This window comes from Littorina saxatilis, linkage group LG2 (assembly GCF_037325665.1).
Source record: "Littorina saxatilis isolate snail1 linkage group LG2, US_GU_Lsax_2.0, whole genome shotgun sequence".
NCBI lineage: Eukaryota > Metazoa > Mollusca > Gastropoda > Littorinimorpha > Littorinidae > Littorina > Littorina saxatilis.
In genome coordinates this window covers 66,577,573-66,721,751 of record NC_090246.1, presented here as the reverse complement: position 1 = coordinate 66,721,751, position 144,179 = coordinate 66,577,573, and the positions used below count along the sequence as shown (strand labels likewise).

Genomic DNA, 144,179 nt, shown 5'->3' with positions numbered 1-144,179 from the left:
TCGACACATCCTGGCCTGTCGTCTGTGCAACTTTAGCAGTTTGCACAACTGTCTCGGGGAAAGGGGTCTTGATTTGCCGACTCCTGCACGACCACCGCCACCGCCGCCCCTACCACCACCGCCACCGCCGTTCCTGCCGCCGCCGCCGTTGCCGCTGTTGTCTCGCTGATGTTGCAGCTTTTCCAGACCCATGACGTTGTCCTGAACCTCCCAGCTCAGCGTGGCCAGCGGCTCTCGGGCCGTTAGCCTGAGGAAAAAGGAGTATGAATACTAGAGACTTTGGGAATGGGAGGTGGAAGATCAAATTGTGTGTAGACGTGTTTTTTGTTTCTTAGTTTGTTTCGTTTTGCTTTTGTTAGTTTGTTTGTGTGTATGTGGTTTTTGTGTATTGTTTGTTTGTTTGTTTGTTTTATGCCTGTATGCATTTATGTGTGGTTGAGCTCAGATGAGATTTTTTTCTTTTCTGTTGTATGTTCTTTTTGGTATTTTTTTCTCTTTTTTTTGGTGGTGGTGATCATGATGTGTTGCATAATTGTTTTCAACTTCTTGTATTGTTACAATAAGACTGATGACTAAATATGTGTTACAACAAAATAGAGAGCTGATTAGGATCAATGAAAGAGGCCAGCTTGCAGTTTCAAAACTAATTTAAATATTAAACGAGAGCTGATAAATAGTTACCAATAGTCTTCAAATTAGAGTATGAAAGAAATATAAGAGCAAAAACGATCAGAGAAGACTTTCGAAATTGGTCGAGAGACTGGGTGGCCGAGTGGTAACGCACTTGCGCTCGGAAGCGAGAGGTTGCAAGTTCGACCCTGGGTCAGGGCGTAAGCAATTTTCTCCCCCCTTTCCTAACCTAGGTGGTGGGTTCAAGTGCTAGTCTTTCGGATGAGACGAAAAACCGAGGTCCCTTCGTGTACACTATATTGGGGTGTGCACGTTAAAGATTCCACGATTGACAAAAGGGTCTTTCCTGGCAAAATTGTATAGGCATAGATAAAAATGTCCACCAAAATACCCGTGTGACTTGGAATAATAGGCCGTGAAAAGTAGGATATGCGCCGAAATGGCTGCGATCTGCTGGCCGATGTGAATGCGTGATGTATTGTGTAAAAAAAAATTCCATCTCACACGGCATAAATAAATCCCTGCGCCTTGAATATGTGCGCGATATAAATTGCATAAAATAAAAATTAAAAAATTAAAAAAAATAAATCCCTGCGCTTAGAACTGTACCCACGGAATACGCGCGATATAAGCCCCATATTGATTGATTGATTGAAGAGAAGAAATTGTGTCCGTATGTATAGTCTTTACCACCAGACATCACTAGATCCTTGGATCAGAACAACTGTGAATAATGTGCAAAACTTTCACACAGCCATTGTTAAAAGTGACTTCAAAAATATATGTACTGTACTGCAGGACAGTCCGAGAAAAAATGTTCCTCTTTACAAAAGACCCACAATGAAAAATCGAAAATTGTCTTCGAATACTACAGACACAATTATGTATTAAACTCTTAACTGTAATCACGTCAATCTGTATTTATTATTAGTAGTAGTTTTTACTACTCGAGCATTTTTTTTATTTTTATTCAGACTAATACTTCTCTTTTTGTTTAACCGTTTTTTCTCGTGACTATTGTAGGACATTATTTCTAAAAATAGGACACTATTTGAAAAAAGGACACTCTCTTTTTAAAAACTGGACACTATCTTTTCATTATGGACCTTGGTCAGACTCCACATGTAGCTTGAGTGATGTACACACAAAGAGCTGTTTTAAACCCGACTTCTATGAGATATTTTATTTCTTTCATACTTTTTGTTTTACAGTTTTGCACTGCATACTAGTAACTAAACTCTGAGCAATGACTAGACGAGCAAACATTATTTAAGTGATATATTCAACGATTGGGATGGAGAGGGGGGCATTTCGCTTGCAATTGGGTGAATTCAAGTTTCTAACAATGCTGCCAAAATATTAAAAAGTTTCCATTAAGAGCTGCATTATTATGGTTGTTAATAAATCAACAGACCGAATATTGTTATCAAGTTTCTGGTTAGAATATGGCAGACAGAAATAAGTTAAATGATGACACAAACAACAGCTACACTTATAATAACAATAGCAATAGCGAGACTGTGAGCAGACAAGAATCGTTAACTATGTGTATTGACAACTTCCATTGGTATTTAACTTCCTGAAAGACATTGATTCGAAGGAAAATCAAACTTAATAATCATATGATATAGCCATACACAAATTAGTAATTTCGTGAAGTCTTTGTAATAACTTTGGGACTGCAAGAAGTACGTGAACAAAAACGTTATAGTTATTTGTACTTACTTGAGAAAAAAAAGTCGCGTCAAGCGATATATATCACAAGATTTAGTCAATCTATCGGCCTGAAACTGAAAGATCGACTCTGAAAATCTGGAAATAGTCATCGTCAAGACTATTAAAACCTGGCTAGCCGAGACCTATAAACCGAGACGGGTCGAAACATGCCAATTAACATAAGACATAATTTGCATGGATCGATTTTCTTTATTTTGAGCACATTTTGAGCGTAAACATATCATATAAATATATATTTGTAGATTCAGGAAAAGATAAGGAATACAATGCAGTTATTTTTAAATCTGTTTGTGAAAATTCAATTTTAATGAAAACTTCACTGAAAAACGTACTAATTAATGTTTAAGCATTCGAGCTGAAACGCTATCCCGTAGTTCTCAGAGAAAAGTTACCAAAGTTTCAGTCAATTTGCTTAAAAGATAAGGTCACAACAGAGCGGCCTCAACTTTCGCCAAAAGCCAGATATGACGTTATCGAAGACATTTATCAAACAAATGAGAGAGAGAAGCGTGTTGGGGTGTTATTTGGAAGAACTTCCATGTAAAGTTTCAGGAAGATCACACACACACCCACACACACACACATACACACACACACCAACACCCTCGTCTCGATTCCTTGTCTATCGGAAAACATTTAGTCCAAACTTGACTAAACAAGTCGCGTAAGGCGAAAATACAATATTTAGTCAAGTAGCTGTCGAACTCACAGAATGAAACTGAACGCAATGCCATTTTTCAGCAAGACCGTATACTCGTAACATCGTCAGTCCACCGCTCATGGCAAAGGCAGTGAAATTGACAAGAAGAGCGGGGTAGTAGTTGCGCTAAGAAGGATAGCACGCTTTTCTGTACCTCTCTTTGTTTTAACTTTCTGAGCGTGTTTTTAATCCAAACATATCATATCTATATGTTTTTGGAATCAGGAACCGACAAGGAATAAGATGAAAGTGTTTTTAAATTGATTTGGACAATTTAATTTTGATAATAATTTTTATATATTTAATTTTCAGAGCTTGTTTTTAATCCGAATATAACATATTTATATGTTTTTGGAATCAGCAAATGATGGAGAATAAGATAAACGTAAATTTGGATCGTTTTATACATTTTTATTTTTTTTTACAATTTTCAGATTTTTAATGACCAAAGTCATTAATTAATTTTTAAGCCACCAAGCTGAAATGCAATACCGAACCCCGGGCTTTGTCGAAGATTACTTGACCAAAATTTGAACCAATTTGGTTGAAAAATGAGGGCGTGACAGTGCCGCCTCAACTTTCACGAAAAGCCGGATATGACGTCATCAAAGACATTTATCAAAAAAATGAAAAAAACGTTCGGGGATTTCATACCCAGGAACTCTCATGTCAAATTTCATAAAGATCGGTCCAGTAGTTTAGTCTGAATCGCTCTACACACACACACACACACACACACACACACACAGACACACACACACACGCACATACACCACGACCCTCGTTTCGATTCCCCCTCGATGTTAAAATATTTAGTCCAAACTTGACTAAATAAAAAAAACATATGAATTGTGTGAAATACTTTCATGGTTTTAGATGTTTATATCCGAAAATAGAAAGTTTCATCTTGGGTATACTTTTGTAGTTCATGTATAGCTCGACTGAGTTTATGACTAAATGATACCCAACTGTCAGAATGGAACTTTCCCTTCAACTTTCAGGTTTGTCTGTGTGTACGTATATATATGCACTGTTACTTGCGTATAAAGACAGGAATGCTTTCTAATCAAACAGAACTGGGCAATATACGAAGGTAACAATATATATAATAGGAAATTAACACGAATCTGACATTTGTAAAACAGCAAAATAAAAATTACGATATTTATGATAATCGCCCTCAGATGATTCTTTAACTGTTCTTTCTGAAATCTGTATCAGTGAGACAAACACAAATTATAACGCACTACTTTAAAGAAAGGGGGGGGGGGGTATGCTAGGTATTTGTGATCAAAGACCTTAAAGTTCGTCTGCAGCTTTAAACGTCGGTAATGCAAGACATACTGCCCCCCCCCCCCCCCCCCCCCCTTGCAATTATCTTTGATGCAATTACGTCTTCGCCTTCCTCATCCTCCTTCTCCTCATCCTCCTCTTCTTCTTTTTCTTGTTTTTGTTCATCTTCTGCTAGCAAAGGCGGGGGCGTGGAGTTGTCATTTTCTTCAACCAAATTGTCGTATATTAATTTTCTTATGTAAACATGTGGCGTCAGACCATGATGAAAATGCTCAGTATGACATTACTCGTAACCGCTTTCATAATTATGTAGAATAGTTCCTTTGCTATAATCAACGAAAAGCATTCTGTTCAAGAAACAAACATTTCATTTTAAACTCTAAAATCTTTGCCGGGGCAAACAAAACACAAAAGCAAAACAAAAACACAAGATAAATTTATGGCTCAGCGGAAGTTTTGACAGCTCAGATACATGTATCATCAGCGTGCTTAAAATTGCAAGGGGCGAAAATGCAAAGCTGTTGCTTCCCATACCTCAGACACACATGACAACGATGATTTGTAAAACACGCCATGAAAGATCAAACTGTTGAAAGTGAAAAACGGGAATATTGGTGAAAGTTTTGTCAGCAAAGTTAAAAACAAATCGGAGATGATCTATACGATACGGAACTGCCTTATCTTTCAGCGTGGGTGGCGCACGTGGTCTGAGAAAAATCGTGGTAAAGAAATCTGTCGGTGCGTTTTACGTTATTTTGGAGTCGATTTTTAGACATGACACAATAGTTTAATCACATTTCTGTTGTGGAATGGTGATTTGTAGGACAGTTAAGGAACACGAGCAGTTGTTTTTTTACTGCGCCTTCCTACTGTCCCCTTTCTTTTCGCATCTCTACGTTTATCTATATATATATATATTTATCAGTTTGACTTGTTTTAGCATTGTTTTACTGCAGGCGGACTGAAAGGTACGAGAGAGAGAGAGAGCGAGAGATAGATAGAGAGAGAGAGAGAGAGAGAGAGAGAGAGAGAGAGAGAGAGAAAGAGAGAGAGAGAGAGATAGAGCGCGTGTGTGTGTGGGTGCGCGTGTGTGTGTGTGTGTGTGTGTGCGTGCGTGCGTGTGTCTCTGTGTGTGTGTGTGCGTGCGTGCGTGCGTGCGTGTGCGTGTGTGTGCGTGCGTGCGTGCGTGTGTGTGTGTGTGTGTGTATCTGTGTGTTTGTGTCTCTGTGTCTGTGTGTGTTGTGTGTGTGCGTTTACGTGCGTGCATGTGTGTCTAAGAGATAGACGGAGAGGGTGACAGCCATACAGACACACAGAGACAGAGACGCAGAGAGATTTGTTTGCGCGTGCGACACGTGAGAGAAAGGAATAAAGACAAGAAAGAAATAAAGACAAGAAAAGAATAGAAAACAAGTCGCGTAAGGCGAAATTACTACATTTAGTCAAGCTGTGGAACTCACAGAATGAAACTGAACGTAGTCCGCCGCTAGTGCAAAAGGCAGTGAAAGTGACGAGCCTGTTTGGCGCGGTAGCGATTGCGCTGTGCTTCATAGCACGCTTTACTGTACCTCTCTTCGTTTTAACTTTCTGAGCGTGTTTTTAATCCAAACATATCATATCTATATGTTTTTGGAATCAGGAACCGACAAGGAATAAGATGAAATAGTTTTTAAAACGATTTCGGAAATTTAATTTTGATCATAATTTTTATATTTTTAATTTTCAGAGCTTGTTTTTAATCCAAATATAACATATGTATATGTTTTTGGAATCAGAAAATGACGAAGAATAAGATGAAATTGTTTTTGGATCGTTTAATAAAAAATAATGTTAATTACAAGTTTCCGATTTTTAATGACCAAACTCACTCATTAGTTTTTAAGCCACCAAGCTGAAATGCAATACCAAACCCCGGCCTTCGTCGAAGAATGCTTTGCCAAAATTTCAATCAATTTAATGGAAAAATGAGTGTGTGACAGTGCCGCCTTAACTTTTACAAAAAGCCAGATATGACGTCATCAAAGGTATTTATCGAAAAAATGAAAAAAACGTCCGGGGATATCATACCCAGGAACTCTCATGTCAAATTTCATAAAGATCGGCCCAGTAGTTTAGTTTGAATCGCTCTACACACACACACAGACAGACAGACACACACACACACACACACACACACACACACACACACACACACACACACACACACACACACACTCACACATACTCCACGACCCTCGTCTCGATTCCCCCCTCTATGTTAAAACATTTAGTCAAAACTTGACTAAATGTAATGAGGACAGGGATATCGACAGTGAAGGTGAGGTCTGGGTACAGTTTGGGTGGGCGTGGGGTTGGGGTGGGGAATGTAGTCAAATTCTGAAGAGTGAGGAAAAGGCGGCAAAAGAGAAGGTACGAAAGATGGAATAAATGGAGAGGATGAAGGGGGGATGGGGGGGGGAGGGGGGAGGCGGCTAGAATGGGCCTACGAAAAAACTCTTTGTGGCACGGAAATTCACAGTAACCATCTCTGTTTTTAGCAGGGTTATTTTGTTGTTGTTGATTTCTTTTTAATTAGGTGCATACAACTCTAGCGAAACATACAACAAATGAAAACGGCAGTGCATGAAATGTCAGGTCGGTTTTTTTACCATAAAAACCGACAACTAATAAGGTATGAGCAATCAATATCGTGATGACATAGGCTTACAATTGTTAAAACAAAATGCAGAAATTGGCAGAAAATCGGTAAACTGTTCGTCCAAACAAAACAAAAGTAAATCATACTTTTTATTTTTTAGGAAATACAATGAGGGTTTCGAACAATTTCTGAATGTCGTTGTTTTATGACAAAATGAATTACACGGTTATAATGAAAAGCGAGTAGAACACACACAAAACTCAAATACGAATACTACATTATGAAGGTACTTACCAAACACTTCTGAGGTCCAAAGAAAAAAGATTACATTTTAAACTTTGAGTAGAAACATGGCACTTTGAGGTTGTCACATAAATATTTAATAAATTGCTAGATATTTTCACCCATTTTTTCAAAATTCTTCGACACCGAAATTACGACAATATGTTGCAAGCTAGATAAATGAAAAAGAAATTCAGTTTCATAATATGTCACAGTTAAAACTCAATCACTGCTTCACTTGGGCGGAAATACTCGTATCATACGGATTCAGGTCAGTTTGCGCATTCAAATGTGACAACTGCATCTCATGAATTAAGCATGAACAGGTCAACTTCATCATGTTATACTAATTATTCTCGAAGAATCCAGTTTGAGAACATGCAATCACGAACTGATTTTTAATTATGTAGACTGAATTCACAAGTCGCACACATTTACAAAATTGCAAGTCGTAATTTACCTGATAAAAAAAAACTCATGTGTGCTCGTAGATCGAGTTGAGTGCATAAAAAGTTTTGACAAAAAGTAACACGGCTGCGGAATATTGGATATTTTGGAAAAAGAATAGAAGATGCTTTAAATATGGGAGGAAAATATCAATTAAAAAAAACGAATTATGAAGAAAACGGCAAAGAAGAATAGAAATGACTGAATTTGATCAAAAACAGAAATGATTGCACAATGATTACTTACGCACTTTATTACGTTCCACTCTTTATCACGGAAAGACAATCACTATTGAACGCCCACCCCCCCCCCTTTTTTTTTCCCCCACACTCATAAAGACAATGTCTTGGTATCCGAATCGATATACAAAAATCCTTACTGACTTTTTCATATCCTGTCGTTCCTCAGAAATACAAAAAGAACTCCCTCATACGGTCCCTGATTGTTATTAATAATGTGTCATATTATCATTATCATTATTTTGTCAAAATGTCATTGATATCACCAACTTACCCAAAGAATGCCCAGATGTCCGGCAGTGCCAGAAGGAAGAAGAGACAGAGGTAGATCCACCGTCTAACCCGCACACTCATACTGGACTTCACTTTTGTCACAAGACATCGCGAAAGTTTGTCAACACTGTGAGCATAGTTTCCTCTCAAACACACGGGCTGAGGAGGTCCACATGGTATTGGTACTCCAGACGGGGACCTGGGAGCTGGAAGGAACAGCTATGACGTCTTGCTCTATGACGTATGCTGTGACGTACTTCTGGTCCGGTGTTTATTGTTAAAAAATGAAACATCCATCCAACAAAAGAGCAGGTAATCGACTGATTTGTTGTCGGCGTAAACGAATCACTTGTCTGCTCTTGTGTCAGCGAGAATGACCATCACATACAACTGCTGGTTGTGTTTTGGTCTGGGCTGTGTTTAATAATCACAATAGCTCTTTTTATAAAATGCCAAGATTATTTTCTATTTTCATCAATAAGGCAAGTCCAGTGACCGGGAAACTTGCACAGCTGCTACGTCTGACAGAAGCAGCCAAGTTGTCTTCGTCAAAAAATCACAGAAGAATATGTCACGCGTGTCCTGAAATAAGTCTTATCTTCATGAAATGCCATCAACACTGTTCTTATTAATAGGAATTAGTCAACATCTTGGTCATGTGATTGAGTAATATCTTACTAAACCATAAAGTCATGTTTTGAACGTCAGGATCGAGAAACACGGCATAGCTTTGGTGATATTTTTTTATGGAAGATAACAACAACAAAAATCAGCTCACTCGCAAACACTTTTTGCTTGGACCATCCAATCACGTTTTTCAGCGTATAACTGAATTTTATATAAGAACAGTGTTTTCACACCTTCTTTTATTTTCTTTGCCGATACGGTATTTATGACACAAAACAAAGAAAATGAAAAGAGTGGTGAAAAAATCAGCGCACTTTATTTCACTTGACGGCACAAAGTCCGTGTCAACATGTCACAGTTTTGCTGGTTAAATTTCCAAAAACGGACAATAATCAACACCGCTCTTCCTAAAGTTTCTGAACCACAAAACTGCAGTTAATTCCAACACACCAAAGGAAACACCACCAGTATAACACCAATGAAAAGAATTTAAACACCTCACTCTACACCAATAAAGTCACAAGCTGTCCATAAACTCCATCAACAATTCCAACAGGTTGTTGGCACACAGAAACACAATCAACTTCACTTGTAGCTAAAAACAAAGACTCTCCGAGAAGCTAAAATAAAAGAAGACTGTCCATCACTTAACAGCACACAAAAACAATGCATAGATAGTATAGCATAGTATAGTAGCGGTGGTAGTAAAAACAGGCAAGCAGACAAAATTCTGAACTGTGATTTTTGCAATGCCACCACGCTGCGTTTGTTAGCTATAAAATCCTGGAGCCCCTGCAAGGCAAGGCTGCCTAATCTGGGGAAAAGGAACTTCCCCCCATTCGCTCCAGTGGCGCGTCGTTCACTCGTCTTCTTCTGCGTTCATTCGCCTCAGTGTTCGAGTCTCTACACTAGCTACTACCACCTCCCTGTGGTGGTGGGGGAGTGGGAGGGAGGGAAAGGTCTCTTTCTCTACTATGTGCCACTGCTGCATCAGTCATATATTGAAGTGCTCTCGATGTTTCTGTTCAGTCTGTCTGTGTGTATTTCTTTCTTTCTTCTTTTTAACGTTTCTTTGGGGGTTTTTTCTTTTCTTTCCTGTGTCGGCTTTTTCCCCCCTCCTTCTCTTCTCCTGTTTCTCAATCCACTGTTACTCGTATTTCTCTTCGGCATTTCTATTTTTCTCTCTCTCTCTCTCTCTCTCTCTCTCTCTCTCTCTCTCTCTCTCTCTCTCTCTCTCTCTCTCTCTCTCTCGCTTGCTTGCTTGCTTGCTTGCAGGCTTTTCTTCACACTCTCTGATAGTTCTTTCTTCCTTTGTTTCCTTTGTAATTTCTTATTAAATCTCTCTCTCTCTCTCTCTCTCTCTCTCTCTCTCTCCCCCTCTATCTCCCCTCTCTCTGTCTCTGTCTCTCGTTCTCTCTCTTCGCCGTTTTGTGGTGTGTCTGTCACAGACGCCAGTGGTGAGCAATGGGTTGAAATATGTGTCGCGGTTGGAGGTGATGCGGAGTGGGAAGAGGGGAAAAGGGAGGGGGAGGGGGAAGGGGCTTGGTCCGCCAATAATTATGTGGCCATCCCGTCACTAAACGTTGAGGTCATCAAAGGGTGATCGGGCAGTATCATATCATTGTAAATCAAATCTTCCCTGTCTCTCTCCTTCTCATCTCTCTCTCTCTCTCTCTCTCTCTCTCTCTCTCTCTCTCTCTCTCTCTCTCTCTCTCTCTCTCTCTCTCTCTCTCTCTCTCTCTCTCTCTCTCTCTCTCTCTCTCTCTCTCTCTCTCTCTTGTTTTCTGTTCTGTTTTATTTTCTTGCTTCATTTTGCATCTTTTTCAAGTCATGCTGACAGATTGTCATTGTTTCCTACTGCAGTGTCCTTCCTCTTTGTCCACTTCCTCTTATTTCTTGTTTAAGCGTTACTACTCTTATTTATTTCACAGTGTAAACTGTAATTAAAAAAATTGAAATGTAAAAAGATGTTCACTCCATTCAGGTCCTAATTTGCTTTTACTTTTCATCTCCCGTCTGTTTTGCAATCTTTTGCTGTGTCGGTCTTCTCGATAATGTCTACACTTATTCTGCACACTTAAATAATAATGATCAAACTATAGCACAGAATACTTTTTTTGCTCTCTAATATTATTTTTTTTCCTACCGTTGTAGAAAATGATATAGGCCTACTACAGAAATTAATATGTTATAGTATGTTATAGATTTTGAAATGTTACAGACACTGAAATGTTATAGAAAATGAGATGTTATAAAAACTGAAATGTTATTAAAACTGAAATCTTATAGAAACTGAAATGTTATAGAAACTGAAATGTTATAAAAACTGAAATGTTATTTAAACTGAAATGTTACAGAAACTAAATGTTATCGGCATTGAAATGTTATTGAAACTGAAAATATAGTAACAATCTTTGAAAACAAAATGGAAAAACTAATGATTTGTTACTTAGCCTTTTTACATTTAGTCAAGTTTTGACTAAATGTTTTAACGTAGAGGGGGGAATCGAGACGAGGGTCGTGGTGGTGTATGTGTGTGTGTGTGTGTGTGTGTGTGTGTGTGTGTGTGTGTGTGTGTGTGTGTGTGTGTGTGTGTGTGTGTGTGTGTGTGTGTGTGTGTGTGTTGTGTGTGTGTAGAGCGATTCAGAGTAAACTACTGGACCGATCTTTATGAAATTTTACATGAGAGTTCCTGGGTATGATATCCCCAGATGTTTTTTTCATTTTGTTGGATAAATGTCTTTGATGACGTCATATCCGGCTTTTCGTGAAAGTTGAGGCGGCACTGTCACGCTCTCATTTTTCAACCAAATTGGTTGAAATTTTGGTCAAGTAATCTTCGACAAAGCCCGGACTTTGGTATTGCATTTCAGCTTGGAGGCTTAAAATTTAATTGATGAGTTTGCTCATTAAAGTTGTCATTAAAATCGATTTTTCGCAAACAGATTTAAAATTGATTGCATCGTATTCTTCATCACATTCTGAATCTAAAAATATATACATATGTCATGTTTACTCTTAAAATGTGATCACAATTAACGAAAATAGAATAATTAGTCTTACGATTAAAATGTAAGAAATCGATCCAAAAATGATGTCATCTTATTCGTGATCATTTCCTGATTCCAAAAACATATAGATATGATAGGTTGTATTCAAAACAAGCTCAGAAAGTTAACAAGAATACAGAAAAGCGCGCTTTCCTGCTTAGCACAATACGCTACCGCGCTAATCTGGCGTGTCAATATCACTACGTTTTGCACGTGGAAGGTGAGCGATTTCCTTCACGCGGGGATTGACGAAGCTGTACTGTCTTAGTGAATAAATACAGTGCGTTCAGTTTCATCCCGTGAGTTCGACAGCTTGACTAAATGTAGTAATTTCGCCTTACGCGACTTGTTTTTCTTTCACACAAGCGATTTCGGTAAAAAGAAACAAGTCGCGAAAGGCGAAATTACTACATTTAGTCAAGCTGTGGAACTCACAGAATGAAACTGAACTGAACGCACTGCATTTTTTCACAATGACCGTAGTCCGCCGCTTGTGCAAAACGGAGTGAAACTGACGAGCCTGTTCAGCGCGGTAGTGGTTTCGCTGTGCTGCATAGCACGCTGTTCTGTACCTCTCTTCGTTTTAACTTTCTGAGCGTGTTTATAATCCAAACATATCATATCTATCTGTTTTTGGAATCAGGAACCGACAATGAATAAGATTAAATTGTTTTTAAATCGATTTCAGAAATTTCATTTTGATCATAACTCGTCTCTTTATGTCAACTTTATTGACTATGAGAAAGCGTTTGACAGCGTTGACCGACAAAGCCTCTGGACACTGCTGAGACATCATGAAGTGCCGGAAAAGATCACCAACATCATCAGGAACTCATACGAGGGTTTGACCTGCAGAGTAGTCCACGGCTGTCAACTAACAGATGCCTTCCAAGTGAGAACAGGCGTGAGACAAGTATGTCTACTATCGCCTTTCCTGTTCCTACTTGTGATTGACTGGGTGATGAAGGCATCCACAGCCCAGAAGCGGAACGGAATCCAGTGGACACTCTGGACACAGTTGGATGACCCGGACTTTGCAGATGACGTGGCCCTTCTTTCCCATACCCAGCAACAAATGCAGGAGAAGACTAGCACTGTGGCCAACAACTCCGCTCGATTTGGCCTCAACATCCACAAGTGGAAGAGCAAGGTCCTTAGGACCAACGCAACAGCCAACACGACCCCCATCACGCTGGATGGTGAAGCACTGCAAGAGGTAGACAATTTCACCTATCTCGGAAGCATTGTCGACAAGCAGAGTGGCACGGACGTTGATGTTCGAGTCCGGATTGGCAAAGCAAGAGCAGCTTTCCTTCAACTGAAGAACGTATGGGCATCAGCAGACCTGAGCATCAACACTAAGCTCAGGATTTTCAACACCACGGTGAAGTCAGTCTTGCTGTATGGAGCCGAAACCTGGAGAACTACAGTTGCCATCACAAGAAAAATCCAGACCTTCATTAACACCTGCCTCAGAAGAATCCTCCGAATTCGCTGGCCTGACACCATCGGCAACAAAGACCTTTGGCAGCGAACAAAACAGTTATCCGTAGAACAGGACATTCTGCAAAGACGCTTCCGGTGGATTGGCCACACACTCCGCAAGACGACAACCAGCATCACGCGACAGGCCCTCACATGGAACCCGCAGGGCAAGAGGAGACGAGGCCGGCCGAGAAACACCTGGCGTCGTGACTAGGAGGCAGAGGTGAAACACATCGGCTACACCTGGAGACAACTGAAGAGATTGGCCCAGGATCGGAGTGCCTGGCGAGCTCTTGTTGGCGGCCTATGCCCCGGACGGGTTCAAAGGCATAAGTAAGTAAGTAAAGATCAAATAATTATAGCACAGAATACTTTTTTTGCTCTCTATTATTATTTTTTTTCTTCCTACCGTTGTAGAAAATGATATACTACAGCAATCAATATGTTATAGTATGTTATAGATTTTGAAATGTTACAGACACTGAAATGTTATAGAAAATGAGATGTTATAGAAACTGAAATGTTATTGAAACTGAAATCTTATGGAAACTGAAATGTTATAAAAACTGAAATGTTATTTAAACTGAAATGTTATAGAAACTAAATGTTATCGGCATTGAAATGTTATAGAAACTGAAAATATAGAACAATCTTTGAAAACAAAATGGAAAAACTAATGCTTTGTTACTTAGCCTTTTTACATTTAGTCAAGTTATGTCTAAATATTTTAACATCGAGGGGGGAATCGAGACGAGGGTCGTGGTGTATGTGTGTGTGTGTGTGTGTGCGTGCGTGTAGAGCGATTCAGACCAAACTACTGGACCGATCTTTATGAAATTTGACATGAGAGTTCCTGGGTATGATATCCTCAGACGTTTTTTTCATTTTTTTGATAAATGTCTTTGATGACGTCATATCCGGCTTTTCGTGAAAGTTGAGGCGGCACTGTCACGCCCTCATTTTTCAACCAAATTGGTTGAAATTTTGGTCAAGTAATGTTCGACAAAGCCCGGACTTCGGTATTGCATTTCAGCGTGGTGGCTTAAAAATTAATTAATGACTTTGGTCATTACAAATCTGAAAATTGTCAAAAAAAAAAAATGTTTATAAAACGATCCAAATTTACGTTCATCTTATTTTCCATCATTTGCTGATTCCAAAAACATATAAATATGTTATATTTGGATTAAAAACAAAGCTCTGAAAATTAAATATATAAAAATTATTATCAAAATTAAATTTTCGAAATCAATTTAAAAACACTTTCATCTTATTCCTTGTCGGTTCCTGATTCCAAAAACATATAGATATGATATGTTTGGATTAAAAACACGCTCAGAAAGTTAAAACAAAGAGAGGTACAGAAAAGCGTGCAATCCTTCTCAGCGCAACTACTACCCCGCTCTTCTTGTCAATTTCACTGTCTTTGCCGTGAGCGGTGGACTGACGATGCTACGAGTATACGGTCTTGCTGCGTTGCATTGCGTTCAGTTTCATTCTGTGAGTTCGACAGCTACTTGACTAAATGTTGTATTTTCGCCTTACGCGACTTGTTTTTCTTTGACACAAGCGATTTCGGTAAAAAGAAACAAGTCGTGTAAGCCGAAATTACTACATTTAGTCAAGCTGTGGAACTCACAGAATGAAACTGAACGCACTGCATTTTTTCACAATGACCGTAGTCCGCCGCTTGTGCAAAACGGAGTGAAACTGACGAGCCTGTTCAGCGCGGTAGTGGTTTCGCTGTGCTGCATAGCACGCTTTTCTGTACCTCTCTTCGTTTTAACTTTCTGAGCGTGATTTTAATCCAAACATATCATATCTATATGTTTTTGGAATCAGGAACCGACAAGGAATAAGATGAAATTGTTTTTAAATCGATTTCGGAAATTTAATTTTGATCATAATTTTTATATTTTTAATTTTCAGAGCTTGTTTGTAATCCAAATATGACATATTTATATGTTTTTGAAATCAGGAAATGATGTAAAATAAGATGAACGTAAATTGGGATCGTTTTATATAAAAAAAAACAATATTACAATTTTCAGATTTTTACCAAGCTGAAATGCAATACCAAAGTCCGGCCTTTGTCGAAGATTGCTTTACAAAAATTTCAATCAATTTGATTGAAAAATGAGGGTGTGACAGTGCAGCCTCAACTTTTGCAAAAAGCCGAATATGACGTCATCAAAGGTATTTATCGAAAAAATAAAAAAAAACGTCCGGGGATATCATTCCCAGGAACTCTCATGTCAAATTTCATAAAGATCGGTCCAGTAGTTTGGTCTGAATCGCTCCACACACACACACGCACGGACAGACAGACACACACATACACCACGACCCTCGTCTCGATTCCCCCTCTATGTTAAAACATTTAGTCAAAACTTGACTAAATGTAAAAATAAAAATAAAAATACATAAAAATAAAAATTAAGTACATAAGCGAAATGATCTTCACTTCTTTTGGAACAAGCCTTTAATCGATAGACTGTTGCATGTATATTCGAAAAGTCATAAATTTGTGACCGATTTGCAAGTGGTGATTATTTGTCAGCGTCGCCATCGTTGTCTTCTTCTTCTTCTCAGTCGTCGTCGTCGTCGAATTGGTCGCTGTCGCATGATCGTTTTCCTTTTTTTTAGCTTTTTCCTCTCCCCTATATTTTTTTTTCATTTTTTTTTTCATTTGCAAGAGTGTTTACAACAGCAGCTTGTGGTTAAGCGGAAATGAGAGAATCACTAATCCCTGACCCCCTTGACAGATATTTGAAAACACCAACCGCAGGCAGAGGGGGGGGGTACGGTTGAGGAGAGGGTGAGGGGGTGGATTGGAAAGGAAAGAGGTGCAGCATTTGTAAAAGTCAACCACACAGAACAGTGTGCGTGGAAGGAATTCCCAAAGTATTGCCCATTCAGTGACTTTCGTCCATGAAAATCTGCACTGTTGCGATCCTTACATAATTCCACATCCGTCATTCGGTCGATACACACATATAAACACGCAATTTAAAAGAAATGTCCATCTCGTGTAAGCCATCATGTTAAAGTCACAGTCCTTCATGTGTAAATCATTCGGCTCACCATCTCGGATCAGGATTTTAAATGGGATAGGGCCATCTCTCCACATGGTCACATACTACAAATCAAGAGCCTGACTGCTTTCTGTGGAGAATGGGAATATTTTATGAATAAATGTATTGAAAAGCCCCAAGTGTAATTTGAAGCCTGAACAGATATGTGGCGGTTTACAAGATTAAGATGATTTACACGGGAACAATGATGTCTTTAATGCAGAAAACTGATAAACGTAAAGGAATATTGAATTAGTAAGTGTGCGTTATAGTCATCATCTCTTTTTGCCACCAACCTCCCCGATTTCTTTCCACCGATATTATTGTAATCCAAAGGCCCGTCCTCGTTTACCTCCTTTGATTCTTTTGTCACAACCTTTATTTTGTTTGACATTTCTAACAAAGATATTAATACCTTTTTTACCTTTGACAGCACATGGAAAGTAATTCGTATTTAGATGCAAATAATGTTATGTAACCACACTAAGTATAAGCTTAGTTTGTTGAATGTATGGTCCCAATTGTTCTTGTTGTATTTTGCAACCCCATGTTCTCGGAATAAAAACTAGTTTAAACCAAAGAGGGGGAGGGGAGAGGTAAAGACTATTTTTTTAGTGTGGGGGCGGAGGAGGGAGGAAGGGCGTAGGATGGGGGCAACATGAGTCGTTGTAGAGGAGAGGTGACAAGAAGGGATCCAAATGATCTGCGTTACGTAGGTACTAGGTCGTTATGTGCGGACGATGATGACTTATTGGCGTCAAACTGGTTTCAGGACTGGAGAATGAATGTGCTGGGCCGTTCTACTAGAGTGGCATGATAATACTGGTGGTGGTGATGGTAGTGGTGTAGGTGTGTGTGTGTGTGTGTGTGCGTGTGCGTGAGTATGTGAGTGTGTGTGAGTGTATGTGTGTGTGTATGTGTGTGTGTAAGTGTGTGTGTGTGTGTGTGTGTGTGTGTGTGTGTGTGTGTGTGTGCACGCGCGCTAATAATAATAATAATAATAATAATAATAATAATAATAATAATAAATGAGCATTTATATAGCGCAACATCATAACTTTACAATTATGCTCTTTGCGCTTGACACATTTAAAATTAAAACACAGTTATACAAGCATTTACATCTACATTCATAGTCAGCAACGCTTAATTAAAAGCATACACCATCAAACATACATTACAAAAGATTTGATATTGGGGTGAATCTAAGAGAGAGAGAGAGAGAGAGATCGAGAGAGAGAGAGATCGAGAGAGAGAGAGAGATCGAGAGAGAGAGAGAGAGAGAGAGAGAGAGAGAGAGAGAGATACTGCGTTTCTTTGACAAAAATGTAAATTAGTGTACTACCTAAAGTGGCAAATGAAAACTGAAAGGCGCTCAAACGGCTGATAAGATGAAGATGAACCATGACAGAGAATAGAGCAGACATGCAAAACAGTAGGTGAAACTATGAAGACGTACACAACTACAACCACCGACGATCGACGACTTCACAACGTATCGCGACGCTGTAACAGGCCGCATCGGGCGGGTGAATGGTGTCTAGCGTTAAAAGGCGAAAGCGGCGCGTGTTGACTGTGGATTATCATAACAAGGCCTTTGACAGGAAACGCATGGCGGGCCCATGAGGCTGTCAACAACATAATCACCCCTGCTGGGGCCTCGCACAACTCACGGTCCGAGCGGCCCTCGAATGTATACCAGTACATTCAGTCTGGGCCTTTTTTGCCAGGATATGACATGATTTTACGTATGTGTTGTCATTTTGTGTGTGATTTGTGGTTGTGCCTGGCTGGAGGGCGGACAATGTCCATTTCTCAAATGTGTCTGTCTATAGATCTCAGTGATGACACCCTCCCTTACCTGCCCCCCCCCCCCCCCCCCCCCCCACCGCCTCTCTCGCTCTCTTTTTCTGTCTCGGTTTGCTTATGTGTCTTTTTGTCTGCCTGTTTGTTTGTCTGCCTTTTTGTGTGTGTGTGTGTGTCTCTCTCTCTCTCTCTCTCTCTCTCTCTCTCTCTCTCTCTCTCTCTCTCTCTCTCTCTCTCTCTCCCCCCACCCGCGCTCGCTCGATCCTCCCTCACACCCCATCTCTCTCACTTTCTATAGTATCTCTCTCTCCCTGCCACCCACGCTCCCTCCCTCTCTCTCTCTCTACCTCCCTCCCGCCCGCCCCTCTCTCAAGAGAGAGAGAGAGAGAGAGAGAGAGAGAGAGAGAGAGAGAGAGAGAGAGAGAGACGAAGGGGTATGGGATGGTACAGCTACGTAATACAGACATGAACGGACGGATCTGCATAATGTAAATATTACAATTTAAATCAAAAAAGATGACTGTTCTGCAATATTTAAATGTTTGAACTTCTTTCATTCTGATCAAACAGATGTATGTTCGACGAGTTGGAAGGAGCGGGGTGGCCGAGTGGTAACGCACTTGCGCTCGGAAGCGAGAGGTTGCGAGTTCGACCCTGGGTCAGGGCGTTAGCAATTTTCTCCCCCCCTTTCCTAACCTAGGTGGTGGGTTCCAGTGCTAGTCTTTCGGATGAGACGATAAACCGAGGTCCCTTCGTGTACACCACATTGGGGTATGCACGTTAAAGATCCCACGATTGACAAAAGGGTCTTTCCTGGCAAAATTGTATAGGCGTAGATAAAAATGTCCACCAAAATACCCTTGTGACCTGGAATAATAGGCCGTGAAAGGTGGATGCAGCGCCTACAGGCTGTTGATCTACTGGCCGATGTGAATGCGTGATATATTGTGTAAAATATTCCATCTCACACGGCATTAATAGGTAGACATGCGCCTTGAGTCGCCTTGTGTGGTGAGATACGTGCGCGATATAAATCCTCGTAAATAAATAAATAAAACAACTGAATTCTATTGGAAATCTTAACTTTGTTAAAGGAGATTCAAAAACAAGTGTAAAGGATATGCGATTTTTAGAACCTTCTTCGCTTTAGAGTGAAAGACCCAAATTAATAAAAAGTTCAAACGCGGAGACCACCACTTAAACTGAGAAAGGAAATAAAATTGAATCGGTCAATAATAGCAACACACTTTTTGTAACCAGTTGTAAACACCGTATTGAATACTATATCATTATACTTGCAAAAGTAGCACGCAATGAAAACTCTATTTCGTGTTTACCATATATTATATATATATATGTGTGCTACATTTGTTAGTAGAGGTATATTTAATATGTCGCACAGTGTTCATAACTGGTTACAAAAAGTGTGTTCAACAGGGAAACACTTCAATTTACTTTGACATAGGTTGAAGGGACGTTTAAACCAACAACCAGACAACCTCTCTCTCCAAGTAAAGTTGAGTACTCTCCTCTCAGTTCTTCTGACATGGTCACTGGATGACAGAGCTTGAACGGGGACACGGGATACGAGCGCATTCAATGGCGGCCTTTACACATCTGTGCCGAACGAATGCCTAATTTGCGTGACCGTCGTCCAAGCAGACGTTTACTACTCCGTCTGTCCATTGAATTAACTAATGACTAATTCTTCGAGTCGTTTATTTCACCCACAGTTAATTTGGGTACATGCTGCGAGTCTTTTCAACAATTATATTTACCAATGACTTAGTCTTAAAACCGTTTAGTTCGCTGACCATGTGGGTACAGTGCTGCAAGCCTCTTTGCTATTCTACTATGAAAATGGTACTTGTTATAATTATAGTCAAAAGAAATTCGTTTAGAAACGAATGGAATATTTGTCCTGCAAGAGTGTTAAAAAATGGAAACTAATGCTAAATGTTACACATGTGACGTACATATATATATATATATATATTTTTTTTTTAAATCCCAAGACACAGCATGCCAGTTACATTAACAGTTTCGGTGTCTTTTTTTCGCGCGCGCGCGTGTGTGAAAGTGGGTTTTTCCCATTTTCTTTACCTTAACGATATCAAAATAAAAGGACAATCAATAATCAGTTTGTCTTTTTCTGTTTTGCCTTTTGGATTCTTTCGTTTGGGCGAACGACAACGTTTACAAAAATCCACAATCTGATTGAAATGTGCAAGGTAAGATGCTTCAAAGAAAACTTTCTAGTTCGTATATATAGCATAAGATCGTGACACGACTAACGCTAACCACTTGTCAACTTGTCGTTACATCTCACACTCCCCGGCTGGGAAATCGCACTTCGGATTCAACAACCCAACTCTCAACTGAATTCCATTTGTCGACCGGTGCGCAATATTGGTATGAGATATGTAACATTACTGCTTACAAACTGATGCAGCGACTAATGTAAAGGATAGTTCTGTCTGTAACGTGGTTGTGAAAACGCGTATAACCATTTGCAAAATACGGTTAGCATGTGCTTGTTAGGTGAGCACCTTATCCTTTGATTTGGGAATAACAGGTCTTCTTTTAACAGAAAGGTGTAAAGTTTGGGGCAATAAGACGCAAGGTATTGCTTTATTACCTATTTCTGTGTACAACCTGCCATGACTGAGGTGTTGACCAGAGATAATTAGGAACCGCAAACGTTAGAACTGTTAAATTTGCAGCAATGTGCTGCGGGTCACATTTTGCTACGAGGAGATACTTCTCTGCGTGTACGTAGCTGAAGAAACGTTGCCGTGTAATAACCATATATTTGTCATTGTGTCTACTGTGTCGGGGAGTAAATGATATTATTCTCCGCCGACAATAACGTCTGTAACTAAAAATACTGAAATCTGGGAAACGAGCAAGTAATTAAACAAAAATCCATGTGAAAGTTTTAAACATGCTGTCCTCTTATGATAGTGAATTTAGATTAAATCACCCATCACTGGTCGTAGTAAGATCCACGTGGGACATTAAACATTCCAGATTCATGAAGCGAAACGTTGCCGTTGAAGAGCATTGCATTTTTATTTTCATTTTTTTCTCTATTTCTTTCTTTATTTAGTTCTTTGGTTATTTATAATATTGTGCATACCGGACGAAGACACAGAAAAAGTAGATAGCCGTACGCTGTTTTTTGCTCACTCGCATATTAAGATGTTATCCAAGCCTACAGTCACTCGTTCAAGTTTTACCAATTCGTCCGTGAAGAAGTGAAGACCATTTACAGATTTCCTGTTCATGGAGTGTCAGTTGGTTTTTTAAACTTTAAACAAATTGTATTTGTATTTCCTTTTTTTCAAATTTTGTCGAACGCTTAAAAACACAGGTATAGCAGAACAACGCTTTCTGTGCCAAACAAAACGAGTTGCTACCTGAATCCGTCTCACGACATTGGCATCTGTCTGTTCCCAGAAGGCTTAAAAAATGCCCAAGGAAGTCAGAATGGAGGGGGTGGGGGGGGGGGGGGGGATAGAGCCTCAGGTGGCATTCTTGAGAGGGAAGAAAAGTTCAAGTTGAAATCAAAGCAATTAGCTTTGTTGATGTCAGATCTCTGACAGGTTAAAGTTTCTACCTGTATATTTGTATCGTCTGCGATGTCAGATTCGCACTGCATTCCTGACACGCTTGCGTAATGCAGTCGATTTTGCGGTATGCGGAAAAAAATAAGTCCTTGCATTAATGGTATTACTTCACGTCGGAATGATATGAAATTGAGTGATCGTTAAAACATCAGGTCCAAGACTAAGTTTCTTATATAGTTTGGCTTTTGAGTCGGTGTGTAACGCTATTCATCAATGAATAAAATCATGCAGCACATTAACGGTTCGACATTTGCTTAACTTATAACTTAATTAACGTTTAAACGAACTGACATACATGTACAAAGTAAATTACTATGAAAATGGAAATAAAAGTCTTCGGTACATTCAGATCATACGTTGGACCAAACCTGTATTGTGTGGGGGGAAAGATTATCTATTTCAGTCCTGGTTTGTTTCTTTTAGATAGTATGCCCGGCTCGCACCTACTCCAAAACACCTAAGACGCTCAGAGGTATGGATAGTTACTTGAGAAACAAACCCTGGAACTGTAAATAATCTTAGACTTATATCGATTCGATCTAGACACCTGCTTGGACCTGCATGTTGGGAACATACAGCAGCTGCCATTCCTTAGTCCCAAAGACGCAGAGTGCGGGGGAAACTTGTCCAGATTAGTGGGGGGTTTTCGGCAGTGCAGTCAATTGTACAGTCACACTGGAGTATGTCCATGGCCACTTGGAAAGATCCCAGAGAACCCAGTGCTCTCTAGAGTCCTCAAAAGTAAAAGGATACCTTCCATCCCCTGTTAATCATTTAGTATATCACCATAGATGCGTCCAGACAATTGCCAATTGACACATCTTCGGCCTGGCTGCTCTCAGTGCAAAGTGGAACTTTTTTGCTGTGTGAAAAGACATGAGCTTTCTGGACCCTTCTACATTTTTACTGTGATAGACCCAAACGAAACGTGTTTTAAAAAACTCATGACCATGACAACTGAGAAAGGAAACGAAGTTGCATTGGTCCCGGTGTAACACCCCGTTCAGACCCGTACCTGGAAGTGTATTGTAACTGAATTCTATATAAGTCTGCAAGGCTTACGCATGCAGTACGTGAACATGCCCATATACATTTGCTACTTCCTGTGTAGAGTAGATTTTCCTTATCTAATCTATCTATCTATATATCTAGCTAGTTAGCTAGATAGTTAGTTAGCTATTAATCTATCTATCTATCATTTATGTGAGTTTTTTTTTAAATGATGATGTTTGTTGGTCTACTCAACTTCGCAAATGTACAATAGTATCAGACACAAAATGCATTCAGCCCACCATTCTCTTTCTACACAGAAAGCATCCCGGTTGTAAGTGTTCAATGTTGGCATGTGTTTAGGTAGAAGGATGTGTTCTTATCAGCGGTCCAGCGGTGTATATTCTCCTTCACACGAGAAGGAAGGCGTCTTTCAGTTAACTCAAACGACCAAACCTAATCTCTCCCCCAAACAGAGCATATAATGGGAGATAACAGGAAGGTTCCATAAGATACGCTTGAAGCAGTCATACGCGTCTAATATATGGTGTTAGACAAAATGTCATGTACGTCCTAGAACCTCCTTTTAATACGTTGGAGAAAGGGTGACGGTGACGAAAAACCTATTCAACTGATCGTTTTCGAACTCAATTTTACGGACGCATTCGAATTTCTAAAATAAAAATAAATTTAAAAAAAGCAATGCCTTGTTGATAAGTTCACATTTTGCTTTGCAGTTTTGCAATGACATTGTGTGACTAAAACCAAAGTTGTGTACATCAACTAATTGCACACTGTACACGTCTCACTATGTTTATGTAAGACCTTTACAGAAAAACCACAGTAAGGGCCGTTCTTTTATACACGTAGTTGGACAGAAAGGGAGAACCCTAGCTGATTTTAACAACCTATCTGTCTCCAAATGCTTCCTTTTCAGTCACCTTTTTATTTCAGGAACAGTTTTTATAAAAGAGACTATAATATGTATCCATTCACTTGTTCGTGTATTCATATTATTCATTCGTTCATACATCACCCTTCAATGCAAATATTACTGGTTTGTTCAATACTGAGAACTCTCTCTCAACCCCCCCCCCCCCCCCCCCCCCCCGATTGTTCGTTCACTCGTTCTGTCGGTAAATCTTTCACCTACACCAAAAATTGTGTGTCGATACGCCAACATGTAAAGCTCATAGGCTATACATTCTTGAGATGTTTGCCTGTGCCATTAAAATCTCTGTCCAGCTGAGCAAAAACTGTCGGGAGTCTGCGTCGGAAAACATAAACGTGATTACATCATTGTGCATTTATTGCAAAAACTGATTGCAACTGGTAAATGTGGACGGAAGAAATTTCTTGACATCCAAATGTTGAATACTTTAAATCCCCACCCCCCCCCCCCCCCCCCCCAAATCCTGGAGAGAAACAAAGGGGCCCTTGTTTGGATAAGAATGTTGAATTTGTGAATGAAAAGGGAAAGAGTCGGTGGCTTTCGAATAGTTAGCCTGAAGTTCGCGTTTGTCAGATTTTGACACAGTGACCTGATAAGTACGACGTACACAGGAAATCAGAAGAACAAACGGTCATTAGGCTTCTCTACCAGCACCGACATCGTATTCAACATTGCCATTGTCATTATCGTCATCTTCATTGTCGTCGTCAGTGATTATCACTTACTTCATCATCATCATCATCATCATCATCATCATCATCATCATCATCATCATCATCATCATCATCATCTTCATCATTATTATCATTATACGCAGCTTCTTCTTCTTCTTCTTCTGGTTGCTTTTATTTTTCTGATATTAGTATCCGTCAATTTTGTCTGTGGCGAGAGGGGGAAGGGGGGGGGGTAGGTTGAGTATGAAGGGGGAGGGGGTAAAACTACTGGAGAAAACCAGGATCCATTGAATGTGCTTTCCGCACTTCTCTTTCAAATTTTACTTGAGTGTCAGTGGAGAGGGAGGGGGTAAATAAAAAGGTGCAATATCACTCAACTGAAAATCGTTATGTTCTTTTGCAACGTCCTTAATCTCATTTGGTTTTTTGAATTAGCTGTTACTCCACTTTTGCGTTTTCGTGTGTGTTTTTTCCCCCATCTTCAGCGAACAGTTTGCTAGTTGCTGAAACAATGCCAGGGTTGATTATTTGTCTACCTGGAGCTCAATTAGTGACTTGACGTTTTGGTCGTCCACAGCTGTGTCTGCAACAGATTCTGACTGTGTTATGATTTTCACCTATTTCCCTGCTACGAGGGTGAAACTGGTTTAAAAAAAAGTACAAGCAGTTGTACCTCTGTTTTTGTGTGTAGACATGGGGGAGGGGGGGGGGATGAGGTGAGTTGTTGCGTGTCAATGGGTGCTTGCATGAAGTGTGTGTGTGTGTGTGTGTGTGTGTGTGTGTGTGTGTGTGTGTGTGTGTGTGTGTGTGTGTGTGTGTGTGTGTGTGTGTGTGTGTGTGTGATTTGACTAAATTCCTGCGGGTCCAAGTGTAAATGTCCGTGTGTTTGTCTGCCTGTCTGCCTGCCTGCCTGCATGTCTGCCTGCCTACATATTTCCTAATCTGTCTGTCTGTCTGCGTGCGTATGCGCGCACAAGTGCATCTGTTTGTGTGTCCGTGTACCTAGTCTACGTTTCTGTGCATATTTGTGACAGAGATACCCACTGTGCACGTGTTCATGCATGTTTCTATTACGTGCGCGTAACGAAGTAACAAGAATGCATTCCTGTTGAAACCATCACGTCACGTCATTCATTATTTATAGATCTATGTATGACCAAGCTAAACACGACTGTTGTGGGTGTGTGCGTTTCTTGTTTCAGAACCTCAACAATTCGACGAGGATAGTTACAGAACAGAGAGTTAAGCACCGCACCAGTAGCGCTGAGCCGTGTCACCGTTTGTTCGTTACCACTATACAGGCATGAGACCAAGGGTAGGGCGGGTGGTGTCGAGAGAGGCGAAGGGACGGGGAATGTTTACAGTGCCGTGTGCCGGGTTGTGAGCAGTGCCCGCCAATGTTTAGCTCGGGCACCGTCGCGGCAGACGCGTCTTAGTTCTATGCGGGAAAATGCAGCGCGCTATTCTGGTCATCTATACAACTGTCGTCCTCATCTCTAAGGCAGACTGATACCGAGAGGTGTAAGTTACACCCGCCTTCAGGCTCAGGCATTTTCAAACGCTCGACTAAAGACTATATAAGAGCTCCAATAAAGCGTGGCGCCTGTGCTAAGTCCGTGATCCCGTTTGCAAATGGGCCATGTGACTTCTTCCAGGGCTTTGTTTTGTTGGTTTAAACATTGTTTATTCATATTTTACATGTTCAAGAAATGTACATCGACATAAGGTGAAAACAACAACAAGCCTATGACTTATGGTGGTGTCTTCACACACATTTACAAGAAGAACATGGCAGACAGTCAAGCCCTTACACAGTAAGCAAGAACAGTCAGTAAATTTAACACAAAATATCATCCAAATTTAGAAGAAAAAACGAAAAAAGAAGGTGAGAGAAAAAAAGAAAAAAAGTAAACACACATGCATGCACACATCTAACCAGAAGTATGTGTAATCGGTGATCAATCAAATCAAGAACACATATTTGGGGACAAGTATTCAGACCAGGCGGGGGGGGGGGGGGGGGGAGGGGTGGAAGTAGAGAGAGAGAGACAAAATCTGTGTTTGTCTAATTATTTCCAAACCGGCCAGTACGAGGGTTTTTGGTGTAGAACGTTTGTTACGCGTGATTGTTCTGAAAAGTGACTATTACATGATTGTTCTGAAAGTCTACTATTTATTTCATCGTAATCATGTAAGCCCTCATACGTGATTGTTCTGAAAGCTTACTAGTTTACATGATTGTTCTGAAACTCTACTAAAGGTAAACTTGCTTCACCCGTGAAATGTTGTCAGATATGGAACAATGATAATGTATATCCCTACCCCTGGTGGTTGCTGTGTAATAAAAAAAAAGTGTCACTGAAAACAGATGTGCTAATAAATTTAGCTTTCATGTGTGTGTATGTGTGGTGTGTGTTTGCGTATGTACTCAGTGCACTGGCGTCGGAAACGGGGGGGGGGGGGGGGGCAGCCAGGCTGTTCCTGGGGCGGGGGTGGGGGACAAACATGTCTTCTCCCCCCCCCCCCCCCCTAACATTTAGGATGACAAAAATATTCAGAGAGAGAGAGAGAGAGAGATTGAGAGAGAGAGAGATATATTGAGAGAGAGAGAGAGAGAGAGAGAGAGTTGATAAAAAAAATACCCCCACCCCCCCCCCCCCACACACACACACACACACACACAAAAAGAAGTATATTGTCTCGCGTGCAAGAACTTTATAGCCCAGACTCCCCACCCATCTCGCAACCCCGGACATCTCCTCACGTCTCTCATCCCCTCTCCACTTGAATTTTTAGTTCATGAAAAAACAGTTTCATTTGTGAAAATTATTTGTTGTGCCTTTCGTCTTTAAAGGGGCAAAAAGTAGCTTCCATTTTCCCTCTTTGCCATGCCTTTCGATCCATTTTGGTGACCTAGTCACCTAAGCATGGCAAAGAGGAAAATTCAAAAGTTTCTATGTGTCCCTTTGAACCTTTAACTTGAATTTTGAGTTGGGAATACTCAAGAAGAATCATTACATTTTTGAAGATTATAAATAATTTTTGTCTTTGAACATTTAATTTCAATTTTGAGTTGAGAACAATAAAGAAGACATGTTCAATGTATGAAACGTATTACTTGTTGAGTTTGTATTCATTAGGCGGGGGTTCATTGTATTAAAAAAGTGTTCCATTTACATACAGACATACACACAGACAGACGGACAAAGTGAATCCAGTATACCCCCTCCAACTTCATTGGGCTGGGGTATAAATATCAATATCACTTAAGATTTAGTATCATTGTATCAAAATATTGTTCCATATACATACAGACATACACACAGACACGTTGGGCAGGGGTATACATATTGTTCCATATCTGACAACATTTCACGGGTGAAGCAAGTTTACCTTTAGTAGAGTTTCAGAACAATCATGTAAATTAGTAAGCTTTCAGAACAATCACGTATGAGGGCTTACATGATTACGATGAAATAAATAGTAGACTTTCAGAACAATCATGTAATAGTCACTTTTCAGAACAATCACGCGTAACAAACGTTTGTAATACAAAGGCAAATGTTGCGGTGGAAATACGTGATGTGCTTTTTTTTAAATGACGTCTAGCAAACCTTATTAAACAAGATACTAATAGGCATATATAAACACAGCAAGAATACAACATATCTTCACCCAAAATAGCTAGCCCTCCCATGCTGACAAACGCCTCCTGTGGGAACTGGAATGTAAACTCGCTCGATTCCAGCTGCAGGTTACAGAGTGCAGACACAACATTCCGTAGTATTGTGGCGAATCTATGACACTGGACGTGAGATATGTCCCTCGGATGTTGGCTTTGCCCCCTCCGTGATCCTGGTGCCACGTTTATGGTAGCAGTGAGGCGCAAGGTCTTTGACACGATATTTGATTATCTGGAACCGTGGGTGTGACACTATGCGTAGACGTGGGTAGACGTAGAAAGTCTTTGCAGAGTCTCTCCAGCTTTTCTTTCTGTATCTGAATCTCTGACTTTTTGTCTCCCTGTCTCTGTCTCTGTGTCTGTCTCTCTCTATCTCTCTCTTCCCCTCTGTCTGTCTGTCTGTCTGTCTGTCTGTCTGTCTCTATCTCTCTCTCACCACACAGACAGACAGACACACAGACACACAGACAGACACACACACACACACACATACACACACACACACACACACACACACACACACACACACACACACACACACACACACACACACACACACACACACACACACACACACACACACACTCACACATACAGAAAAACAACCTCTTTTCTTTGTTGACGGGAAGGTGGATGCTGAGTGTCTTATAATATTCAGTTTCATAAATGTGCGATTAGTTTAGCGAATCCCACTGAGTTTCTGAGATCGTTGCTGTTGCTGAAAGCTCTCACATCATGTGTTGAATGGTGGTGGGGGGAGGCTAAAATGGGATTTTTAACAAGATCACAACACTATTACAGCCCTGAAAATGATGCCCAGAATGCACCAGATTGCACAGATTTTAACCGTTTTTGGAAAAAAAATGTCGGGGGGGGCATGCCCCCGGATCCCCCTAGTTGGCTCGCCTGCTTCGCAGGCTCAGGCTTGTGGCTTCGCCACTGGCACTGCGCGCTTCTTTCAGGTAAAACCATTTTTGGCCTGTAGCACTTCTGTTTGTTTTTCAAGGCCATGAAACCATGCGATGGTGTACCTCAACTTGTATGGCAAAGTTGAAAATAAAGAACACATCACACATACATGTACTTTAATTTCAATCCACCCAATAGTTTTTGAGAAAATGGGTTTACAAGATTTAGCTCTGGAAATGTGAAATTGTGCAAGTATATATTCATGTGTGTGAGTGAGGGTGTGGGAGTTGAATGTGTATGAGTGGAGAGAGAGAGAGAGGAGAGAGAGAGAGAGAGAGAGAGAGAGAGAGAGAGAGAGAGAGAGAGAGAGAGAGAGAGGGGGAGAGAGAGAGAGAGAGAGAGAGAGAGAGACTGAGAGAGAGAGAGAAAACAATGAAAACAACATTCTTGTTACTGATTACAAATCACGATATGTATTTCTATGTGTGTATGAAAGAGAATTCAAAAAATAATAATAAAAAAGTGCAACAGTTCTCACTTTGTGTTGAATAAACAATAGATCCAGAGGAGCGAATTACTGTGTGGTTGTGTTTACTTTGACACGTGCTTTCTGTACATTCAACTTTTACCGTGACCGTGATTTGCCACTGGTGTTCGTGATCGTGAAAACAAAAATCAAGGTAACTGTGATCGTGAAAGCTAAAATTTCCCTTCCCGTGATCGTGATGATACCCCCCCCCCCCCCCCCCCCCCCTTCGAAACTAACGCGATAGTCGGACAGAGTTGCGCCCCTGGAACGGCAGGTAGAACCGCATGACAATCCGCCCTTCACTGAACTGCTTTACCCGCGTAGTTTGAATAGCAGACACAGTAACGTTTCCCTCCACCACTAATCTTCTTCTCTCGTTAAGCCATTTTGGACGTAAACAAAACAACCGGAACTACCCGCCAACTACAGCGCCGCGGGCTATGTCAGGGACGGACAACTCTTATCACTTTCGTTTTGAGACAATGCTATACCACCCACACGGCTTGCACTACTATCATCAAAACCACCCATCCAACAACTCATACAGCAGTGGTCTTCTGGAGTGAAGTCCTTTGCGGAGCTCGGACTCCCAAACTTAAATTAAACGCGACTTTCAAACTCAGAGTTTTCACGATGAGTTGAGTTTTTGTTGCAGAAATACAAGTATCTATTTATAAGGTCTCGGATAGCAATATCTGCTGAAGAGACGATAAAAAACACAATAACCAACCTATTCATAAAGAGAAAAACAACAACTGTGAAGGCTAACTACAGCTTGTGAAATTGCCAACGGAAAAGTACAGGGTGTATAATTATGCGCCCCGTGCGTTTCAGTGGACAGTATGACGCTGGCAGCTGTATGTGTGCAAGAAATATAATTAAAGCGCGATCTTCTCAAACACGCACTCAGATTGCAACTTAAAGTACCTGCTGACAACAGTGGGTCTTTAAGTTTGACGTTGAGACTGCTTTGTACAGTCTGAACAAATGCAGGTGCGCGTGGTTTGGTGCGTGTCCGAGTGGAAGCCTTCCCTTAAAGGCACAGTACGCCTCCCGTAAACCATCACAGATACTGTCAGGCTTTTACACACAGTACAAACACCCTTTCGTTTAAACACTCACCGCTTGAGAACATCCTAGGTGCCCTCCGTAAAGAGCGAGCAATTTTCAAACAATTTATTTTTGCGTGGTTTATCTTACCCCTGAGCCATCGTGAACCCGTATGATCCAGTTTCCTTTTTTTCACAATGTAAACACTTAACGTCAGTTGTGATTTCAATGCGACTCGCTGTAAGCTTATCTGCAATAGCACGTTATTATGTACCTCTGATTCTAAACGCAATAAACGGCTGCGATTCACACGAACTCTAGCGATGGGTTTTGACTGTTCAGAAGAACTGGCGATAGGCATAACCGTCGTCTGCTATGAGAACCAAGACCTTGCGTGACCCTGCTTCCGGGCTTTTCTTTTTTCAAACTTTAAAAACTTCGAATTGTTCTGATCTTGTCTTGATGAAAAAAGAATTCTTTTATGATTTAAGAATGTTTGTGTAACAAGCTCTCAATTTATTATTTAGATTTTAAAAGTTAGGTCTAGCGCCAAAACGCACCGTCCGATTGTCTGATCAGACAATCCGCAATATTAATTCTTTGAAAATTGCTCGCTCTTTACGTAGGGCACCTAGGATGTTCTAAGGCGGTGAGTGTTTAAACGAAAGGGTGTTTGTACTGTGTGCAAAAGCCTGACAGTATCTGATGGTTTACGGGAGGCGCACTGTGCCTTTAAGTACCTGTAAAGGGATGTGCGGATAAGGTGCGGTTTACATGATGGTTTACACAAGAGGGGAGGTGCCTTTGAAATTGGCAATTTCAAAGGCTTGCTCTGAACAAAAGAGACTGAAGGAGTATCGCTTATGCGAAGTCCTTATACTTTACGGACTCCTTTCCTCGCCAGTTGACAGCAACGTGCAAAATGTGCCTGACAGCGTCGTTTGGATTTCAACGCAAAGGATTTTAGTCAACAAGCAAAATGTGCACAGTGGAACCCTTCTTTTGTAACAGCCAAACATCGAACGCAGAAGAAGAAGAAGTAACAGCCAAAAATCTGAGAAAATCGATTCTTTAACGTGAGGGATTCTTAACAAGATGTTCAATTCTTTTCTTCTCTTCTTCTCGTTCGCTCCTTCCAGACATCCACTGAAGTTCAATTAACTGACGCTGTGAAGTGAACATTAAGACATTAAAAAGAGGTTACCCCTTAATTATGTGTGTGTATGGGTGGGGTTGGGGGCTGGGGCGGGGGGGGGGGGGGGTGTTGAAATTCGGGTTCCACTGTATTTGTTTAAACTAGGAGTGGGTGCGTTTTGCGGACAGAATTTTCTCCACAATAAAAGCTTTCTGCCCTTTTCATTGCTTTTTACATTTAGTCAAGTTTTGACTAAATGTTTTAACATAGAGGGGGAATCGAGACGAGGGTCGTGGTGTGTGTGTGCGTCTGTGTCTGTGTGTCTGTGCGTGTGTGTCTGTGCGTGTGTGTGTGTGTGTGTGTGTGTGTGTGTGTGTGTGTGTGTGTCTGTCTGTCTGTCTGTCTGTGCGTGTGTGTGTGTAGAGCGATTCAGACCAAACTACTGGACCCATCTTTATGAAATTTTACATGAGAGTTCCTGGGAATGATATCCCCGGACGTTTTTTTTCTTTTTTTCGATAAATACCTTTGATGACGTCATATCCGGCTTTTTGTAAAAGTTGAGGCGGCACTGTCACACCCTCATTTTTCAATCAAATTGATTGAAATTTTGGCCAAGCAATCTTCGACGAAGGCCGGGCTTCGGTATTGCATTTCAGCTTGGTGGCTTATAAATTAAATAATGACTTTGGTCATTAGAAATCTGAAAATTGTAAAAAAAAAAAACAATTTTTATAAAACGATCCAAATTTACGTTCATCTTATTCTTCATCATTTTCTGATTCCAAAAAAACATACAAATATGTTATATTTGGATTAAAAACAAGCTCTGAAATTTAAAAATATAAAAATTATGATCAAATTTAAATTTTCGAAATCAATTTAAAAACACTTTCATCTTATTCCTTGTCGGTTCCTGATTCCAAAAACATATAGATATGATATGTTTGGATTAAAAACACGCTCAGAAAGTTAAAACGAAGAGAAGTACAGAAAAGCGTGCTATCCTTCTCAGCGCAAATATACTACCCCGCTCTTCTTGTCAATTTCACTGCCTTTGCCACGAGCGGTGGATTGACGATGCTGCGAGTATACGGTCTTGCTGAAAAATTGCATTGCGTTCAATTTCATTCTGTGAGTTCGACAGCTTGACTAAATGTTGTATTTTCGCCTTACGCGACTTGTTTTTCTCGAGATGGAGTAGATCACAGGAATGTAAGCTGTTCTCTTCAACGTTTCAAACAGACCGGCGTATGAATACCAAAACAAAGACAACAGAGAGAAAATGCACAATGCCAAAGCAGGCCGCAGTAAAAAATGGGAGTCGCACTTTGGCCAGCCAAGAACTTTGGAGGACCAAAAGAACACTTGCTCATCCGAGAATTTGAAATGTAATAAATGCTCTTGGCGAGTTTACTTAGGTGCGGAGACGAGGCGACAAGATCGCTTTGATCGCTCAACCTTGTGAAGGTTTATACCCGGAAGAGTTTATTTGTTGGCTAGCTCGCCTAAAGCTTTAAGTTCTCAAGTCTTGCAGTTAGTAATGCCACGATATGTTAAACAAAAAGATCAAAAAGCACTGTAGGCTTATTCAAGTTAAAATGACGAACATGGAACAAATAACGGCGACGTTTCAACCTCTTGGGTCTTCTTCAGGCACGAAATCTTTCTTCTTCTTTTTGTGTGTGTACTAATCTTTTCGTGCCTGAAGAAGACCCAAGAGGTTAAAACGTCGCCGTTATTTGTTCCGTGTTCGTCATTTTAACGTGAGTACAGTGCTTTTTTGTCTTTTTGTTGTTCGCTCTCACGTGCAGTCGCCATTGTTTATTTGCTTTCCACATTATGTTATACATATTAATTATGCTCTTTTTACTGACCCACAACGAATACTACCCAGAGCAACGTTTTTAGACTAGATTCCAAATAGATACATTGTAAGTGTTTACTATAAAATTTAGTCTTAAACGTGTCGATGTATGCACGTGTCATCCTGACTCCTGTGTCTCTGTCTCTATTCCTCTCTGTCTCTGACTGTCTCTAACTATGTTTCTCTCTCTCTCTCTCTCTCTCTCTCTCTCTCTCTCTCAAACTCGCTCACCCAGGCACTTTAATATTATAACGCTAACCCTGCTTAAAAAGATATAATACTAGAAACTTTACATGTTTTCAGAACCGTGGCACATGCGGTATCCTTCAGGATTGTGCGTTTATGAAAGTACAAAATCCTTCGCCTGAACGAGTACAACATTGATTAAATGCTGCTTACCTGTGCTGACTCCTTTGTTTTGACTAGACGGCAGCAAGTCCATAAGGCTTTTCCACACCAGTGATGTGTCTGTTTCTCAGAATACTGTGATGCAGTACTTGCAGAAGATGTATGGTCCGCTTGATTCACGAGTATTTGACTACGAATACATAAGTTATACGTAAAAAATAAAAATGAAAAATAAACAGGCCTCACAGGCCTTGCCTAGTCTGGCTTCATCACATGCACTTGCAAAAACATCATGCAACCATTCTGGGCACTGAGCTAAAATTATGCCGGAATTGACATTGCGATAACACGCATAAAGTGGTTTCCTTTCCTCCTCCTCCTCCATCTTCATGAAACTTTTCACGAGAGTTCCTGAGAATGATATCCCCAGACGGTTTTTTTTTTCATTTTTCGATGAAATGTCTTTGATGACGTCATATCCGGCTTTTTGTAAAAGTTGAGGCGGCACTGTCACACCCTCATTTTTCAATGCAATTGATTGAAATTTTGGCCAAGCTATCTTCAACAAAGGCCGGACAATGGTATTACATTTCAGCTTGGCCGCTTAAAAATTAACTGATAGATGAGTTTGGTCATTAAAAATCTGAAAATCGCAATTAACATTATTTTTTGATAAAACAATCCAAAAACAATTTTATCTTATTCTTCATCATTTTCTGATTCCAAAAACATATAAATATGTTATGTTCGGATTAAAAACAAGCTCTGAAAATTAAAAATATGAAAATTATGATTAAAATTAAATTTCCGAAATCAATTTGAAAACAATTTTATCTTATTCCTTGTCGGTTCCTGATTCCAAAAACATATAGATATGATATGTTTGGATCAAAGAAAAAGCTCAGAAAGTTAAAAAGAATAGAGATACAGAAAAGCGTGCTATCCTGCTCAGCATAACCACTACCGCGCTTTTCTGGCTTGTCAATTTCACTGCCATTGCCACGAGCGGTGGACTGACGATGAGGTTGACAGCTTGACTAAATGTTGTATTTTCGCCTAACGCGACTTGTTTGTTCTTCTTTTTCTCCTTCTTTTTGTTTTTGTCCTTCGCAGATTTAACGCAGTCATTGTTTGTTTGGACTAGGTTGGCTAGGCCAGATCGAGTCTGCGGGAGCAAGGATTCATACTTGTTTACAAAAACTGCGTTTGAAAAATGGCTTGCGTAAAGATCACGGTTGGGTGAGTAATTGTTTTACAACGCTGCGTGCAAGTATCAGTTCTTTTCGTGGTTTCTGTCAAAAGAGAAATCAGCCTGCAGAAAGAGTGAAACTTAACGCACGTGACGGTGTGGAAAATATATTAGATGAATCGGAAAGGCGGGACCATGTTTTGATGCATGTGCATGTTTTGTCTAAACTCTGCTGTCGGATGATTTATCATCCATTGTGGCTCAATTCCAAGTTGAAGAAACTCGTGTTCATGCTTGTAAAAAGAGCAAAAACATGCATACAAACACATACACGCCCGCACCACACGCGCTTTAAGACGAAATTATACATACATACATGCATGCAGGTAGACGCAAACAAGAAGTCTTACGCATGCAGGCAGGTACTTGTCTTTTTTGGGAAACACAGGCGAGCGCACATGTGCACATTAGCGCGCACACACACACACACACACACACACACACACACACACACACACACACAGATTAAAGCCACAGTAAGCCTCCCGTAAACCATCACAGATACTGTCAGGCTTTTACACACAGTACAAACACCCTTTCATTTACACACTAACCGCTTTTGAACATCCTAGGTGCCCTCCGTAAAATCGAGCGAGCAATTTTCAAAGAATTTATTTGTGCGTGGTTTATCTTACCCTTGAGCCATCGCGAACCCGTGTGATCCCGTGTGATCCCGTTTCCTTTTTTCACAATGTAGTCGTCAGTTTGTGATTTCAATGGGACTCGCTGTAAGCTCATCTGCAATAGCACGTTATTGTGTACCTCTGAATCTAAACGGAACAAACGGCTGCGATTCACACGAAATAGAGCGATGACAATTGACTGTTCAGAGGCACGGGCGCTGGGCAGAACCGTCGTCTGCTACGAGAAAGACGGTTTGCGTGACACGTTTCCGGGCTTTTCTTTTTTCAAACTTTCAAAACTTTGAATTGTACTGATCTTGTCTTGATGTAAAAAGAATTTTCTTATTCTAAAAGTTAGTTCTAGCGCCAAAACGAGGCACCTGATTTGCTGATCAGAGGGTCCACGAAAATAAGTTCTTTGAAAATTGTACGTAGGGCACCTAGGATGTTCTCAAGCGGTGAGTGTTTAAACTGTGTGTAAAAGCCTGACAGTATCTGTGATGGTTTACGGGAGGCGCACTGTGCCTTTAAGGTTAAGCGATTTATACTGCACTTTAAAGATATAAGGTGTGATTGTTAGTGTCTCGTCAACTGCAATCAACGTTCCACGCAATATTATTAATAATCATTAAGACAAAGGTTTTAAAAGGGTACTAAGAGCACCCAAAAAAGCAAAATGATCCATCAACAAATTTGTGCACGCTGTTTCCGTTTCTGTGATGACCACTTCTCTTTCTTTGAGGGAGGGCTGGGGGTAGAGGGCATGGAGGGGGTTCCGACCAGGTAAATTAGGTGTTTTGATGACAGACTGTGTTTGCACTCAACAGGTGTGATCAGCTGCAAAACAAGGTGAGAGCTTCGGATGAAGGATAACATAATTTGAATAGTGTCTCTATGTTGGTCTGTCTGTCTGTGTCTAATGTGTGTGTGTGTGTCTGTGTGTGTGTGTGTACATGTGCCTCTCTCTTGATGTATCTGTCTGTTCGTCTGTTTGTGAGTGTATATACATGTGTGTGTGTGTGTGTTTGTGTGTGTGTTTGTGTGTGTGGGTGTATGTGTGTGTGTGTGGCTGTGTGTGTGTGTGCCGGTGTGCCGGTGTGTGTGTGTGTGTGGTTGTTAGTGTGTGTGTGGATATATCACATTTGTAAATATGTTGAATAATTCATTTTTCACTGACATTTTTCGATTTTAATTTTGTATCGTTTTTTGGTGTATTTTATACTAAGATAAATACTAGGAATTCGCCAAATCAGTACATAGTAACCCGCTAGTCCTTGGAGTTGAGTCCAAGGGAATAGATCGTTCTCAGCTTCGTCGTCCAGAAGAATTCCCGCTTTCTACGTCGTGGTGCACCGTGAGGATGAGACATGATCTGCTCGATCACCATGCATCTGAGATCGTCCATCCCTTGACCCGGCTGATTGAAGTGCTGTGTTGCAGTCATGTGTACCAGCGTTTTGTCGAATGTCAGCAAGGTGTTTGTAAATTCGCTGCTTCAGGGGTGTTTTCGTTTGCCAGACTTCCTGCGTGTTGGCACATTTTTCACACCAGAGAATGCAAATAATTTTGCTGCTCTGACATGAAAAAGTGTGTCTGAGCTAGAAGGACTCCCCCGTCCATTGCCTAGCTCCTGTGTCGTATGTTTGGGTTTTTTTTTTTTTTTTTTTATCTATAGATTCATGATAGGCATATATTAGTTCTACCCATTCCCCCTCCCCCCTCCACACACACACCCATCCCTCTCGCCAATCCCTACTCCCTTAAAAACAATGCTGATCTGACAACTAAAATGTAAAGTAATGAAGACATTTTTTTTTAACTGAATACATTAACGCACAGCGTGTTGTCCCGACAAAAGATCTATGTCCATTTTAAATACACCAGCAGCGAATATATCCTTCATAATGTTTCAACTCAGACATGCATTACAAAAAGTCCGAGTTCGATGTAGAATCATCACCAACACTGAGCACAGATAACGCACAGCGTGTTCTGGATTGCTGTTAAGAACGTGGCAAAAACAACAACAAAGTATCACTCACATGTCAATGTGCAAACAGCGAATCATGCTGCAAATCATAGAGCACAGAAGAGTAACAGCGCGTGGAAAAACTTTCGTCAAAAATAAATGTTATGTGCATCAGCCATCGGGCTAGGTGCTCTGCTTTGTTCTCCATTATATACGCACAGAGAGAAAGAGAGAATGAACGCACGAAGTTTATTTTACAAGGATAAAGTTTTACGGCACATTGCCTTGTCTAACAACCTGTCCCTAAACAAATACTTAACATGTAATACAGGGGCGGATTGGGGGGGGGGGGGTTACAGGGGTTCCGGACCCCCCCGTCGGCTGTCCAATAAAAAGGATTTAATACTAACTTTAAAAGAAATAATGAGTGGCTGCGCTGACACCAGTCGATCATGTTTAAAATCAAGGATAAGCCATAAATTGTTCATAAAATAGCTAAAACTCTACAGCTTCAGGGGGGCTTCGTCCCCCAGACCCCCAAACGGGGCCTTGCCCCTGTAGCCAGGGGGTCTACCCCTGGATCCCAGGTTGTAACCACCCCCCCCCCCCCCTCCTGGCTTAACTGCTCCGCCCCTGTAATATTCAGAATTTTGAAATTTAGACAAGTTTTAACCAAGAAATTAGTTAATTAAAACAAGCGAAATTTGAAAAAGCCTAAAGGGAGGTAATACTCTGTACCAGCTTGTAGATCCAGTAAAGGATACACGAACGAGGAGATCTAATTTTTAAGAAGTGAAACAGGAAAAGTGGTCAACTTTTCGCTGCTGTTCAACACAGGGCTAGCCTATGGTAGAGAAGAAGTCTTCTGCCAGACTTTTTCAATTGGATCGCTTTCACGGAGACCAATTAACAAAATATTAGAAGTTGTGAAAGAAACAATTGAAAGTCAGCAGAGACTTTCTTCTGAGATTTGTTAAAATCTCTTTGCAGGGCAAAATAGAGAGAGAGAGACAAAAATGTCTCTTCACATGACGGGCGCAGTGGCGTGGTGGTATAACGTCGGCCTCCTGATCGGGAGGTCGTGAGTTCGAATCCCGGTCGCTGCCGCCTGGTGGGTTAAGAGTGGAGATTTTTCTGATCTCCCAGGTCAACGTATGTGCAGACCTGCTAGTGACTTAACCCCCTTCGTGTGTACACGCAAGCACAAGACCAAGTGCGCACGGAAAAGATCCTGTAATCCATGTCGGAGTTCGGTGGGTTATGGAAACACGAAAATACCCAGCATGCCTACTCAACAAAAGCGGAGTGAAGCTGACTATGCTCTCAGAGTATAATTTGGGGAACCCAAATGGGCAAACGAGCTCACACGTAACCAGAAAATTCTGGAACGCTGAAGAAGAAGTCTCTTCACAAACAGCCCTATTGGGGAAATCAGAACCTCCTCGCACGGAACAAAGATTTCAAAGAGAAGCTAACACCCCAAGGGGAGAGCATATCAACAGAGAAATCTAGTTATTATCGCTGTGAGTGACGCGCCAGTTCAGTCTAGCTGCTGCGCTGGACTGGGGTTTGATGTTGGAAGACCTGTTTTTCGTAATTTTTGTTTCGCGTTCACATTTCCCTACCATCAAAGTGCGTTGTTGCTTTTGTACCGAAATTGATCCCCAATTGTAATATTCATTTGTGTTCAAGTTTGCAAAATGCTGAATTTTTGCAACCATACTGTAAAAAGTTATTATAGTTTAATAAAACTGTTCTCAAAAGTTCCAGTTCGTCCAACAAACTCATCAAAACGCCTTTTACGGCTTCTAACAAGGCTGACATCAGTCTTCTTCAAAATGGCAAAACTACATTGCTAGGCACAACAGCTGAACCAAATAATTTGTATTGGTAGAAAATGAGTTGTAATCTTCCAATCGCCTTGAGTCGCCTTGTGTGGTGAGATACGTGCGCGATATAAATCCTCGTAAATAAAAATAAATAAATTAATTTTTTTGTATTTTAGTGTCTGAAAGTTTGCTTTTGCAAATTTAATTTGGGGGGTGTGTCCTAGGTCTCCGGTACTTTGCATAAACACTAATTTATGAAAAATGAAACTTTATTTCATACGGTAGCGTAATGAATTACCTTTCTGGCAATATACTTGGTTTTAATATAATTAGCCGCACCACACAGATCTACAGCCAAATGTATCTGTGTACTTTTTTATGACGGGTAGTGTAGATCAAGAGATTGACCGATCAACCAACCCTTACACACACACAAGCACACAGAAGAATTTCGAAAAATATAAACATTCTACACTTCAAAAGTTGAACATAAAAGTACCGCAAAAATGTTCAAGAAACTTTATCAGCTTCTACCTTCTAAACAATTCCAACAAGTCAACATGAACCTTGTTTCCCGTTCCATTGGAATGAAATCTGCACACACAATACACACATTTCACACAGCTACAACATAAACAAAAATCAAATTCTTTCTAACTTTTTCATCTTGTGTCATCTTTCTTTCTTTCTTTATTTGGTGTTTAACGTCGTTTTCAACCATTCAAGGTTATATCGCGACGGGGAAAGGGGGGAGATGGGATAGAGCCACTTGTTAATTGTTTCTTGTTCACAAAAGCACTAATCAAAAAATTGCTCCAGTGGCTTGCAACATAGTACAATATATGTATGGCCTTACTGGGAGAATGCAAGTTTCCAGTACAAAGGACTTAACATTTCTTACATACTGCTTGACTAAAATCTTTACAAACATTGACTATATTCTATACAAGAAACACTTAACAAGGGTAAAAGGAGAAACAGAATCCGTTAGTCGCCTCTTACGACATGCTGGGGAGCATCGGGTAAATTCTTCCCCCTAACCCGCGGGGGTTTGTTTGTTTGTTTATTTGTTGCTTAACGTCCAGACGACTACGCAGAGCCATATCAGGACGAGGAAGGGGGGGATGAAGGGGGCCACTTGTCAAGCGATTCCTGTTTACAAATGCACTAACCCATTACTTGTGTCCCAGCAGGCTTTAGTAAAACTAAATTAATACCTACTGGAAGATTACCAGTTTCCAGTATGTTAAAATAGGCTTAACCTATCTACTGCTGGACTTACATCAGAACACTAACAGATTAAACTATACATGAATCGCGAGACAAGCGGCAAGAGAAGAGATTTTTGGAAAAAATACAGGTGAATGAGCAAGAAGGCAGAAAAAAGAAAAGAATTCATGAAGAAAAAGAGAGCATGACAGGAAAGAGGAACCAAAAATCTACCTAACAGCAAACTAGAAAGCTCCTGCGGTTCCAAAAACAGGAGGGGCCTTTAATTTCATAACCGCAGTGCCCCACTGCGGGAAACCCGCGGGGGGAAATTCCAGATATAAACCACATTTATGAAAGTACACTGTATGGGACAAACACTACCACAATCGCTTGGTATTAAAGTTAAGCTTCCATGTACAGACCCACCTGTGTGCAGACACACCTTGTTTAGAATAGAACCTTCTTAGGCTTCAACAAAGTATTATTCACATGCAGATAACTAGCTTAAAATCTACTAACATGATCTAAATTCTGTCACATGTTGTATGTGTCAAGAACTTGGAACAACATGTAGTTCCAAAAATATTGCACTTGCTTTCAAAACAGTACAAACTGAAACTTGATGTAGAAAAATGACAACACATGAAGAATGTCTTAAAAACTTAAGTCACAACAATTACAATAATGTTCATTTGCCATCAGTAAAATGCTTAGAAATAAGCACACAATTCCCAGAGCGTCAACAACAACGATCCCAGTTTTACAACATTTTGAGGATAGCTCCTCTTGAAATTGTGAACATGGGGTTGTGAATTATATGACCCCTAAGAAAAACTACATGTGATGGATGCATAGTTGTGTTTATGAATGAAAAGGGAAAAAAGGATAGGATAATTTAAGCACAGTTTCAAGACTGTCTGAAAATATGACCTTAGGTTGTTTTGCTTTTATGAGCTTTCAATTTGCTAATTATGCTCGCCACACAGTACAGCAGTAAGTTGAATTTAATGGTAACCACAAGACAAAATGATAAAACGCCCGATCAATTTTAAACAGCAGCATTATTTTCGTTTCAAAACCTGGAACTTGGTGTGGTTACAAAAACATTTCTTAACTACGAAAAAAGAGGATCTCTGCCATCAAGTAAAAAGAGGATCTCTTTTGCAAAACAAAAGTGTTTTACAGAGATGGTGGCACTCATACTTAAAATTCTACAGTACTTTGTGATTGTAACTCAATTGCACCAAGCATATCTGGTTTTCTCAATTATTTTTGGTATGTAAAAAACACATCTCAGACTTCAAATCATCATCTTTGTCATGTTATTTTGACTTGATATCGGCTTTACAAAAAATTGTACACAAGGGTTACAACTGTGCTGTTGAATAACTAGTTGTCTGATAATGAATTATGCCCCTTTGCTAATCAAATGCTGAAGAAGTTGACTTATTGCTGAAGAAGTTGACTTACTACTTCACTTTTTGAACATCAGTAAGGACAATGAAATGAAGGAATGTACAAATATTCATGATGGTTGAGCTCAATGCATATTTTCTAACAAATGAGCATGTCAGTAATTCTCTAATGAATAGAGACATGAGTAATTCAACATATCAGTACTTACTTAACGTAACTGCGACAAGAAAGGAAGTAGAAAAAGATAACCCCAATGAAGTCACAGAAAATGATTACAGACATCAGACATTAGCAAAACTGAAATACAAAAATTACCATTTGTTTAAAAAAATGGCACATGCAAAAATGTTTGCCTGGGCTGATGTCACGGTTTTAATTTGAACACTAATATTCAAGTTCAGTATGGCTCCCAGCTGTACCGGATTTGTTCTCAAGTGATTCAAAGAATTTCAGCAGTCTACTTTAATCTAAGAAAAGTACAGAAATTCAAGCACAGGAAGATAAACATGCACACAACAAGTTCAGGCTAGTTTCAGAATGTACATGTATCCCACTACATGTACTTTGGTGCGCTAGCATTAAAAATTCTTTGACGAACAAAGCACTATAAACATATACTGCATGTAATATTTTAAAAATACAACTACTGAATTCCAATTCAGATGTATCATGTAGTTGAAATAGGAATATAGATTCTTGGAAAATCTAGAGAAGCAAATTCTACACAGTGACAGAGAAATCTACTGTGAAGGTAATGCCCAGCAAATTAGTATGCCGTCCTTTACAGATGTGGCAAAAAATGTACAGGGTAAACCGGAAGTGTTTCCCATATCCAAAACAAGAAATAAATGTGTAATTGTGTGATTCCATTAATCCCTATTCTATCAGTTATCTTCCAATAGATTTATATTTAGTAAATTTGGTGTTTGACAGCCAGGGTACCACTTTCCTGTGTAAGCTGATAACTGCTTTCATCGCAGAGCTAAGCTCTAAAGTTTCAAGGCTAAATCTGAATTGAGAATACATGTACTTCCTATATTTACTTTCTAACATATATACATTTACTTCCTATATTTACTTTCTAACATATATCTACAAACTGCGACATTGTCTGATGCACATTTCTCAACCTGACAGCCTTATTTGGATTTGTTGGCGTATAATACTAATGACTAAATGACTTGCACAGACACAGTTACTATGCTGTTAGCATGGTTTTCTTCACCACAGCAACAAGTCCAGTTTGCAAGTGTCCCCAGAATTCTCAATAAATTAGTCGTCAGAAAGTACTGATGCCAGTCCTAATTATGAACTAATCAATAGTCTAAGGCTCCCTCATCCTCCAAGATGGTAAGGAACTTGGATGCTCGCTCCCCAGACTCCAGCTGACGATGAAAAGAAAAAGAAATAAGGATGAGTACATATCAATACTGTTAGACAAACCTTATGGCCAGTTACAGACTATGTTCTTGAGCATTGACCACACATTTGGGACTGAAGTTGCATGACTGCATGAGCAGGCCACATTAAAATAGAAATCGGGTGCTGTTTGTACAGGTGTTTGAGAATATTGACTTATGAACTGACGAATAAATATGAAAACAAAAAGTAACCTTAAAGGTTTTTTTACTGTTTTGCTACGGTTTTTTGTAATTCCATCCCTTTTTAATTGTTACAGATACTAACATGACTAGAACTCTTAGAGAAAGAAACTGTGATAAACAGTTAAACAAAGAAATAAAGAAACAGACAAACAAACAAATAAGCAAACAGACAATAATCTCACCTTGAAGACTATTAAATCTGTTTTCGTCATTCAATAATGTTTTACTTTTTGTAGATACATAAAGGGAGCACTCTTTGAGCATGCATGTTCAAAAATCTACCAACAAACTTGTACATATCCATACATAGTTTCTGATGGTGAATCAATAAATCACATGCAGTTATGTCTTTGGATGTACTTACCTGTCTTGCCATTTCTATGAGCACCAGCAGCTTTTTGATCCCAATGAACAACCTGCAAGGCAAGAAGACACAAACATTTTTATCCATTTTCTGATGTTTTATAACATTGAAATTCAACCACTGCATGCATGTGTTCTGCGCGAACTTAGAATCCGGTTTCATTCTAGAATGGACCGGGTCCACGTTGGAATTCTAACCCTGCGCAAGTACAGGGGTGCCATTCTAGAATGAAACCCTTGTTGCTGGTCCATTCTAGAATCGGCCGTGCGCAAGGTTGGAATTTGGGTCCAAGTTGGAATAGTCATTTCAGTTAGACTATCACACAGCCAAAGCCACAAATGTGGATTTTCTGTTTGTTTTTGTTTTTTGTGTGTTTGGTTGGGGTTTTTTTTCGGGTTTTTTACACTTTACTCAAAGACATCGTGAATTGGGATTGTGATGTTCTGAAAGTGATTACGATTTTGAGAGACACTCAGCACTGATCGCTACGAACGGAAATTTCCGGACTGACAGTGTTTTGCCGATCTCGCTTGTAACTTTTAATCTTATTCATATACATGAAGTTGGTCTTCTGAATTGTGAAGATATAATGTCAACTTTTTTTTAAACCTGTGACAACAGCTCTATAACTCACTCTGTCCTTCTGTTGGTCTGTCTGTCGGTTAGTCGGTCTGACCGTCTGTCTGTCTGTCTGTCAAAAAAATTGTCAAAAAACCGGACATTTCCGAGAGGGAGACAGCGCTGACATTGCAAGCGGCCGCAACCGGCTCTCATCACAAAAACAACTGCCCTGCAAACATTACCGCCCTGGTAGTCCCCCTTGCTATGGTCTGCCTTTGTTTATTGCGTACTCAGGAGTGTCAACTTTCTTGACATGACATGACATCGCAAGATCGCCAAAGGATTTTTTTCAGGGGTAGACAAATCAGCTCCATTTTATCAAAGGGAAGGTGCAGGTGGAGATAATTCAAGGGAAGACAACTCTGTCTTACCTACAAACATTACGGCCCCCTTTATTCAAGGGTTTCATTCTAGAATGGCACCCCTGTACTTGCGCAGGGTTAGAATTCCAACCTGGACCCGGTCCATTCTAGAATGAAACCGGATTCTAAGTTCGCGCAGAACACATGCACCCTAAAATTCATGTGTACATGATACAATATTTAGCTAACATTTTTTTCTATCCGTATCATGCCACTGCACAGATCTAAACTAGCAAAAACATCTTTGAACAAAAACATATGTAAAAAGACAGCTTTCCACTAGCCAGAGAAACTTTCAAAAACCATCACATCTTTGGAAGGGAAACAACTCTGTATTAATTAAAATGCTCCGTTTTATGACCAACTTCCTTTAAAGCACTACTTTTTCAGATTTTCTGTAAATAACATGCCACATGGGTAAGTTTACCTCCAATTTAAGAGTCCCTCCCTTTTCACTTTCAGACCTTGGTCAATTTGGTGCTTGACAATGGGTACAAGAGTTTATAAGAGTTTTGGCAGTGATAGGAAGGAGGGAAGGGGAGAGAATAGGGGGGGGGGGGGGGGGGCAGGGGTGGTAGTCACTGTACTCACTTTTTGCCATCTGTCTTCTTCTGGATGTAGTCCAGCTCCTGCTTGCCGAAGACCTCAGCGTTTTCCAGGACAGCCATCAGCCCTTTACTGCCGGAGATGTTGGACACGTGCACAATGGTGGAGAATACGTTGAGCATTTCAAAGTCCCGCAGCACATCCTTTCGACTCGTCGTGCCGATCACCAATAGCTTTCTACCCTGTGAACGTGACAAAAAAAGAATACGTTAAGCATTTCAAAGTCCCGCAGCACATCCTTTCGACTCGTCGTGCCGATCTCCAGTAGCTTTCTACCCTGTGAACGTGACAAGAAAGAATACGTTGAGCATTTCAAAGTCCCGCAGCACATCCTTTCGACTCGTCGTGCCGATCACCAGTAGCTTTCTACCCTGTGAACGTGACAAAGAAATAACTGTGCTCAACCTTTCAGAGTTTCTCAGAGCACTAGCACGATTACTGGCCCCTCTCACTTGTTTGTACGTAACATGCACTGTAGAAGGTTTGAAAAATAGGAGGTGAAAGGGGAGGGGGGGGGGGGGGGGGGGGGGGGAAAGTAGAGGAGAAAGATTAAGTTCACACACTGAAAATTTTGAGGTTCAAAAGTACATCAACAAACCAAGCATAACTCTTGACAGAAAAAAAAGTTGAACAGTAAACAAACAAACTTAACACTTTCAGGGATGTTGCCACAAATTCATACCTATAGGACAAATGTCCTGAGCTCTTCGGCATCAATAGGACATTTGACTGCTTTAAGACATTTTAATAGGACATTATAATTTTGTGCAAAACACAAAATTATGATCACACACACATATCAATATATGCACCAACATTGTGTGCGTATATTGTTTTATTACTTTTGTTTCAAACAGGACACACACAAAAAAGAAACAAACAAACTAAAAAGCAACAAAAAAACTTCAGCACTCTTACTTTGATTGGTACACAAACTGCATGATTTCCTGACAGAGCTTTTTCTTGACATATTCGACAAAACAGTTTACCTATATAGATGGTCTCTTTGCTGTCAAATTCTAACCAACTAGTACTAAACAGGGTCAACATGAATAGTTAACCTTATTAAAAGACCGTCTGTGCGAATGTCCTGTTGTACCGACACGTACATCTTCAAGTCACAAAACTTTACTTTCCGTGATTGTGGAGGTTTCAGCGGCGACACTGTCATTGGCGCTGTCATTTTCCGGAATTATTACATTGCTAGCCGTGTTTTCCAATGTTCTTCTTGGCCCTAATGTAGCACACGATGCCGTTGAAACGCCAAACGTGTTCAGCTTTTTTGTTTGTTTGGCAGGCTTTAGCTTTTTTCGGTGGCATAATTCAGTGCCGTGCGCTTCAACTCTAACCGAAAGCAAATTAAAGCATATGCGAGCCTTGGTCAGTTGGAGTTGTCTCCCGTGCTCCTAACTTTAGTGCTGTAGACGGATGTACGCAAACAGCTCATACCGCAAACGGTTCGTAAAACGCAAGATCTGCACTGCACAACTTCAGTGCACCTGTACGCGAGAACGCTTGGTAACTTTTTGAAGATTATTATCATGAAAGGAAAATTATCAAATAACGCGCTGTCCGAAGGAATGGAATTCTTATCGGACAATGACCGCGCTCAGTTGAAAACGATAGGACATCTGACCGCCATGCGGCTAAGTGAATCGGACATTTGAGCCTTTTAATCGGTCTATGTCCAATGTCCGACGCCTAACGACATCCCTGCACTTTCTACCCCACCTATGTTGACCAAGCTTTTTTTTAGCCGAGACAAGCTGTGCTGCAGCAGGTCACTCAGAATTGTAGTAACTGTGTAGAACTGTGTATCAACACGCTGTAAAGCAGGCGTTAGATCGACGTTACTGGAAGTGACTGAAGTGACTGTGTGTACGGATATATCCGTACCAGGTCAGATAGAGCCATATGAGTGGGTAAGGATATATCCGTACCTGGGAGACAATGAGTTAAGGGATCAAAAAAAAAACCAGCAAGAACAAACAACAGCACTTGTTAGATATTTAACAAGAGATGAAGGAAGTAGATTCACAGCATAGCCCAAACAAATGCAGCTGGTTTATACATTGAATACTTTGTTCCAGTGTACAGATAAAAAAAAGAATTATACTTTTTTTTTCCTAAATTGTCTATTCGGATTTATTTGATTTTTTTTATAATTCTTTTTTTGTATTTTGTAAAAAAAATTAAGTGATATCACAGCTATCAGTAGTGTTTAACATAAAACAAATGCAGGATCAAATGAAGTGAACTTACAGCAGGGGGTGCTTTCTTCAACAAGACCAGTAGAGCCTGCAACACCAGGTTGGAGAAACGAGGACCGACTGGCACATAGTCTGAAATGTATCACAAACACACAATTAATGTTTGTGTTCAGAGGGACCTTCAAAGGGTGCCACTGTTTGTAAATAAAATGTACAGCTAGCCTGACACTGTACTGCAGTCACAACAAAGAAATGAGAAAATACACCTAACATATGAAAAGATACACAAACAAAACTCCCTTGCACTGGGAGAGCTTGCATGTTGCACACACACACACACACACACACACACACACACACACACACACACACACACACACACACACACACACAGTTATACAAATCAGCATTAAACTCACCTAACAATCTCTCAATGTCATCAATGACAATACAGCTACAGGGGGACTTGTAGGCATCATCAAATATCTGAAACAACCAAAAATTACAGATAAACCCTTTGCACACATTTCTGTTCTTCAGTCTCACCCTGCAGATTAACTTTACAAAAACACTCAATGCTTTGAGTCAATGTGCACTTACAAAGAACCAACTTGACAGTAACACACTTTTGCTTCACAAGATATTCATTTTCTTATTCACGTCACAGTTGTAGGCATAAGTGCCCTGTTACAATGTGAACATTTTGTTGTTTATGGCCTTCCCTGCTAAAAATCAAAAAACAAGAACGGTTACATTTTTGGAATGTTTATTTCAGGAGAAAACAACACATTCACAAGAACCTCGTTCTAATGGCCTTTAAAGTAGACAAGCAAGAGACATGTCAGAAAGAAAGAAGTGTTGCTGTGACTTAGCATGGAATGTCCCCCGTAATGTAGAAGTAATGACACACACAATTCCCTGCTAAAGCTTTTTGTTGTTTCATCTTATCTCTTGGAGAACAGCTTACTCAACCAATGTTTACCTTCTTGATGGCCTGACACTTGGCAGCTTCATGGTAGCCAATCATGTTTTCTGGCGTGCACAGTTTGACGAAGGGGAAGTCCGAAGCCTTGGCTATCTTAGCGGCCAGCGCCGTTTTCCCGCTGGATGGAGGTCCTTCCAACAGCATGGTGACCAGTGGCGTGCGGTCACTGGAGCGTGTCTGAGAGACAATGAGGTCACCATCCTCCAGGACGCGAGTGACTGGCTCACCCCAGTTGATGACTCCGTTGGCCAGGTATGTCTCTAACGCTTCCTTGCTGCTACCAAATGCCTGTGGAAAAAAAGTACGCATTGCGAACTCTTTTATCTGAAATGTCCCCCTTTCAACTGCTCTTGTCAACAATTTTCAAATGGATGCAAGGCAATTTACCTGGAAGATCCAGTCACACAACAGAACGACGAGAAGTTGTTTGTTAGTTTTTTCATTCACAAAAGCACCTTTCACTGGCTCACACACAGATTTGGAATGACAAAACAGCACACATCACTCGATCAAAGCCGCAAAATCAAGCATAAAATTCATCATTTTTCAACAGCACTCACAGGTTTGATGTCATTTTGCAGGGCATGTATGAAGTCTGTTCTGTTGATTCTCAGTTTCTCTATGGCATCAGGGTCCACTTCCACTGTGGAGGATGCCTACAAACACACAAAGCATATTACTACATCCCTGTATTGAATCTATTGTGACTACAACAAGCAAATATTTTACTTAGCAACATACAGCCTGTTCTATTGGCTATCAAAATGAACAATGTTAAAATTTAAAAAAAAATTGTTTTGCTTCTTGAAACAATTCTGACCTTGAAATCAGCTGGTAAAAACAAATAACTCAATAAATAACAACCTGTCAGCCTTCAATCTGGGAAGTTAGGCAAGAGGGCCATCAATTTTGTATCAAGTTAGGCGAAACTGGTCATCAATAGTATAGACATTACCTTGGTGAGATCTTACAAACAAATGGAAATAAGTAAAATGTAGACAACTCCAAAGGGAGTTATGCGAAACCAGTCTCCTGGCACCTGAAAGAATAAAATCAGCACTGAAAAGAACAAACTACGTTCACCATCATCTACATGTATAGCCCTTACTTCACATCGTTTCATATTCATGTAGATCTTGTGACATTGTCAAAATTTAGCCCCGTTTGAGCTTCGACGTCACAGTGAATGAATATTAAAATGTTCACTTTCTTTCAGTTCGTGATGTTACTTCCGCAGGGCTATATCTGGAGTATGCCAATCTTGTCTTTAGAGGTCTGCCTCACTTAATTATACATTGTACTTCTATATATGAAAACAAAAAGAAAACACAACAGCAACCAGCTTTTGGCTCACGTGAGTGTAGCCTATGCGATGCTAACTTTTGTCTGTCTGTGCGTGCGTGCGTATGTATGTCTGTGGTAGAAACTTTAACATTTGACTGAACACCGAAATACTAATTTTACCTGGTTATTATTTAAGCAACAGCTTCAAAGTATTGAAGCAATGATCAACATTTCGTCGGCACATATGTAGTTAAAGTGTGTATCCACAGAAAACGGGTGGTGGGGGGTTTTGGGGGGGGGGGGGGGGGGGTGGGGGTAAAAACAGGTGACTGGTTTGTGTCGTGTGTGGTATGTAGACCAGGTCAGGGTCAGATCGCGTGAAGGATTGTGGTATAGATACAGTTATCACCGAGCTGCAGTTCGCCGATTCGGAGAAGACGATTTTACATTGTTCGGTTTCGTAGCTCCAGAACAATAGATAAAGAAGATACCAAAGGAGATTTCCTACAGGTTAATCTGCACAGCGTGTTTCCAGTGTCTGCGCGAGGAAGCGCAGCGCTGTCGAAAGCCGCGCGGTGTCGATCTGGCCATCTCAGGCAGTCGTGTAAGTAAGTAGGCTACAGACAGACAGATCTAGATCAAGTGTCTCGCACTCTCTTGTACCGTGTCACCTATGCCGACTGTGTGTGTGTATGTGTGACGGAGTGCTTGAGTTTGTGTTACTGTTTGTTGATTTCTTACGTGAGCCTTGAAGGCTTCGCCTCTTGTCTATCCATACATTGTTAGTGTGGATTTTGTTTTGTGTTGTATGTTTGTTCGTCCCAAGGACAGATTGTAAGAAAAGGCCCAGCCCCAAATCTTCATCCTTGTAAAATAAAGTTCAGTTCAGTTCAGTTCTCTCTTTTCATTACCTTGATGAGTCTGTTCATGGCTGTGGACTGGGCAGCTCTCACCAGGCCCTCAATCTCGGCACCGCTGAAGTTTTTGGTCTCCACGGACAGCTCAGCCAGGTCGACGTCTGATGCCAGCTTGTCGTGTGTGCGCATGGTTTCTGTGTGGATCTGCAGGATCTGCAGTCTGCCGTGCTGGTCAGGGAGACCTGCAATTAATCGAAAACTTAAAACCTATCAAAGGAAAGTTGCAAATTTATGACAAGCTTACCTGCTTAAGTGAAGTCTTATTGTGGTTTTATCGACCACAATGTAGAGAGAAAAGGGATTACGCGTTCCGGTTCTTCGAATCAAAACACGATGAAACTAAGCAAAAGCTGCCTTGCAAAGTTGTTAATAATCAAACCAGTGAGTGCACTAGGCTATCCCTCTGTATTTTAGCATGCTAGTTACCACAGAGAAAGGATCAAGAGGAAAGTCAAGGAGGAAAGAGTACCCACGTCTTCACACTCAGAAAACCACACGGTCTGTGAGGATTTCCGTTGTTCGCTCTCATGTGATCTCATTCTTCTCGAAATTGTGGGAGATATAATGATTGTTTACATACAACACTACATTTTCAACAAAAAACAAGAAACAAATATTTTCTCGCATACTGTGACACATCCCTACAAACTGAGGGATTAATTGGCAGTCTTCCTAATTAGCCATGTGGAAGAGACATCGCATTACTGAAAGGAGAGTAAACATTTGTACCTGCACGTTTACAATAGGTGAATTCCACTGACATTAAAAGATTACAAAAAATTGCAAAAGTGTGCAAGGACAGAATAAATCCTCCCTAATCAAAGATAAAAGCCACAGCATCCTTGACTGCAGTTGAAGTAAGACAGTGATGTGAGAAGAGAATGCAAAGGATAATTTCATATCTGTTTTCTGTAAACACTCGGTTTAAAATGACTGCCATTAAAGCACCCTTTTCACTCACCAATTTCCATCTGTACTTCTAATCTGCCAGGTCTGATCAAGGCCTCGTCAATCATGTCCTTTCTGTTGGTCATCCCTGTTGGTAAAAATGACCATACGCTTATATCACATCGCATTCAAACAAAAATGCTGGCAGTATTTGCACCAGTTTCAAATATTATGGTTACTAGTTTATTACTTCTTTAACTCATTCGCATTGTGTCGGAATTGGAAGTCCGACAGCTGTGCTTTGCGTTGCCGACACATTGGAAGTTACGATCCAACGGATATCACGAATTTTTAAGGGTGTGAACGGCTCCGCTGACCAAGGGAAACAACCCCCGCAATAAACTTCTGCCTGTCTACAGTGGAACCATTCACATTCCTTCCCTTTAATTGTTGGGAATAATTTGATTTTTTTTACGGTGTGCGACCCACGTGTTTTGACTTTTCCAAGATGACGGATCGTTCTGCTACAAGACGTATTAAGTTGAAAAGAGTGCTAGAACTTGTTATTCAGGACGGTTCTGATCTTGAACTTAGTGATGATGATAGTGGAGATGATATTTCAGATTCTGGTGACGAGTTTGTGCCAATGGACGAGGATTTGGGTGATGATTCGGACAATGAAAGTGTCGATCATGACATTGTGTATGATGAACCCATGACATAGAAATTGTTTTTGTTTTTTTGCTTCAAAGAGGTAGTTTGACTGGATGTGAAGACAACAAAAGGTATGTTCTTTCAAATGTTTCATATATTTTCTAAAAGAGCAAGTTTCAAACTTTGCAAAAATGTAAGGTAAGTAAGGTTATTTTGTGTTGTTGATTTTTATTTTATTTTTTTAAATGGGTCAAACTCGTGCGCCGGGAGGGAACACGAGGGACAATTTAGACGCGCCCCGAATGAGTAAAGCACAAAACTCTTTTCTGGAATTACTTTCATTTAAATCAAAAAGTTTTGTTACTGAACATGTATGTTTCTGTAAGCTCTCAGGTCTTAAGAACTTTTGTTGATGTTCTCTAAATGTCAGTTAAATATATAGCAAGCAAACACGCACGCACGCACACACAAACACACACACACAAACACACACACACACACACCGCATACACAATTTCATTTCTTAATTTACAAACTTGGAAAGGGAACAAAGGTGGCACACTTACCAATGACAAGAATGTTGTTGAGTTGTTCTACACCATCCAGCTTAGCCAGAAGCTGGTTCACAACTGTGTCATGAACAGCAGAGCTGCCCGCCTGAAAAAATGTACGATTTCCACAAGTAATCATACTGAAAACACCATGTTGAAGGAACATACCCGTCCTGTGTTCATTGTCTTGCTTCCATTCTCAATTACACCCCTCTCCAAAAAAAACATAATTCACATATTTGTTTGATTTCGCTTTTCCTCGGGTGTATTATGCCCTATTTTCAAGTTTTAGACATCGCCAAGAAGCATAAACAATTCGCGTAAGGCGAAAATACAATATTTAGTCAAGTAGCTGTCGAACTCACAGAATGAAACTGAACGCAATGCCATTTTTCAGCAAGACCGTATACTCGTAGCATCGTCAGTCCACCGCTCATGGCAAAGGCAGTGAAATTGACAAGAAGAGCGGGGTAGTAGTTGCGCTAAGAAGGATAGCACGCTTTTCTGTACCTCTCTTTGTTTTAACTTTCTGAGCGTGTTTTTAATCCAAACATATCATATCTATATGTGTTTGGAATCAGGAACCGACAAGGAATAAGATGAAAGTGTTTTTAAATTGATTTCGACAATTTAATTTTGATAATAATTTTTATATATTTAATTTTCAGAGCTTGTTTTTAATCCGAATATAACATATTTATACGTTTTTGGAATCAGCAAATGATGGAGAATAAAATAAACGTAAATTTGGATCGTTTTATAAATTTTTATTTTTTTTTTACAATTTTCAGATTTTTAATGACCAAAGTCATTAATTAATTTTTAAGCCACCAAGCTGAAATGCAATACTGAAGTCCGGGCTTCGTCGAAGATTACTTGACCAAAATTTCAACCAATTTGGTTGAAAAATGAGGGCGTGACAGTGCCGCCTCAACTTTCACGAAAAGCCGGATATGACGTCATCAAAGACATTTATCAAAAAAAATGAAAAAAACGTTCGGAGATTTCATACCCAGGAACTCTCATGTCAAATTTCATAAAGATCGGTCCAGTAGTTTAGTCTGAATCGCTCTACACACACACACACACGCACACACACACGCACACTAACTTGACTAAATATAAAAAGCAAACTGAGAAGAATTAAACAGAGAAAATAACACAGACTTCTTCTTACCACTGAGCCTCTGGCCTTGCAAATGGCATCAATCTCATCAAAGATGATGATGTGGAGACCGCTGTTCATGCCACACTGTAATCACAAAACACGCCAATCATTATAAGCAAAGCAATGAAAAACAAGGGTCCAGAATCTAGAGGGAAAGTGTATGCTGTATTACTGAATAACATTTTTCGTTAATACACCAGCTTTAAGCTACGGCACTTGCTAAGATGATTAAAATTAAGCACAGCCACTGGCCGAATAAAATGTTATCAACAGGGAGAGAAAAGCAATTCTGTCACATACAAGAAACATCAAGAATCACAGAACAATGGTAATCATACTGAAAACATTATGTTGAAGGAACACATGAATAACCAATCCTGTGTTCATTGTCTTGTTTCCATTCAGATTCTGAATTACTCAGCTATTCTTCCAGAAAACCTGTGACTTAATTTTCAACAACAACAAAAAAGGAGGAAAATTTAGAACTGTGCGTGTTCAGATAATAACTTACTCTCTTTTCTTCCTCCTCAGCATCTGCAAAGAGTTTTCTGACGTTGGCTTCTGACTCTCCCACATACTTGTCCAAGATCTGTGGTCCATTCACAATCTTGGGCTCTCTGGCGTTCAGCATCTTGCCTATTTGCCTGGGCAATAAACAAATATGAAGCATAAATAAAATACAAAATAATTGTAAAAGGACATTATTCAACACACATACGCACGCACGCATGCACGCACAACACACAAGCGCACACTCACAGCAGCTTCCATTCTCTGCAATTCAAATAACTCAGTTAGCTAATATCAAACTGTTGAATAGTAGAAAATAAATCAAAATAATGTCTTTTATTACCAGAGGAATAACTTCTTTTTTTTTAATGTACAGAACACGTACTAGCAAAGAAACAACACAACCAGCATTAGCAACTGAAAAATGTGCACATCTACAGGCATATCTACAGTGTGGACATGAGTTATTAATCATCCAAAAAATGGCTCTGATGGCCCCTGAAACTGCTGATTTCTGAGTAAACGCAAAATAATCCCTATTCTGTACAACACAAGACCGCCCGTGGACAATCCATTCTGGCAGCCACACAACGTTATGGGTTCTTCACGTTCAGCACATGTCAAATAAATGCCTACCTTGCCATCAGTGTCTTGCCTGTGCCAGGGGGCCCAAACAGCAGGATACCTCTGACGTGCTTCATGCCTGCAAAATGTCAACACGTTAAATCTTCATTACGGAACGATAACAACCATACAACGGAAATAAGCAGTCATCATACAATTTAGCATCAACTTTTGCTCAAGTGCCGCATTGAACATGTCTGGCTGATAGTTTCAGTTCGCTTGGATCCCAATTTGAAACACTTTGCACAGGATGTAGGCAAGTTTAGGACTTTGCTTTTTCATATTTCCTGTTCATGACGTCTGTAAATTTACCCCCATTTTAAGACTCACTCCCTCCCTCGACACATGAGGGCATGTATGTGGATATGTATGTGAGGGTGCAGGTACGGATGTGTGGGGTTTAGGAGATATGTGTGAGCAGATAAATTCTATGTCTTTATTTATAAGTTTTGAGAGTGATGTAATATCTGTGTATACGAGCCAACAGAACAAATTCTGTTTGTCTCACATTCAGATCAGATAATAAAGTTGTATTGAAATGAATTGAATTGAATTTTAAGGTCTGATTTTCTAAGGTTTTCGAGAACTTAAAAGGCTGGTTTCACTGTATTATGTCAGCAATCAACCAATCCAACAGCTATCTTACCCAGCTGTTCCACAATTTCAGGTGGAAACACTCTGGAGGCAAAAGCTCGTCTGAAGATTGCACTGAATTCTTTGTCCAGACCACCGATACCCATCTTGTTGAAGTCCCAGTCGGGGTTGATGATTGACTGGTACGAGGATTTCCTGTTGGACGAAACAATAATAATGTGAATAAAATTACTAACAGGCTTCGTAAAACTTTACGACCCCTGAGTATGTTTATTTAGTCCTTACATTTCAGCATAGCTGCCAACCGTCTGAAGTCAAAATCCAGGAGCCAGGGGGTCCAGGGGGACCGTTTTGTCTTGAATATGAGCAGGGAGAAGTTGTAAAATTCGGGAGATTCACGGAAAATCCGGGAGGGTTGGCAGCTATCTTTCAGTAAAGAGATAAACGCACACACACTGATGGGTCAAGGTTGGTTATTATTGTTTATTGACTCTTCAGCAGGTCATGCTATATCGAGACCGTACATGATTGGTCAATTCAGTAATTATCAACTAGACAAGTAACCTGCAATTTTTCTCCCCAAGTTACAACTTTTCCCTGCATTTGCTTTGAATGGAATAACGAATCATGTCTCATCGTGAATGTATTTTGAGTGTGAAATGAGTATCATGCTTACAGGTCAAATATGCTGTATTTTGGTTATTAAATGAACCGTGCAGAAGCAACTGCTGTCATTTGATCCACACTGCCAAAATTTGTTGTGAGCCTGCATGAAACCTTCTTGGAAACCAAACAAGATTTCTTGGCTATCACTGTCAACCCACCATCTCTGAAGTTGTACTGCTTATTCCAGCTCCTTCCATGTTTTTAAGTGACAATTTCAGTCATACCTATTGTACATCATGTTCTCTAAAACACATACCCCTTTGACTTTCCTGTGAGGTTGAGATTTGAATTTTCTGTTTTCTCAAAAACCACACCAGAGTTGGGAGTCAGCATACCAATCTGAGCCTGACAAACAAATATCAGAGGAACAGTTTTAGCATCATTCATTATTCAGACAGGCTTCTTTGTTTGCATGATTATGAATGGTATCTCGTATTTCTTGAAGAGGGAGTCAAACAATTTGATCTGTTAACCTTTCTGTTCTTTTATACAGAACATTGTAACCAATCAATGACAGCCAGCCTAGTCTGAAAATACATTATAAACACCATAAGACAGTACTGTGGAACCCCCCTTTTAACACCCCCCCCCCCCCCCCAATTAAGACTTCCTCCCTTTTAAGACCTTGTCTTTTTTGCATTTTATGTTCATAAACCCTGTAACTTTACCCCCATTTTAAGACTCCCTCCTTTTCAAGACCTGATTTTCTCAGATTGTTGGTGGTCTTAAAAGGGGGGTTCCACTGTCCACACTTTTTTAGACAGACAATTAAGGATTCCACAGTGATTGTGGTTGTACATTATAGTTAAGAAGTTATCAATGCTCGCAGTAGTGTACATTATGCTTACAAGCTACAGACTTCAAACTATATTGGATCCACACACACACACAGAATTTGAAAAAAAAGGTTTCCCTCAGTGAGAAATATGCCCTACTTACAAGCTTAGGCTTGCCTGACATCTGTGATTTTGCCTGTGAGAAGTCAAGCACTGGGAACAGAAACAAACACAAAAACCTTTGATTAAAACCAGATGTTATACAATTTCAACATGATACAACAACAAAACAAAAAACAACAGAAACACAGAAACCTTTTAGAGACCTTATGCTGTCACAAAGTAACAATTAAACTGGATAATGTTTCATTGTTTATGTTAATGAGTAGATCTATCTTCAAATCTTATGCAACAAAATCATTTAAAAAAAAAAGAGACATTAAATGTAAAAAATGAAAGAAAAAAGCAGCTGCAAGGACATACATATTTTCACTAATCCCTATTTGAACTTAAGCAGTAAATTTAATCATCACCACAAGGTAAAGAAGCTCAAAACAAAATAAAAGACTAATAACATAGATTTGTCATCAGTTTCAAGAGTTTTTATTCATAACCAGCTGGGGAATAAATAACACTGTTCCCCATGTAACAAATCGAGGTGGTGAATGGGTTTGAGCTTTCAGGCGAAATGTGGATTGTCAAAGTAAAAGCCAAAACAGGCTGATTGTTTGATGTGTGGAACAATCGTGGCTTTGGATTAGTGTTTCCAAGGACAACAATTGGAAGCATTCACTCTCAAAGACCCGATCAATGTTGATAATTACCACAGCGACTCATGGTCAATTTGCAACTTAACTCTGTAATCGCAAAATGCATAACGAAAAGTCATAAAACTATTTTTTTAAATGGAATATGCCAAAAACCTTACTGAACTCGCAAACATGATGGCAGCTCTGTACATTCTTAGACTGGAGGAAAAGCCACGGAGAAGCTACCTTTGACGTCACAGACAAGTATATGACGTGTTATCTCAAACTACTGTGACGCGTTTTGAAAATTACATTCAGAACTGGGACCCCGTCTGTTATTGTGCATACTTTTGCTCATCCAAAATAATGACAAAAACGATGTTTGTTTGCTTGTTGTCAGACCAGCATTTTTTGTTGGTGCTCGGGGAGCAGATCGCCTTCGGTTTTCATATTTATCGACCAAACCTAAAACCAAACCTAAGACCATATGCCCCCCTCGGACCAACAAAAAAGCTTGTCTGTCAACAAGCCACCAAACAACTTTTAATATACAACACATCCTTAAAAGTAAATTACACTACAAGTATACAACCAAACAAAAGTTCAAACCTTCCACTTCTTTCACTCTCAAGGAGTAGATCTTGGTGTCGAAGCTGAAGATAAGGGGCTGGTCGACAGTCAAGGAATGGTTGCCAAACGTCATCAGAAACTCTGCTGCAAGCTTGTCACTGTCAAGTGTCACTGGGGGTGTGGAGCTGGATAAGAAAAATAAATACACAGCAAGTCAGTATAACAGAAATAACAAGATTTATTAAACAGAGTTGAGACAAGATCGAGTTTAAAACATTATGTTTCTCTTTGAAGAAAGACAAACAGAAAGAATGGAGTGGAGTTTGAACATTACTTTTGCTCTCCCAATTAAAAGACAATAAGACTGTGAAAGTGTTGACATTTACTTTTCTCAACAGTCCAAAATATTATCATCAGGGATAACAACGGTTTCTAAAGGACTTCAACCCTTGGTGAGTGCCCTACTGTTCAAAAATATTTAACAGACATAACCAATACAGTGGGAACCCCCCCTTTTAAGACCCCCTCCTTTTGAAGACCTTGTTTTCTCAGACTGTCTGTTCATTACCTCTGTAAAATTACCCCCATTTTCAGACCCCCTCACTTTTAAGACCCGATTTTATGTATTACGAAGGTCTGTTTCCCCAGACCATACTGAAATATATATATGAACTAGATCCCCTTCTTTACCAAGACTTCTTAATTCAGAGTCTATAATTTTTACTTCATCTCTTCCTCATACTATTTTGTTTTCAAAATATACTGGTTTTAAATACTATACTGTATTGAATTAATCCTTCACAAAACACTTTTAACACAAGATAATATATATTATATATGATATATATATGAGAAAATGATAATATATATGAAAATGTGTGTGTCTCACCTCTTCTTCAGCAGGTGGTCTATCTCTAGCACCACGGAGCCAATGCATTGTGTCTTGGAGTTGAACTGATACACTCTGACCTTTATGTCTGCATTCAGCACGATACCAGCCCATTTTCTCTGTCAAACAAGAAAGTCACAATGATCAGCTCCAGCTGTGAAAAGTTTTCTAAAAATCATGTTGTTAAGAAGATTTTATACTTTGACTTTGAGGGAAAAGTGTGTCTGCTCCTGAGAGTCAGGTGAATTTTCTTGTTAATCAATCAATCAATCAATATGAGGCTTATATCGCGCGTATTCCGTGGGTACAGTTCTAAGCGCAGGGATTTATTTTTTAATTTTTTAATTTTAATTTTATGCAATTTATATCGCGCACATATTCAAGGCGCAGGGATTTATTTATGCCGTGTGAATGATAATCACTTCTTTTTTCTTTAAAAACTGAGATTGTGATAACACAGATACTGTGACTGCATGAGCATGGAGTGGATAATAGACACTCAGCCTGGCTGACTGATCAACTTGGCATCAGACTGCTAAGACATCAATAATGAAAAACTTTAAAATTGCAACTAAAATGCCATACATAATTCAAGTTCAGTTCATCAGTACATGTATTATCAAAACCAAAAAAAAAATATGCATCCAAACTATCAATATGATGCTGCATGCACACTGCATGCACACTGCATGCACACAGACACATACACCCCCATCAAAACACAGACACTGAGACAAAGACGCAGATAAACAGATGTGCACGCGGGCGCACTCACACACGCACACACACACACTCGCCACTAAGGTAGAATTTTTTTTAAAGCTTTTACCATTCCAAGAAACAAAACATGTACTAATTATCTGTCTCATCGTTAGCATAAATACCTGTACAGCATTGAATGCTACTTTCCCTTGGCCAGTAGTAGGATGTGTTAAGGTGGTGAAGATAAAATGACTGTGAGGAGTTGGTGTAACTTGAATGTGCCTGCAACACATAAAGTGATTACTGTACAATCAAAGGGTAAATAACGATAACATTCACTGACATAAAATAACTAATATTTTGCAGAGATGAAAGAGGTTTACCTGAAATGTCCTATTACACACTGTAGTGTAATGACTATTGAACACTATATTCTGGCCTTCTCCAAAAGCAATTGCACAAAATCAAAATATTTAGGATTTTTGTTAAAACTCAATTCACTTATTTCCACACACAAAATTGCTGAGATGTACCATACTACCATACCTGAAAAAAGGACTGCATCAAAAATATCTCCCTGACAATAATTATTCATGCAAGTAAAATACAGAGGCTCTTACTTGGCGTTATTAAAGTCACCATCGTGAACCAGCACACAGTTGGTGAGCGAGAGATCCTCTGAGGGACACTTGATCGCTCGGAACTCCTGCAACATTACAATAATACTTTATCAACTCACTCAGACAAATTCATTTTCAAATTCATTCTTTGATTCTGTCCACAGTTTTGCAGCAAACAGTACAAAGAGGTACCCTTCAGCATCACACGTGAGCACTAAACTGAAAGCTTTCTGCAAGAAAAAATGTGTCTGTGCTTGCATGGTGAGTGAGAGCTCCTCTGACTGACAGTAACACTTGATCACTCGGATTTCCTGCAACAGCATGCAGTTTATCAACAAATGTAAGTTACAAGTTCATCCGGTGTACACTTGCACGGATGACATGTAAACAAACACTCGACTCAAGCTTCTTGTAAAATCGTTCCTATATTCCTGCCAGGAAGAATGTTTATGCAAATCTGTTCTTCAATTTGCACACCCTGCGCTGATTGCATTGCACACAAAAAAATATCAATGACCAGTAAACATGTTCTGCATCCTCATACTGGCAGCTGGACTAGAGTAAAACTGGAGGTTGTAGCAAGCATAGCGCATCCTGCCAAACACAAATCCTTGATGCTGCTGTCACTGTATGCATGGTTAAAAATAAAAGAGACACAACGGAATGCCTTGTCTGACACTAGCTATTTATCACACATTGTTAATGATACCTGCATGAATAACAATAAATATAACTGTCTCACATTGTCAGCAAGCACTGTGGCAAATCAGCATAACCCAATTGATTACATGCCAACAAATCTACCAACTGCGCAGTGAAAAAATTACTACCAAATATCAGACATCTATGCAGAGCTATGAAGAATGCCTGAGAGTCTCACCATTAACTGAGTTAGCCGTCATTCACATCCCCTGCAATCAATAATCAGTCTCCTCTCTTCAGATATAAATCACACAATGCACGCAACAACACAGCACAAGCTGATACTGATCCCATTACAACAACAACCTTGCAGCCTTCACATTTGAAAACAGCCCAAAAAAAGTCAAGGATTTTTCCCCTGTCTGACCTTGAAGTCACCCATGGCCAGTGAATTCAGCTAAACCACCTTGTCCCTCAGCTGTTGTGGTGGTCACAAGTTTCCAAGTTATAATAAAAGAGGCTGACAGTCCAGAAATCTTGGAGGGAAATGCCAGAAGGGAATGGATTCCTACAGCCTAGGCACACAGTTTTGTCACTAACAGGACTCAGCCTCTCTCCCTCTGTACCTCTCCTGGGCGCTGCATACTGAAGCTTATTGATTTTTCTTCCCCCAACATCAATGTTTCACTCCCTGGTGCTGTGCTGCAGCCCTGATAAATGCTGTGGATCAGGACTCAGCTTACACCTTACAAATCATGTGCCACTACTGGTTACAGAGGCAATCTTAACATGATACACCATATCAAATTATCATAATAGTTACCACTGCTAACTACATGAACTAATTACTGTATGAATGAGTTGATGCCCTTTCACTTCTGCAAGGACTATAACACACAATTGCCATTCTCAATTCTCAGCCCTGCTTACTACAACATATTTTACCACCAAACTGCAGGCCTGGCAGTGGCAATTGCATGATCAACCTAGCTTTCCTTCAACCCAATAATTATCTTCATAAACAAAAGTGAGGAACTCATATATGCTTCACAGTGCATCTGAATCCCACACACTAGTGATACAGATTTTTTCTATTGATTTGTTTTAATACAATATCAAGTTAAGCTGAACAGCTTGCCCACCACAAAACAACAGAAAGTAATCTGCCATTCTGAGGCAGTATCAAAATAAAAAATATGAAACAATTTAATACACGTACGTATGTAATTTTAAAACTAAAAGGCAGAGAACTCCATTTGCAATTGACAATAATTTAGACTTTGTAACACTAGTTGGCTCTAGCATATTCCTTGTACTGTTGCAGATGTCTGCAAACTTTAATAAAGCACTGATTCTTTTTTTTATTCGTGGAATAATATATCTTATGTCAAGTCACAATAATTTGAATAAACAGTGTCTGCTGTTTGAAGGGGAGGGGGGGGGGAGGGGGTGCTGACAGTGACAGTGACAGAACATTTTATGTCCATGTCTTAATACAAACAGAGAGTACATGCCAGCTGGAGTTTACAAGCTATTCTTGCCCATGCTGCAGCACAGGTAAAACTATGGATTATATAATTGTCTCACTGATTTATTGGCACATGAATAGGCTGGGTCATATGTATTACAGTGAAGAGAGTTTTTTGTTTGTTTGCTGTTGTTCATGCTGCTGAGACAATATTTCGAAGTGTATGCAGCTTTTTTCTCTCTCTTTACATTTAGTCAAGTTTTGACTTAATGTTTTAACATAAAGGGGGAATCGAGACCCTCGTAGTGTATGTGTGTGCATGTGTGTGTGTGTGTGTGTGTGTGTGTATAGATCGGTTCCGAGAAAACTACTCGACCGATCTTCATGAAACTTCATGTGAGTTGCTGGGTTTGATATCTCTGGACATTTTTTCTTTTTTTCGATAAACGTCTTTGATGACGTCATATCCGGCAATTAGACAAACTTGAGGCGGCACTGTCACGCCCTTGGTCAAGTAATCTTCGACGAAGTCCGGACTTTGATATGCATTTCAGCCTGGAGGCTTAAAATTTAATTAACGAGTTTGCTCATTAAGTTGTCATTAAAAAATAACATCCACTTAGAGATTAAAAAATCATTGCATTGTATTCCTCGTTTTCTCCTGAATTAAAAAATATATAAATATGTTATGTTTACTTAAAAAACGCGCTCAGAATTAAATAAAATAGATCTAGTATAATGTTCACATGCTTCGTGGAGACGGGTCTTCAGGGAAGTTTAGCCGAGACTATCTGGTTTTGGTGTTGATCTTTTAGTTTGATGCCTACAGATTGACTAAATGTTTTTATATCGCTTCACGCGACTTGTTTCTTGTTGTTGTTGTTTTTTATGGGGGGGGGGGGGGGGGGCGTGTCGGACCGAGGGGGTATATATTGTCTGCTTCAAAACTAAAGAAGTCGTGTGGAGCAATATCAAAACATGATTAAGTCAATCTGTCTGCCTGGTACTAAAAGATCAACACAAAACCTGGGACCAGTCATCCGTGAGACTTCTGAGGCTTGGTTAGCCGAAACCTGAAGACGGAAACAGGTTGCACCCAGGTTTCCGCGAAGCATTAAGGGATCACAGGACCAATTTTGTGTAATTTTGAGCACATTTTCAAAGTACATGTAATGATGTATATATCTAATAAACGCCTACTCCTTTATAAAAGTATAATTTTCACCCTAAGTAGGGGATGGGTGTTTACTGGGTAATACAGCCTACCCATGAGCAGTCCCTCATGTGAATGGTGATATTTACTTGATCATTTGGTACGAACATGTCACTGACATTGTCAGACGAAGGTGTTCGTGCGTTAATGCGACTATGACATTTTTAAACAGACCACGGCAAAAGAAATCATATTGATTATTTTATGGTTTTGTAATAAACTTTCACAACGCAAATGACACTGAAATAATGATTCAAGATATGTTATTCAGAACGAACGTCAGGAGTTCAAGCAAATAAATAAAAATCATAAACAAGTTGGAAACTTAACATTGCATAAAATGTATAGTCAATTAGTGTGAACTCACTGAAGTCATCTAGTGCTAACAGGGCAGATATGTTTGAGGGACATGCATCCTCTCGCTCAAAGTCAACCTCTCTGTCTTTTTCAATCTCAAAAGAATCTTCAAACTCTGTATCCTTTCATGGCATTATGTACAGATACTCTGATGTTGAGATTTAACTCAGCTGTATAAAACTTAGTTTCACAGCATCTTTATGTCACGAATTACTCAGATGAAGATATTCTGCATCATTCAGGAATAGGGAATGAAACAATCCCTGGCACCAGTTACCCAAAGTTGAGGGTGGGCATTTGTACCATACCCTACGCACAATATTTGACCCAAACTTGAGGGTCACATTTGACTAGATACTGGGTGTTTACAACGTACTTTACGACTGTTTTTTTATTTTTAATTTATGGATCCACGAAATGATAAAGAATATAATGCAATTGTCTTGGAATCTGTAATCCAAATTCAAATTAGATTTTTTTTATAATTTTAACCCCTTCACTGCCACAGTATAACAGCATTTTGGTATTGCTGTGCGCCAGGGCAAATTTCGCTTTCTTCGGTAGGTTCACTAATCTGTTCACTGCTCAATTATTTATGGAGATATCTCTTAGATGTTTGGCATGTGGTTTGCTTACACCCTTGGCTATTATGTGATAACATGATCATTGGACTTTGTTTGCGATTGTTATAGTAAAAATCGATATAATGACCATTTTTGTCAAAAATTACAGTTTCCAAACTTTCACACACAGTACTGCAGGATGTAAAACTGCAGAAAACACAGCTAAAACTGGTGTCAAACATCAGGTACTCACATTACAGCCCATAACAGTATTCTTCTGTGTAGTAATCCATAAATCACTTCTTGTAGAGCTTCCATAACACTGTATCATTTGAAAACAGGTCTACAAGTTGATGTCCGACTTTCGGCCGCCATTTTGAATCTTTAATAGATCGGAATAAACTTCTAAAAAAGTTTTCACCACGTGGTTATAACTTATCTGAACGGTCAATGGGAAAGAACAAGGGGCGGGGATGTAGCTCAGTCGGTAGCGCGCTGGATTTGTATCCAGTTGGCCGCTGTCAGCGTGAGTTCGTCCCCACGTTCGGCGAGAGATTTATTTCTCAGTCAACTTTGTGTGCAGACTCTCCTCGGTGTCCGAACACCCCCGTGTGTACACGCAAGCACAGGACCAAGTGCGCACAAAAAAGATCCTGTAATCCATGTCAGAGTTTGGTGGGTTATAGAAACACGAAAATACCCAGCATGCTTCCTCCGAAAGCGGCGTATGGCTGCCTAAATGGCGGGGTAAAAACGGTCATACACTTAAAAGCCATGGGAGTTTCAGCCCATGAACGAACAAACAAACAAACCCCTACAAGAAGTTGGACAGTGGTTACCTCCTATTTAGTTTTCACAAATGTCCTGAAAAATGCTGATGTAAATGCCACGTACCTAGTACGTGTATGGGCGTATGACAAACCAAACATGACCACGTACCTAGTACGTGCTGGGCAGTGAAGGGGTTAATAACCCCCTGAAAATAATGTTCATAGTCCTACTACTAACATGACATAAAATTCCATAGTCCAACAAATTAAGTTAAATACGTTTGACCAAAATTTCAATCAATTGGATTAAAAGATTAGGTTGTCACAGTACTGGCTCAAGTTTTGTTAATTTAAAAGCCGGATATAATTAATGTTATCTAATATATTTATCAAAAATGACAAAAAATATCTGGGGACACCATCAAGTTTCACAGATCTCTCCGGTAGTTTTATGTGAATGACTGAATCACTCTGCAGACTATAGTAAATGGCAAAAGCTATACACACTCCAAGTGTATACAGGATCGATGGGTCTGTATACACTCCGACAATGAAAAGCTCTGTTACAAATCTGAAGCCAATGAAATGCCCCCTAACAAGTCGTTAGGGTTAGTCAATGAAAAATCAGTCTGGCGTATGGACTTTCGCTATCTCTTTTTCGGAGTGTCGAGGGTTGGCAAATAATGTACATACACATAGTATACAACTGTTTCTAGGTCGATACACACTCCAAGTGTGTTCCAAACTCTGACAGTAAACTGCCGTGAAGCATCAGTTTCGTGTGTGTGTTTCAACTGTTTGTTTTTGTTCCCAGCGTACTTTGATACAATGAATCGAAAGTGAAGCGTTCCTTCGCAAAATGGCGTCAAATGACACTTGGAGTGTTGATGCGGTTCCGTGTCTGGTCTTTCATTGTTTCAAGTACACCCCGAGAATGTAATCTTCGTTACAGCAAAGGCCGTGCAGCATCATATTGTTTTTGTTTCTTTGTATTCTTATAATCAACTGTTCTGCGTGCCTATCGCAAAGTGGTGTCGAATTGCAAATTCGCTTCGCAACCAGAAGTTAACGCCGGAGTGTATACAAGATTCTGACCCCTATATACACTCCGTTGTGCGTACAGGGTTCATACAGACACCTGACAGTGAAATTCAAGGAGTATTCAAGGAGTTTTCAAGGAGTATTTCCGGTATCCCAGCTCCACCATGGCAGGCTCCAGAGAATCAATCAGGGTGGTTGCATAAGCATGTCCAAGAAATTTGGAAGCGTAGTATTCCGTTTGGACTTGCTGCCCGTTACAGCAACGAACAAAAATGTCAAGTTGCTTCATTTTGCTGAAAAACTTTAATATTAACTTTTTTTTTTTGCCTGCACTTCAGAATTCAAGGAGGTTCAAGGAGGTTAAACACAAGAATGACCATTTTCTCCAAATTCAAGGAGATTCAAGGTCCTTGAAAAGGGGGGTTGAAAATTCAAGGGGATTCAAGGAGATTCAAGGAGCGTACGAACCCTGGTATAGCCAGTGCGACACCACCACCACCCAAGTGACATCAAACAACAGTCCTCAATATATATACTGCAGTTAAAAACATTATCCAACATCTGGGCATTATTGTCATTTGTATAATATTTCTGATCAATTGGAATTTCACACTGTATCTGAAACTGATCGGTCATCTGATTCTAAGTGTGTGTGGTGAGGTGGGGGTGAGGATGGGGGTGTGACATTTTCATCTTTCGCCGTGGTGATATTTCGATTCTCGGCCTCGTTGATCTAGTAATAATAATAATAATAATAATAACGGGCATTTATAAAGAACCTTATCAGAAGTTCAAAGCGCGTGACAACAATACATGTATACAAAAATCATACAATCACTGTCAGATTCAAACAACACATCATGCACATCTCACATTCCCAGACTCTATACTAAGGAACTATCCGTAATGTTGTTGGAACAAGTGAGTTTTCAAATTGGACTTAAAAGATGAAATGGATGGAGAGTGACATAATTGAAAGGGGAGTGAATTCCATAACTGAGGTCCATAATACGAAAACGTGCGGAAGCCATGAGCCTTGCGTTTAAAGCGACCTTGACGGAGAAGTCGAGCATCATCAGAAGAACGAAGGGTGCGAGAGGGAGTGTAGAGGGAGACCAGTTCAGAAAGATAGGCAGGTGCCGATTCAGAGATGATATTGTAGCAGAAGCAGGCAGCTTTATACCTAATACGTTCAGATACAGGAAGCCAGTGAAGTTCTTTCATGAGAGGAGTGCAGGGTTGTCGATGCTGTGCTCTGAAAATGAGACTTGCAGCAGAGTGTTGTACTTTTTGCAAGGGTTGGAGAGTGGAGTCAGGGCAGCCTATGAGAAGGGAGTTGCAGTAATCTAATCTGGACAGAATGCAGGATGTAACGAGAGTTTTAGTGGCATCAACAGTGAGAAATTTTCTTATGGAACCTATTCTTCTGATCTCAAAGTAACATGTCTGACAGACTTTTTTGATGTGTTGTTTCATTGAAAGGTGGGAGTCCATGATGAACCCAAGATTCCTAGCACTATCAGAGAGAGAAATGTCACTAGAACCTACTGTGATGGAGGCTGGAAGGGAAGTGGTCGAAGAGGAAGCTCCAGAGAAAAGAAGAAATTCAGTCTTGTCATCATTTAACTTGAGCATATTGTTTGTCATCCATGATTTAATATCTGAAGTGCAGTTTTGGAGAGTGTGCGTCACCGCTTGGATTTCTGTAGGCTTGCATGCTTGTTGGAGTTGTGTGTCGTCTGCAAAGAGGTAGTGATTGACTGCGTGTTGCTTGATGACGGCAGAGAGAGGAGTGGTGTATAGTACAAATAAAACTGGGCCTAGAACTCTACACTGAACAAAAAACCACCCTTCGATAGTACTGATGAGCGACCTTGTGTACCTTACATTCATGGAGCCAAATTTGTCCAACCAATTTTTTTAATTTAACTTAGAAATTTGATTCATCCTAAAATGTTTTCCTTCTTACTCAAGGGACGTAACCCCTCTGTACACGTTTTCGAATAAATCGATTTTGGGGGTGAAATCTATTACATTTCACCACCAATTTTCTTCACATGCAAGAAACTGACATGCTTTTCGTCCATAAATAATTTCACTTTTTAATTTTACCAGGAAACAACATTTCAGTCTTGAGTATACATCGAGGGGGAAATATGTACACAGGCGAAAGATGAAATCGTGACAGGGGCGGTGTTTGACTGCTTCTCTTTAGGTTTTTCGTCTCATTTGGCCGCTGCTTTTTTCCAAGAAAGCATACAACAACGGCATCAGACCTTAAAACATACAGCTTTTATAATGTTCCATCAGAGCGTCAAACCGAACACTGTACCCGGCATTTGATACATGTATGGATTACAATTTACAGAGAAAATCTTGAAAAGACGATTTTTCTGTACGGTACTTTCCATCGTAAACTGTCTGGTATCTCTGTTTGCAGCTGGTATAACCTTATTTGAAGTAAAAAAAAAAATTCACAGAATGTAAACAGCTGCCTGAAACAGTATCATTACTAACCAAAACAAAATCAATAATTCGTCAGCATACGCCTCCAACTCACCCGTTCAGCCATTTTGTAGGCAGGACAACTCTCGATAACTCTTGCACTCAAACCCGAGTTGCTCCGCTTCCTCCAGTGCGGTTGATAAACAGCAAATAATATTGGTCAGTAATGAAAAAGAGTTTTAATAAACTTCTCAGTCTAAACACTCAAATAATCTGATCGAACTACGACGGTCCTTTAGCTCAGTCCAGTTTTATAACTGCCATCACTGCCACAGTGCCACTGGTACCTGAGGAAACAGCACAACTGACGCCTTCTTTTGACTCACTGCTTATTTTTAGTGTGCCAGCGTGGCCCAAAAACGTGTCACCGCGATCATGGTTGGCAAAACTTTACAAGAACGTTGGTTTTTCTCCAGAATAACTGCGGAGAAAAACTGTCACAGATTATTCCGAAGAAAATGTCCATCGCAATAATGCTGCAGAAAAACATATAAACTAGGCTATCATGCTGCAGAAAAACTATTTTGCTGCAGAAAAAAACCGATGCCGCTTCGGCGGTTAATGACATTATTCAGAAATGCTGGAGAAAACCCGTTTTTTCTCCAGCATTTCTGTTTTTCTGCAGAATAACTGAATAAAGTCATAATCCGCTAAGGATAATTGTGTGCTCTGTCACACTGTGTTCTACACAGGTTACAAAAAGCGTATTCATAGGAGTCAGTCAATTAGGGAACGAAGTTATGAATTTGGGCCGAGGAGGTGGAAGAAATACAGAAATGTGGATATATTCAGTAACAAAAAGACATTCAAAGTTGTTCCAATCTGAAGCACGACTAAGACATAACAGGCTACTCAGTCATGCAGTGCCAAACTGATCATCACACTGAAAATTGGACTGAAACTGAATCAAGCAATCGAATAAAAAATGATGCCGGTCCAACGTAGGGGAAGGGCTCCTAATATGGACCGGCTCCTAATATGGACCACCTCTTGATCTGACAAACTAACGGCGCTAGAGCGCTAAAAACAATTTCATTCGCTGTATTCACCCTCTCTGGATAACTTGCGCATGTCAAAACACTGAGTTGCAGAAACACAAACCTTAAAACCGTTAGGCTTTTTATCTTTTTTTCACTTTTGGCAGCGTTCACTCTAACTTTGACGCCTAAAACGGACTCGTTTCTGTCCACAGCCAAAGCTTTTATCACACAAAAATGGCTAAGTGTTCTGATCATCTTACTCCTCGTATGACAAGAGTATGGCATTGGTGAGTACTCTCTTTCAAGGTCACGTCGACGAATGTTTGCTTCTCAGTCCGCCTCCGATAAAACTTTGTACTACAATTTACGCGATTAAAAAAAGCACCCCCAAAAACAAACAGACTTACACACGGACGAACGGACAAAACCGAGAAAAAAACACGATTCAAGTAAACAAGGAAACAGACGCAGGGAATTTTTTTTCTGTTCCTTCGCCGGGAAAACACCCAACACTCAAACAGATAAATTGATTGTAAGAACAAGTGTTGACTGAAACTAAATTTGCAACAAATACATTAGAAAATGACATAGAATTAAATAAAATAGAAAGTTTATTTGGGTTGTTGTTTCTCCGGCATCTACGCATAGTCAAATTTGGAAAATACATTTTGAGTGAATCTGCACCCAAACTAAATGATAATGAACTGCTCTTTTATTACCTTGTCGACTTTTTTCAAATCTGATTAATTTTCCTTCGAGGTGGACCCTATCAAGTATACTATCATATGTGACTATGTTTTGCAATAAATATACTTTTTATTCCATTTGAACTATAAGAAAACGCAGTGACAGGTTTCAAGCAATAAGTGAGCCTACATACTCGATAGAGTTTGGGTCTGTAACACGAGAAAATTACTCCCACGAGATCTAGATTTTTACTCCGGAGTAAAAATTTCGTACGAAAATGTTACTCCCTTTACAAAAAAAACCACTCCCCCATTACACAAGAAAATTACTCACCACGACAGGTGAGTTCCGAGTAAACATTTCGTACACAAATGTTACTCCCCTGACGAATAAAAAACGAATAAATTACTTCACCCTAACACGAGCAATTTAACTTCGCATGCCAGGTGTACGAAATTTATACTCCCTTGTCCCCTGTTAGTCTTGGTGGTGGAAGGGGTGGAGGGAGGGTAGCGCGACATTCGTTTGGGCGAGATCACATATTGGCATTATCCCTTCGCCCGCATCCCATTTTCGCGTACCAGATTTTTACTGGAAGTAAAAACAAGTCGCGTAAGGCGAAATTACTACATTTAGTCAAGCTGTGGAACTCACAGAATGAAACTGAACGCACTGCATTTTTTCACAATGACCGTAGTCCGCCGCTTGTGCATAACGGAGTGAAACTGACGAGCCTGTTCAGCGCGGTAGTGGTTTCGCTGTGCTGCATAGTACGCTTTTCTGTACCTCTCTTCGTTTTAACTTTCTGAGCGTGTTTTTAATCCAAACATATCATATCTATATGTTTTTGGAATCAGGAACCGACAAGGAATAAGATGAAATTGTTTTTAAATCGATTTCGGAAATTTTATTTTGATCATAATTTTTATATTTTTAATTTTCAGAGCTTGTTTTTAATCCAAATATAACATATTTATATGTTTTTGGAATCAGGAAATGATGTAGAATAAGATGAATGTAAATTTGGATCGTTTTATATAAAATAAAAATTTATTACAATTTTCAGATTTTTAATGGACAAAGTCATTAATTAATTTTTAAGCCACCAAGTTGAAATGCAATACCGAAGTCCGGCCTTTGTCGAAGATTGCTTTACAAAAATTTTAAATCAATTTGATTGAAAAATGAGGGTGTGACAGTGCCGCCTCAACTTTTACAAAAAGCCGGATATGACGCCATCAAAAGTATTTATCGAAAAAAAGAAAAAAACCGTCCGGGGATGTCATTCCCAGGAACTCTCATGTCAAATTTCATAAAGATCGGTTCAGTAGTTTGGTCTGAATCGCTCTACACACACACACGCACAGACACAAAACACACACACACATACACTGCACGACCCTCGTCTCGATTCCCCCTCTGTGTTAAAACATTTAGTCAAAACTTGACTAAATGTAAAAATGGGGAGTAAAAATTTCGTGGAGGGAGTAATTTTTTCGTGCCTTGGGGAGTTCTTTTCTCGTACGAAAAATGTACTCGGAGTAAGAATTTTGTAAGAAATTTTTACTCCGGAGTAAATGTTTCGTGGAGTAAAAATGTCGTGTTACACAGGCCTACAGTTGTTGATTTACATGTCACACTGTCTCTGTCTCTGTCTCTGTCTCAGTCTCTCTCTCTCTCTCTCTCTCTCTCTCTCTCTCTCTCTCTCTCTCTCTCTCTCTCTCTCTCTCTCTCTCTCTCTCTCTCTCTCTCTCTCTGCCCCCCACCCACCCGACCACACACACACGCATGTCAACTACCCTCATAAGCTATTATTTCAGACATAAATATTCTTTTTTATGACATTCCCCGCCAACTGATTCAGCTGAACAGCTTGCCGTACAGCAGTGCTGACTCTTCAATAAGAGTTCCTCGGCTTTCCAAAATATACATGTACTGATCATGTAGTCCCCTTTGGCTAGCAGCTGGAAGGCTAAGAAACTCTGGGTGCTGATTCCTATCCAGCCATGTGTATCAGGTTCGATGAACATGGAATTGAATCGATTACTGATCAGTCATTTGAGACCAGGTTCGAAAAATTGGAATATTTCGATTAGGATGTTGGACAGGTCCATGGTTAGGATCTTTGGGGACAAAGTTCAGTCAAACGGGGGGCGCGAGTGTGACAGGGGGCACGTGACGCAGTAGTCCCCCCTGTAGCAGGCAGCTGCTCTGCATTGACAGAGTTGTCTCTTTGCCTTGGGGTGACTGAGCTATTTATAGTAGGTCTGGCTGCTGTTGTCACCAGGTATGCTCTTGTGAACCTCTGCGTCTACGTCATGGCAGTTTTTCCAGCGTCGCGGACGACGCTGGTATCTGCGGTCGGGAAGACTTTCCACGAATTTGCCTGCAGGGCGCCGCCATGTTTTCTGTGCTCGACTGCGAGCAGACCACAGGCACATTACACCCAAAATTCTTGTAGGCATACACAGACGCAACATAGCATATACAGACAATAACACCCACAACACTTCAACTGCATATGAAAGGAATAAAAATAAATCCGCAAATCAGTCGCGCACAAAACACCAGAAAGAAAAACAAGGAGTACCAAAGCGGCGTGCAGAAACTAAACTGACTCGGAGACTGAGAAGAAACATTTATCACACGATGTGGATAGCAAACATTAAAATAAAACAGATAAGTCAAGCAAAAAATAAACACAAATATCGAAAACACAATAAACAAAGGTAAAGAAAACAAAAAGAGATGCTTGCCGACAGTCAGTGTGTGTGTGCGTGGTTTGCCGTGTGCGTCAGCGGGGTGTGTGTGTGTGTGTGTGTGTGTGCGTGCGCGTGCATGCGTGCGTAGGCTACGTTCTTGCGTGTGTGCGTTCGAATGAGAAAGAAGAGAGAGAGAGGATTGAACAATGAGGTCACGTTCTCTGTCACATGAATACATATACACACACTGAAGGCTACTTCGGACACGAACACTTGCCAACAACTGTGGTTGGACATGCTTTTGAAATGTAATATTTTTTCGACATGATTTCTGGACATACGAATCCCGCTGTGTTGCCTACTGATGTTGCGAATGATGAAGGTTTTGAGTTGACTGACCTTGAGGAGGGATTGCATCAGGCGTTTATCGTCTCAAATTATATCCTTGCTACTTTTCAGGAGTCAACTATTGCCATTCATGGTAACTTGGATAGTCAATGTTTTTATTTGTTTGATTCCCATAAAAGAAACAGAAATGGTAACCATTCTTCAAATGGCGCTGCAGTTTTGATGTCATCAAGTTAATTCCTTTGCAGAATTGATTGATTTTCTCAAAAGCCATTATCAATGTGTTTATCAATTAACACCTGTTCATTTCTGTCCAACTGCAATGCAAACTCAATGTGGAGGAAACAAGGATTCATTACAAACAAGTCATCCCTGTACATCAACAGCACGAAAAAAAAAAGATCATGTCACACCACTTCGCCGCACACTCCACTGGTTACCCATCCAAGCCCGCATTGAATACAAACTGTCCACTCTCTGCTTTCACTTCTTCTCTGCCTCGTCTCCTGCTTATTTCTCTGAACTTCTCACTGTATACACTCCTGCTAGACAACTCCGCTCCTCTTCTGATAGCCGCACCCTAGTCATCCCACACACAAAATCAAAAGCATATGGACAACGCACTTTTGCATTTTGCGCATCTACTCAATGGAACTCTCTCCCCTCTCACATTCGCCACTCTCAGTCAGTACAGTCATTCAAGCGAGCACTCAAAACTCACCTCTTCCTGAAACACAACTCCTAAAGTCGCAACATTTTGCCATCCTGTTCTGTAACGGTTCCATCTCTATTCAGCTTGTTATTTTTGTCTTTTGTTTTAAATTATTATAAATATAATTTTTCACTGCAGTAGTCCTTTAACTTTAACCCTTAGCTGTAGGCTAGATATGCACAAGTCATGTCGGTGCCACATAATGCTGACACACATGTTCCTGTGCATAGTTTATGGATAACGTGTAGTTGGGAAGTTAAGAGTAGAAATAATTAGTATTTAGTGTAGGAGGAGGGTTGGGGGTGGGTAGGGAGGGGGTGGGTATGGTTTACTTTGAGCAGGTCGGTTTCAGTTTTAATAAACAATTTTAGAGAATTGTGTATCTTATATTTGAGTCTTTCGTGTTTTAGACATTGATGCATTTAATAGTTTTAACGAGTTGCCTTTTGTTTTATCATTCTGGTGTTTATCTAGATGTGCTGTGTATCTTATAAGAAGTTCTTAAAAGTTCGAAGTTATTTTAGCATATAGGTTTTTTTATGGTCTTAACAGTTAAACATGTATTACGTTATCATTAAGATTCATGCTTTGTTAGCACTAAGCAGTTGTTTTAATCAGTCTGGTTTTCTCTTGTTTTCATCTTATGAACATTCTAAATGTTAGACTAACTTATTGTCTTGTACAGAATAACAACTCGTGTGAATGGTGCTATACTGAATGAAAGAGTGTGACATGAAGTTCTTGTACATCATTGTAAAGAGTGTGAATGACGTTTTAGTTTAGATGTCAAGCGCTTAGAGCAAGCCTTTTTAACGAAAGTTTTTGATTTAGCGCTATATAAATGTTCTTATTATTATTATTATTATTATTATGTACCTCAATCAATACTGCTAGTATGAGTGACAGGAATCTAAAAGAAAAAACAACCAAACGCAAATGTACTACTACTTCTACGACTCGTTTGAATGTAAAACAGAAATGTAACACTATCTGTGACAATGACGGTTCTACGACTCGTTTGAAGGACAGTATAGATCGAACCTTAACCCACAACTACGACAATTTGTGTCAGACTTTTTTGAACAGGAAAATATGCCTCTCTGTTCAACAGTAACCAAAACATGGAAGATGTTTTTGAAACTTTACAGAAATGTAACACTAGCCTATCTGTGACAATGTTGCTTTTGAATTGAACCCACATTTGTTGAACAGGAGAGAATGTTCCTGTTCAACAGTGCCCAAAACACTGAATCTGACGTTTTTGAATCTTTTCTGTCATCTAACTGAATCTGACGTTTTTGAATCTTTTCTGTCATCTAACCCAATTGCTCATGACTTCATCGATCTTGAACATGCCTACTTTTCAAAGAAAGACAGACAAAAGCGAAATCTGCATGTTAGCCATCTGCCTGAAATGGTCAATGCACTTTTGTAAAATTGTCACAGCTGTAATGCACTTTTGTGAAATGGTCAGTGCTGTTGTGCACTTATGCAAAACTTGGTGCTGTGCTGTTAACATTTGAACAAAATGCATTTTGTTCAAATGTTTAGTGCAACTTGCTACTATATAATCGCTGTATGCGCTTTGTGGTAATAATGCACTGTTGTGAAAAGTTTGCGCTAAATGTTGGCACTATGCATCATTGTTGGAGCACCCTCCTGTAGATGCACCATGCTGAAAAATGTACTTATGAATCAAGCATTGACTGAAATAAACAATTTATATATCCAGCACAACATGCAATTCATTAACTTTTGACCCTAACCTTTAACACTTCCCAAAATAAATCTTTGGTGGACATTGCATCGACGCTGTTCATTTTGAATGAACATTTTTCTTGTGAAGTCAATTAACTTAGCTCAGTCTCAAATATCAAGCCGGGGCGGGGATGTAGCTCAGTCAGCAGCGCGCTGGATTTGTATCCAGTTGGCCGCTGTCAGCGTGAGTTCGTCCCCACGTTCGGCGAGAGATTTATTTCTCAGAGTCAACTTTGTGTGCAGACTCTCCTCGGTGTCCGAACACCCCCGTGTGTACACGCAAGCACAAGACCAAGTGCGCACGAAAAAGATCCTGTAATCCATGTCGATCAGAGTTCGGTGGGTTATAGAAACACGGAAATACCCAGCATGCTTCCTCCGAAAGCGGCGTATGGCTGCCTAAATGGCGTGGTAAAAACGGTCATACACGTGAAAGCCGTGGGAGTTTCAGCCCATAAACGAACAAATAAAATATCAATCCTGTTTGACTAGTTTTGCCTCCAAAGGTGATTCTCACTCAGTTGTGCTTCGGGGACTCGGCGGTTACACATGTACCACCACTGACAAGGTAGAGATGCACACATATTGTACAGCTGAAACAAAAGTGAAATTTCTGCCAGACTTCTCAGGACACTGGGGCGGGGAGGAGTAACGGGCAGCGGGCCCGCATTAAAGGCACACTTCTTCTCGTGACTTGAAAAGAGTTCGGCTCACCGGCTTCTCAGATCATCTAGCCAGGCTTTTACATAGGATAAGACCTTCCCTCCAATTAGACCCACGCAGAAAATACTCATAAACACAGTATCCTGATTGCTTGCTGTGGTGAGTTGAAAGTAGTTGTCACACGATGAATAAACTACGAAATCAATTCATCAAAACAGACATTCTCATCGTGCACAGAGAGCTCCCAGGCAGTTCATTGTTGATATCTTACCTAATATTTAGTGCGCGCGCACCTGTGGTGAGCCCAAGGGCCGGCTTTCCATTAAGGAACTGACTCGAGAGCTTCGACGCGTGACGCAGATTGGAATTAAGAGTACAAATGCACATTATACAGTTGAACTCTTCTTTTTGGACCCCCTCCGATTTACGACCCCCCTCACGAGAATCAACCAGGTGAACTATATGAACTGAGTCGCGGTGAGACAGTCAGACCGCACCCGATTTCAGGCGCCTGTTATTGCCGGAGGACTGAAGTAAAAGTGCTCAAAGATCAGAGGTGGATCTCGAGGGGATAGACGGTTGACTCTTTCGGCTCGACGATAGAAAATCTGCCTCGTCGGTGTAACAGGCCATTTTGACACATAGTCAGTTTTGACCGGGAGGTCATTCTGGGCTAGCTGATTTTGACCGGGAGGTCATTCTGGGCTAGCCAATTTTGACCCCCCCCCCCCCCCAGTCAGTTTTGACACCCCCCCCCCCTTCAAACTTCTAGAATAAGTACGTTAGGACCTTTTAAAACGAAATATATGTATATGTGCACAAAATTTGTTGGAAAAATGATTAAAAAAAATTCGTTTAATTCGTTTTAAAAAGGTCTTAAAGTACTTATTCTTGAAGTTTGAAGGGGGGCGGGGGTACAAACCTGACTGGCCTAGTCAGTTTTGACCGGGGGGTATACGTAGTTGTATACATACATATGCATAAATATTGTTTCTAAAGGTCTTAATGTACTCATTCTTACAGTTTGAAGGGGGGGTCAAAATTGACTACGGGGGGGGTGTCAAAACTGGCTAGCCCAGAATGACCTCCCGGTCAAAACTGGCTAGCCCAGAATGACCTCCCGGTCAAACTGGGCTGTGTCAAAATAGGCTGCTACACCGGGTCAACACGGTTGAGTTGCTCTGGATCTTTTCTCAGTGTAGGCTGACATAACTGTTGTTGGGTCGCACGTAACACGAGAAAATTACTCCCACGAGATTTTTACCCCGGAGTAAACATTTCGTACGAAAAAGTTACTCCCTTTACGAAAAAAGCACGCCCCCCCCCCCCCCCCCCCCCCATTACACGAGAATTCCGAGTAAATATTTCGTACAAAAATGTTACTCCTCTGACGAATAAATAACGAATAAATTACTTCACCCAAACACAAGCAATTTAACTTCCCATGCCAGGTGTACGAAATGTTTACTCCCTTGTCCCCTGTTAGTCTTGGTGGTGGAAGGGGTGGAAGGAGGGTAGCGCGACATTCGTGTGCGCGAGATCACTTATTGGCATTATCCCTTCGCCCGCATCCCATTTTTGAGTACGAGATTTTTACTGGAAGTGAAAAAAATGGGGAGTAAAAATTTCGTGGAGGGAGTAATTTTTTCGTGCCTTGGGGAGTTCTTTTCTCGTACGAAAAGTGTACTCGGAGTAAGAATTTCGTACGAAATATTTACTCCGGAGTAAATTTTTCGTGGAGTAAAAATTTCGTGTTACACCGGCTACTGACTAGCGGTGCGGGGTGTTGACAATTTTAACACTCGGTTTATCAGTGTGCAGGTTGTCAAGTTTTACCTACCGTAGTGCCTTGTATAAGTTAATTCATCGCTTTTCAGTTTCATCCGGAAATCCTTGCTGAGAAGAAGAGAGAAGGTGTGATAGTGTGTGAGACCATCCAGGGCCAAGTTTTCTAGGTTTTGAGGTGTTTGTTCTTTGTAATCTGCGACCGGAAAGGAGTACAGTGGTACGATGCCGGTGAGTTTTAAAGTGTAGTTAAGTGTGTGTGTGTGTGTGTGTGTGTGTCAGTGCTCGCGTGTTTTTGAGAGAAAGCGAGAAAGAGAGAGAGAGAGAGAGAGAGAGAGAGAGAGAGAGAGAGAGTGACTTAGTTTAATTTGTGTGTGTTAGCGTGTGTCGGCTGCTCTTGCAGTTTTTCATGTTTTCCGGTATTTGATAATCCGTCTGTGTGTCTGTCTGTCTCAGCTATTACATACCTGTCTTTAACACGGTTGTGTTCGTGTGGAAACCGTATGCGTTCTTGCTGCTGTGTCTGTTCTTGTTAACGGTGTCTATTTGTCTTTATCTCTGTCTCGCCTAGCCAGATAGGTTCAAGGTATGTTAAACCACAACAACTATCTGTCCGTGTGCGTGGGTGCGCGATCGCAGGCCCGCTTTAACAACACGTGTATCAGTCACGTATAACTTAGGGCGCCGCCGATCGTTAAGGTTGTTGACAAAGTGAAGTGGAATGCTGTCCGGCATCTTACGTTTAGACTACCGAATTCCATATCGGTGGTTTAGACCCATTTACTTGGTCAAGCGTGATCGCCTACCCCTTCCCCATTGTATGTCAGGTGTGGCAAAGCTTAGTGAGTGTCAACACCCTGCGTTCACCCACGCGAAGCGAACCAGGTACTCGGTCCGTCGTGCTCTGAACCGAGAGGTGGGAGACTTTCTCCACCAACAACAACAAAATTCTCCAAACTGTTCTAGACGTTATTGAATTCGTCGCCGGTATGGGTTTGAACAAAGTCACAGATATATATCTACTGATTATAATGTACTTCTGGTTTAAAACAATAGTGTCATTGACAAAATTGAACAAAAATCGTACTTAACTTATTTCAAGTGTCTGAAAGCAATTATCTCTGCCATAACTTGAAAGCGTAATGATGACAAAGTCGCCCACCACATGGTCCATTCCTTAACGTGGTGTGGTGGTTTTGCGTGTCTCGGTGACCCTAAGAGCTATGCCAGCGGGAGTGTAAACTCCTGGAAGGGCTTCCCAAGCTGGACAGGTCGAAAGGTAGAGGCCAGACTAATATGGACCAACCTTGTGCTCACAGGGCAGGTCCTTGGGCCATGAGCTAAGGGTGAGGTAACCCTGACAGAAACCTCGAGTGCTGAAGACGTATGTGTTGGGCCGCACGGCGCACTCCAACAAACCACAACACTACGCATCAACTGCCATTATGACACTTGGAGACAGAATTGACAGTAATGGTGCTCGCCCTGTGAGGATCCACCGGGCAGGTGCAGCGCCGGGCTCCGCGCCTCAAAGGAGTCCACCCTCAGCTACTGGAGGTCCCTTCATCTCGTCTTGTGGAGCCAGGGGACGAGAAAGGAAAGCGACTGGCCGGAAAAACAGCAGAGCCAAGGACAACCCCACTATTAACATCATGCATTGGAATGCAGAGGGGGTATCCGATAAGAAGGAAGAATTAGAGCACTTCCTCTATGAAAACAGCGTCAACATCTGCTGCATTCAGGAAACACACCTGCAAGAAGGGAAGCCCTTTAAGATCCGAGGGCACCAGGTGTTCAGGAGTGACCGACAAGGGAGGAAGAAAGGAGGAGTGATGACTCTGGTCAGGAACAACATAAATGCCAGTGAAACCAACAGATACATGGAAGAAGCAGAGTACATAGAAGTCAAGATAACGACCAATGACAGCAAGATGAACATCGTCAACTACTACTGCCCCAACGACAAGATGCTGTCGCTTGACACAATCCAGGTCTCTGACAGCGGCTTCCTCATCGCTGGAGACTTTAACAGCCAGTCCCAGAGTTGGGGATATAAAACACTGGACAGGCGAGGAGAAGACATTGAATCTTGGCAGGACGACAACCACCTGATCCTTGTCAACGACCCCACAGATCCGTCTACCTTCTACTCGCGCCGCTGGCACTCAACAACAACACCAGACCTGGCATTGTGCACGGATGACATCCACAAAACCATCTCAAGAAAAGTGGATGAACAGCTGGGTGGAAGCGACCATCGCCCAGTTCTCCTTACCATCAGTAGAGACTCAGCATCTGAGCATCCACAACACCCGAGATGGAACTACAAAAAGGCAAAGTGGGGACTGTTCAACATACGAACAAATGAGCTGACCAGAGCCATAGAAACAGAGGGGAGAAACATCAACAACGTGATAAAGGAGTTCAATGCTAGCATAATCCAGGCAGCCAAGGACAGCATCCCACGTGGAGTGAGGAAGGACTACATCCCATACTGGTCCGATGAGCTGCAGAAGACGCACGATGCACTCACAAGAATGAGAGAAGAGGCAGAGACGAACCCTAGCCAGGAGAACAACATCAAACTCCAAGAAAGCAAAGCAAAACATCTGAAGAGAAAGATAGAGTGCAAGAGAAGAGGCTGGAGAGAAAAGACGGCAGGGCTGAATATGGAAAAAGACACAACAAAGCTCTGGAAACTTACAAGAGCACTGAATGAAGAGGGCAACAAGGGACAGAAGATCACCCTGGAGGAGGAAGGAAGAACACTCACTGGAAAAGCCGCTGCCAATGCTTTCGCCCAAGCATATCGGGGAGAAAGCGACACCACCATACCCCTGCCTCTACAAAAGGAAGTCAGAACAGAAATTGAAGAAAGAACAGAAAGAAACGTACAGGATGCCATGCAACAAGACATCACCATGGCCGAGCTGAAGAATGCCATCAAGAAGCTCAAAAAGAAGAAGTCTCCAGGTCCAGACAACATTACGAATGAGATGTTGCAACACATAGGCAACTCGGCCCTCCAGAAACTACTGGGCATCTTCAACCTCAGCTGGAGACAGGGACAGGTACCTCAGTGCTGGAAGGAAGCCAGGATGATCCCAGTTTTAAAGAAAGGGAAAAACAAGACCAAAACCCTGAGCTACCGACCCATCAGCCTGACAAGCTGCGTATGCAAAACCATGGAGCGCATTGTCAACCAGCGCCTGCAGCTGTACCTGGAATCAGAAAGCATAATCGTCCCAGAACAAGCCGGCTTCCGACAGCACAGAAGTACGGAGGACCAGACAACACACCTTAGCCAGGTCATAGAGGATGCTTACCAGGCCCAGAAGGTCACCCTGGCCACCTTCATTGACCTGCAGAAGGCCTTCGACAAGGTCTGGAAAGATGGACTCCTTATGAAGCTCCTACGTTCCGGCGTCAAAGGCAACATGTACCAGTGGACCAAGTCGTACCTGCACAACCGAAAGGCCAGAGTGCTGGTGGACGGTCACTGTGGCCGAAAGGTGCTACTACGCCAAGGAGTTCCACAGGGAGGAGTACTCTCCCCCACGCTATTCATACTCTTCTTTAACGACCTGGTACCAGAGTTGCCCAAAGGAGTCCAAGCGGCACTGTATGCTGATGACCTTGTTCTCTGATGCTCGGAAGAGTATGCAACCACAGCAACCTACAGGATGCAACTTGCCCTAGAAAAGGTTGCAGCGTGGGCGGAAGACTGGTGTGTGACCATCAACAGGGAGAAGACCACTGCCACTCTCTTCACACTCTCTGCCAAAGCGACACCTGGCAAACTGACCTTGGGGGACACACCCCTGAAATTTGAAGACCAGCAAACATACCTGGGGGTCACCTATGACAAGCGCATGACCTGGAAACAACACATCATGAGTGCAGAGGGAAAGGCCAGGAGAAAACTAAACATCATGCGGAAGCTGGCAGGATCACACTGGGGTGCAAACGAGAAGATCCTGAAAACAGTCTACCAGGGGACTGTACGACCGCACCTCGAGTACGGATCAAGCTCTTGGGCAACAGCAGCCAAGACACACCGGCAGGCCCTAGACAAAGTACAGAACCAAGCGCTGAGAATCATCACGGGCGCAATGAAATCAACACCCATACAGAAGATGGAACAGGTGACTTGCATTCCTCCACTGAGCAAAAGGCGAGACTGCAAAACAATGGTACAAGTCACCAAGTACCAGTGCACTCATGACCATCCAATGAGTGACAGACTCAAGAAGATGTCCTTTGGCAGGCTGAAAAGATCAAGCTTCGCTCTTGAGGAAAGGGCTTTGCAGAAGAAACATCAGACAGAGATGCCAGAGCTAGTGGAGCCACCATCTTTCTCCCTTGACGCTCCACCCTGGGAAGACGGACAAGGAAACCTGGACATACAGACCAGTGTCCCCTACCTCACAACAAAGGACGAGCAGAGCAATGCGACGAAAAAAGCCCGGACTCTTGCCATGCTTGAAGAAAGGTACCCCCAAGAAGCATGGATACGGGTGTATACTGATGGGTCAGCCACAGAGGCCGTCAAAAATGGAGGAGCGGGGGTGTATGTCCAGTACCCCAGTGGAGAGAGGCAAGCAGAGGCTATACCAACAGGCCTTCACTGTACAAACTACAGAGCTGAGGTACAAGCACTGATCCATGCAGCATACACCATCAACGACAGAGTCAACCATAACAACCAGGTGGTCCTCCTGACTGACGCTCTGTCAGTACTCCAAGCAATGACCAGTAGCAAACTGCCTCAGCTGGAACACGCTCTACACAACATCAAGAGCCTGAGGACAGTACTGCAATGGATCCCCTCCCACTGTGGTGTACAAGGAAACAAAGAGGCGGACAGGATGGCAAAGCTGGGTGCAGAAGATGAGCAAGAGAACAACCCTGTGAGCCTGACAGCGATGAAGACCATCATTACGTCTGTGCACAGGACGCCCCAGCCACAGGACAGCTACCACCTGCTATCCAGACCACAGCAGGTGGTCATCTTCCGCCTGAGAACGGGACACAACAGACTTAACCAGCATCTCCACGGGAAGCTGCATGTTGTGCCCTCCCCCATGTGTTCTTGTGGAGAAGCAGAGCAGGACACGGCCCACAACCTACGAGACTGCAGGAACCACCAGGTGCTGAGAGAGGAAATCTGGCCATTGCCGGAGTCCCTGCACAACAAGCTGTACGGGCCAGTGGCTGCGCTGCAGAGGACCACTAATTATATCTCAAGATCTGGACTCCAAGTGTGATCGGCGATCGAAAAGAAGAAGATGACAAAGTCGCTAAAGAGTTGCGTCCAGATAACAGGACTGGTACCGTAGGTATGCATTGCTTCACAGAGAATATTTATTTAGAGCATAATTAAATGAACCACGACCATACGTCAGAAGTCTTTAACATTGCAGAACGTAAACTTGGCCCCCCAATATACACCACTTATTGAACCCCAATTACAACAAGTAAATACAAAATCATACCTGTATTATTTTATTCAAAAACTGTCTATGTTACAAAAGGCACTTGATTTGCCTATCTGGTGCACTCCGGGGGGGGGGGGGGGGGCGGGCGGTAGCTCAGTTGGAAAAGCACTGTACTTGTGATCGGAAGGTCTCAGGTTCGAATTCGGGCCAAGATGGACACGTACGGGTCAACTTTATGTGTAGACCCAGAGACGGAAACCATGTCCCACCCCGTGTCATCACAATGGCACGTAAAAGAACTTGGTCATTCTGCCATAAGTGCAGATGGCTGATACTGGTACCTAAACACGCTTACACTTGTGTATCTCGTCAAAAAGCCGTGAGGGCGTAAAACTCGAATCGTGATTAAAACCCATATCTTGTCCTTAAGAGGCAAAATATTTAGCCTGTAGGACATAAAGCATTCTCTCTTTCCTTTTTATCTTGTGCACTCTTTGTTTTGAACATATCTTCCACAGAGGTCACGTGACAGCCGCTCAAAATAACGAGGGTACCCCTCCAAAAATGTCACACAAAAAGCTGCCATTTCACAAATCTACACAAATTCAGCATAGGCGAAATTCGGCAACACTTGCATATATACGACGAAAGACCTAATAGGTAATTTTCCAGATGTTATGTATCACCTACAAAATCAACACTCTCACCTACAAATGCCTCCATGGTCTCGCCCCTGCCTATCTCTCCGACTCTCTCTCTCTCTATGTCCCTTCACGAGCACTCAGATCATCTGCTGACTCCCTCAAGCTCAACATCCCCCACACCAAACTCAAAACAGCAGGTCAACGCTCATTTTCTTTCCAAGCACCTAGCCAATGGAACACACTACCTCTCCCCCTCCGTCAACAACAGTCCCTCGAATCATTCAAATCTGCACTCAAGACATTCCTTTTTTCCAAATAATCCATGCATTCTACACTGCCCACCCCATCCCACCCTGAATAACTGTACATATTTTAATGGTTGATGATGTGTGTGTGCTAGTGACTTTAAGTCTCCGTGTGTGTGAATGAGTGTATGTGCGCCTTGAGTCGCCTGTTGGTGAGATATGTGCGCGTTATAAATATTCGTATTATTATTATTATTAAACCTGCGTATTTTTTGACTGACTGACTGACTTATAGGGTTTTACGTCGTCTCAGTCAGGTATCAAGGTCCTACATGAGACATGATAGTGTGCACGATTGTGGTAATACTTGCTTGTGCTTAGAGTATTCAATTAAAATAACATAGGCGTGAATATTTTAATTAGGATACACAAAGTGGAACAGTATTTTTGGGCCAAGTTTAATACAGGATATATTTGTAATCATTTTTACCGGTGGAGACGGTATTTTTTCAGCTTCACGTGCCTCCCTTAGATCTTTTCCCGGAAGTACCCAAGGTGTCGGCTTGTTAAAATGTTATCTTATCTTATCATATATATATATATATACTCTCATGTGGACGACATGCATTTTTTCCGTCATGGACGAATGTGTTCGAGGCAAATATGTCCCTCCAATTTGGCAGGCAGAGAATTGTCATGAACAAAAGGGAGAGAGTAAGAAGTCCGTAAACATGTTTAGGATTGTTCGAGGGTTAGGCATGTTCGCCTGTGCAAATAGTATAAGGTAACGGGTGAGTTGTGGGTCAGATAGAAGCTTGTTCTTAAAGGGGTTGTGTCGGTTTTTAAGTGGGTCTCTTTGTCAATGGTGTGGTTAGCCGTTCAAGTGTTAGTACAGCTTGTATACGTAGTCCGATAGTGGGCGTAATCTTATACGTAGTACAGTAACAGGTAACTTCCTCCCCCTGCAAACCTTCATCTTCACCCCCACAGATCATGTCCAAAGCTATACCGTGAGATAAGAACGGGACATCCGTGCACTTTGACTCGTACCAGAAATCAACCCCCAGGCTACTGCCTGTGCTAAGTGGGATTATTATTTACTTCTTTTTTTCCCCACTGAATTGATTTCACCGATTGACACAAGTGTCAGTAAAGGGCAGGATATACCTGCGCAGTGTCAGCGGCACAGACGACGCACTGCACATTATTGATGCTGCGCGATAGGGATTATGACGAGTACTTGGCCTGTTTTCCTTTCACGCAACGTGTAGCGGGCTGGTATAATCTGCAGTGCGTCGTCTGTCCTGATGAAGTTACACAGGTGAGCGCCAGGCCTTACGATATGATAAAGCCAAAGCGTGAAAGTATGTGGACCCATGTGACAATACACATAGGCAGATCCATGGTGATCGAACTACATGACGATTTACATAAGAACTCATGTATATTTTGTGCGTTATTGTCCCAAAGTTCAATAGAAGATCAAAAGTGTGTTCATTGAAGACGACGGCTGATTCTGACTAAATGGTTTTAATGACAGTGAATTGTTAAATACCACAACAGATAAATGGGAGATGAGCTCTTTTATATATGCGTACCTGTGAGTCACAGTTAGCTTGGAATCTTTCCGTGTGCATTTACGAGAAATCCGCCGCCAACAGGATTCTGGTCTCTCATTTAGCCAGTCGTTCTGTCTTGCATATCTAAGAAAGAAACGCGATATTCTACAAGTACCTATAGATGTAATTTCTGTTGTAAAAACATGCACTCCTTTGAGCTGTTTTTATATTTAGTCAAGTTTTGACTAAATATTTTAACATCGAGGGGGAATCGAAACGAGGGTCGTGGTGTATGTGTGTCTGTGCGTGTGTGTGTGTGTGTGTGTGTGTGTGTAGAGCGATTCAGACTAAACTACTGGACCGATCTTTATGAAATTTGACATGAGAGTTCCTGGGTATGAAATCCCCGAACGTTTTTTTCATTTTTTTGATAAATGTCTTTGATGACGTCATATCCGGCTTTTCGTGAAAGTTGAGGCGGCACTGTCACGCCCTCATTTTTCAACCAAATTGGTTGAAATTTTGGTCAAGTAATGTTCGACGAAGCCCGGACTTCGGTATTGCATTTCAGCTTGGTGGCTTAAAAATTAATTAATGACTTTGGTCATTAAAAATCTGAAAATTGTAAAAAAAAATAAAAATGTATAAAACGATCCAAATTTACGTTTATCTTATTCTCCATCATTTGCTGATTCCAAAAACATATAAATATGTTATATTCGGATTAAAAACAAGCTCTGAAAATTAAATATATGAAAATTATTATCAAAATTAAATTGTCGAAATCAATTTAAAAACACTTTCATCTTATTCCTTGTCGGTTCCTAATTCCAAAAACATATAGATATGATATGTTTGGATTAAAAACACGCTCAGAAAGTTAAAACAAAGAGAGGTACAGAAACGCGTGCTATCCTTCTTAGCGCAACTACTACCCCGCTCTTCTTGTCAATTTCACTGCCTTTGCCATGAGCGGTGGACTGACGATGCTACGAGTATACGGTCTTGCTGAAAATGGCATTGCGTTCAGTTTCATTCTGTGAGTTCGACAGCTACTTGACTAAATATTGTATTTTCGCCTTACGCGACTTGTTTCTTCTTCTTCTACAGCCTGCATGTTGGGGTTAGGGCGTATCAGTAAGGCAAACCATAACTTTATTATCTCGACTGAGAAATTTCATTGTTGAGTTAGGTTTAGTAATAGACAGAAGCACAGGAAGTAACAAGAAGATACTGCACGCACATTGTCACGTGATATTTACAAAGTGTATTAAGGAAACGTCAAATAACTAAGTAAAACCTCTGTTTAAAAATAGATATCATAATTTGTTGGAAGTGACTATTCGAGATTGATTGATTGTCACAGATTGTTGTAGGTTTTTTGGGTACGCAACGGGCACTCCTGATATGAATGCTTCGCCATTAAATAATGCTAGCTGCTGTTTAAAACAAAGCACACTTTTTCGATGTGTTTGTTTTTTAACGAGTTGATATTCAGCGTTGTCTTAGGAATGACTCAGAGACGACGCCGGGTCAGTGGTTTCCGGCACACATCTTGGTTGAAATGTTGTTTGTTTGTTTGTTTGTTTTGGTGGTGTTTTTGTTGGTGTGCTGGCTGTGAAAAGTAAGTTTTACCAGTTGTACAAGGGAAACAAGTGGGTAACTATAATGGAAAAGCGTACACTGAAAAGCTAACTTAATGGTAGCCAACGATCACCCCTCCCCAAAACAACCAGTGTCATATCCCGTGCATGTGCCTGAGCTCCTGTCCCTCCCTGACTCAGCCAACAACTTCACCAAACACAAATACCACACCTGAACTAGCTACTGAGTTGCCTGTCAAATAACTGCACTAATCCCGACAACTGTATACAGTGGAACCCCTTTTTGAAGACCTCCAAAAATCTGGGGAAAATCGGGTCTTAAAAAGGTGGGAGCCTTAGAATGGGGGGGAGGGGGGGTTAAATTTACAAAGGCTATTAACAGAAAGTCTGAGAAAAAGGGGTCTTAAGAGGGAGGAAGTCTTAAATTGGGGGGTCTTAAAAGGGGGTTCCACTGTACTCAGAGGTTGCGACAGCTTGTTCAATCATAGAGAAAAAGTGACGAAGGTCCTTCACAAAAGAAACTACACCATCGATGACAGATTAATATTACATGTAGCTATGATATTGAATTACAAGAAAACATGCCTCTTGTCAATGAAATTATATGACCTGTTCTGGTTTGCTCATGGTCTAAAAACTACCATATATGACAGATGACGAGAACTAGCTATATAGCAATTACTCGCGAGAACAAAAATGCCTCATGTCAGTAAATTACGGCTTGTTCTGGTTTCTTATGGTTTAAAAAAACTACTATCTTTGACATATGCAAAGTCCTAGGTATAGTATTCATCTACCAGAACAAAATATCTTATGGCAGCCGTGATACTGAAACTATATGAATTGTTCCAGCTGTTCGTCTACAATCTAGTTGGACACGTCTTGACAGTCATTTGACAGACACTTCAGATTCAGTGGTTTTGTTAAAAAAAATGCTTGCAAATTCAGTTTCTTCTTATTCAAAACTTGTTTCAGTCAAAGTTATTTGTTAGGAGGGGGGGGGGGGGGTTGGGATTCTTTGTTTTTCAGTGAAGCGGAACATTTTAAGTACAGCGGCGACGCAGAAAGCGTTGCTTTATAATACCGGGCTCAGATTTTGACCCGTTTCACATTCCACGCAAGGCAGTACATGTATAAGTAAACACAAATTCTAAAATGTACGGTAATGTTCAGTACAGAATGAACTACACTTCAATTTGAAACTTCCGGATCAAGCCTTGTGGTCCAGTCCAGGCTTGTACATTGTACAAGAGCACCCTTCAGCTTGAACACTGACACACCAACATTCATTGGTCTGGCTATATTCGGTGCAGAGTTGAACATTCTTCTTCTTCTTCGTTTTCGTCTTCGTCTTCGTCTTCGTCTTCGTCCTTGTGCATGCATGTACGTACACACGAAAGGGAATCAGGCACTGTAGCAGGTCTGGGCATAAGTTGATCTGGGAGATCGGACAAATCTCTACCCTTAAACCGGGCGCGGCTGGGATTTGAACACCGAACCTTCGAATTCCACACCGGCGGAAAGCCGACGTCTTAACCACGTGGCCATTGCGCCCCTCGGCTAGAACAGAGATGTATTTAACACACATCTATGGCTAGAACACTGACACGCCAGCATTCAGTGGACTGGTCATGTTCTGTGCACTGTTTGAAATGTTTGTTGAATTAATGCTGTGTCAACATTCAAATTTGTATTTCGCAGAATATTCCAACTTTGCGCAAAAAGCAGCCATGCTGTTGTGTTCACAGTATTGCTATTTTCATTCCGTGTTAAAGCCTGCACATATCTTGATAGGTGAAAATATCTTTCACACGGGAAGGAGTGTATGTTTAATGACAATCTCGGGCCGTGTAGGGCCGTGTAGGGGCGTGTAGGGCCGTGTAGGGGCGTGTAGGGCCGTGTAGGGGCGTGTAGGGCCGTGTAGGGGCGTGTAGGGCCGTGTAGGGCCGTGTAGGGCCGTGTAGGGGCGTGTAGGGCCGTGTAGGGCCGTGTAGGGCCGTGTAGGGCCGTGTAGGGGCGTGTAGGACAAAAAGACAAATTATACAGAAAATCATTTCTTTCAAAAAAGGCAGAGCAAACAAATATCTCGATAAATCAATTTAAAGAAAAGGGTGTAAGTTGTGGAACGTTTTATTATAGGCGCCGGCGTACTGTCATTCCCGCTGACCTGTCCAGACATACCCAACGCTGCAAGAGAACCAGCGCACACAATCCATAGTCTTCCGAGACTCACGGGTGCCTACCAAGGGAGCAGAACAATATTATGCCGAGCATATGGAAAACATATGACATGGCATATGAAAATCATGTGGTAAAACCATAAAGCAGCCATAGTGAAATTGCAAATGGTTTTGAAGTGACTGCCATGTGGCAGAACGTTGCCACATAATTATACTCCCAGGCTCATACTAATTATAAACAAAACGACATATTCACAAGAACTTCGACTTTCCAGTCTTTAAAGTGGACAAACACAATAAACAAAATAAAATAAACCTGATGGTAATTGGTGCTCTGACTTATCTCTGATATGTTGTCGCTCCCAAAATGGACTAAGCAAAATGAGAGTCGGATACTTCATTCCTTGCAACAGCCAATATCTTTCTGACTAACGACATTTCATAACAGTCTTGTCATTTCAGTTTGTCTCCTGGGGAGTAAATAACAATTATAAAAAATGTAGATTAAGGGTAGACTTTGTATCGGTGACGAGCACACAATATCGGATCAAATTTTTAAAAAAAGAATGTGAGGTCACTATTGGGCTATGTATGCGTTGGTGTCATGTACGTATGTTTAATGCGAGTTCGGTTGACTGGTTTCGGTAACACAACACGCGTGTTTGTGTACGTGTATACGAAGTTAAAGTTACAACACATGCAGCCTTCCTTTGTACTCAATATAAATGACGATATAATGCACAATTTACATCGATATAGATCATGATTTTGTACCTGGCTACGAAGGCACATAAAACTGAAAACTGGCATTTTTTGCTGTTGCGGTGTTTTTAAAAGTAAATTTGTGTGGACTAATGTAATGCCTCCTCAAACATATCACATTCTTGGCGTACCATAAAAGCCTTTCCAGCGAGACGAACAGAGCGTGGGATTATGTCCCACATTTAGTGCACAAATAGGGGTTTCTAAGGTGTAGCAGTCAACCCTAGATGTAGGTGCAAGTTATCTTTGTGGCCGCTCTTGCCTGGATTGACCTGGTTGAATCTTAACACAGTACTTGCGCCGCGCGCGCGCCTGTGTGTGTGTGACGGTGTGTGTGTGTGTCTGTGTGTGTGTCTGTGTGTATGTGTGTGTCTGTCTCTGTGTGTCTGTGTTTTTTGTGCATGCGTGCGTGCGTGTGTGCGTGTGTGCGTGCGTGCGTGCGTGCGTGCGTGCGTGCGTGCATGTGTGCTTCACTCACCGAGTTGCCTTAAGCATTTGGAGAGAGGGGACTATCAAAGCTCATTCTGCATACTTCGAACCATGTCTGTCCAAGTCGACTTTTTTTTCTTTCGTGAAATAGTATATGTTATTAATTCTAAACTTAAACGTTGGTTGGTTTACAACTAGGCCTTGTGGGCGGTTTCAGAAGATATAATTTGTAAACACTCATAAAATGCCAATTTCATAATACAAGAGATTTTGTTTTTTAAACAATCAAAAGAACGGAAGTTTTACAACTGCAAATTAAGTTCTCTCAATAATTCTAAATCGACGTGAGCGCTAGCTCGATGGCAGTGAGTGCATCTACTGTCTAAGTGTAAGGTCCAGGGTTCGAATCCCAAGCTGCGTTCCAGGTCAACATAAGTGCAGACTGCTTAATGCCTCAACACTCTTCGTATGCACACGCATGCAGATCTTCAATTACGCACGCAGAATATCCCTTGTTGGGGGGGGGGGGGGGGGGTCAGGCGCCTAAAGTAAATTCCGGTGAGTTGAGTGAACTCTATAGAGTATTACACCGACTCTCACCTGGTGCATGAAGGGTATGACCCTCCCGTAATTCAGAGAATGAGGGTACGAAATAATGTATGCGAAATCACGTTAATGATGTACGCGGCGACTTAACTGTTGTTTTTGCTGACGCACATTATGCACAGCTTAACAAATTGTAGTCGCACCGACCTTGTTCCAACAACAGGGGACAAGCGCATGAGGTAGCAAACTCCATGTGCCGTTGAATGTTTATTTCTTGTTACTCACACACTATGTATTGCCCCCTTACCTTTTTTTATGTTTCACCTTTTCCCCGCCTCTGCTTTCCAGTTACTAGCACACGAAAGGAATAGCATGTCTTTGCAATGGAATGGGACAGCTTTGAAAAGACTGACAAGGTGTTTTGTGAAAAAAAGCTGAGAGGCAATGAATGTTGTTTGTGAATAGGATCAGCCGAAGAAACATGTTTCAGTTTGTATGTGTGCGTGTTATGTGGGATGGGGGGGGGGTGGTTGTTGGGGGGTGAAAGGGGGCGGGGGCAGGGGTGGTCGGTGGGTACGTGTGTGCGTTCATGCATGCATGCTAGCGTTTCTTTCCACTCGATGTGATGCCTTTTTCTTTCCACTCGATGTGATGCCTTTTTCTTTCCACTCGATGTGATGCCTTTTTCTTTCCACTCGATGTGATGCCTTTTTCTTTCCACTCGATGTGATGCCTTTTTCTTTCCACTCGATGTGATACCTTTTTCTTTCCACTTGATGTGATACCTTTTTCTTTCCACTCGATGTGATGCCTTTTTCTTCCACTCGATGTGATGCCTTTTTCTTTCCACTCGATGTGATGCCTTTTTCTTACCACTCGATGTGATACCTTTTTCTTTCCACTCGATGTGATGCCTTTTTCTTTCCACTCGATGTGATGCCTTTTTCTTTCCACTCGATGTGATGCCTTTTTCTTTCCACTCGATGTGATACCTTTTTCTTTCCACTCGATGTGATGCCTTTTTCTTTCCACTCGATGTGATGCCTTTTTCTTTCCACTCGATGTGATGCCTTTTTCTTTCCACTCGATGTGATACCTTTTTCTTTCCACTCGATGTGATGCCTTTTTCTTTCCACTCGATGTGATGCCTTTTTCTTTCCACTCGATGTGATGCCTTTTTCTTTCCACTCGATGTGATGCCTTTTTCTTTCCACTCGATGTGATGCCTTTTTCTTTCCACTCGATGTGATGCCTTTTTCTTCCCACTCGATGTGATGCCTTTTTCTTCCCACTCGATGTGAAGCCTTTTTCTTTCCAAATCATGCACAGCGGGCCTGATCGTTCACTGTGACACTATCGGTGTGTTCACAGCTTGACTCACCTTACAGGAATAAAACTATTCAACATCACTTAATAAAGCCGACAGACTTATATCCGTTAAAAAAAGTCTAATTCGGAAATATTGTAAATGTGCACATACTTGTGAAAATTGCTTGACAAAGGAGAAGTAAATTCAAGGTTGACTGTCTGGAATCTTATTTGTTGAAAGGCACAGTACGATCTGCGTTGTTATCATTCGAAAAACGCGCGCGCGCGCGCGTGTGTGTGTGTGTGTGTGTGTGTGTGTGTGTGTGTGTGTGTGTGTATGCGCGTGTGTGTGTGTGTGTGTATGTGTGTGTTTGTATGCGCGTATGCGTTGTGTGTGTGTGTGTGTGTTTGTATGCGCGTGTGCGTGTGTGTGTGTGTGTGTGTGTGTGTGTGTGTGTTTGTATGCGCGTGTGTGTGTGTACTGATGATGTGTGTTTATGTGCGCTCGTGCTCGCTTCCGTACATGCGTGCATGCGCTTGCTTGTTTGCTTTCAATCTCTATTGACGTCTTAATTAATGTTCAATGATGACAGGAGGAGCCAGAAATACGTGCCAGCTGGGGGAGGCACTTGGAGTTTATCGTCACCTGTATCGGCTTTGCTGTTGGTCTTGGAAATGTGTGGCGATTCCCCTACCTCTGCTTCAGGAATGGAGGAGGTAAGTGTAATTCAATGTGTGCAGAATGTGTCATTAGTTCTTTAAAGTGGTGCTTATTTGAACCCGAAGATGACGTCTAAAGCTTCGTGCGGCCAGCTTCGCGAGGTAGACTTCGATTGTTCGACTTCGTCGAGTTAAGGACAGGCTTTGAACACATGTCCAATACCTCTGCTTCAAGAACAGAGGAGGTATGTGTAGTTCAATGTGTGCAGAACGATCCATGGGTTTGATGAACTTCGATTCATTTACCTTTATTTCATACATGAAGGAAGTATGTGTTACGAACTGTCAGAAGAACGTTTCATGTCTTTTATAAAAACTGACGCGTTTACGATACCAGTGACTCAAGAATGGCGAAGGCATGATCAATTCAGCGTGTAAATCCAAAAACACATAGACTGCTATAAAGTTCAACATTTTAAAACCCAAAACAAGAATGATTAGAAAATGGAACAATTACATTTTGACAAAACAAAACATTCACAAGGACATCGACCCAATGGTCTTTGGGCTATACCAAACAATTAATATGAAACTTATCTAAAAAAAAAGATTTTCGTTCGATCTCTGGCAATTAAGGCGGTGCCGTCAGTCGAAAGAGCTTTTAGGCTTTATCAGAGATCGGACGGAAATTATTATCAGATACATTTTATGGGAATTGTCTGTTTTTCTGTCCACTATAAAGACCATTGGGTCGATTTCCCTGTGACTGTTTTGTTTTGTCAAAATTCCAACGTTCCAATAACTGACAATTCTAGTGGGGTATCTCAATTCAGCGTGTGCAGAAATATTTGTTTCGTGGGCATCATGAAACTAACGCTCCTCCCCTACTGCCCTCCCCTGCTTCAAGACTTGAAGATAAGTTTAACACGGTGCGTGCAGAATATTTAAAATATTTCACGAAACGCATTACCAATTAACTCCGCTTCCAAGGTAGAGGAGGTGTGGGCAATTCAGTGTGAAGAGAATGTTTCATGAATTTAGACGCTCTCACACCCCCCTCCCACCATCTCCTCCTTTACCTCCGGCCCTTACTACAAGAATGTATCGAGGAGGTTTGTCACAGTCTTATCGGATGAATGCATGATGTTTCAAAGATGTGTATTAAACGCATTTCCATTAACTCCGCTTCCAACGTAAAGGAGGTATGTCTAATTCATTTTGAAGAGAATGTTTCATGAATTTAGACGCTCTTTATCCCCCCCCCTCCCCCACCCCAACCTCCTATACCTCCGGTCCCTTCTTCAAGAGTGGAGGAGGTATGTCTTATCCGCGGAGTGCAGGATGTTTCAAGGATGTCGTGAAGAGTAATGGGGCCTGCCATAAGAGCAATGTCCTGGATGTGGGACCATCTCATTCTCACGTCTTTTCACGTTTGTCATTTCAAATCTTGTTGAAAAATCTTCATCTCATCTAAAAATGTCAAAATCTTGTCCATGGGGACGCCTTGGGTAGAGCCGTTTATTAGCTTTAAAATTGTGTACAGCGTACTACCCTGTATTTACGTGTATCCTTCTCATTTGTTCTAAAGCGTATAAGCTAATAGAGCAAATGCACGATAACAATCAAAGTGGACGTCAAAGGAATACCCTCTCTGAAAAGAGAAAGCCAGTATTGCACTGTGTGAACCTTTGTTAACGCCCGTAGATTTGTCTTTGTGCACGTAAAACCAAATGACAGTATACTTCATTATCTGTTAAATCCTTCTCCTTTTGTTATCAAGCTTATGGGCTAAAGGGAGTGCACGATGACCAACCAAATCAAATGTACGTGAAAGAAACGTTCCACAAGAAAGGGCATGCAGAGCTCCATTGTCTACTGATTTGTTGACCCCCGTTTATTTTTGTGGATGTAAAAAGATTAATGACAGTGTACGTCCTGGTATTTGGTTGTATCGTTCTTCTTTTGATCTCAAGTTAAGGACTTAAAGAGAGTGCACGATAAAAAACCAAGTAGACTTCAACAGAATATCCCCCAAAAAGGGCATTGACTAATGCATCGTGGCTTGATTTGTTTACCCCCGTATATAAATGTATGCAGATACAACAAATGACAGATAACTGCTACCCTGTATTTTGCTTTCCCCTATGTCTTCTTTAGGTCTTGGGTTTGTAAGTAGCTGAGGCGGGTGCATAATGCATGATTAACAAACGGTTTGTGTGCTTCCACTGAACATGTACTGAAAATAAAAAAGCTAGTACTGCATTGTGTGTTAATTTGTCGACGCATGTATATGTCTTTATTTAACAAACAAAACCACAAAACAGTGTATGTTTAGTACCACCCATTACTCTGCTCTACCCGCCTGCTCTTGGTCATAGGCGCACGATTTAAAGCGGATGCATACTAGTAATAATGACAAACAAACGGATTGTTTACATAAGCCGGAACAGCATTGCGATTACATGTTTAGACGCACCTTTGCGGTTTGTTAACGAAAGAAAAGTACACTACCTGTTGGCTTTAGGTAGACAGTAGATTTACTTTCTAAGAAACTTACGCAAACGGGGTTGCGTGTCAGTGTAGAGTAGGCATATCGTACATGGTTAGATTGGATGGCAAAAGCTGATATATATATATATATATATATAGAGAGAGAGAGAGAGAGAGAGAGAGAGAGAGAGAGAGAGAGAGAGAGAGAGAGAGAGAGAGAGAGAGAGAGAGAGAGATATGAAGACAGACACAGAGATAGAGATCGAGACACACAAATGTGACACGGCACACACAGAAGAAAAGAGGCCATCTTCGACACAAACATAATAATTATTGAGTACGTCGCGTATGCGAGTCGACCAAGACACGAAAGATATACGACAGGTTTTTATTGCTTAGGTAGGTTTTTAAAGCACCAGTATGACATCCACAAGAGCGATCACTGAATAGGATCGAACCCTTCCGAGTGGAGAGTAACAGAATAATGATGTGCCAACGTACATGTTTTGACGGAGAGTAATATACCTCCCCAATAAACACTAAGAAAAAACCTCTCAACCCCTGAGTAAATACGCAAGGCGGATCAGTAGGCAATAACAGGGGGAAATAAAACAAGCCTTGACTGTTCTTAGCAGTCAGTTTAAGCATGATGTGACTGTTATTATTTACTGGATTTGTCGAGTGTGCGTGATATATATACAGATTCCGCTTGCACGTTATGTTTTTGTCTCCAAGAGTCTGCCTCCTGAGTCCTCTTGTTATCGACATGCATGTTTTATGTTTTATCTGCCCTTGTGTGTGTGTGTGTGTGTGTGTGTGTGTGTGTGTGTGTGTGTGTGAGTGTGTGTGTGCGTGCGTGCCTGCCTGCCTGCGTGCGTGCCTGGCTGCCTGCCTACGTGCATGCGTGCCTGCGTGCGTGTGTAAGTGAAGAAAATGGACCCCCCCCCCACACACACACACACACACATACACACACATACACACAAATACCACAACACTCTTTGACTTAGTTGGCAGCTGACTTATAGATTAAGTTTTCTTGCAAGATGTATTATTTGAGGGAAGTGTGTGTGTGTGTGTGTGTGTGTGTGTGTGTGTGTGTGTGTGTGTGTGTGGATGCGTGTTGGGTTGGGTGGTTGTGCGTGTGCATGTGTCCCGTCTGTGTGACTGTCTGTCGCTCTCTCTCTCTCTCTCTCTCTCTCTCTCTCTCTCTCTCTCTCTCTCTCTCTCTCTCTCTCTCTCTCACTCTCTCTCTCTGTCTCTTACTCTCTCTCTCTCTCTCACTCTCTCTGTCTCTCACTCTCTCTGTGTGTCTCTCTCTCACTCTCTCGTACTCTCTCTCTCTCGATCGCTCTCTCTCTCTCTCTCTCTCTCTCTCTCTCTCTCTCTCTCTCTCTCTCTCTCTCTCTCTCTCTCTCTCTCTCTCTCTCTCTCTCTCTCTTCTCTCTGTGTCTCCCTTCTCTGGATTCTATCTACGTGTGATGGAATGTGTGTCCATTGTTATAATTGATATGTGTGCCTCGTGTTTCAGGCGCATTCCTCATTCCCTACATCATCTGCCTGGTGTTGATGGGGATCCCCTTGTTCTGTCTGGAGATCACCTTTGGTCAGTTTGCCAGCCTGGGACCACTGTCCATATGGTCCGTCAACCCGCTTTTTAAAGGTAAATCATCATCATCATCATCATCATCATCATCATCATCATCATCATCATCATTATTATCATCATCATCATCATCATCATCTTCTTCATCATCTTCATCATCTTCTTCTTCTTCTTCTTCTTCTTCTTCTTCTTCTTCTTCTTCTTCTTCTTCTTCTTCTTCTTCTTCTTCTTCTTCTTCTTCTTCTTCTTCTTCTTCTTCTTCTTCTTCTTCTTCTTCTTCTTCTTCTTCTTCTTCTTCTTCTTCTTCTTCATGTTCAACATCATCTTCTTATTCTTCAGCAGACACCGTGGTGCCACGCCTGTGATAATAGTTTTACTGTGATACATTTTCTCACTGAATGCGCTGATCTGTATGATTTACGAGTGAAGTATTTTGACACCTTTATTTTGAAACATATTTTTACGGAGGCCAGCTCTACAGCTCTCTTTGGATTTTTAAGGGAGTCTGGCCTTTATTTTAAGATTTGAATTTTAAAGATCCTTGACATGGAAACTTGCATTCTCCTAGTAAGGTAATATATTGTACTATGTTGCAAGCCCCTGGAGCAATTTTTTGGTTAGTGCTTTTGTGAACAAGAAACAACTAACAAGTGGCTCTATCCCATCTCCCCCGCCCCCCCCCCCCCTTTCCCTTTCGCGATAACCTTCGTGGTTGAAAACGACGTTAAACACCAAATAAAGAAAGAAAGAAAGATCCTTGACACGTAGGGTTTAACTTTTGTGTTCCCTTCGGGTGAAGTTCCTGACTTTGTTTTTTTTAAATTGGTTTAATTTAAATTTGTGTAATGTTAAACTTGTGGGGTCCTGATTTGGCCTATATGGTCCGGTGGACCCAAAAAGCAACAGCTATCATATCATATCATATTCTTCAGCATCATCATTATCAGCAGCAGCAGCAGAAGCAGCAGAAGCAGCAGCAGCAGAAGCAGCAGCAGCAGCAGCAGCAGTTGGCTAATTTGCATGCACACTGCTCTTTGGTACCTGGAAATTTAAGAAAATATCTATAGTTCTTATCACCTCCATGACTGTTCTTTTCACAGTGTTTATCACAGCTTTTCTTTGACGTGGAATTAGTGTCTCCGCATATGGATTTTCCCATCGCTAGAATTGTAGATCTCCATCTGATATTTCGAAAAACAATGTTTGTTTTCCACTGCCTTTTGTATTTGTGTTGTCACCAATGGAAGTGTGAAGTATTGCAATCCTAACACTAACACTATTATATATATATACAAGACTTAACTTTTTAAAGTAAACAAAAGTAATCAATACCACAAACGCATTATCTAAGGGTAGATATCAATCATTCTCTGCAATGATCTACGCGCGGTAATACATGCGCCTTTTGGGCTTTTCCCATGAGCTGATGTTACACTAAAAATAGAATAGGGAATTCTGGGAAACTGTTCAGTTTTCTAGTACTGCAATCATGCAAACCTTGTTGCATATTTCAGAACTTAAGATTTAAGATGAAGGGAAGCAACCGGTTGAACACGGGCGTCGACAGCGACAATGAGAAGCGAAGAGTACGAGTAAATGATTAAATTGTGACAATACAAATGACTTGCAGTGCCTCACCATCAGGGCCTTGGCTATACGGTAATACCATGGTGGCTTTCGTGGCGATGCACTTGTGATAATACAAATGAATCTTGTCGTGCCTTACCACCAGGCCTTGGCTATACCATGATGGCTCTCGTTTTGATCCACTTGTGACAATACAAATTAATCTTGTCTTGCCTTACCACCAGGCCTTGGCTATACCAATAGGCTCTCGTTTTGATGCACTTGTGATAATACAAATGAATCTTGTCGTGCCTTACCACCAGGCCTTGGTTATACCATGGAGGCTGTCGTGGCGATGCACTTGTGATAATACACATTAATCGTGTCTTGCCTTACCACCAGGCCTTGGCTATACCAATAGGCTCTCGTTTTGATGCACTTGTGATAATACAAATGAATCTTGTCGTGCCTTACCACCAGGCCTTGGTTATACCATGGAGGCTGTCGTGGCGATGCACTTGTGATAATACACATTAATCGTGTCTTGCCTTACCACCAGGCCTTGGCTATACCAATAGGCTCTCGTTTTGATGCACTTGTGACAATACAAAATAATCTTGTCTTGCCTGACCACCAGGCCTTGGCTATACCAATAGGCTCTCGTTTTGATGCACATGTGATAATACAAATGAATCGTGTCTTGCCTTACCACCAGGCCTTGGTTATACCAATAGGCTCTCGTTTTGATGCACATGTGACAATACAAATTAATCTTGTCTTGCCTTACCACCAGGCCTTGGCTATACCAATTGGCTCTCGTTTTGATGCACTTGTGATAATACAAATGAATCTTGTCGTGCCTTACCACCACTTGTGACAATACACATTAATCGTGTCTTGCTTTACCACCAGGCCTTGGCTATACCAATAGTCTCTCGTTTTGATGCGCTTGTGATAATACAAATGAATCTTGTCGTGCCTTACCACCACTTGTGATAATACACATTAATCGTGTCTTGCCTTAGCACCAGGCCTTGGCTATACCAATAGGCTCTCGTTTTGATGCACTTGTGATAATACAAATGAATCTTGTCGTGCCTTACCACCAGGCCTTGGTTATACCATGGAGGCTGTCGTGGCGATGCACTTGTGATAATACACATTAATCGTGTCTTGCCTTACCACCAGGCCTTGGCTATACCAATAGGCTCTCGTTTTGATGCACTTGTGACAATACAAATTAATCTTGTCTTGCCTTACCACCAGGCCTTGGCTATACCATGATGGCTGTCGTGGCGATGCACTTGTGATAATACACATTAATCGTGTCTTGCCTTACCACCAGGCCTTGGCTATACCAATAGGCTCTCGTTTTGATGCACTTGTGACAATACAAATTAATCTTGTCTTGCCTTACCACCAGGCCTTGGCTATACCAATAGGCTCTCGTTTTGATGCACTTGTGATAATACAAATGAATCTTGTCGTGCCTTACCACCAGGCCTTGGTTATACCATGGAGGCTGTCGTGGCGATGCACTTGTGATAATACACATTAATCGTGTCTTGCCTTACCACCAGGCCTTGGCTATACCAATAGGCTCTCGTTTTGATGCACTTGTGACAATACACATGAATCTTGTCTTGCCTTACCACCAGGCCTTGGCTATACCATGATGGCTCTCGTGGCGATCCTGACCATCTACTACAACGTGGTCGTGGCCCAGGCAGTCTACTTCTTCTTCGCCTCCATGCAGAGCACGTTGCCATGGACACAGTGCGGCGAAGACTGGAACACGTGCTACTGTCGTACTGGGGACGAAAACACAACTGACCTTGACCCACTTCGGTGGTTCAACTCTTCGGGACTCAACTGCAGTAGGTTTATTTGTTGTCTTTTTGTTAAAAATGATGAAATTTAGAGCTGTACTAATTTATTTTAAGAATTATGTTCCGTGACTCGACACAGTAGGTTTTGTCGGTTTGTTTGCAACTGGAATACCTTAACCTGTTCAGGACGTAAAATATCGGCTACATTTTTTTTTTAAGTAAAGCTGAGACATGTTTTATTTAAGTTAATTATAAAGAAACCTGATCAAGATTTACTGAAAAAGGTTTATCTACTGTCCGCTGTAATATTCGAAGATTGTCAACAGGAATGCCACCAATACGAGAGCAAAAACACAAAGTAATCGATACTTTTCTTGTAAAAACAGATTTGTAGCGTCCCTCCCCCTAATTGTTTATGATGATCAGTGCTATGAATTTGCATTAAATATGTCTATGTGAGGAATGTTCTATTTTGATATCCAATGAATTTCTCTTCTTCTTCTTCTTCTTCTTCAGTTCCGGGACATCCTGCTTGCTGGCGCGCGCGCAGAGAAAATGTTTTCCTCTTTATCTATACTGCTCTGGCTGCAAAATCCCTCCAGCGGGAGGTGTTTTTAGACAGGCCAGGCACTGGTTTTCCCTTGACTGTCTTCTTCTTCTTTAGATTGAGAATTGCATTTCTTACATTATCTTTTCTGTTCATTTTTCAGCTGGCATAGTTGTCAACGGGAGCAACATCAAAAGCGCGAGCGAGGAGTACTACAAGTGAGTATTGTTATTCAAAACTGTTAACGATTCAGAAAAAAATGACTCTTTAATATACTTAGTATATACTAGATGGTGATCAGTCTGTTAATGAGTTTCTTTAATGCATAAATAAGAACACATTTAGAGAAAGAAAGCCGGGTAGAGTGGACTCGACAGCCCAGCAAGGCAGCTACTCTTGGGGAGGAGGCAACCCTGAGTAAGAACCTCAACCACCGAAGACGGAAGACAGCAGCCAACTTGGCGTGGGGAGAAAATCGGCTGTCTACGCTTCCACGATAATAACATCGAACGCAGAAGAAGAAGAAGAGAAAGAAAGCGGGACATGAGAAAAAGATGGCCCCGATGAGACAGGTTTTTTGGGCTAAAATTGACTTGTACTTTCGCGTGTTTCAAATCTTGGTGAGACACACTGAATAAATATCAGAGAATAAATGGGAAGCAAGTTAATCTGGACTAAGGGACAGAGAACGGAAGTGTGTTTAAATTGAAATTCAACTCAACTACATGTGTATATTCCATGAATAATACCAAAACATTCAAAAACTTTCTGAATGGACATCTGAAGGAACATTAAATATCCCAAAAGCTTATACAGACAGTTACGACATTATGTGATGAATATCAATAATCATAAGGGTATTTATAGGGGCGCAAATCCAAACATAATTCTAAGCGCCTTAAAAAAAATAATCCTAGCATTTTTTTTTTCAACTCAACTCAACTCAACTCAAATTTTATTGGCTTCAATTTTCATAGAAGAATTTGTCTTGCGCTTGGGAGAAAGTAAGAGTATAACATATAAAAACAGCATTCATATCACATTTCATGTATCACACACAGTAATCACTAGTATAAGCCTACAATTATCACATTTGTACCTGTATCATACATGCAAATAAATAGTATCACATTTCCACGTATCACACACAATATATACATTACATAACATACAGCAAGCTTCCATCTCCCGCGCCCCCCCCCCTCCCACACATACATATCCTCGCACGTGCGTCGACTCCATACAAATGACATCACAAATCACAATTTTAATCACAAATAAACAAATTATACAAAATAATTTACATGATGAACAATTGAAAAAATCTATTACTCTCTATTACAACAATAAAATTCGTTGCATGGGCATGAAAGCTCAAGAGTTTAAATACAGACAGATACTACACTATTCGTCATATGCGTTTGAGGGCAGATCTTTCTGATGAGGCCGTTCATCGTGAAACCAATTATATGACTGGAAAGGCCGTTTATTCCCCTAACTTATTCATAAAATAGATTAAGTTTACATGAAGTAACGTTGATACAGTGGAACCTACAACACAGACACCCCCCAAAATCAAATTCGCAAAATCAAGGTTCCCGCTATAAAATCGACAACAAATAAGAACAACTAATTCGAACCATGTTTAGCATGTTATTAGACAGAACAATCACATCGGCACCCAAAACAGTCAATTTTTTTCATATATATCTTGTCTGCCATGGACGCTAAGGCATGCTGAGCGGTGTAGGTGTCAATCCTCTCAGAAGGCATAAAAGGCAGTTGTTGAAGCCGTTTTAGCGGGTAATGCGACAAAAAATGGTACATTTGAGTAACTCGCCAACGCATTGCCTTCACACTTTCGGAGATTGGTGCTAACACGTGTCGTAAAGTAAATACGGAATTTTAAGTCATTTGCGATATTAGTTCTGCTGTTATGCGACATACCAGAAAGAGTTTTAAAAATAAAGATGTACCCTGTCCGATTGAACAACAAAAAATTAAAATTAGCATGCATTTAGAAAAATGAAAGCTTCAATTTACCCTTAAATCTAATACAGTTTCAACAATGGCTGTTCAACAGCGCACTTGTTTAAACTCACACAAAAATTCTTGGAAAATGCTTTTTCAAGAGCCATTGGTCAGTTAAGCGTGTCGGCAGTGAGTTTTGCTAGGCTTATAATTAGGCCGACATTTGCGCTCAAAAACTATTTTCGCGTTGAAATCCTCATACCACCCATGATATGTCTGATAAGATATGTACGTGAAATTTGAGTATGTGGCGCATCTGTCATTGTTCTTGAAGATTTCAACAAATTAAATTAGTCATCAAAAACCTACCGTCAATTTAAGAACTTTTTCTGAAATGAAAAATAACAGCAGACCTAATGTCTCAAATGACTTGAAATTCCGTATTTACTTTACGACACGTGTTAGCACCAATCTCCGAAAGTGTAAAGGCAATGCGTTGGCGAGTTACTCAAATGTACCTTTTTTTGTCTCACTACCCGCTAAAACGGCTTCAAAAACTGCCTTTTATGCCTTCTGAGAGGATTGACACCTACACCGCTCAGCATGCCGTAGCGTCCTTGGTAGACAAGATATGTGAACAAAACTGACTGATTTGGATGCAGATTTGATTGTTCTGTCTAATGACATGCTAAACATGTTTCGTTTTAGCAGTTCTGATTTTTTTGTCAATTTTAACGCGGGAACCTTGATTTTGCGAATTTGATTTTTTTTTTGGGGGGGTCTGTGTTGTAGGTTCCACTGTATCGACACTACATCATGTATACTCAATCTGTTTTCTAAATAAGTTAGAAGAATAAACGGCCTTTCTAGACATATAATTGGTTTTACGATAAACGGCCTCATCAGAAAGATCTGCTCTCAAACGCATGTGTACAGTTTTTTATGACGAGTAGTGTAGAATGTGTGGTGAACCGCCTCTTTCTCTACAGTCACTATGTGCTGGAGAAGACAAGCGGTATCGACGAGCCGGGATCCCTAAAGTGGGACCTGACTCTGTGCAACCTGGCTGCCTGGACCATCATCTGTATTTCCCTCATCAAGGGCGTGTCGTCTTTGGGCAAGGTGAGTGATTAACGACTAATATCCAGGGATTTTCTGCAGTTCGTTCGTATATATCTCTGTTGTCAAGTTCGTGAATGATGCCTGCATTGCGTGTCGTCTTTGGGCAAGGTGAGTGATTAACGACTAATATCCAGGGATTTTCTGCAGTTCGTTCGTATATATCTCTGTTGTCAAGTTCGTGAATGATGCCTGCATTGTGTGCCGTCTTTGGGCAAAGTGAGTGATTAACGATCAATAACCAGCGCCTTAGTGATTTTCTGCAGTTTGTATATCTCTGTTGTTCGTGAATGGTGCCTGCATTGTGTGCCGTCTTTGGGCAAGGTGATTGATTAACGACAAATATCCAGTGCCTAAGGGATATTCTGCAGTTTTTATATCTCTGTTGTTCATGAATGGTGCCTGCAATGTCAACATCTGCTTAAAGGCACAGTAAGCCTCCTGTAAACCATGACAGATACTGTCAGGTTTTTACACACAGTACAAACGCCCTTTCATTTAAACACTCACCGCTTGAGAACATCCTAGGTGCCCTCCGTGAAGAGCGAGCAATTTTCAAAGAATTTATTTTTGCGTGGTTTATCTTACCCCTGAGCCATCGTGAACCCGTGTGATCCAGTTTCCTTTTTTTCACAATGTAGTCGTCAGTTTGTGATTTTAATGCGACTCGCTGTAAGCTTATCTGGAATAGCACGTTATTATGTACCTCTGAATCTAAACGCAACAGACGGCTGCGATTCACACGAACTCTAGCAATGGCTTTTGACTGTTCAGAGGAACTGGCGATAGGCATAACCGTCGTCTGCTACGAGAACCACGACCTTGCGTGACCCTGCTTCCGGGGTTTTCTTTTATCAAACTTTCAAAACTTCGAATTGTACTGATCTTGTCTTGATGAAAAAAGAATTATTTTATGATTTAAGAATGTTTGTGTAACAAGCTGTCAATTTATTATTTAGATTTTAAAAGTTAGGTCTAGCGCCAAAACGCACCACCGTCCCATTGTCTGATCAGACAATACGCAAAATTAATTCTTTGAAAATTGCTCGCTCTTTACGTTGGGCACCTAGGATGTTCTCAAGCGGTGAGTGTTAAACGAAAGGGTGTTTGTACTGTGTGTAAAAGCCTGACAGTATCTGTGATGGTTTACGGGAGGCGTACTGTGCCTTTAAGTAAAATGATGTTCTCCTTTGGCAAGGTAACTGCCTAATTTTTGTCAAGGCATAACTGCGGCCGAGTCTATCATTTGAATCTCCGTCTACAAGGATGTCTCCTTCTATGGCAAGACAACTGATAGAAGATCAATTCTTCACGAATGGTCGATCAGTTATGCGTGACTACATGGTGCCTAGGTCCTTGTCTCAGGCAATTGTGGGGCCATCGCGCCTCTTCGCTCACTCAATGCCCAGACACAGTGTTCTGCCTTAATAGATTGCGGAAGGGTACTGGTAGACTCTACCGGGTGAAAACTCAGTTTTGGTGTTCCATATATTTATTCATGTTACTTTGTTCTTGCATGTCATAATTATACGGTGTAACTGTTCTCAATGCTCCCTTCCGTCAATCTGACCATTCCTCTAATTTCGGAAATGAGGTAGAACATTTTGTCAAGATAAATGTTGTCTTATTAGTGTTTGTTTGTGCACTTAAAAGACCGCTGGGTCGATATATTTGTGAACGTAACGTTTTGTTTTGTCAATAATTAAACGTTCAAACAACTTACCCTTCTTGGTTTTTTGATTCATTCCTCTAATCGTTCTATTCCATGGGGTCTCCATTTTTCAGACACAGTATTTCTTCGCGCTGTTCCCCTACGTCATCCTGACTATTCTTCTCGTCCGAGGCGTGACGCTCGACGGCGCGAGTGACGGAATCCATTTCTACATCACTCCTGAAACCTCCAAACTCACAAAGTCTTCGGTGTGTACTTGTAATGTTAACATTCTATTTTTTTGCTTTACTTGTGTAGTTTTATTCAACTACAAGAACGGGAGAATGTCCGTGATGTGTGATCAGCCGAGGCAGCTCTACTGAAACTGCGTTTGATAAGTTCTTTAGTCGTATGTTTTTGTTGTGATGTTGTAGGCGAATGTGACGCAGTTTATATTGCAAAGGCAAACAAAGTCAAAAAATCAAATCAAATCAAACAAAATCAAACAAAATTTGCACAATTTCTTCCGAACTATCGACTCTGTTTTGTTAAGCTTTTTAAAATAATCACCTGCTTTTGGAGGAGTCGGGTGGGGGGGGGTTGTTGAGGGTTAGGGGTGAAAGGGTTACGGTTCAGAACCTTTTAGAATCGAGCGGATTGTCGTTTTGCAGGTGTGGCTTGATGCGGCTTCCCAGATCTTTTTCTCCTTGAGTACCAGCACCGGCAGTCTGACAGCCATGTCCAGCTACAGCAAATTTAAAAACAACTCCTTGAGGTCGGTACATGAAGTAACATTTTTGTCTGTCTGTCTGTCTGTGCGGCGCGTGCTCGCATGAGATTTGAGCGGCTGTTGCACGTGTGTTGGTGGATGGTTGGGTGAGTGTGTGGGTGTTTGTTCGTGCCTATCTGCCTGCTTGCGCCCGGGTGGGTGTCTGCTTGTTCGTGCTTGTAAGCGTGCGTGCGTGCATGCGTACGTTGTTGTTGTTGTTGTTGTTGTTGTTGTTGTTGTTGTTGTTGTTGTTGTTGCTGCTGTTGCTGTTGTTGTTGTTGTTGTTGTTGTTGTTGTTTTCACTAATTGGTTTGTGGCTGTTGAATGCAGAGATTCAATTATCATCCCGATCATCAACTGCTGTACAAGTTTCTACGCTGGATTCGCCATCTTCTCCATCCTGGGCTATATGGCAAAAGCCAAGGGAGTTGCGGTGCCTGACGTCACTCAAAGCGGTACGTCACAATATCACCCTCTGACCTCGCACGACGACAGAATGTCACAAAATTAATGTCTTTCTCTTTTTATGCTGCAAAACTAGTGACAGAGAGATGCAGCGAGCTCTCCAACCGCACTTGTTCTCCTTCTTCCAATAGCACGGACTCTTTTAGACACCAAATAAGTGCCTGATGTCACTAAAAGCGGCACGTCATGCAACTGTCGTGACAAAACGTCAGAATATCAAAAAATTACTCCTTCAATCATTACAAACCAAGTGACAGGGAGTCACGATGGTCTCCCATTTTCAAGACAGCCCAACCACAGTTGTTCCCCTTGTTCCAGCGGTACAGACTTGGTTGGGTAGACACTTGGCATGCGAGTAATGGGGTAGTTGTTGTTGATGAGGTATTCATGTTTCTGTCATACGTTTGATGACGTTCGTATGGACACAAACCAACTTTGTACAGGTCCAAAAAGAAAATCAGGTAGCATCTTTGTTCTTCAAGGAAGAATGAATATTTGGTCTCATGGTGCTCATTGTTTTCACGTACAATATAAAACCTTATGGACGGCGACACTTCACTGGTCTTAAAATGTATTGTAATTAATAGGGATTCGAATTCAATCATCCCTGTCCGAAGGAGCATAGGTCGAGGAATGGGGTGCGGGAGGGGGGGGGAGGGGTGATTCATATCATTTAAATGTTTTGGTAAGAGCTCAGATCTTTGATACTTCTGCGCCTTTGTTGTTTTACAAGCATTGTCAGAGTTCAAATCTTGGAAAATTTTCGTCGTGTTTTGAAAGTATTGATTTTTTTTCTTGTCATTGTTCACATACAGGTACAGGGCTGGTCTTTGTGGCCTATCCCGAAGCTTTGGCCAAGATGCCCGTACCACAACTGTGGTCCATCCTGTTCTTCTTCATGATGATCTGCCTGGGCATGGGTACACAGGTAAAGCATGAGCAGAAGCGGGTTCATAAGCATAACGATATAACCTCCCTTTAGCACAAGAACTTGAGACGATTTATACAAAACCCAAGTACATAGTTACACGTCTTCAAACAGGGGCCATGAGACAAAGAATCAGAATATTTTACACAATGTATGCGCACGTACTCATTTACAACTTAAAACAAAGACACAAGGAGCAAGACCCCTTAGTCAAGCAGTGTGTAAGAAATGTTAAGTCCTTTGTACTGGAAACTTGTATTCTCCCAGTAAGGTCATATATTGTACTACGTTGCTAGCCCCTGGAGCAAATTTTTTATTAGTGCTTTTGTGAACAAGAAACAATTGGCAAGTGGCTCTATTCCATCTCCCCCCTTTCCCCGTCGCGATATAACCTTCGTGGTTGAAAACGACGTTAAACACCAAATAAAGAAAGAGAGAAAGAACAAGGAGCAGGCACGCACCCACGCACTCACCCACGCACACACACACACACACACACACACACAAACACACACACAAACAAACACACACACACACACACACACACAAACACGCACGTACACACACACACAAACACGCTCGTACACACACGCACACACACACGTACACACGCACACACGTACGTACACACACTCACACACACACACACACACACACACACACACACACACACACACACACACACACACACACACAGAGGAGTGTGTCTTTAACGTAACATACCTTATAAGCCTCAACGCAATGTAACCTACTAGCTGTTAGATTTCTCTTTGGTGTATCAGATTATGTGATGTCGACATGGACATAATATATTTATCTAAACGATAATGCCGACTGCCCTCAAGGATCCACAACTTAGATCTCAAGAAGTGTGTGTTGCGTTGGCACAGATCCCGAGCGCTGAGACGCTGCTGACGGCCCTGCAGGATGAATACAAGTGCCTGAGGGGCAAGTGGAGGTCCATCATCTTCAGGGTCTCCATGTGCTTCTTGGGCTTCCTTCTGGGACTTCCACAAACCACTCAGGTAGGTTGCTGATGCCTGACTGACTCCCTGCTTTGCTGCATTTTATAATAATAATAATAATAATAATAATAAATAGCTTTTTCTATAGCGCGAGTCCCAGTAATTGGCCCCAGGATTGGCCCCAGGCGCTTATCGCTGCCTTTTGTGGACTTTTGTAAGAAAGTTGTAGCAAAGTTGCCTTCGAAGTTCCACAGACCAGATTTGAAAAGAGTTAGTCACGAGTTTGAAAAGAGTTAGTCACGTCCAAACTGTTAGACAAAACAATTAGTGGCAGAGGTCATTGTACTCATACGTCCATCAAATCCAGATAACCTGGACCACGTTGTAATTCATCTGAGAGTTTTCTCGGCGTATATGTGCATATATATTCGTATGCGTCTGAGTGTGTGTTCGTGCAAGCACGTGGTGTGTTCGAGGGTGAGTGTGGCATGTGTACGTACATGAACACGCGTGTGTTTTACAGGGCGGTACGTACTTGCTGGATCTGCTGGACATATTTGTGGGCTTTCCTTTGCTGCTGGTGGGTCTCTTCGAGTTCATCGCTATCGTCTGGGTCTATGGTGAGTCTGATTCAATCTTCCTTCCGCAACAGGGCTGTTACTGGGACTTTTTCGCCCCCAAAAGTGTCGACTTTTGTGTTGTTGTTATTGAAAGTTGTATACGGTCCCTGGTGTTACCTTTCTCTCACCGTGATACTGTTTTGTAATTCTGCCTGAGTGATTATATAGTTTCATCTCACGCATTTACACTCGTTGCTTTTTCAAATAGTGAACAGCTCGCTTTCGCTCGCAGTTCAATATTTTAAAAAACAACTCGTGTAAATCTGGTACGACACAGCAAGCCATGTAGTATTCTGTTTATCCTACATACTGTACTTACGTGTATTTTACTGAAAATGTCCTGCATTCGAGGCAGCTAAATTGAAGACGCTTGTTTTGGAACCTCGATCTCTTCCAAAGCCTCGTGCAATCTATTACGTCAAAGCAAATCAAACGTCACTCTGAAAGTGTGGCGTGACGTGTTAGTTCTGTAATTAGCGAGCGCAATTTGTGTTTCTATAATGACGTTTGTCTCGGTGACTTTGGCATCATAAGCAGTGGAAAAACAGGTCCCTGCCAGACTTGCTTGACATGACCTCATTTACATGATATACACACGTGTGATTTGAACGATTATTATCTCACGGGTGTCTCTCTCACGTATGTAGGATAAACTTGATTTAATCATCTGTAAACGACGTGTTTCGGGGTTTGGTCGTATCACTGACGACGTTGTAATGATGACTGATGATGGTCCGGAAACACGAATTCTGTAATACTTCTACTTTAGTTTGACCTGGCTTTCAATGTTTCAGGTTGTGGTCGTATCACTGATGACGGGTGATGGTCGGGTAACACGGATCCGGTATTATTTCTACTTCGGTTTGACCTGGATTTCAATATTTCAGGTTTTGGGCGTATCACCGAGGACGTGATGGTGATGATGGGTGGTGACAGTTTCATCACACGCTTGTTGTACTACTGCTACTTCAGCTGGACCTGGCTTATTGTGGCACCTGGCTTTATTCTTGTGAGTAGACTCACCCTTTGCTTGTAACTATGTGTTGGGCTAAGGGCGATCAAAGATATCACCCCAAGAAGAACTCTGAAACTGTTTACGTTACTAACTCAAGAATAAAAAACAAAGATGGGTTAATTCATGGAACATTTACATACACGAGATTCACACAGACTTTGAACAACTGGTCTTTAGATTCAACGATCAGACACTTAATAATGAGGAAATGAAGACTTAACTAAGAGCTTATATATGAGCTAGGCGTCTTGATCTGGACGTTTCCAGTCGTGTTACGTTGCAAGTTACGTGAATACATTGACCTTAGGTGTGTCACCTTACACGGACACGAGAACACCTTTCAGAGTACGTGTGATAGGGTGACGCAGTAGTACCCCTTTCACAGCAGCTACTCTGCAGAGTTGTCTAACGGCCCTTCAGCTTGAGCTATTTATAGCTCAAACGGGTCTTGTTTGCTGGTGAGACGTGACACTGTGGATTGTAGAGAGTGTTTGTGATAGGGTTTCATTGCTCTTGTCCCTGGTATGATCTTGTGAACCTTTGGGTTCTCTGGGCAGATTTGTATAGGGCTGTTTCTTTAGCCCTGACTCATAGGCTAGGCAGATTTCATCAGATTTCACCTCCTGTGTGAACAAATTGCTATAAAATTTATTTCACCTTTTTTGTACTCTACATGCATCCATTGATCAGGTAAAACCGAGTTGGCCAACGTTTTCCCATGCGAACTATATTTTTGAAGCTTTTAAAGAATGATGACAACTGCGCAATAACGGTATTCCGAATATGCTCCGTCCCTCACCTCTCACGTCTATAACATGTCTTATTTTAAGGGATGTGCCATATGTCACTCATATAGTATGTAAGAAAAGCACATTCAGTTGATAAATAGGTTCAATTGCATTTATTTAGCGCGAAATAACGTAGCCGAAGCTCAAATCTAGTGCATTCGGTGTGGTTTCACAGGGCGCGTCTCCCGGGTCGCGTTTGACAGGTATGTGAGTTGACAATTACTGTGCTGATATTCTCCCTCCTTTACCCGTTACTGTTGCATTACACGTGTGAACATGCACACGCACACTCTATTCAACATGACCTCGTACTTACGCTAAAGCCCGTCTTCATCGTCTGATGTACCTACACAGGCAACCTCGGTCACAGTGTTGGCACAGCTCTCCCCTCTGCACTCTCTACAGCCAGACGTACACACGAGGCCGTGTTTTCGGCATGAACATCTTGCTGTTCGACACTCTGTCTTGCAATTGCATCGGATGACATCGAGTAGATCACCAGGAGCAGCAGCAATGTCAATGAGAATAGGAAGCATGGCGCCTTGAACAATCTCCCATCCCCAGTCCATCGGATCCAGGAGGAACTGTTCTTGATGCAAGTGCATCCATTCTTGCACCTGGAAGTATGTTCTCATGGAATGGAATTTAGCTGCTGCTGATGTAGGTGGGAGTTTGCAGGGCTGAAACGATGAGGTACATGTAGAGACTTTCTGCATGTACTTGATGTAGCGGAGGAAGTTCAAAGTGTCTCTTTCCTTCCCCCCATAGAGTTCTACAAAGGCCCTTTCTCCTGCTCCTATCAGCTCATCAGTGTGTAACCGTGTGCCGAAACACTACGATCACCTCGGGAGGCGAAGTGCAATCAAACAGGGTTGAAAATGTTAGAGCTAATTTCTTAGCCCTATAAAAACTGTTATGCAAACCCGAAGGTTTCCATGAACATACAGACAATCGGAAACCACCAGATCCCATCACAAACAGAATTCTACAATACACCGGTGTTGACTTTTAAAGGCCAACAACTCGGGTGCAGAGTCTGCTGTGAAAGGAGCGGAAGCCTCCCCTGTCACAATCGCCCCCGTTTGAATGAACTTCGTCCCGAAGTTCCGAACCGGGGGACCACTGTCCATCCCAAGTTTGCAGAATGGGAACAGCACGAAAATGTTCAGTGGTCATATTATGCCATTACCTGAACATATCATGCCGAGTCCCATCCCTGCTCGCAAGCACCAGATGTAACCGAGTGCCGAAACACTACGATCACCTCGGGAGGCGAAGTGCAATCAAACAGGATTGAAAATGTTAGAGCTAATTTCTTAGCCCTATAACAACTGTTATGCAAACCCGAAGGTTTCCATGAACATACAGACAATCGGAAACCACCAGACCCCATCACAAACAGAATTCTACAATACACCGGTGTTGACTTTTAAAGGCCAACAACTCGGGTGCAGAGTCTGCTGTGAAAGGAGCGGTAGCCTCCCCTGTCACAAGTGTCTCTGCAAGGACTGGCGCTGAAGACATGGGCCTGCTGCACGAACACTGTTGACTGGGTCAATTTCGTTAAACACATTGGTTTTCCAATCCCGAATGGACTGCTAATTGTATCGCATCCACCAAAGGCGTGCGCAAACAGGATGTTCTCACAAACTTGAGATCCAAGAACAGTCTGGACTTTTCTGATGTCCCACACTTTTGCAGCTGATTTTGCTGTCGATGATCTCACTGATGTGAAGAAGACGGGGCAGTGATCTGGCGTAAGATGGTACAACAGAAGCATGAGCAGATCGGTGTCCTCGCCAACCAGAATCACGTTTCCCTTCCTTGCCAATTCCAGAGAAGTCTTTACGACGAGCCTATCAGCATCAGCAGTTGTATGGACAGTGTCAAAGCCGTGCTGTGAAAAACGGGAACTAAGGAGGTTGATGAACCGCTGTTTGTTGTTTGGATTCGTCAGGAAGCGCTCCTTTGGTTCGCACAGGACCATGTCACCCTCAAAAGTGATGGCACATGCTGTATTGGCTCTGCTTGTTCTTCGCAAATGGGCTGCATCTTTGGTGGTAGGTCCGCAGCTGTATCCATCAAAAACAACAGCTCCTTTGCCAAAATGACGAATGAGAAAGTCTGCGTAACTCGGAGTAAGCTGGTTGTATGTTGAACCACGGCACCAGGGCAGAAGGTGCAACAGCAAGCCACCATCGATGACATATGTTACATTATCAGGAATAACACCATTTACCTGCTTTGTTGAAGTCCAGATGTAAGTTGCCAGTGCAGCCTTGGTACCTTGTCTTGGCAGACCACCCGAATCAAACAGCGATGCTGGGACACTGCACATCTCAAAGGCAAAGGCGTCCTCAAGACATCCGTTGGTGTTCTTCACAGTTGTCACTAGTCTCTGGAACAACAGCATGGAGTGAACATGTACTAGATCATCGTGCAGATTGGACGACTTGGCTTTCAGAGCCATGGTTACAGCTTGATCCTTCTTTTTAAAGGTGAAATCCACAACATTATTTCCGATCATGCTGCTCAGAATCTTGTTTCCTACGCCTTTTGCTTGTTCTGCATTCACAGTAGCTTCAGCTTCTTTTCCGCTTGAAATGGATCGGAGGGCTGTATCCACAGTGAAAGGGTTCCTATCAAGCAGATATCTCAAGATCAGCTGAATGTCTGTGTGATCTCGCTTCTGCCTTGCCACGCTCAACTCTTTGTGCTGCGTTTGTTGCTCGCTAGAATGGAATGCAACGTCTGTGACAGACTGCATTGCGTCGGGGATTTCTGCACAGGCAGGCATACACAGTAGTAGGTGGGAGATCAATGCCATATGATTGCGCAGCATTCAGTTCAAATTTCCGTACCTCTGTGTAAGAACAGCTACAGCCAAGGTGGCTGAGGGTATCGATCAGAAACCGTGAACCGAATGATCGGTGCATTTGCACGCCAAGTGCAAACTGCAATGGTGCAATAACAGTGTTTGGCCTTCTGAGCTGAATGATTGCTTGTCCTATTGCACTGATATAATGTTAGGTAACCTTGAAAGAAATACATGTACGTATCCACTAACAAATGCACAGATTAATAAATAAACGCAACGTAAGTAGGTGAAGCTGAACATGGAAAAAAACTTATTACCTAACAGTCACATGCACGATCCACGTTGTTCTCAATGGACATAATTTCACAAGGCACATAGACAAAGACTGAATCTGCAATCGCCTAACAATCATTATAATGCGAGCAGTGAAATGCGCCCCTGGGAAACAAACAAATATATCTATACATAGATGAGACCAATAAACTGCTTACGCCATGCTGATTAAGCTATCGTGTGATGTTATTGAATAGTTTCCTTGGGTAGCTTGTGAAAAACTGTCGCTCCGAAAACTAAAATAAAATGTACGATATTTCGGACTCATCGCATGGTTTTTTCCCGGCCAACTCGATTAGATGTGTGCAGGCACACTGAAATGAATCAACTGCACCTAAAATGAATTTTATAGCAATTACTTCGCACACATCCAAACGCTTCCCAGCCTATCACCTCTTTTTACCTTGACTAAATGATTTAACATAGAGGGGGAATCGAGACGAGGGTCGTGGTGTGTGTGTATGTGTGTGTGTGTGTGTGTGTGTGTGTGCGTGTGTGCGTGTGTGCGTGTGTGTGTGTGTGTGTGTGTGTGTGTGTGTGTGTGCGTGCGTGCGTGCGTGCGTGCGTGCGTGCGTGCGTGCGTGCGTGTGTGTGTGTAGAGCGATTCAGAGAAAACTACTAGACCGATCTTCACGAAACTCTACATGGGAGTTTCGGAGTATGATATTCCCAGACCTTTATTTTTCATTTTTTTGATAAATGTCTTTGATGACGTCAAATCCGGATTTTTGTGAAAGTTGAGGCCGCACTGTCACACCCTCATTTTTGGATGAAATTGATAGAAATTTTAGCCAAGCAATCTTCGACAAAGCCCGGACTATGGGATTGCATTTCAGCTTCCAAGCTTAAAAATTAATTAATGCATTTGTTTATTAAAAATCTCAAAATGCTAATTAAAATTAAAATGTTAGTAATCGATCCACAAATGATTTCATCTTATTTTGTATTGTTCCCTGATTCCCAAAATATATAGATGTTATGTTTGGATGAAAAACAAGCTCAGAAAGTTAAAAAGAAAACAGAAAAGCGCGCTTTCCTGCTTAGCGCAATACGCTACCGCGCTGTACTGGCTTGTTAATTTCACATCGTTTTGCACGTAAAAGGTGAGCGATTTCTTGTCGCGGGGATTGACGAAGCTGTATTGTCATGGTGAAAAAATGCAGTGCGTTTCATTCAGTTTCATTCTGTGAGTTCGACAGCTTGACTAAATGTAGTAATTTCGCCTTGCGCGACTTGTTTGATTTGCTTTCCCTCTAAACGTAATTTGAGTGTTTGGTACCCTTGATTACATTAATCACGGTCATCAATTGACCAGCAAGAACACTTGTACGTCTGGCAACAATGACACTTTACTTTGCGTTTCTAACATCATGGTGTTATATGCTATTTATCTGGGTGTTTTTTTCCAGGCAATCATTGTGTTCGATTCAATCAACTATGAGCCAGTGACAGGGCCAGGGTACCCGGAATGGTCAGAGACTCTAGGGTGGCTAACTGTGGCTTTCATCATGATGTGGATACCCGTCTGGTACATTGGAGCATACTGCTACAAGGGTGGTTTTAAGGTAAGTGTAACTGTCAAGCCAGTTTTTGGTTTCTTTATACTCGTGTCAGATGAAAGAACGCTAACACGTCGGTTTTGCTGAAACTTCACCAGCCGGTCGTACATCAAATCACATGGTGTTTCATTTTTAAGAGTATTCAGAATGAAATCAGTTATAGCTTATGGGATGACAATTTAAGACATGTGGCGTTGCGATATCCACTGTTGGAGTGGAGGTGCAATGTGTCTCCCGCTGACAACACTGTTTCTAGTTGCGTTATTGAAGAACCTTAAGACAAAAATCAATCAGAAAGAAAGACACTGACTGACTGATCGACTGACTGAGCTAGAGAGGGAGAGAGAGAGAGAGAGAGAGAGAGAGAGAGAGAGAGAGAGAGAGAGAGAGAGAGAGAGAGAGAGAGAGCGGGGGGGGGTGCAGAGAGTGAGTGAGAGGGACACACAGACAGAAAAGGAAGAGAGGAGAACATTTCATCTCAGTCCTCAAATAACATTCACAGAAATATTTAAATGGGCAAAACAGTACACAATTTTTTTAAACCACTATTTGCTTCTCGCTTCAGTTGTTAGTGGATCTGAACCAGCCCCTACCACAGTGGCACCCAGCAAAGAAAGAGCATTGCACCCTTCCCCGCTACCAGCGTGACCCCAACTTCTTCGATCCCAATGCCATTGGTCCTCCGTATGGGGAGGTTATCCCGGATGACGTACCGCTCGGCATCTCCAGCAACGTATCACCTCCTTCCCAAAGCAGCGAACCTCCGCCTTACGAAGTTGTTTATAATAAAGGGGCATATGACAACCAGGGCTATGACAAGGGTGAAAGCGAAATGACAAAACTGTAATGTCATTTGTTTTTAGTTTTTACATTTAGTCAAGTTTTGACTAAATGTTTTAACATAGAGGGGGAATCGAGACGAGGGTCGTGGTGTATGTGTGTGTGTGTGTGTGTGTGTGTGTGTGTGTGTGTCTGTCTGTCTGTCTGTCTGTGTGTGTGTGTGTAGAGCGATTCAGAGTAAACTACTGAACCGATCTTTATGAAATTGTACATGAGAGTTCCTGGGTATGATATCCCCGGAAGTTTTTTTCATTTCTTGGATTAATGTCTTTGATGACGTCATATCCGGCTTTTTGTAAAAGTTGAGGCGGCACTGTCACACCCTCATTTTGTAATGAAATTGATTGAAATTTGTGCTAAGCAATCTTCGACAAAGGCCGGACTTTGGTATTGCATTTCAGCTTGGAGGCTTAAACATTAATTGATGACTTTGGTCATTAAAAATCTGAAAATTGTAATTAAAATTATTTTTTTATAAAACGATCCAAAATTACGTTCATCTTATTCTTCATCATTTTCTGATTCCAAAAACATTTAAATATGTTATAATCGGATTAAAAACAAGCTCTGAAAATTAAAAATATAAAAATTATGATTAAAATCAAATTTTCGAAATCGATTTCAAAACAATTTCATCTTATTCCTTGTCGGTTCCTGATTCCAAAAACATTACATATGATATGATTGGATTAAAAACACGCTCAGAAAGTTAAAACGAAAAGAGGTACAGAAAAGCGTGCTATGCAGCACAGCGCAACCACTTCCGCGCTAAACAGGCTCGTTAATTTCACTACCTTTTGCACGAGCGGCGGACTACGGTCATTGTGAAAAAATGCAGTGCATTCAGTTTCATTCTGACTTCCACAGCTTGACTAAATGTAGTAATTTTGCTTAACGCGACTTGTTTGTTGCTCTTGTCGTTGTTCGTATTATCGTTGGCACGGTCAGCTTTTTATGATGACTCCGAAGGAAGGTACTATGAATCAAATGTTTTGAAAGTGTCTTGTCATGGACGATTTTGTGCTTTTCTGTTCCTCTTTGTAATCGTATAGTTTCAAATGTTTTAAATGTAACGACTAATGTGTACAGCGATTACCACCATTAACACCCTTCCTCTTGAAATCTCGACCCTGCGAGCGTGTGATAATAAGGGGTTTTAGAATGGTGAAAGCATGGTGACGAAAATGGAACGGTAAATAGCGCTTACCACCAACAGCGGGTCTCTTCTCTCGAAACAGATAGCAAGCCTGTGCTTTGCGAAAGGGGTGTATGTCAGCAAGGGTTTTGAATCCAGTGAAAGCACAGTGACAAAACTGTAACGGCATTTTCTAGTTGCTTTAGCTCAGTCATTTATATAATGAACCGACGAATTAGCACAGTGACAAAAAAAATGCAATGATACTTTTGCATTATATCATTTGCATTGTTATCTTGTTCTTGATACTGTTATCTTGTTCTTGATACTGTTATTCATTTTGCTCGTTATTTTTATAGTGACTCTAAAGAAAGCCAATCAAAAGAGTTTTCAAAGCGTCTTTGAATTCCTGACGAAGAGTGTGTACGGTTCTATTTAATTAGCAATCTTGTCAAGATAACATGTAGCAGCTGCATTGACTGACATTTCTCGCAGGCTTCTGATGATGAAACGGTCCTTTTCAACTAAGGCACGCACAGCATAGAAACCGGCTTAACCCAATCAAGCTTGATTGAAGTTCTCAATATAAGTGAATCGTCGGGACATTTTCTGTTGTTTTTGTCCATGTGCTTGAATGTACAATTGACTTTTTGTACAATGTGGCATCAGAGAGCAGTACGAACACTTGAACATCGTAAACTGGCAGTCCTTTATTAAAGATTCTAAAATCTTTACTTTGTAAATGTCTTGTCTTGTCTTGTCTTGTCTTGTCTTGTCGTGTCTTGTCTTGTCGTGTCGTGTCGTGTCGTGTCGTGTCGTGTCGTGTCGTGTCTTGCCGCGTCTGTTGTAGTCTTGTCTTGTCTGCAATGCTAGAGACATTTCTCCACAAACAGTGTATGTTGAGCATTTCTTGTCTGCTTTACTGTTAATGTGAAATTGGCGTGGGTACGACAATGCGTTTCTAAATTTGAGACAAAGAAGGCTTGAGCTTCTGCAGTGTCGTTGAAAAGACGGCGGGGGAAGAGGGAGCAATCGTGACGGTGGGAGGAGGGACGGATGAGAGTGGTGGTACATGTGGAGGGGGGGTGCGAGTTGTGAGCATAAGACAGTGTGTTCGTTTTGCAAGTAGCCTGATTTGCATTGTGAAACTAACCATCATCCATCGCCTTTGCACAAGCATTTTAGGTCATAATGTGAAGTTAAGTGTAAAACATTTTCAGTTTTTGTTCATTCAGTTTTATTCCTATGTCATTCGAGCATAATAACAACAATTGTCATCATTTTCACGAGTTTTCATTCACAAGCACCTGGGAAATAAATCTCATGTTCCCCGGGGAATAAATCCCCGGTTACCATAGTTGCAGGAAGCCCTATTACATGGATAATCAAAAGCAAACCCAATAGAAACGCTCGAGGATTCTTCGGCTCTTTTCATTGGCGTTTCCCCAGACCTAAACATACGACAAGACACTGCTTTGCAAAGTTCCAAAAACCAACTGGCAAACTGGCAAAAGTAAACAAAAAAACAAAACTACTTCAATAAATTCGTCACAAACAAATGAAGCCTACCGATATGTTATGTCTTCTTACAAAGTCATGGAGTGCGTGTATCTGTGTTTCGATACACAGACGTTCGGAGAAACACGAACGTCAAGTTCAAGTAAAACGACACTTGACACACACATTTTGACCCGTGCACAAGACGTTGTATCGATAAACGAAGCACAAATAAGAAACAATAATAAAAGCAATGAAAAACAAAGAGGTACGGAGTCGGAAACAAGATCGCGATTCTTTCCTTTGCTGCACTACGCAAATCTTCTGTGACCTTTGACCAAACGTAGCTTCCACATTCGATCACTCAGCTTAATATTTACAACAGAAAGCCGAGGGGGTGGAATACCGAGATGAACCTACAGAACTGTGCATCCTCAAACCTGACATATTCATCCCAACTCATTTAATGAACTCAAAAACACAGAAAGTTGCTTTCACACGCCATCTTTGATTGCCAGTGGTTATCAAACCGGGACCCGTGTGGTTATCAGCACGGGACCCGTATTTCAAAGCATGGCTCCCTGGGTTGATTGTGCACTTGCTTTCTCACTACCAAAATGATGACAAAAACGATGTTTGATGGTTTGTTAACAGACCAGCTTTTTTGTCGGTCCTCGGGGGGGCATATCGACTTTTGTTTCATATTAATTGACCGTGGCCTTCGGCCTTGGTCAATAAATATGAAACAAAAGACGATATGCTCCCCCTCGGACAGACAAAAAAAGCTGGTCTGTCAACAACCCATCAAACATCTTGTAATGTATCGTCTCTTGAAAGCAGGCCTTCAACCTTGTTCCTTCATCCTTTACATTACAGACATTCTGAGGCAACTTTGGAATGTATATCCATTGAATGCGTGCTTGATTCTACCTTGCTCTTTCTGGTTTTTGTCAATCTTGAGATGTTAACCTGATTAGAGTTCAACTCCTAAACCCGATGCGAGAAAACTGGATTGTGTGCGAATAGCCATGCATAGTAAAACCTTCCACTTGTATCCTTTTTTCTAGGGAGCGCCGGGTTTGGGGGCGGAACTAAAATATTGGATGCGCGCGTGTGTGTGTGTGTTGTGTGTGTGTGTGCGTGCGTGCGTGCGTGCGTGCGTGTGTCCCTGCGTGCATCAGTGTATACACGATAATGTGCAGTCGTTGTGGAATGTGTGACAGGTGTTCTAAGATAAATTCATACCTCAGCTTCCACACATATTGATTATCCTTGCGCCTTACATTATATAATTCACATTATACGAAATGCCGGGGAAAATCTCGCGATATTTTGATATTATCTTCTTGTACAAAAAACCCTGCTACTTTCATTTTGTACTTTTTCAGCATTTTATAAGCAGATTTTAAAAGCGTGAAAACTCCAACTGGACTGATGAACCACTTGTAAATACATGTATTTTTCATGAACTTTTTTTTCAGCTTCGTTTTTACAATTGTAGACAGATGTTATTATTTCATTATCTTTTTGATTGTGAAAGATTCGCTACCACTAGAGAGAGAACCATCATCTGATGATAATAATCAGAAAAGATGACGGAATATATTTTTAGAACACTAAACCGCATCAGCAACTTACTTTGTGTAAATTGTGTTGACATTTTGTAATAAAATATAAATAGCATTTGTGGGGGGTTTTCTCAATTTTTCGGGGTGAATAAGTGCATAAAGCAAGCACTTGTGTTTGTGTGTGTGTACGTGCGTGCGTGTGTGCGTGCGTGTATTTGCGTTCATGCTTGAATTTGTGTTTCTGTGTTTGTGTCTGTGCAATCAACCGTGCGTATGTCAGTGAGTGTGTGTTTGCATTGCGTTATTTGTTTGTACGTCTGAGTGCGGACGACATAATAGGGAGGTTTAGATATTGCGTTACGTACCCCGACCTCACCTATCCCTATCGAGATAAGTCACGCAGAGAAAAGTTGTAAAAACAGCTCGTTAGATACCCCGTCACCTATCAAAGTAGGGCAAAACACCAAAACTCGTGCTTTAAAAAATCGTGGACAGCGCGCTAAAGTCTGCAACAATACCCAGTGTTGAAACTGCTGCTGTCATTGTGTCGGTGTCGCTGTGTGCTGCACGTGGAAGTTATGTTCCACTGACCCAGATCATACCGAGTGTTAAGCAGCAGGTAAAGTCAATGATTTTTTTTTTTAAAGGAAACAGAAAAGAAAAGTAGGGCAATCGAACTTCGAGCGTTGGTTTGTGTTCGTTCTGGGTCACTGGCCACCACGCTTTCACCCCCCGCTTATAAGGGTGTGTGTTAGTGTGTAAGTGGGCGTCGTTGTGTTTCTGACTGTCATGTGCATGTGCGAATGTGTATATGTGTGTGTGTTTGTATGTCTGTCTACTTGTCTGTCTGTCTGTCTGTGTAAATGGGCGACGCCATGCGTGTGTGTGTGTGTGTGTGTGTGTGTCTGTCTGTGTGTGTGTTTGTGTGTGTGCGTGTGTGCGTGCGTACGCTCATGCCTTTATGTGTGTACCCAAACCTAGCCTTCAATTCAAATGAATTGGACGGAACATTACTTTATGGTCGTTTACAAAGTCTTTATGAAACAAAACATTCTTGCTAGGCAGTTTTACTAACCAAAACTGAACAACACCCCCCCCCCCCCCACCACCACACACACATGATACACGTGTGCATTGGGTTACCAAGCAGACTTGATCTGTTCCTGGGAAAAGGTTACTGTTATGCTGAATTTTCAGTCTTTTTGAACATACGCTTCCTGGGAGTATTCTGGTCGAGATGACATTTCTAAATTTAGCTTGGGTCGTCCTTGCGTGCTTCATGGTTTGCTGTGATATCGCAGAGCCGTTGGAACGGGTCACCCGATTTATTTAATTTTAGTCAAGCAACCACACAACTAAAAAATGTGGTTTATACGCCAGGATATAGGAAAATGCTGTAAGAGGAGGTCTCATACTTTATTTGAATGGTTCATATTTAGATTTTAAAGTAATGTGAGATACGTTGCCTTGACGTATAAAAAACGCTGTCGCTGGACCCGAGTACTCTTCAGACTGGCTCGCTCCCCCAGTATGAAAGTTTTTGTCTTGTGCACGTGGATTTAAAAAAAAAAATATTTATTTATTTTACACAATTAAAAAAATTATTAGAGTAAAATAAAACATTAAAACGCTCATAATAAACAATAGTAAACAAGAATTTTAAAAAAATAAAAAATAAAAAAAATAGATCGCGCATGCCGGGAATCGAACCCGGATCCCTTGGATTTAAAAAATAAAAAAAAAACAATTATTTATTTATTTTACACAATTAAAAAAATTATTACAGTGAAATAAAACATTAAAACGTTCATAATAAACAATAGTAAACAAGAATTTATTATAAAAAAAAATAAAAATAAAAAAATAAAAAAAACAGACAGCTCATGCCGGGAATCGAACCCGGATCACTTTAGCCATAGTCGGAAACGCTTTCCACCAAGCCACCAATTCTATCATTCGCCAGTGAACTCAAATGCCTATACTCCTCGCGCACAGTGGTACACGCACGCAAAGCACGCACGCAATAAGCCTGGTGTCGCTGTTGCTGGCTGGCTGGCGGATTAGCCGAACGGCTGTTCTATTCCACCGCGAATTGCGCCCGCCGTTAAGAGTGGATTTTGTGATTTATTTGGCATTTAGGTCCCAGGTAACATTATGAAGTTTTAATACGATCAATCGGACCTATTATCAAGTTAGTGTATCAACTTTTGAACGAACTGCGCCCAGTAGTTTCCCAGCAATAAGCTGTTAAGTCGAGACGAACAGACAGACAGACACACAATTAAAGTCTGCAGGACCCTAGTACTGCGTACTCAGGGATAAAAACTGTTTTATACGTGATCACGCCCGTATCAGAAGCACGCACAGCGATCGACAGTGGGAATACCCGCAGTGATAGGGGTGTAGTATGCACGTCTTTCTTTCTTTATTTGGTGTTTAACGTCGTTTTCAACAGTATGCACGTAACGTGGTATCTAACGCTCAGAAGTTGTCAAAAAGAAGGTCACAGTGTTCACGTATTATCGAGACACCGACACATTTGCACTAAAATCCATTCTAGGGGAGCTTTTCCATTATTTTTTCTACCGTAGGGATTGAATTCATTCCACTGAATAGATTTAACTACAAAATACATTTGAACGAGCGGTATTTTGCTTTCTGTGTCTGCTTTTCGAAGTGAATCGAGTCCAGCACACTCAATAGGCCCACAGAAGGATACGCGACGTAAGTCTCAGCGCCTTGTCGTTCGTGGGGTCATGCTCTTGACACATCGGCGACTACGATGTATACAAACCAGAATTATGAAATATGGACTGAAGCGTGAAGGAAAGATTCCAGAAAATATTGGGCATCCGTACACCCTTCTCGGATGGTTGGACTTGATAAAATCTGACATACGTTGCGCTGACGTATGGAAGGGTTTGCTACGTGAATACGTACCTAATCACCACACACAGCGCGACCCGCATGTGAGATAGTTGTCCTGGTAGGTGACGTAGCTGATAGGGACGCAGTTTCTAAACCTCCCGAAAAGTTGCTGAGATGTATGATTTCTCATTTACACCCAGTGTGTAAAGAAAACATTGAATACATTGACCTTTTTCACGACAGACAGATAACTACAGCCTTTACTTGTATGTAGATTGATGTTTTCCCTTGTTATATTCCTTTTAAAATTGATAAATATTTTTAAACCCTTCTCGGAACAGCTTTCGCAATTCATGTCCACCCACAGGCGCCGGACTATTCTGAATAACAGCGACTGCTCAAAGACCAACAGCAGACAATGATGAACTCGAACTGCCTGGAATCTGTGTTGCCTGTATCATTGCAACTCGGCTGCATGATCACATTTCTGTATGTGTCATGTAAATTCTTACAACCCCGGATACAAAAACAAAAACAGAAAATGACGTCACACCTTAAAAAAAAACCATGGCTTTAATTTAAATGTAGCAGCATTAACACTAAATGTTTGTTATAATGCAGTAAAACTATTACATATCTAATTATTCTTGTTCACCTATTTCGTCTCCTCCCTACCCCTGTGCGTGTATTGTATGTGCCTCATGTTTTATGGACTGGCACTGGAGCTGCGCCTTCGGCTCTCGGTGTCAAGTTCCTAAAGGCCGACCCGGGAAGTGTTTAACTAACCGTATCAAGCACACTCTTATCGTGCATTCCAAACGCGTGTACTGGAGTGACTGACAGGGGCTCAAGTTCTCCCTCCCTTAAAAATAAGGGAGTCTGGACGCGACTGCGCCTGAACTGCTAATATACGAATACCTTTTGCGAATCTACATGTCTCTGGGTCTTCCAAGTTACAGGTATCTTCCTACACGTGTAGATTAATCTTGCACACCCCTGTATATTCCTTGGTGTATAGGTTTCACTCTGTCTGTCTCTCTATATTTCGTGGTTTGTCTTTGTCTGTCCGTCTGTCTGTCTCTCTATATTTCGTGGTTTGTCTTTGTCTGTCCGTCTGTCTGTCTCTCTATATTTCGTGGTTTGTCTTTGTCTGTCCGTCTGTCTGTCACTCTATATTTCGCGGTTTGTCTTTGTCTGTCTGTCTGTCTGTCTGTCTCTCTATATTTCGCGGTTTGTCTCTGTCTGTCCGTCTGTCTGTCTCTCTATATTTCGCGGTTTGTCTCTGTCTGTCCGTCTGTCTGTCACTCTATATTTCGCGGTTTGTCTCTGTCCGTCTGTCTGTCACTCTATATTTCGCGGTTTGTCTCTGTCTGTCTGTCTGTCTGTCACTCTATATTTCGCGGTTTGTCTCTGTCTGTCTGTCCGTCTGTCACTCTATATTTCGCGGTTTGTCTCTGTCTGTCTGTCTGTCTGTCTGTCACTCTATATTTCGCGGTTTGTCTCTGTCTGTCTGTCGGTCTGTCTGTCACTCTATATTTTGCGGTTTGTCTCTGTCTGTCTGTCTGTCACTCTATATTTCGCGGTTTGTCTCTGTCTGTCTGTCTGTCACTCTATATTTCGCGGTTTGTCTCTGTCTGTCTGTCTGTCTGTCTGTCTGTCACTCTATATTTCGCGGTTTGTCTATGTCTGTCCGTCTGTCTGTCACTCTATATTTCGCGGTTTGTCTCTGTCTGTCTGTCTGTCTGTCTGTCACTCTATATTTCGCGGTTTGTCTCTGTCTGTCTGTCTGTCACTCTATATTTCGCGGTTTGTCACTGTCTGTCAGTTTGTCCGGCTGTATGTCTGTCTCTTTGTCTCTTTGTCTCTATGTTTGTCCGCACTTAGATCTCTGGTGTTTATTGCATTTGCATGGAATAAGAGCATCCTTTCCAATTGGACATCTACCCAAACTCAACAGCCTGTGTGCTTGTCGTTGAGCAGAGTGGGGATTGTTTTCATCAACTATTTTTCTTCTTCTTCGTTCATGGGCTTAGACTCCCACGTTCACTCATGTTTTTAGCACGAGTGAATTTTTACGTGTATGCCCGTTTTTACCCCGCCATTCAGGCAGCATACGCCGATTTCGGGGGAGGCATGCTGGGTAATCAATCCTTTCCAAATCCGGAACTTCCAGCATTTTCCTTTTGGGCATGCAAGTGCCAATACGCAAACGAGGAGTTTGATTGTATACATGTGCGTGTATGAACAAACAGTAAAGCTGTCAAATGTGCAATGCTCTTCTTCTTCTTCTTCTTCTTCTTCTTCTTCTTCTTCTTCTTCTTCTTCTTCTTCTTCTTCGTGCATGGGCTTAGACTCCCACGTTTACTCATGTTTTTAGCATGTGTGGATTTTTATGTGTATGACAGTTTTTTTACCGCCATTCAGGCAGCATACGCCGATTTCGGGGGAGGCATGCTGGGTATTTTCGTGTTTCTATAACCCACCGAACTCTGACATGGATTACAGGATCTTTTCCGTGCGCACTTGGTCGTGTGCTTGCGTGTACACACGAAGGGGGTTAAGTCACTAGCAGGTCTGCACTTAAGTTGACCTGGAAGATCGGAAAAATCTCCACTCTGAACCCACCAGGCGGCAGCGACCGGGATTCGAACTCACGACCTCCCGATTAGGAGGCCGATGTCTTTCCACCTCGCAACTGCGCCCGTCTTTCATGAACTATTTTCTTAGCTTACACAATTGTCAATCTGCGAGATGAGGACATCAACAACTTCCACTCAACACAGGAATCAGTCATCGTGTTGATTTTGGATATGTTTCCACATTGAGAGATGATCTTATTTTTGGATGTTTAAATAGTATGGTTTTTATTCATAGTTAATATGTAAAGCGCGGAGAGCACAGTTTACTGTGGTTCGCGCTATATAAGCTCTCATTATTATTATTATTATTATTATTATTATTATTATTATTATTATTATTATTATTATTATTATTATTATTATTATTGTTAATTTTGGCAAAAGCCTGAACAGATCTGTGATTGTGAACATCATCGGTTACACAAGAAGAAATATATTTTTGATAGTAAGAAGTATGCACGTGCAGCCAAGCATAAAATACCCCGCTCACTAGATAAGTCAAGAGGAGATAGCGAATGGCGCGCTTATTGGTGACGATTATTGCAGTTTCTTCCCCTGGCCTTCGATCGTGATTGGCCCTGCTTCGAAGCTTGCATCGATACTTTCTTTACCGTGTAGATTTTTGTGTAAACCTAATGTAGATTTTGCTTTTACGTGGAGAGGGTGGAAAATTCTGCTTGGACAAATGAAAGAAAAATTAAGAACCTGGCTCTTTGCAAAGTTGTTTTTTTCTCTAAAAATTCGAGATTGAGGAAGCTGTCAGTTACCATAAAAATTATTTCAACACAACGAAATGCCAACTCCATGCATGAAGCATCATCATAGCTGTTTATTTATGTCATATGTCCAAATGGAAGTGGATTATCGTGTGTGTGTGTGTGTGTGTGTGTGTGTGTGTGTGTGTGTGTGTGTGTGTGTGTGTGTGTGTGTGTGTGTGTGTGTGTGTATGTGTGAGTGTGTGTGTGTGTGTGTGTGTGTGTGCGTGTGTGTGTTTGTGTGGGGGGTGTATGTTTGTGTGTTTGTTTTTATGTATGTATATGTGTGGAGTGGAGGTGTGTGTGTGTGTGTGTGTGTGTGTGTGTGTGTGTGTGTGTGTGTGTGTGTGTGTGTGTGTGTGTGCGTGTTTGTATGTGTGTGAGTGCGTGAGTGTACGTACGTGCGTGAGCGCCTGCACGCGTACGTACGCACGTACGTGCGCGACAACTTGCATGCGTACGTGCTTGCGTACGCGCGAATGTGTGTGTGTGTGTGTGTGTGTGAGTGTGTGTGTGTGTGGGGGGGGGGGGGGTGGGGGTGATTACAATGTCTAACTAAGTGTCGGGGCTGTTTTGGTTAAAAACATCAACAGCATAAGATATGATACATCTATCAAAATATTCAAGGCCTTCAAGCTAATGTGATCGTATGAAATTAGATAGAAGCTTGCAGTTCTTGGAACACCCTGCATGGGCAATGCATTAGTGCACCGAGTTTGATTGCAAAAGCTCCACTTTTTTTTAAAGGTACTGCAATAAATGGACTGTTCAAGGGAGGTAAAAAGCGGTTCTACATCACCGCATAACCTTCGAAATCCCCATTAGAATGATGAAAATGGAATGAGCCAATGCCAAAAGTTAGTATAAGCAACAGTGAACTTTTATAATGGTCCAGTATGACAAAGGAACATCACAACTTAGAAGTGACCGAGATCATGTGGTCTATGTTGTGTCTATTGGTAAATGTGTACATAACATTTAGTTTACAAAACAAAACCTGGACAAAATCTGACAGAGAATGAAAAAAAAGCTTCATGAATCACCGTAAAAAAAACCCACCTGAAATGACGACCAACACCGATGCCGATAGGTACTATAACCTGTTTAAATCACATCGAAATTGACACAACATAATGGGATGTGCCAGGTCCGACACTTCCTCCGCAAACAAATCGCGAGTAACACGTGCACAGTGCTCGGCGACACAGCACAGCAACTAAGGGAAGAAGACAAGAAAAAAGAGGAACACAGAAGCACACAAAAATAGATTGAGTGTTTTGTTTGTTTGTTTGTTTTTTGTCCAATATCTGCACATTTCATTCAAATATTTGATATCCTAACAATGGACATAACACTTCTCATGCACAACACTGCCTTGAAAATTAATCTGTTATAAATAGAAATGTGTGTATTTGTTGAAATAATGTGTTTTGGATGCATATAATTTAATACACAAAGAGCAACACAATATATCTTTCACGTTATACATCTTGGAATTACTTTTATTCGGTATCTAATTTTTTCTTTCAAAAATGAATATTTCTGATCTGCAATTGCTTTTCAAATAAAACAAAAAGAGGCATTGACGCCTTTGTTTTCTAATAAATACTTATGCACATTTTACCAACCAAAATAATACGATTCAATTCTTTCAATCGAGTTGCATGCAATTGTCGATTTTTAACGCCAAACATGATTTCGTGCACTGTTAAATCTATCTGTTTATCCAAATGTACCCAAATATAAATTCAATATGTTTCCAAAACTCAATCACCACTTGGCAAAAAAAGAAAAAGTGTTCGATATAATCAACGCTATTGCAACAAAATGAACAAACATTATCCTCCACAACTTTCATTTTACACAACATGATATTTGTAGGATAAATATTGTGAAGTAATAATTGTAATACGCGAAGCCTTGTCTCTTTAACCCATTCAAAACTATTCAACCAATCTTTCTTATCAATTTCATAATTGAATTTCCTCCTCCAAAAAACAATTGCACATGGTTCAACCATTTTCATACTTACTAATTCTTTTCTAAACTGTTGTGCGCTGTGTATTTTCTTACCACGAAATGAGGGGGTATCCATCAAATCAATGTCTTCCTTTGCGCACATCATCTTATTAATAACATTCACAACAACTGCACGAACCATGTTATATTCCAAAATTCTCTGTGGGGATATCCCTAAAACACCACAAAAGAACTGGTAGGAAACAAACTCTTTTCTATATAAAACATCATGTACACTAACAAAACCCTTAGTTTCTTGTCCAATCTTCAAAATACGATACATTTCCAGAATAAACAAAACATTGGTTAATTGCATAAAAGTGGATTAATTAAATTACCATCAATACATACATTGCTATCAAACCAGGCTTTCAAGACAGTTTTCCAAAAATTGTACTTGACAAGTTCGCTCCTATTTAATCTTCAAAAATGAACATTTGAATAAAAACATTCACTGCAATTTGAGCCGTACATTGAAAAACCTGACTTTGCCACACATTTTCACTTATCTGTGACTTCGCCGGATGTCAGTCCAACAACCTAATGCAATAAAAAAAAAAAAGGATAACTGCATGTGTTTCAAATCATATTTAAACCATCATTTTCTATATTACTGCACAATATTGTCCTTTAACCTTTTCAAATGCCTTTTTATCATTTTCTTTCTTTTTCCATAAAAACCAAAACAGCAATCAATTAACTTCTGCTAGTACTTTATCAGGTATTAGACCGAGTGTTGAGAGCGAAGCTTCATATGGAAGGTCCTCAATCGCATTTCAATTGTACACCGAATCCCAAAATGGATGAAAATTGGAGGGAGAAGAAAAGGTAATTATGATATATATATAAAACATCAGAAATTGTGAAAGAAACAATTGAAAGTCAGCAGAGACTTTCTTCCGAGATTTGTTAAAAATCTCTTAGCAGAGAAAGAGAAAGAGAGAAAAAAAGTATCCCTTCACAGACAGCCTATTGGGAGCATCAGACCCTCCTCAAGGGGGACCGAGATTTACAATGCAAAGTCCCTTTGTGGGGGACGTATCACAAGGAAATCTAGTCCTGAGGAGGACCATTGTTTTTGTACCTAGACCAGACACGTGTTTCGACACTATTGTGTCTCATCAGTGGTCAGGTGGTACTGATGGCGAGAGTTGTCAACCCATGGTATCCAACTAAGAAGCAAACCACTCTCTAAATATAACAATTTATATCTCTATATATATAACAATTTGGAAGAAAAAAATATTGTTTGATAACTATCAAAACTACGCTCAGAATAACGATGACCCGGGAGGCAGGTCAATGTCGAGTCAATACCGAGAACTCCAAATTGCGACAGTAACACGTGCACTTGATAACCGGTACCCGGCTAAGCAAGCACGGTACAGCACAGCACAGAAGCCCTTGGAAAAGGGTAGGAAATATAAGTAATGGGATCGAACCTAAATGGCAGTCTTTCAGTCGTGCCCTCCTGCACACAACATAACATTTTTTGAACATATTTTGAAGGAGATTAAACATACAAAAAATAGAAAAATAGCTCCCTCTGCGGTGAAAGAAACGACCAATAACATACGGTATACATCATATGATACATACAAAAACAAATCTAAGCCTACTGAGAGTGACACGGAATTCGTCAATGTGTCAGTTTCGATACTTCTTCGTCCAGACTGCGGGTAGCACGTGCACAGCTATGTCAAGCAAGCAGAGCACAGCACATCAGCGCGAGAAAAAAGAGTCGACAAGAGGAGAAAAAGAAGAGACAGAGTGACGAGATCGAAGCGTCATGGCAGACCTTCCTTCAATCGCTGCCCGCGGCCTGTACAGTACACTGACGGAGCAAGCAAGCAAGCCTTTATCCCTACAAGCCTGCTTCTCTGCTACTGCTACCAAAGAGCTTCCCCTACTTTGCTGAGCACTACTAGTGTCGGGGCTCTCTGGGCCCGTCCCCCCTCCGTGAGAAACAATGGATCGAACCGCCAGCAGACTGAAGCATCTGTGAGCGGCGTATTTGCATTTTTGCAGCAGCAGCACAGAAGCAGCAGCAGCAGCAGCGCTGAGGTGTCGGCAGCGCCTATAGCTCTAGCTGCAATACGTACAGTCGAGCGGGGCGCACGATGCGAGCGAAGAGAAAGAGAGAGAAAGTAGAGAAGAAGAGACAGAGAGAGAGAAAGGAGACAGAGAGAGGAGACAGCAGCAGCAGTAGCAGCAGCAGAAGCAAGAGAAGAAGAGGAATAGAGATAGAGTCGGTTGGGAGCGATCGACGAGTAGAGAGGTTCTGTGTAGCGGCAGTAGTGTCTTGCTGTAGTGAGCGGTGTGCGACGCGAGGCGGGCGGGCAGCACTGTGGCTGTAGCGAGCTAGCTGCCGGCTGACCATCCTCTCTCTCACTGTGCACAAGACGGAGGGACTCACTGACGACGGCCCGCGGGAGGCACGTGAGACCGCTCAGCTTTGGACATCCGGATTCAAAATGGCGATAGCGCCAGGTCGGTCGCGGAAGGCGGTGATCCGCCGCTTCTCCTCGGAAGGAACAGCAGTGGTGTGTGTACACGGCCAGGGAGCATCTCTTCCTCACCTCACCAGCTTCTTCTTCCTTGCGTAGCCAACACACTTTGGCTTCATCATCGCCATCGCCGCTACCACGACTGCTAGTACTACCACCACTTCCACTGCCGCCGCCGCCACCGCCATCAGTGCCCAACAACCTTTCTGTGTGTGCCATCAGTCGTCGTTGCCTGCTTCGTAATACGACCACTGCCTCTTTCTTCTTCGATTCGCGGGTGTGTGTGTCCGAGTGTGTGTCAGTCTGTGTCCGTGTCTGTGTGTGTAGCCGCCAACCTTCTGTATACTGAGTGCTGTTTTGTCAGCGTCAGTTAAGTCAGTCATTATCATTTCTCTTGTCCGCTTTTTTCTTCTTCTAGTCCTCTTGTCGGATTTTGTTTCTTCCTGCTTGGCGATCAATTTTTGTTGGTCAAGTGTGTGTCAGTGCTGTATTCTCCGGCCTCCGTCAGTCGTGACGGTTCCTGTGTGTGTTGAAGGTGCCAGGGAGTATTGTATCGAATCAGAAAGATAGTGATGTGTGTGTAGCGAGGAGAGTGAGGGAAGGCAGCCACACGTCAAGCCACTCACCGTCACAACTGTGCCTGGCCCCGATGAGGACACGGGTCGTTGAGACTCTGTGAGGACACCAAGGTCACCAGGCCACGCGAGGGTCAGTCGGAGTCAGGGACCCACGGAGGAGGCATCAGGAGGAACCAACGAACAACATCGACAAAGGACAGGTGAGACTGAGGAGACATACAAGCCTGTGACCGAGTCACTCGGGAGGGGTCATCCTCTTCTTCTACTCTTCTCGCCCTGTGTCTCCCTCTCACAGTACCGGCCAGCCAGGCCACGCGGCCCAAAGTGTCACGTTGGGTATGAGAAGTCTCTCGGGTACGGAGCACCACTCCTCCTCCTCCTCCTCCTCCTATTCCTTCTCCTATTACTACTCCTCTAGAACTTACCAAAGCTGTCGTAGTCGCTGTCAAGGGCCTCGTCGTCGACGTGGTCGTGCAGCTGGTGCGGGTGGAGATGCGGGCGCCGGGTGGCAGCAGCGCGTGCTGGTTGTGCGGCGTGTTGGACGTGCTGGCTGCTCTCACCCTGTCCGCCACCACCGCCGCCACCCATCACCCTCCTCAGGGGGACGGGGACAGGCTCTGGACTAAGCTGGTGACGGGATGGGGGCGAGGGGAGGTGGTGGGGGTGCGGGTAGGACGGTACCCACGGGCCGTGCAGCGGTCCAGCCCCCTGGGTGCCACCAGCAAGCACAGGGCCCAAGGGCAAGGGGGGCAGGCGTACGCCCTGGACCACAGAATGAGCCAGGAGAGCCACGAGAAGAAAGCGCGGGACACGGAAGTGCTGCAGTTCATCGACCGCCTGACGAGCTCGCACCCAGACAACTGCTCGCAGCACCGCAACATCATTTTGGACTCGTACGACTTCGACGAGCAGCACTTTAGGCAGCCCTTCCAGGAGCAGGTGAAGAAGGCCGTGCAGCTGGCCAACGTGCTCAACAGCCTCTTCCTCTACAGCCGCCGCTCAGCGGACCTGTACAAGAACGTCACGTACTTCGCCCTGACGCACAGCCTGGTGCAGAGCGACCCCAAAGTCAAGGGCTGCGGGATCGCCTTCCAGCTGGGCCAGTACCGCCCCGTGCCCCCCAACACCCGCGACTTCTTCTTCCCCTACTCCTATCGCGCCGGCAACGGGGCCACTATCGTGTCGGATCTCACAAGCTTCTACGAGCCTTTCAACACGTCCTGGTTCTTCAACCAGAGCCGTAGGGACCCGTCCCGGTTCTCCAAGTCCGCGGAGACCGTGTTCACCAACTCGAGCGACGTGGGTAGCTTCTGGCACTACGAGGCGCGCTGGAATAAGACGGTGCACGTGACGGAGAAGGACGGATATTGGGCGACGCCGTACTACGACTGTTTGCTGCGAGCCTGGATACTGCAGTTCTCCCTGCCCTTCTTCGAGATGCACAGCAACGGGACGGCCGTCTTCAAGTGAGTGTGACAGTGTTTATGTTGTGTGTCAGTGTGTGTGTTTGTGTGTTCCTGGTGTTCGAGGTGGTGGCGATGTGTGTGTGTGTGTGTGTGTGTGTGTGTGTGTGTGTGTGTGTGTGTGTCTGTGTCTGTGTCTGTCTTTCTGTCTTTCTGTCTGTCTGTCTGTCTGTCTGTCAGTCTGTGTTTGCACATGTATGTATGTGTCTATCTGTCTGACTGTTTGCGCCTGTCGAGTTGTCTATCGACAGTTGGCTGGGGTCTACCCAATACCTACCTGTCTGACGGTCGCTTTCTGTCCGTCATCCTGTCTTTCTGTCTGACCCGTTTTGCTGCATTTCTTTGTACCCTTCTGGCTAGTCTGTGTCTTTGTCTTTAATTAAAAATTAAACTGTCTTGCCTGTTCTTGTGTGTGTGTGTGTGTGTGTGTGTGTGTGTGTGTGTGTGTGTGTGTGTGTGTGTGTGTGTGTGTGTGTGTGTGTGTGTGTGTAAGTGCGTGCATACGTGCCTGCGTATGTGTGTGTGTGTGTGTGTGTGTGTGTGTGTGTGTGTGTGTGTGTGTGTGTGTGTGTGTAATTGTGTGCGTAAATGTGTGCGTGTGTGTGTCAATATGTCCATCTCTCTGTGTCAGTGCATATTATATATATATACATGTATGTGTGTGTATGTGGCTGTGTCTCTCTGCGCCTGTCTGTATCTGTGTCTATGTGTGTTTGCATGTGCGTAAAAGTAAACAGTACAAATACCAGGCAGCCTCCTCACCTTCAGAAGAATATGACCGTGCTCTACACGCGCACCTAGGTCTGATATTTTAATATGTTTCTTTAAGCTTCTGTGCCTTCCGCGGAAGTGAGTGTGATAAATCAATTAGTGTGCGCAAATCAAGCCGCACAGAAAAATACTGTTTCACCGAGTAAGAACTGACTGTTTTATGGGTATGCGCCTTATTGTTGTTGTTTTGCGATTCAAGGCTTTAGTTTCCATGGTGGAGCTGAGATTGGAACAAACAGTTTCATGCAAGCTCACCAAAGATATTTCGTTTACCTGCGAACTGAAATCACACACAAACAGGGGAGGGGGAGGTGGGGCTGGGGGAAAGGGGATACACGTTTAAGATGAAGGGAAGTCAAATGTGGCCGATCAAGACCGTCTTTTGTCACACAAAACCACTGATATTCTGCAGATTGATTTAGGCGGAGGGGGAGGGGTGGGGGGTTATATGTTTAAGATGAAGAGAAGTAAAATTAGCCCGTCAGAACCGTCTATTGTCCTAAAAAAAAAAACACAAAAAACGAGTGGTTGGTGTAGGAATAAAGGAGATCGGGGTTAAACCCCTTTCGGGTTTATTTGCAGGCTTGCAAACTTGCATTTCCTGGCAGCTGCTTGTATGGACACAACAATCCAACCATACAAGCAGCTGCTTGTATGGACACAACAATCCAACCATACAAGCAGCTGCTTGTATGGACACAACAATCCAACCATACAAGCAGCTGCTTGTATGGACACAACAATCCAACCATACAAGCAGCTGCTTGTATGGACACAACAATCCAACCATACAAGCAGCTGCTTGTATGGACACAACAATCCAACCATACAAGCAAAGTAAGGCAACATTTATTTTCAAAAACCCAAGGAGAAGGCCCCACATAAAACCCAAGGAGAAGGCCCCACATAAAACCCAAGGAGAAGGCCCCACATAAAACCCAAGGATAAGGCCCCACATAAAACCCAAGGAGAAGGCCCCACATAAAACCCAAGGAGAAGGCCCCACATAAAAACAAAGTAAAAGTATTACCAGAAAAACGCACCTTAAAGGCCCACGCCGCCTCGTGAAAACAGTTTGCCTCACCGTTACAGATCAGGCAAGGCTTTTACATGGGATAAGACCATATCTCCACTTGGTCTAATACCAAAAATGAACAACCTGAGTGCTGTCTGTGCACGGGTGTTTCGAAAATTAATTCATAAAACGATCAAACTCTCCATTGCAAGCAGTCAGGGTGTTGAGTTTTGGTATGTGACCAAGTGGAGGGATGGTTTTATTCAATGTAAAAGCCTGGCTAGATCTGACACAGTGAGACGAACTGTCTTCTCGAGTCTGCATGAGTGGACCTTTATAGTGAGACACAGACTCCATATAATTCATAAACAGAACAAATAAGGGTCGATTATAAAAAATTAAAAAGACGAAAATGTTATTCATCAGTGGTAATGGACACGCGAAAGTATCCGCTGCTAGTATATAAACGTAACAACAATCTTAGGAAACGAGCACAATCCTTCAAAGACGGAACTTAGAAGGATAAGAAAGACAAGGAGGAATTTTCCAGGTTCCAAAATGGACATTCAGAAATATCTTCAAGAAAAGCGATTACCCGAGTTGTCGACAACGATAGCATTTTTGTTGTTCGCAGTTTGTGGGAGTGGGTGTATGTTTGTGTCTGTGCCTGTGTGTATGTGTGTCCGCGAGTTCTAGTACTCAGTAGTGTTTCTGATTTTTCTGGTATGATCTGGTCTGGTCTAATGATGAGACTTGTTCGTGGTGTTGTTGATGCTGCTTCTGCTGAACGTGCTTGTTTGTGTGAGGAAGAATTCGGTTTTGTATAGTATGTGGGTGTGATGAGTATGACGGGGGAGACACACACTCTCATACACACACACACACGCACGCACATGTACAATTACACCCACACACACACACATGCACAAACACACACTCACATACATATTCGCTCACCAGGGTTTAGCCTGGGAGAAAAAGGCAATGGGACATTTGTCCCCCTCAACCAAATTCCGATGGGACATATAATCGAAGGCAAGAAGCGCAAGAGACCTGTACGCGTTTTGACCAAAGATGCAAAATGGTGCAACATGGTGCCATCTGAGAATTAACTTCTATATCGTGTTATCTGTGTGTGTGTGTGTGTGTGTGTGTGTGTGTGTGTGTGTGTGTGTGTGTGTGTGTGTGTGTGTGTGTGTGTGTGTGTGTGTGTGTGTGTGTGTGTGAGACAATGACAAAAGGTGACGTTTTCATGTCAGTATGTCCCAAATGACATCACCAGTACATTTTTCATTCTATCTAATCTGTTTTCGTTCTATTTTTTCTAATAACATGCGTTAACAATTGATTGCCAACTGGAATGGAAGAGCACAAAAAGTGTAACTTGATATGTAGTTTCTCTAGAGGGAAAAACATCTTCCACTTTCATGTCAGTGTGTCCCATGCAACATACATTTGCCAAACAGCTATGTGTAAGTAGATTATTTGTTAGTGGTATAGAACATACTGATCACCAATTAAAGTCAGTTTTCACATTCGTTTTCTACCTATTTCTTATTTGTTTATTCTTTTGGCAATGGTGAAATGTCAGCAATCGTGTGTCATTCGGGACAGTAGACATGACACCTGACCTTTTGTCACTGTCTCGTGTGTGTGTGTGTGTGTGTGTGTGTGTGTGTGTGTGTGTGTGTGTGTGTGTGTGTGTGTGTGTGTGTGTGTGTGTGTGTGTGTGTGTGTGTGTGTGTGTGTGTAATCCGATGTAAAGTGTACATTTGGTGGCGCAGTGGTACGTAATCTCAATGCGCCCTTTGACGCACTGAAGGAAATTGTGATGGGACATTTTCAGATTTTTCCAATGGCGCAATGGCGCAGGGCGCACTAGTAAATGAAACCCTGGCTCACACACGAACGCACGAATGCACACAAACACACACACACACAAACACAAATGCACACCCCCCCCCCCCCACACACACACACACACAGAGATACACACTCACATTCATATTCGCTCACACACGAACGCACGAATGCACACAAACACACACACACAAACACACACACACACACACACACACACAAACACACACACACACACACTCACACACACACACACTCACACACACACACACACACACACACACACACACACACACACACACACACACACACACACACACACACACACACACTGTTTGGCTGCTTTTCCATTTGAGATACGGGGGAATCCCAATCGTGATCCCAGAATTATTTAAAACAGCGCACGAAGTAAGCCTTCGTTATAGAATGTACCACATTGCTGTCAGAAGCTCTTGAACTTGCTTAATATTCTCAGTTTGCACGCTGCATTTGGATCTAATTTCAGATTAAATTGGGTCGTTCCGGGTTGGAGTCACCTGTCACGTGTCCTTAAAAATGCCTTTCTACTCGTGTATTCTATCATGTCAGATATCACAGTTCTTTATAGACTTTATAATGAGATAAGAGGGGCCATTTTATTTGTGAAGATACCAAAATATTAGTTTTTATGAGTATTACCAATGTGGTTCAGCAGCCTTAACTGAAGTGAAGGGAGTTGCGGTCATAGTTTGAGAGAATATCTTCTTCAGCTTCTCGGAATTTTCTTTGGGGTCTTGCTGCCAATTTTCAGGAAACGAAATTGAATCCGCCCCGAATAGCCAACAATCTTAATTTCGTAATGAGCGATGTGTGTGTGTGTGTGTGTGTGTTGCCGCGATTGGCGTGCGCATGTTTTCCTCAGTATTGTCAAGCAAAAGCATCATGGTTCATGCATGATAAAAAAAAATCTCCCCCGCAAAATAGTTCCAACTTTTATCTTGTAGTGATCAGCCAAGTTGTTGAATGTTGGTCACCTTTCAAGGGTAAGATCGCTCGCAACATTCTTAACAAACGCGGATCAATCTGGCACAGCGGTTTTTGGCGGTTAACACACGTAAAGTAAGTCATCATTTTCTAAAATGTCGATTCTGTTCTGAAGCTGGAGCTTCAGCTAGTCCATATCTTTATTTATTAAGAGGTCTGGGAGTTTGTCTACAATGGTTGTTTCTGTGGTAGATGGCATGATTAAGATACATAATTATCTCGATCAGAAGGGTGAAACTTGTCACAGTCTGAATATCTGGATACTGAGATTTTGTCTCACATGATCGTCACAGATGCGGAAAGATTGTCTTTAAGTCCCCAAGGGCAAAGATTGTCATGCTTAATTAGATCTAGGGAGCTATATGAGGTTCGTTTGCAATGATTGTCTTTCCTAAAGGTACATGTATGTCTAAGCATAGTCTTTACAAAGACCACACAGATTAACACTTTTTATGAGCGAGCTATGAACACGTAATACTTACTGCCGTGTCTTCTTTATTGTTTAAATACTGAGGGGTTAGTCTACAGTGATTGTCGGTTGAACTTGGACGGATAATTACAATCGCCTTCTAGGGGAAAGGCGAAGGCCTGGTGGACAGAGGGAGACTCGGTGTTTGTCCACAATGATTGTCCCAGCTACAAAAAAAGTTATTAAAAAATAAATTTAAAAAAGGGGCAGGGGACGGGGGGGGGGGGGGGGTGAAGGATTGTCTTCTGATTTGAAGATACGAAGAGCATTGCCATTCCCTGAAAGATCTACGTAGCCTGTGGGTTCGTCTACAATTGTTGTTTTTGCGGATGAATTATGATTAACGGCCATTTTGTTGTCGGGATGGTTGAAGTAGATTGTCATTTTTGCAAAGATCCTTTGAGCGATTTTTCCGACAGGTCTTTCATACCAAACGCTACTAAGAGATGTTGTTCTACAATGACTGTCTATGCCGAAGAGTGATACCTAAGGATTGCCTGCGTATCACAAAGGTCAGAAAAAAATGGTCACAATCGAACATGTCCAAGAAGAATGTCATTCTTGGAAAACAAGACAGATCTGTTCGTCTTCTCGTGGCAGGGGCAAGGGGGAAGACTGTCGCTGTCTATTTATCGATTGCCGACGCTCTGCAATCGGTGGTTGACTCCGAGACTGCATGCATTCTCACCTTGTTGTCAGATGATAGCCTGCATCCACCGTCAACCATGGTGGCATTGTCACAAAAGAGTCGCAACAGTACAGGGAGTTTTTGTTTACAACTTATCTTCAGCGAGTCGTACCTTCCTTTGCACGTGTTTATTTTAGTTAGTGTATGAGTATGAGTGTGTGTGTGTATGTATGTATGTGTGTGTGTGTGTGTGTGTGTGTGTGTGTGTATGTATGTGTGTGTGTGTGTGTGTGTGTGTTTGTGTGTGTGTGTGTTTGTGTGTGTGTTTGTGTGTATGTGTGTGTGTGTGTGTGTGTGTTGTATTGCTGTGTCTGTCTTCTTGTTATTGTCAGAGGCAGTTTCCATGCTTGTATCATCAATATACTTGCAAGGACACGTGCACCAGTAGGCCTACTTTCTCCAATCAAAGTCTGGGTCGTCCTTTCCACTGTCTCTCCAAAATGTGTTGGTGTTCCACCATTCTCATATTCACATCCCAGACATTGATATTGTTTCTAATACGAAGTGAATTTAAGTGCTGTATGGTTTGCATACGTGAAACTGACTTTGGAGACTGTAGTGTCTGTAGAAGTTGGTTTTGCCGAGTCATTGCTCTTTATATATATATATATTATGCGGGTTTACCTAGACGTTTGAATTGCAAGCTGAATAAAATAATCCGATTTGAGTCTCACACGCGTGCGCACGCGCGCGCACTCACACACGTACACACACACACACAGAAACACACACACACACTGACAAACTGACACACTGACAAACACCCCAACCCCCCAGTCCCACTCAAAAAGTACTGCACAGCACACGGCAACCCGACCGATTCCTGGGATTCTCCCATCCAGTCATGTGTTTCAGACCTTCAGTGTCACATCATCTTCAACAGACAACACACTTGTCTTGTCACAGTTTTATGTGTCCACTCTCTTCCTCATTCTCTCTCTATCGCTCCATCTCTCTTTTTGTCTCTCTCTCTCTCTCTCTCTCTCTCTCTCTCTCTCTCTCTCTCTCTCTCTCTCTCTCTCTCTCTCTCTCTCTCTCTCTCTCTTTCCCTGATGGTTTCAGATGCAGGCGACAACTTAGTAGACGAAGCGGGCATTCAGTGAGAAGAAAAACGGCCGCAGCCATGTTGAATAGATTAGCGTTTGGCAGAGGTGGCGGTGGACTGTTGCGTTCCAGATAGCTCAGCAGTAGAAAGCGGAAGGAGAGAGTGCAATCGCAGAGAGAGAGAGAGAGAGGGAGAGAGAGGGGGGGGGGGGGCGGGTCGACGACACAATACAATTAAATGAAGGAGTTTGGCAGTCAGTAAAGAACGAAAGAGAGAGGGGGGGAGAGAGAGAGAGGAGGAGGAGGAGAGAGGGAGAGACAGAGAGGTAGAAACAGAGAGAGGGAGAGAGAGAGTGAAGAACAAAGTGAATTGAAATGAAATAGTTCAGAACTACACGCATAACTCGGGTAGAGGAAGTACAGAGTACAGAAGCATTTGTAGCCGTTTGGGAAGAAACAGAGTTCGGAGAGAGAGAGAGAGAGAGAGAGAGAGAGAGAGAGAGAGAGAGAGAGAGAGAGAGAGAGAGAGAGAAAGAGAAAGAGAGAGAGAGAGAGAGTAGGAGTTGAAATGACAAAGTTCCGCACTAAAAACAAGAGAAAGAGGAATCACAGAGTGCACTTTGTAGCAGTTTTGGAAGAAACAGTGTTCGGAGAGAGAGAGAGAGAGAGAGAGAGAGAGAGAGAGAGAGAGAGAGAGAGAGAGACAGAGAGAGACAGACAGACAGACAGACTGAGAGAGACGGAGAGAGACAGACAGACAGATAGAAAGACAGACAGAGAGTGACACAGAGAGAAAAAGAGAAAGGGTTAGAAAAATCACAGAGAGGAAAAGAGAGAGAGAGAGAGAGAGAGAGAGAGAGAGAGAGAGAGAGAGTAAAATTAAATGAAATTGTTCAGCGCTGTGGAAGCCCCAAAAAAAGAAAATACAGAGTGCAAGAGCAGTTGCAGCAGTTTTGGAAGAAACAGAGTTTGGAAATAGACATAGAGAGAAAAAGAGACAGAGAGAGAGGGACACAGAGAGAGAGAGAGAGAGAGAGAGAGAGAGAGAGAGAGAGAGAGAGAGAGAGAGAGAGAGAGAGAGAGGGACATAGAGAGAGAGAGAGGAGAGTTAGTGAGCAGACAGACGGAGACAGAGAGGGGGCACAGAGAGAAAAAGATTTGTTTTGTTTTGTTTGTTTGTTTGCTTAACGCCCAGCCGTCCACGAAGGGCCATATCAGGGCGGTGCTGTTTTGACATTTAACGTGCGCCACACACAAGACAGAAGTCACAGCACAGGCTTCATGTCTTACCCAGTCACATTATTCTGATACCGGACCAACCAGTCCTAGCACTAACCCCATAATGCCAGACGCCAGGCGGAGCAGCCACTAGATTGCCAATTTTAAAGTCTTAGGTATGACCCGGCCGGGGTTCGAACCCACGACCTCCCGATCACGGGGCGGACGCCTTACCACCAGGCCACCGTGCCGGTTAGAGAAAAAGATGTAGTGTTTGAAGAAGCACAGCGACAAAGAGAAGGAGGCAAATAGAGATAGACAGACAGACAGAGAAGACACGGACGGACGAGGTTGTC

General features: G+C 41.7%; 4 protein-coding genes across 7 annotated transcripts in view; 2 read left to right on the top strand and 2 right to left on the bottom strand.

Annotated features, from left to right (window-relative positions):
* The window catches only part of LOC138959572 (protein Wnt-9a-like), a 63,490-nt gene extending 53,775 nt beyond the window's left edge, over positions 1-9,715 (bottom strand). The window contains exons 1-2 of the mRNA XM_070331112.1: positions 8,241-9,715; positions 1-247 (exon numbers count right to left, since the gene is read on the bottom strand). The exon at positions 1-247 is cut by the window's left edge and continues 83 nt beyond it. Of these exons, the coding sequence (XP_070187213.1) occupies positions 1-247; positions 8,241-8,320 (327 nt within the window). The 5' untranslated portion in view covers positions 8,321-9,715. The remainder of the gene's footprint in view (positions 248-8,240) is intronic.
* A 30,506-nt stretch (positions 9,716-40,221) lies between these two features.
* Positions 40,222-70,018, bottom strand: LOC138959571 (vesicle-fusing ATPase-like). Of its 4 annotated transcripts, none has more exons than XM_070331109.1 (21): positions 69,873-70,018; positions 61,259-61,344; positions 60,821-60,920; positions 59,937-60,055; positions 59,087-59,232; positions 57,892-57,941; positions 57,209-57,297; positions 56,339-56,481; positions 55,705-55,771; positions 55,070-55,202; positions 54,568-54,642; positions 53,406-53,496; positions 52,259-52,333; positions 51,292-51,479; positions 49,657-49,752; positions 49,094-49,384; positions 48,531-48,597; positions 48,164-48,243; positions 45,887-46,083; positions 44,313-44,364; positions 40,222-43,729 (listed from the first exon to the last, which is right to left on the bottom strand). In XM_070331109.1, the coding sequence occupies exons 1-21, from the start codon at positions 69,882-69,884 to the stop codon at positions 43,661-43,663; spliced, it is 2,226 nt and encodes a 741-aa protein (XP_070187210.1). In that variant the 5' UTR covers positions 69,885-70,018; the 3' UTR covers positions 40,222-43,660. The 4 variants fall into 4 exon arrangements, with proteins under 4 accessions (XP_070187210.1, XP_070187209.1, XP_070187211.1 ...); XM_070331108.1 differs by lacking the exon at positions 69,873-70,018 and adding an exon at positions 62,328-62,520; XM_070331110.1 differs by lacking the exon at positions 69,873-70,018 and adding an exon at positions 62,139-62,282.
* Positions 70,019-79,439: 9,421 nt separating this feature from the next.
* LOC138959570 (sodium- and chloride-dependent glycine transporter 1-like) lies at positions 79,440-123,023 on the top strand. The gene is made up of 15 exons (XM_070331106.1): positions 79,440-79,683; positions 94,761-94,884; positions 98,849-98,980; positions 102,148-102,366; positions 103,029-103,083; positions 105,826-105,958; positions 107,741-107,875; positions 108,278-108,381; positions 108,706-108,830; positions 109,656-109,768; positions 110,659-110,793; positions 111,257-111,353; positions 112,241-112,362; positions 117,717-117,872; positions 118,432-123,023. Exons 1-15 carry the CDS (start codon positions 79,678-79,680, stop codon positions 118,711-118,713), a joined length of 1,938 nt encoding a protein of 645 aa, XP_070187207.1. The 5' UTR covers positions 79,440-79,677; the 3' UTR covers positions 118,714-123,023.
* A 10,268-nt stretch (positions 123,024-133,291) lies between these two features.
* Positions 133,292-144,179, top strand: part of LOC138953811 (metabotropic glycine receptor-like) — a 117,177-nt gene continuing 106,289 nt past the window's right edge. Inside the window, exon 1 of the mRNA XM_070325753.1 lies at positions 133,292-135,738. Within this exon, the coding sequence (XP_070181854.1) occupies positions 134,765-135,738 (974 nt within the window). The 5' untranslated portion in view covers positions 133,292-134,764. The remainder of the gene's footprint in view (positions 135,739-144,179) is intronic.

Coding starts and splice junctions, on each gene's coding strand:
- LOC138959571 (XM_070331108.1), bottom strand. Junction 55,203..55,704: donor GGCAAGACACTGATGGCAAG/GTAGGCATTTAT, acceptor TTTATTGCCCAG/GCAAATAGGCAAGATGCTGA. Junction 49,385..49,656: donor TGCAAAATGACATCAAACCT/GTGAGTGCTGTT, acceptor TTTTTTCCACAG/GCATTTGGTAGCAGCAAGGA.
- LOC138959570 (XM_070331106.1), top strand. Junction 109,769..110,658: donor GCCTGGGCATGGGTACACAG/GTAAAGCATGAG, acceptor GCGTTGGCACAG/ATCCCGAGCGCTGAGACGCT. Junction 117,873..118,431: donor GCTACAAGGGTGGTTTTAAG/GTAAGTGTAACT, acceptor TTCTCGCTTCAG/TTGTTAGTGGATCTGAACCA.